Source organism: Leptodactylus fuscus, chromosome 1 (assembly GCF_031893055.1).
Source record: "Leptodactylus fuscus isolate aLepFus1 chromosome 1, aLepFus1.hap2, whole genome shotgun sequence".
Taxonomy (NCBI): Eukaryota; Metazoa; Chordata; class Amphibia; order Anura; family Leptodactylidae; genus Leptodactylus; species Leptodactylus fuscus.
Window position 1 is genome coordinate 325,808,998 of NC_134265.1, and position 144,179 is coordinate 325,953,176.

General features: G+C 43.2%; 1 protein-coding gene across 2 annotated transcripts; it reads right to left on the reverse strand.

Moving 5' to 3' along the window:
* Positions 1 to 15,796: 15,796 nt before the first annotated feature.
* RAB28 (RAB28, member RAS oncogene family) lies at positions 15,797 to 115,282 on the reverse strand. Of its 2 annotated transcripts, XM_075260923.1 has the most exons (8): positions 115,118 to 115,282; positions 95,104 to 95,200; positions 85,679 to 85,767; positions 74,877 to 75,006; positions 28,769 to 28,872; positions 25,161 to 25,238; positions 18,870 to 18,968; positions 15,797 to 16,409 (listed from the first exon to the last, which is right to left on the reverse strand). In XM_075260923.1, the coding sequence occupies exons 1-7, from the start codon at positions 115,190 to 115,192 to the stop codon at positions 18,876 to 18,878; spliced, it is 666 nt and encodes a 221-aa protein (XP_075117024.1). In that variant the 5' UTR covers positions 115,193 to 115,282; the 3' UTR covers positions 15,797 to 16,409; positions 18,870 to 18,875. The 2 variants fall into 2 exon arrangements, with proteins under 2 accessions (XP_075117024.1, XP_075117030.1); XM_075260929.1 differs by lacking the exon at positions 18,870 to 18,968.
* Positions 115,283 to 144,179: the final 28,897 nt, after the last annotated feature.

The following is a 144,179-nucleotide window of genomic DNA, read 5'->3' on the forward strand; positions in this document are numbered from 1 at the left end:
ATGCAGATCTCCAGCTTGATGTAGCAGACCTACAGTATGCAGTGAGAAGGATGGAGCAAGAAGCTGAAAGCTTCCTGCTTCACCATTGTATGCACCTCTCCTAGGGACACAGATAGAAGTGACAGTAACAAATGTGGTGATGTTGTTACACACCTGCTGTGCCAGTCTGCATTTTCTTAAAGAGGCAACGGAGATAAATGTAAATGGCACTCAGACTTTTTTTGTGCCATTTGCAAATTCTTAGTCACTGTGGCAATCACGATCCCCACCACTCACCACTTCACATCTGCGCCCGGTTTCCGTTCATACAGGTTTTCGTTTCCTGCACAAAACAGAGCCCAACGTCAGATGTTTGAAAAGATCACAGTGTTTGGGTAAGTGCTGCAGACTCTTCGCTGATAACCACACAAAGGACCATACATTGTAACGCAACTCAGCCTCATTCACTTGAATGGGACTGAACTGCAAACGAGCAATGTGAGGAATAAATGTGACGGCACTGGCCTTGTGAAGTGGAAGCAGCGCTTGCACACTTTGTGCAGATGATCTGTGGGGGTCAGATATTGAACAGGTATCCTAAATATAGGTCATCAATATGTAGACTTGGTGGTTCTTTCTGTTTCTTCTGCCATCTGGTATTATTTTCTTAATAACATTATCCTTGAAGATATCTGGTCTTGAAGGGTTTGCCCAAGACTAAGGTTTTTAATATCTGATGAGTAAGAGATGAACTGCAGCCTCCGGACACTCCGGGGACCAAAGCCAACTGTTGCCCCATACCGGGGTAGCAGAGGTAGCGGCTGCCAAAGGGCCCGGGACATTAGGGGGCCCGGTGGGCCCCTGATGTTTTTTTTTTATAGGCCATGACCTACTGGAGTAACACCAGCAGGTAAGGGGCCCTATTTACTTACCGATCCTCACTCCAGATCGGAACAGGATGTGAACAGGAGCTGGGATTGGTAAGTGAGGCCATGGGCACGCAAACCCCACACACAACGCTATCATTATACTTTGGGGTCTTTTCAGACCCCGGAATATAATGATCGGAGAGCCAAGGGAGGTGAGACAACATAAAAAATACTGTTACTTAGCTCTCCTGCGCTCCGGAAGGCTTCGGACCTGTTTGGTGACGTCACCTGACCCAGGTTAGCATCATTATGTGTCGCGACGCCGGCCTGAGTAAGGTGACATCTGGACTAACATTGAACAGATCTGCGGGGAGTGCGCCGGAGCCAGGAGAGGTCTCCGATCATTATACTCTGAGGACATAATACTGTGTGCAGGGGCCACTATGGGACATAATACTGTGTGCAGGGGCCACTATGGAGCATAATACTGTGTGCAGGGGCCACTATGGGGCACAATACTGTGTGTAGTGGCCACTATGGGGCATAATGCTGTCTGCAGGGGCCACTATGGGGCATAATACTGTGTGCAGGGGCCACTATAGGGCATAATACTGTGTGCAGGGGCCACTATGGGGCATAATGCTGTCTGCAGGGGCCACTATGGGGCATAATACTGTGTGTAGTGACCACTATGGGGCATAATACTGTGTGCAGGGGCCACTATGGGGCATAATGCTGTCTGCAGGAGCCACTATGGGGGATAATACTGTTTGTAGGGGCCACTATGGGGCATAATACTGTGTGCAGGGGCCACTATGGGACATAATGCTGTCTGCAGGAGCCACTATGGGGGATAATACTGTGTGTAGGGGCCACTATGGGGCATAATACTGTGTGCAGGGGCCACTATGGGACATAATACTGTGTGCAGGGGCCACTATGGGGCATAATAGTGTATGTAGTGGCCACAATGGGGCATAATACTGTGTGCAGGGGCCACTATGGGGCATAATAGTGTATGTAGTGGCCACTAGAGATGAGCGAACACTAAAATGTTCGAGGTTCGAAATTCGATTCGAACAGCCGCTCACTGTTCGAGTGTTCGAATGGGTTTCGAACCCCATTATAGTCTATGGGGAACATAAACTCGTTAAGGGGGAAACCCAATTTCGTGTCTGGAGGGTCACCAAGTCCACTATGACACCCCAGGAAATGATACCAACACCCTGGAATGACACTGGGACAGCAGGGGAAGCATGTCTGGGGGCATAAAAGTCACTTTATTTCATGGAAATCCCTGTCAGTTTGCGATTTTCGCAAGCTAACTTTTCCCCATAGAAATGCATTGGCCAGTGCTGATTGGCCAGAGTACGGAACTCGACCAATCAGCGCTGGCTCTGCTGGAGGAGGCGGAGTCTAAGATCGCTCCACACCAGTCTCCATTCAGGTCCGACCTTAGACTCCGCCTCCTCCAGCAGAGCCAGCGCTGATTGGCCGAATTCCGTACTCTGGCCAATCAGCGCTGGCCAATGCATTCTATTAGCCCGATGAAGTAGAGCTGAATGTGTGTGCTAAGCACACACATTCAGCACTGCTTCATCGGGCTAATAGAATGCATTGGCCAGCGCTGATTGGCCGAATTCCGTACTCTGGCCAATCAGCACTGGCCAATGCATTCTATTAGCCCGATGAAGTAGAGCTGAATGTGTGTGCTAAGCACACACATTCAGCACTGCTTCATCACGCCAATACAATGCATTGGCCAGCGCTGATTGGCCAGAGTACGGAATTCGGCCAATCAGCGCTGGCTCCGCTGGAGGAGGCGGAGTCTAAGATCGCTCCACACCAGTCTCCATTCAGGTCCGACCTTAGACTCCGCCTCCTCCAGCAGAGCCAGCGCTGATTGGCCGGATTCTGTACTCTGGCCAATCAGCGCTGGCCAATGCATTCTATTAGCCCGATGAAGTAGAGCTGAATGTGTGTGCTTAGCACACACATTCAGCTCTACTTCATCGGGCTAATAGAATGCATTGGCCAATCAGCGCTGGCCAATGCATTCTATTAGCGTGAACTGAGTTTGCACAGGGGTTCTAGTGCACCCTCGGCTCTGCTACATCAGATTGCTACATCTGATGTAGCAGTGCCGAGTGTGCATCAGATGTGTAGTTGAGCAAAACTGACTCAGCACTGCTAAGTCTCTGCATTCGCATAGGAATGCATTGGCCAGCCTTCGGCCAATCAGCGCTGGCTCTGCCGGAGGAGGCGGAGTCTAAGGTCGGACCTGAATGGAGACTGGTGTGGAGCGATCTTAGACTCCGCCTCCTCCAGCAGAGCCAGCGCTGATTGGTCGAGTTCCGTACTCTGGCCAATCAGCACTGGCTAATGCATTGTATTGGCGTGATGAAGCAGTGCTGAATGAGTGTGCTTAGCACACACATTCAGCTCTACTTCATCAGGCTAATAGAATACATTGGCCAATCAGCGCTGGCCAATGCATTCTATTAGCTTGATGAAGCAGAGTGTGCACAAGGGTTCAAGCGCACCCTCGGCTCTGATGTAGCAGAGCTGAGGGTGCACAAGGGTTCAAGTGCACCCTCGGCTCTCCTACATCAGAGCCGAGGGTGCGCTTGAACCCTTGTGCAGCCTCGGCTCTGCTACATCAGAGCCGAGGGTGCGCTTGAACCCTTGTGCACACTCTGCTTCATCAAGCTAATAGAATGCATTGGCCAGCGCTGATTGGCCAGAGTACGGAATTCGGCCAATCAGCGCTGGCCAATGCATCCCTATGGGAAAAAGTTTATCTCACAAAAATCACAATTACACACCCGATAGAGCCCCAAAAAGTTATTTTTAATAACATTCCCCCCTAAATAAAGGTTATCCCTAGCTATCCCTGCCTGTACAGCTATCCCTGTCTCTTAGTCACAAAGTTCACATTCTCATATGACCCGGATTTGAAATCCACTATTCGTCTAAAATGGAGGTCACCTGATTTCGGCAGCCAATGACTTTTTCCAATTTTTTTCAATGCCCCCGGTGTCGTAGTTCCTGTCCCACCTCCCCTGCGCTGTTATTGGTGCAAAAAAGGCGCCAGGGAAGGTGGGAGGGGAATCGAATTTTGGCGCACTTTACCACGCGGTGTTCGATTCGATTCGAACATGGCGAACACCCTGATATCCGATCGAACATGTGTTCGATAGAACACTGTTCGCTCATCTCTAGTGGCCACTATGGGGCATAATACTGTGTGCAGGGGCCACTATGGGGCATAATACTGTGTGCAAGGGCCACTATGGGGGCATAATAGTGTATGTAGTGGCCACAATGGGGCATAATACTGTATGTAGTGGCCACAATGGGGCATAATATTGTGTGCAGGGGCCACTATGGGGCATAATACTCTGTGCAGGGGACATTATGGGACATAATACTGTGTGCAAGGGCCACTATGAGGAATAATGCTGTGTTCAGGGGCCACTAAGAGGCATAATACTGTGTGTAATGGCCACTATGGTGCATAATGCTGTGTACAGGGGCCACTATGGGGCATAATACTGTGTGCAGGAATGCGGTTTGTGTGGGGCATGGGGGGGGGGGGGTTATAGGGAGCCCCATGTCAATAGTTCGCCTCGGGACCCCGTCATTCCTAGTTATGCCACTGCCCCATACAGATGATTGTTCCCCCCCCTCCACTGATCAGATATTTATGGCCCATCCTAAAGATACACCATAATAACCCTAATCCTGTACAGCCCATATAATGTAACCTATTAGTTTCGCTCCTTGCCGTCTTCCCTCACATTTAGAATTTACAATGTTACATTTGCTCCTGAACCTTCTGTAACTCCCTCCTAATCGCCGTCTCCAGAACGCGAGGGGAAACTCTTCCATTTGATATACTTAGGTGTTGACAAAACACACAATATTTTTCTTGAACATTTTATTAGTGGATAGTTTGACTCTCCGGTTAGGTTACTTTTATGAGCGACTTGAAGACACTTCAGCAGTATGAGAGATTCATTCCGGATGCCAATTAAAGATAGATACATTTTACTGTAACGCTGGCCTTTTACGAGTAATACCACTATAATCGCCTTGGGAATTTACGGAAGACTGTAGCGCTAGTCACTGAAACAGGCTCAGATTTGATTTGGCAGGAAAAATAAACATGTCTCTGTTTTATTTAGCAGCTCGCATGAAATAAAGCCATTTACTTAAAAATACTTATTCTGCCAGACAACACAGAGTCCTCTGAATAACAAATATAATTATACCGTATGATAAACCCTTATTAAATATAGTAATGCAATGTCCATAAATTCTAAATGTTTCTACAAACATTCCCTAATTGGAATATGCAAAAAAGCTGCTCCATCCACAGCAACAATCTACTTAACCATCTAGGGCAGACTTCTTCAGGATCTGATCTTGTGTTTGTGGAGCCAGAGTTAGAGGTCTACAGATGTATCCGATCTGAACGTTCCACAAATTTTACCACTCCAAATTCAATACAATTGCAAGAAAAAAAAAAAAATCGTTGACAGGCTGCAATACACATTGCTACCACCGGGTGGCAAAATAAAAACAAATCGCACAGAATATTACAAAATCATGTTTTTTCTCAAAGCTGGTTATCTTGCACCTCTCAGCTCATGTCCATCCAAAGGAAAGGTAAGGAAAGATATGTCTGTACTGAGGACAGGAATAGAGATATGTTATTGTAAAGAAATTTGCATGCTCCCTTTTTAGGTAAGTCTATGTTCACATCTGCATTGGAGTCTCCACTGAGGTCCGACCGAAGTCAACAGATGAAAAAAAGTACAACTTGTTCCTGCAGCGGTTTCATTTTTAAAAGAACGGACACCTAACAGATCCCATTATAGTTAATGACAATCAAGATAAGGACCAGACGTGGACTCACTGGGAGGACCAAGCCTCAGGAATTGCGCTTCCACCACAGGATTGATCAAATCGGCTTTATTTAGTAAGACAACATATACTACGCGTTTCGGGCTTGACACAGCCCTTTATCAAGTGTAACAAGCTTCACAACATGGTGCATATTTCCACCGTCTCCAACCATGACCTTCACAATTATGCGCCATGTTGTGAAGCTTGTTACACTTGATAAAGGGCTGTGTCAAGCCCGAAACGCGTAGTGTATGTTGTCTTACTAAATAAAGCCGATTTGATCGATCCTGTGGTGGAAGCACAATTCCTGAGGCTTGGTCCTCTCAGTGAGTCCACGTCTGGTCCTTATCTTGATTGTCAGTCTACACCCCGGGGTGTTCTGGAATTTTTGCAGCTCAACTCTCCCTACACAAAGAGGAACCTTCTGTCGATTGGTTCCAACGCCTTCAATGGGGAACACTGCTGACAAATACAGGATACAAGACATATATAGTGAATGCATTAACACTAAAAGGGCTTATACCTTTGGAATGGCTGAACTGATTTGGTTAAACAAAACACCAAAATACTCAGTGTGTAAGCAACTATCACATGGTATATATTATTGGGCATTTTAGACCTGTGGTAGGTCTCTTTAAATGAATTAAACAGTATTAGAAAACCATGGCTGACATTTTATTTCCAAAAACCAGTGCCCCACCTGTCTAAAGGTTGACTTTGGTACTACGGCTCAACCTATTCCAGATCAAAGAAGGAGAACTTTAATACAACAGACAACCCACAGATGGGTGTCACGCTGTTTCTTTAAGAAAGCAGCCATGTCCTGCACAAAAAGTAACGATAGGAAAGCAAATGGAATGGCAGCCATATTAATAGGAACGACATTCAATATAACAATGTATATAACCGCGTCGTACTTAAGCTTAATCTTTCCAGAACTTGTGGTGTCTTCTTCTAAATTTTACATAGCTCAAGGGTGTCCAAACTTTTACATACAAGTGGCTTTTTGTCTCCAGAGACCATGGCCCTCATCTCTATTCCTGAAGTCCGGTATTTTTTTCTTGCTGTGCAGTGCCGTAACTTAGACAAGAAGTTGTCACCTGAGAACGCAGGCACATTCCCTCGTCTGAAAACATGACCTTACACTCAGAGGTGTCAGAGGACGGACTTCCTGGACTTCTCCAATTTCAAAATAGACTGTTTAATTCATCCTTCAAAATCCGCTGGAGAAAACGAAGACATATAGTAAAGCCTGGACTATCAGATGTACCGGCCTTGGCTGCAGGGTGACCAGTATCTTTAACGGGGTTGGACAACAGATTATTTTTTTATTGAATTTTTTTTTATTTTTTAGACAAGAACCTTGAAATAGTGGTCTCTCATTTTTTTGGAATAGATATGCACACAACTGTGTGCTAGTTTACTGTGCGGGACCCCAACAGCTAAGTTCATATCCATGTTGGACTCTTCATTGGAGATTTTGCAGAATCCTCCAGAAATCGTCAGAGAGAAAAGCCCTGCATAGAGAACTTTTATCTCTGCAGATGGAAGGGATGGACCAGCCTCCAAAAGGGCAGGCGATAAACAGCTGTGTAGCCCGGAACGCGTCGTGCTTAAAGAGGACCTTTCATCAGATTGGGCACAGGCAGTTTTATATACTGTTGGAAAGCTGACAGTGCGCTAAATTCAGCGCACTGTCGGCTTTCCCGATCTGTGCCCTGGGTGAAGAGCTATTGGTCCCGGTCCCGTACACTTTACAGTCAGAAGGGCGTTTCTGACACTTAGCCAGGGACGCCCTTCTGCCCAGCAGCGCCTATCGCGCTGTACTGTGGAGCGGGGAGGAACGCCCCCTCCCCTCCTGATAATACTCGTCTATGGACGAGCTGTGTGAGCAGAGGGAGGGGGCGTTCCTCCCCGCTCCAAAGTACAGCGCGATAGGCGCTGCTGGGCAGAAGGGCGTCCCTGGCTAAGTGTCAGAAACGCCCTTCTGACTGTAAAGCGCTATGGCACCGGGACCAATAGAGCTGTACACCGGGCACAGATCGGGAAAGCCGACAGTGCGCTGAATTCATCACACTGTCAGCTTTCCAGCAGTATATAAAACTTCCTGTGCCTGATCTGATGAAAAGTCCTCTTTAATAAAGTTGTTTTCACCGCATGTTGGATTGAGCGCTGTTTATCGCCTGTCCTTTTGGAGGCTGGTCCATCCCTTCCATTTGTCCGGACATCCCTGTGACGGTTACAAGCAGCTGCCCTCCACATCTACATCCACATTGGTTGTCATGTCCTTTGGTTGTTGTGTCCCGCACAACCTAATCAGGTGAGTAGTCACCTGTTCGTTTCCTTGTCCTTACACTATAAAGGATAACACACTAGGATCAGCTCGGTGCCCTGTCTTTTCTTGTCTTTTTAATTCTGCAGATCTCAGTATGAAATTGTGAACCCCATTGACTATTGTCCACAGGTAACCACCGTTTTAGCAGTCTGGCTCATCTCCTGGCAGATCCGAACAATGGAAACCCTGGTGCAGACCCTACCTTTATTCTGGCTTGGCTATTATTCCCATATTATGCTATTAGGTCTTATGAAAACCATGCATTGATCTATAAGTAGCTAACTTCCGAAAGGTGGCGCTAGAGCAAGTTTCTCTTTTCCACCAATTTCCTCTATTCCTAGAATTCTTAGCCTGGCATTCATGGTCTAGTACAGGGGTACTGGGTATAAAATATGCAAATCTATTCTCCAGGATGTAATTAGGAGAACAGTGCACTCTGTATGCCGTCCTCTAGAGGGCAGCCTCCTTAACATCATGCATGACTCAGTTAATAAGTCTACTATCATGATGCAGATTTAATTGCAAACTTAGTATTTCTATTCCAAAAGGAACAGATTCCCAGCTATGGACAGCGCTGTTTCAGCCTATTGGGCCTCCTCAGCATAGCACAGGGATACTGATTTGGCAGAGTGAGAGACTATAGACCAGGGTCAGGGGATAATCATACACATTAGGGAGAGTGTGTGCCTACATAGGCGTACGGAGACTTACAAGTCATTCCTGCTCCGCTAGGAATGACTTGTACAGGGGTAGGCAACCTTTGGCACTCAAACTGTTGTAAAACTACAACTCCCAGCATGCATACTTGCTCTGCTGTTCTTGGCACTCCCATGGAAGTGAATGAAGCATGTTGGGAGTTGTAGTTTCACAGCAGCTGGAGTGCTGAAGGTTGCTGACGCTTGGTCTAGTACATCCCTGTAGTTCTTATGGTGAAATTGCTCTGAGACATAGTATACATTCTGATTTTTTTTTTTTTTTTAAATATGTTACACCTTCCCCAGCCTACGATCCCTAGACAACCCCTTTAAGGTGAACTGGTTGAGGGTAAAACCACTGCTTTGATACATCTGATTCAGGCTCAGAGTAGTTCTGCATCCCAAGGCATCGCGGACAGGAGGGTAGTATAGGTCTGAAGTGCAGGCCCCACATTGATCTGGGCATCCTGTGATCTGGTACAATATCTCCAGATGATATGTAGATTAATGGAGTCTAAAAGATCCAAAATGTCTCCCAAACCAATAATAGCGCCATATAAGACACTATAACAGGCATAGAAACATATCTTTGTTCCAATAAACATATGAAGTACAGAAAAAGATCATCTTTTCATTGATATACAAATAGTGCAATGGACTGAAAATGTAAAGCTGTGGCACTGAGGGTGTGATTATAAGCAGATAAACTTGTGGCTGTCTGTAGGCTAATCTGGCCCGGTCTCTGGGAAAATTGCAAATCCATAAAATTATTTATTGGTATTTTTTTTCTCCTATTAAAGACCTCTACATGACACTATTATTGGTTTGGAAGGCATTTTAGACCCAATAGTTCCCCTTAAGTAGGACCTCTCACTATCTTCACGAACTCCATTTCCTTTATACTCATCCACAATCACTGTTCTACCGATTTCGACACAGTTGGAATTTTTCCTCTAGCTCCAACTGTTCCTGTGAAATCATTTCTGTTACTTTCTGCACCCAATATGCTCTCTACTGACAGGTGGGCGGTTCTAGACTACCTGCTACAGCATAGTCGGTACTGAAACTAACAGAACTGATTGCTCGGGAATGGTGGAGACTAGAGAAAACATGTCACCGGTCTCAGAATCAGCGGAGCACCTAAAAGATCTAAATAGTTGGTGATGGTAGAGATGGTGAAAGGTCCCCTTTAAGAAGCAAGTTAGAATTTTATAGTAACCAAATCTTAGATACAATTTTACCGACCCTTTAGGTAAAGATAATAGTAGCATTTGCCCACTATTAATCTGTTCCATACACTCCGATCTATTCTATATCCCATCTTACCCTTTGCACTAGAACTTTGTTGAATAAAATAAATTTCCTCGCTGCTCCGTTCCAACATCAAAGTAAAGTTGCTTAGTTTGAAGCCAAGTCATAAACAGACACTGGGATGGGTCAAAAAGCTTAACTTCTAACGTAAACTTGCCTTTAAGTATTCTGGACACGTGTGAACCTCCCAATTATATGTCACTACATAATCATTCCCAACCACTAGGAGACACACTGCCTAGAATCAATGGCTCAGAAGCTAACCAGTCCTGCCATATTACTCTACGGACCACATCCATTATTTATTTTTTAGTAATCGAAATAATTTTCACCTTTTATGTAACATGAGGGGCTTTTATTTGATCAAATTTTTTACTTTTGATAATTTTTTAAAAGTTGGAATAGCCATTAACCACTTAAAGGGGAATTGTTGTAATAAATTACTCCCTATCCAGTAGAAAAAAAAAATATTAAAATAAAATATATATACCGTATATACTCGAGTATAAGCTGACCCGAATAGAAGCAGAGACCCCTAATTTTACCACAAAAAACTGGGAAAACTTATTGACTCGAGTATAAGCCGAGGGGGGAAATCCACCATTGCAGATAAAAAGTCTGGTCATGTGCATTACAGCTTAGTAACTCCATGGGGATCATAGTAATAACAGTTAACCCCATCATGTCCCTCACATTAAACCCCTGTGTGCCTCATACAAAAGTTACTGATATGTGGGACATATGGAGGTAATAATTAGGTATCTTCATAATTAAGGTCCTTCATTAGTACCCCCATGTGTCTCACATATTAGTAACCCTTATATGGGGCACACAGGGGATAATATGAGGGACATGATGGGGTAACTGCTATTAATGTGAGGCACATGGAGTTACTGAAACTAAATAACCTCAAATGCCTGACATTACTAGGCAGAGGAACTAAAGGAAGGTCCCTGTGTGTCACGTTACTGTAGCTTCCTCTCCTCCATACAACAGACATCTTCCATAAGACACAATGAATCCTGGCCACTCATCTGCAGGGTAGATGCTAAATCCTAGTGTGCTAAAGGACTTCTGATGACGTCATGACCATGTGATCAGACTCTGGTGTGGGCGGAGCTACTAGGATTTAGACTCAACCTTATCTGCAGATGTTACATACCAGTGGCTACAGGACCTTTGATGACATCACAGTCACAAGACCTCATGACAAGCCAATCACAGAGCAGCAGCAGTAAAGGACCTCCCCCTTCCAGGTCCTTCCAGTTTTCTGTGCTCCGTAGACCCTGACTCGTGTATAAGCCGAGGAGAGCGTTTTCAGCATGAAAAATGTGCTGGAAAAGTCGGCTTATACTCGAGTATATACGGTATATAGTTTTTTTTTTTTTTTTAGGAGGAGGGTATCCTCAGTATTTGGTAAACCTGGTCAGGGTGTATATTTATCTATTTTTTGGTGTGAGCGTTGTGTTAATCGTGTATATGCCTTTTTCATTTACGCTTTTATTTTTATAGTTTACCCCTTTAAAATGACCCATATGGACCCAACCCTGCGGATAGATAGGTTAGGCTAAGTTCTTGACTCCGCCACAGAAATCGGCAGACAGAAAAATCCTCCTTGTAGGTTGCTTTTAGTATGAAAACGGCGGACCCCATTATAATAGGGTCCACCATTGACCATGGATAACCACTGTTTTAGCGGTCCGGATCTCCGTCCTTTGAGTCCCCCAACTGAGAGCCCAGCACAGATGTGAACATAACTTTAGTGGTGCTATTTTCTGAACTGATACCTTTGTTGCCGACGTATTGGTGTATTCTTTCAATATGCAAATCAGCGTTTGGAGCAACATGGGTGTGGTCATTGCTCCAAAGAGGTAAGTGAATCGTCCTTGTTGCTCATATTAACAAAAAAACGGCAATATCTCGGCTAAAATTTAGTTGCAGGCTAACATACATGCTAAGCAAATCTATTTGTCAACGACTGCTCAGAGCTCAGCAGAACTGTGAATACAGCTCCAGAGCATAATACAGGCTGTAACTCAGAATCCGTACAAAAGAAGTAATGCAATATATAAAAATGATTCCGCTTTTTACCATAGATTAAAATTGTATATGGAAACCGTAAAACAGTGCTTGTAAGTTAACATAAAGTTTACATTTGCTAAAGAAATTACGGGGGGGGGGGAAACTGTGGAAATTATCATTTAGCGAACAAATGATTTATGTCCGCCATCTGCAAAAGACATCCTTCTACAATTCATACTTCTGAGCGAAATCCCCATTTCCAAGTTGTTTCTTTTGACAGATTTGTCAAGTAGGACAGTGTTAGTACTTTACTCTTTCCAGTGTAAGAAGGCCCCACCAAATTTGTGCAATAGACTGGATGACATCCAGATATCTCACTTCATATTTTCCTAGTCCGTCATCAAAATATTTTTTTCCACATGCCAACATGATGAAGCAGCTTTTGTTTATCCTCCATGTCGGCACTAAGATTTGGAAACATAAACAAGAGATGGATGTGTTCCCTATCTGAGCCTAAGCCCTTCTTCTTGCACAGATCCTCTTCGTCCGCAGCTCTGAGCTGTAGTACTTGCAGTTTTGTGTCTCTCACATAGCGTGACTTCTCCTCGGAGCTTTCTTCTAGGAACCTTTGTAGCATAAATCAGATGATAGCGTCGTATAGTATAAGTGGTGACTAAGAGTGATGATCGAAGACGACACAAGAATAATACAGGAGCCTCCTTTATATACAAGCGCTTATGTTCTGCGATACAATGTTGCTCATTGATTTTTTTTTAGAATAAAAGGTATTTTCGTCTTTTTCTTCATAATTATTATTACAATATACCAGATACTAGAATGAAGACTGGACATGGGACCTTTCAAGTCCTCAGACATGGGCTGACTTCAGAGCACTATGAGTTTTGTCGGTACGTGCCCGGGTGCTGGAGATATCTGTGCAGTTAGTTTCAGCACCGATATCCCTCCACTGTCAGAAAGGCAAGCCTTATATCTCAGCGTCATAGCTGGGATATGACAAATGCCCTCCCACTCCCAAAAGTACTCTTCCATAACCTTCTACTGTTAGAGAAGGAATTCCTCACAGCCCACAAAGACGCTAGGCTGTAAGGCCTGCCTTTCTGACAGTGGAGGGATATTGGTGCCGAAACTAACGGCATTGATATCTCCTGGAACTGGACAAGAACCAGCAAAGCTGTCCTCATTACAGCGTACCTTTTACTTATTAATTTAGTCCTGCGTGCTGGAGCTTTATACATCAATGGAATATGTTGTAAGAAAACAACCTATTGTATAAATTATGTTTTAATGTTAGACACTTTTTTAAGAATTTTTGGTGATGTTTTCAGTTTTCCATGTTATCTATATTTAAAAAAAAAATAAAAATCTAAAAGCCTAAAAAAAAAAAAAAAAAAAAAGAAAAAAGTGTCAACACAATATTTTAGTAAACAGAGTCAGAACTGCAGAATTTTTAGGATTATTTATTCAACTATAAATACTATGGAACATTTAAAAAAATGGATTTATTTTCTGGTGATACATTCCTTTGCCCTTGGCGGGATTTCAACGCCAGGACTCAGTGCTGCAAGGCTGCAGTGCTAACCACTGAGCCACCGTGTGGCACCCCCAAAAGTTCTATTTTTTACTGACCTAACTGTTCATGAAAAACTAACGTGTTGGTCTGTTTTTGGCCTTTTTCATGTGAAAGACAGCTTTCTAGAGAGGCCATTTTAACCATTAAAGGGGTTCTCCCATCTCAGCTTTTCAAACAGACTGTATGCAGTGTCTGCTTTTCACTTCCTGTATTTCTCTCCCTCCTGCTGAAAGGGACAAACAAAACTTCAGCAGGTGAGATAATCTTCATATTCTTCTACAATACAACTCCATGTTATCTGTGTGTTTACTCAGACAGATAACAGACTCAAGTTTATCAGCAAAGTGCAATTAGCTGAGCGGATTGTCCTGCTGGCACTGAGTTAGTGACATCACTTGTCCTATACTATAGGTCGGTGGTTATAGTAACGCTGTGTAAACAATGGGAGGAATAAGGTCACATAGCAGGAGAACAAAGCAGAATTTCTAAAGCAATATATTTTGAAAATGGCTTCAATTTACATAAGCTACCAGTATATATAGGATCCTTGAGATGAGACAACCCCTTTAACAGACTATTCAGAGCTGTCTATGGATGGAAAATGGATTTTCTTTACATGGTCAAAAAAAGTGCACAAGTGATGCTGGGTTCACATTAGCGCCCTGACTCCGTTTTCAGGTTTCCGTCTTCTGCATGCAGACCGGGTCCGGCCGTGAGCGCCGGTGAGCGTTTTATGCTCTCCGCTGCGAAACCGTTTTTTTTAAACCGGACACAGAGTACTGCATGTCGGACTCTGTGTCCGGTTTAAAAAAATGAAATGGGCATGATAGAGTCCTGCAACTTTCCGTCTCCTGCTCTGTTTTGTGCAAGAAACCTGTATGAACGGAGACCGGGCGCAGATGTGAACGAGCTCTAAATAAAACAGACAAAGACTTAGCAATCAAAAATATTTATTTTTAATTTTGTTTTTAATTTTATGGAATACATTTTTGTAGCTGTATATATATATATATATATATATATATATATATATATATATATATATATATATATATATATAATGTATATAGCTGACACGGGTACTATAATGACAATGCAACCTAAAATGCATAGCTGCAATAATAAGACAATTGTACAATTATTCTGAAATTGTGCACAATGTTAATATTCCCCCCCCCCCCCCCCCCCCCCGAGTATTGTGACCTATTTTAAGGATAAATTAAATATAGGAATACACAAAAACTTATATACTGTAGAAAAAAATACCAGATTACACAGCATTTCAAGCACCTATCAATAAGGGTAAGTTCACACCGAGATTTTTTTCAGGTGGATTTTTGAGGAGTTAACTAAATTTCCTATTCACTTCAATGGAAGTCAGGTGGATTTTAAAAAAAAATAAAAAAAAAAGTTGTGACCTATTGTCAGGTGGAATCTGCCTTGCGAACCCTATTGAAAAGAACGGGAGGCAGAAAAAAAAATAAAAAAAATAGCCAGCTTATTTTTTCTTCCTCCAATTCATTTCAATGGGGTTTACAAGGCAGAATCCACCTGACGATAGGTCATGATGCTTTATTTTTCCTCTAGTGGATTTTACAGACACCTACTGAACTGAATGGGAGAGATGGGAGGTGGGTTTTTTTTTTTTTAGAGTATGGGAGGAAATCAATGCAAACACGGGGAGTTTTTTTTTACAAACTCCTTGCAGATGTTGTTCCTGGCAGGATTCGAACCCAGGACTCCAGTGCTGCAAGGCTGTAGTGCTAACCAATGACCTGATGGGAGGCGTTTTTGAGGCAAATTCCCCGCTTCAAAAATTTGCCTGAAAAAACTCCATGTGAACTTACACTAAGAAAAATCCAATTCTCGACTCACTCATTTGTTTCCTTACTTTTTGAATTCCCTGGGTATAAACTTTGTGCAATAATGTAAAAATAAACGTTGTACATTCAGGACCATACACATTACTTATGTTATCAGTGACTGCAAAAAATAGAACATACCTGGAGAAATCTGTAAGCTACTCCCCAACAGAATATATATATATATATATATATATATATATATATATATATATATACACATATATTTTACATTCAGCTTGCAGTTCTTACTATGCAATAGTATAGCATTATAGAACCAAATGTATACAGAATAAAGAGCAACTGCAGTATGAAACCCCCCAAAAATAGGAATGCACACTTTTTTTTTTAATCTCATAAGTTTTTACTGGAGTCGCTCTTTAAATATTTCACCACATATATATCGTATCTGTCCGTCAAACGGTATGAAAATACACAAAGCTCTGGATACCTGCACATTTTTTCAGATCTCTCTAGATCGAGCAGACACATGAAGGCAAAGGTACAGTGTAGAGAATTCTGAAAACTCCATTCTAATTTCTATACTTTCTAGTGTGTGGTCCCGGGGCCTTGGACACTGGCCAACCTGGCGCCTGCTGTTCATAAAACAAAATATTGTAGTAGGTTTTTGAGACCTCTAAATGCACTGCATTGAGATTGTCGTTGTTACAATGAAGTTCATGGCGAACCGCTGGACCGTGCAACGGCAGAAATCATTTCTTCATTCACTCAGTGGTCCGCTCACTGAATGTCACACATGGAACTGCGAGGAGGGTTTACCATTCTGGTGACCGGCTCTTGACTGTAGTTCACAATGTCGGCCTTCACCACTCTCTGGAATAATGAAAAGAAATCATTTAGCAAGATCCATCAGGGATTATATCTATATCTATCTATCTATCTATCTATCTATCTATCTATCTATCTATATCTATATATATATATATATACACACATACACACACATATACATACTCATTGTATTGCAAGAGTTTTAGGCTGGTGTGTCAGTCTAAAACAGATTTTATATATAAATTTGTAAACAGTTTAAAGGAGGAGGAGGAAGAGGGAGGGACGGAAGGAAAAGGAGATGGAGGGAGGCATGTAGGAGGAGAGAGAGAGGGAAGGAGGAGGAGGGATGGAGGGAAGGAGGAGGAGGGAGGGGAGGAGGAGGGAAGGAGGAGGAGGGAGGGAGAGGAGGAGCGAGGGAGGGGAGGAGGGAGGGAGGGGAGGAGGGAGAGGCGGCGGAGGGAGGGAGGGAAGGAGGGAGGGAAGGAGGAGGAGAGAGAGAGAGGGGGAAGGAGGAAGAAAGAGGGAGGGAGAGGGAGGGAGAGGGAGGGAGGAAGAGGGAGGGAGAGAGAGAGGAAGAGAGAGGGAGGGAGAGAGGGAGGTAGGGAGAGGGAGGAAGAGAGAGGGAGGGAGGGAGGAAGAGAGAGGGAGGGAGGGAGGAAGAGAGAGAGAGGGAGGGAGGAAGAGAGAGGGAGGGAGGGAGGAAGAGAGAGGGAGGGAGAGGGAGGGAGGGAGAGGGAGGGAGGAAGAGAGAGGGAGGGAAGGAAGAAAAAAAGACCTGCTGCTCCCGCCCACACTTATTGAGTGACAGCTCTTCCTGTATCAGTAGGTATACACAGAAGACTGTCAATCTCTGTGTGTGTTTGGAATCAGCAGGACTCATGTCTTTTTACTAGGAGTCCTGTAAGGAATTATTTGGCTTTTCTGATGAGAAATCTACAGAATATGCTACTTTATATGACTGATAAATGCAAGTTCTACCTTTAGGACCCACACCTATCTTTAGAACAAGGTAAGGTACAGCCTGGTAAGGCAGCTACCACCTGCCACATCAAGACAGAGAATGAATGGAGAAGGCGTCCATTCTGGAGTTAGGTGCAGGGTACCCAAAGGTGGGACTCGCTTTTCTGTAACTCCCATAAATTGTCCATCAGACATTCTTCTATATCCTGTATTGTCTGCATTGTACAAAGCCCCCCCTATAACTGTAGCCTTTGGAGAACACATTATAATAAAACAAAAAACTAGTATTAACACTTATTGGGATTGCTGAGATATGGACAGAGTATGAATTTGTTTTCTGGTGGCAGTGGGATCCAAACCAGTTGGCAAAAAATGGCAATTGTCAAACAGTTGTTGAACGAGAACCACACTGGTATGGAAACCACTAGCACCAGAAAACAGATCCATACACTGTCCATGTCTCGGCAATCCCAACAGAGGTGATAGCAAAAACAATGGCTTCCAATGGGCAAGCTCAAGTTTTACCTCGACTGTTTTGCCCAGGGCAAAGCTACCTGGGTGAAACTCAAGTCTGGCCATGTAGAAGCTTGGCATTTGTCATGTTGATTTCATGAGGAAGACATTTCCACAGGACAATTTATCATTATCTAACCTGTGGGGATCTGACACCAGCACAGACGGCAGCTGCTGAATTGGACAGGAACATGTGCAGTCTGCCCCTATTCAAATAATAGGAGCAGAGCTACAATTCCCCAGACTCACCGCTATACAGTGGACAGAGCTGCAGTTTGCTTCCACTCCCTATCCACTGCAGCAGCTTCCAGATCCCGGAGGGTGCAAGAACGGCAGATCTGTGCGGGTTTCAGGTTTGGAACCCCTCAGATCAGATTCTGACGACCAATCATGTAGTTAGGTCATCAGTATGAAACATGTATCAGGGGGCCAGAAAACCTCCTTTAAGCTTCATCTGCATTATCCTCCATATTTTTTCCACAAGGAACCTACCACGTGTGAGTGATCTCACTGATTTCTCTCCAGCAACCAGGAAGTGGTGCGAGACTGAGACAGGCGAGTATGTTTTAGTTTTTTATTTTACACCTCCCCAACCTCTATAGGAATTGCTCCAATTCCTGGACGACCCCTTTTAAAGGGCTGTTCCACCTTAACAAATTACCAGCTATTCGCAGGCTAGGAGACAGGTGTTTGATGGTCGCGGCTGACAAGGATATTCAAGACCCGAACCCGAACTCCATCAGTCCCATACACATTGAATGGAGTGGTAACATTCATGCTGGACGACTGTACCATTTACATAGGGGACGTGGGACCCTCATTCTAGTGGAGGGATCCCCTTTTAATTTCAATAAGCAAAATATGGTTGTCATACACAACATTGAAATACATAAAAAATACATCCATATAGAAGGCACGTGAATCGCTCCATAGAGTTACATGGGCTGAATTTTATATTCACCACATGGCAAGCACGCATAATATAACAACATATGTCAGTGCGGTTCGAGCCCCAGTTGTATATAATACCTCCATCTATTGCAATGAGCAGACTTTACTCTGAGAGTGTGCCGAGTTCAACTGTTTATCGTCTTCAGGATAGTTCACTATTTCTGCCTTTACAATTCGCTGCCAACCCGATGTCAAATTTACAAGCGAAAGCAAAATGAATGGTCATGCAAAGGAAGAAAGAAGAGAATGATGAAAAAGAAAAAAAAAACAAATGTTATAATAAAAGAAACACAGGGAAGGTAAGAAATATGAGCTATGGAAGGACACGGGAACACCAGAGTCTACACATACATCACCATGAAATTTACACATGCTAGCAGGATTTCTCATCTGTCATTCCTTCGTCTTGGCCTGGCAGAATACTGGCTCAAAGAAAACGGATTTACCTTATGTCCGTGGGTTTTTTTTTTTAATGTAGATTGCTAGACCCATATCAGTTTGTCCCTATCAGTATGTCTTTGGAGTATGGGAGGAAATCCATGCAAACACAGGGAGAACATACAAACTCCTTGCAGATGTTGTTCCTGGCAGGATTCGAACCCAGGACTCCAGTGCTGCAGTGCTAACCACTGAGCCACCCTGTTGCCCAATGGGTTTCTAGCATAGATTTTGCAGCAGATGTGATGTGGACTGGAGCTTGAGAACCATCAAAGTAAGTGATCCCTCCCCAGGAGCCCCCATGTACACCAGACAATCTTATCCACATAGGCATTCCAGGAGAACAATGTTCACTTCAATGCTCATCTCAAATAGTCTATCATGTTTATACACACAACACACACCCACAGCACAGTGACAAAACCCTCACTTTATCCAAAGTAATACCTCAGAATCTGCATATCTTCTTTAAGGCTAGGGTTACACTCTCATTGCACAACCAAAGATTGCGCCGTCCTGCAACTACGTCAGTAATGTAAGAGAATGGAGTCAAATTGTGGCCCCCAAGGGCGCAGTAGTGTGACGTCTAGACACAAAGATGGTGAGAACTGCTGGATTCTTTTTGTGACTAGACCCTGCAGTTGTAGCACCCTTTATAATGGAGTTGCAGGGTAACAAGACAGGGCCAAAGTTGCTGTGTAGCAATAGCCTTAAAGAGAGTGTGTCAGCAGAATCCAGTCTTAAACATAAATAGATTAGGGTCACCTAAATCAAAGAGGATCGCTGCCTCTGTTGTCAAGATATATCACATTTTTTGTCAATATAAAAAGGAGCTTTTTGGAGCAATGAGTGCATCAGTAAGATAGTGAGGGAGATCAACATTTGACCCAGGTGACCCTAACCTATCTATCTGCAGGGCTGGGGTGATATGCTGGATCTGGTGAGACTAACCTATCTATCTGCAGGGCTGAGGTGATATGCTGGTTCTGGTGACACTAACCTATCTATCTGCAGGGCTGGAGTGATATGCTGGGTCTGGTGACACTAACCTATCTATCTGCAGGGCTGAGGTGATATGCTGGTTCTGGTGACACTAACCTATCTATCTGCAGGGCTGGAGTGATATGCTGGGTCTGGTGACACTAACCTATCTATCTGCAGGGCTGGGGTGATATGTTGGGTTTGGTCACCCTAACCTATCTATCTGCAGGGCTGGGGTGATATGCTGGTTCTGGTGACCCTAACCTATCTATCTGCAGGGCTGGGGTGATATGCTGGTTCTGGTGACACTAACCTATCTATCTGCAGGGCTGGGGTGATATGCTAGTTCTGGAGACAGACTCCCTATGATGGACCAGACGCTAACCCATACCCTTCAGAAAGCTGTTCTGCACCAGCTAAGGGAGTTTACCCAGTGGCCCAGACTTACTAATAGTTACACAGTGTATACTTAGACAGGCAGTCTGAAAATGCACCAGATTTATCACAGTGACTGATGCTGGATGATAAACCTGGTGTATCTTTGGACTGTGTTGTCTACACTCATACCTCCTAAACGTTGGCCTACTTTTGGCCAGAATTTTATGCCAAAATTCTGGCGTACGTTTCATTGCACAACCACTTTTCCGAGAAGCTATGCTCAAACGTTTAGCTCAAACAATAGTCTAGGTGTGACCACAATAGTACATCTGTCTCAGTGTGTTTGCAGTGTCTAATGGAGATCTCTGCCAGATGTCCACGTACGTATGACTAGAGATGCCACTGTCTAGGCATACAAATCGCGCCTATTGCCCATAGGAATATACTGGATATCTCTGTGTGGAATAGTATAGCAGACTCGGCTATTCCATACAATTACAAGAAGAAGGTACGCATGGCTATTCCAACCCCAAGGAGCTTAAAAGGACACTTTTTGCCCCTATTTTCCTGATCACTATTGATCCCAGCTGTTGGACTCCCAGTGATCTGTCACTTATTCCTTATCCTGTAGATATGGGATATGTGTTTTTAATGATAAAACACCTTAATGAGGGAATACATATTAGATGTATAGTAGATGCATGTCAGCCAAACCCTGTGATTTTGAAGGGGGACCGGCTAGTGGTGGAGGTGTCTGATATTTGCCTATTTTCCGTCCTGGAGAAGAGGAATAGATTATGGCTGAGGGCCAATATCAAAACACTATGGACAGCTTTCGGTTTCATGGCATCCATTACGACTATACAGTAGAACATCCATGCCGGAAGACAAAAACAAGACACTTGCCTAGGCCGTAGCATAATGCACGTGTGACATGGACTTATGGCTTCTGTAATAGCCTCAGGAGGATTACTAGTAGGGTTGAGTGATCGGGAAAGATCGGATACTGATCAGCGATCGAGCAAATTTCACGATCAGGAGGAAAATGATCGAAAATTGGATTTTAAAAACAATACTGAAATCTCAAGATCGGCTCAACCGTAATTACTAGTAGATTACTGATGAGGAACACATTGGGGTAACCTCAATCCTCCAGTGTTATGGGTACGACAGGTCCTCGGGGTGAAGAATCAACTAAGGTTAGTGTCACTTTAAGAGATGAGGTTATCCGGTCTGCTGGACAGGGCAGTGATCTACCAGGGTTCAGGTTATCTGCAGACAATTTGTAGAGCTCCAGAGTGAAGTGCTGTTATCTCTCATGCTCAGATACCCCGCATCACTCTTACACAATGGTCAGGCAGGTCACAGCTTTACAAATCTTTATTTACTGCAAACATCCTGAAGCAGATCACATTGTCTAAAATGGCCAGATCAGATCCACATGGGGAGAATGCAAAACTGCTAAACCAAGGTTAACAGTTTAGAAAATGTGCAGTTCTCTTCAGAATGTATCCAGATCTGTACAGAAGACAATGGGAGACTCCGAGCCTAAGTTAAGAATGGACTGCCTGGATGTATATAGTCAATGGACTGTCCGGAAGCAATTAAATTAGATTAAAGAATTATTAATATTGTGCAATTAATTTGATGCTTCATATTTACTTACAAAGGAATCAATCACTAGCATGTCAATGAATTAGAAGATCTTCGCTGCTTCTGAGCGACCGTGGCTGTCAGCTATTTATGTACGAGTGTCCGTCGCCCTGCCCTAGACCACCGACTTCCTTCAATAAGGGCTAGGGAGATATTTCTAAACATTCCCATGTGCCATCAGTACCGCAGCGTGCACCAAGTCAGTCCCATAGAACAGTGATTTTCAACCTTTTTTGAGCCGCGGCACACTTTTTACACTTAAAAAAACCCGGGGCACACCACCAACCAAAATGGCACAAAATGACACTAAAACAGTACATATTATACATATAGTTAATAATATAGATTCTAAATGGTTGATTCTTTGGTTGAAATAAACTGCCGCAAAATCTGCAACAAAAACGCTGCGTTTATGCAACGTGGGGCCTCAGCCTTACGCCTTCTGCATACAAGTGGCACGCATGTGGTTTTCACTGATATAAACATTAAAAATTAATTGACAGGGCCACAAATGCAGACAGATATAGGGTATGTATAGGACATATATAGGGTAGGTATAGGACAGATATAGGGTATATATAGGACAGATATAGGGTAGGTATAGGACAGATATAGGGTAGGTATAGGACAGATATAGGACCTGCTCTATAATTTTCAGCTCTTCAATTTGGCCCAGATACACAGCCACAAAAAGAATGGCTGTATATATGGGTCCTTAGAAATGTATAGGTCTGTACTCTTATCCACAGTTGTGTATAAAAAGTCTGGTCATGTATATTACAGGTTACAACTCAATGTGCCTCATATTAATAGCAGTGAACCCCATCCTGTCCCTCACATTAACCCCCTGTGTGCTTTACATAAGGGATACTGATATGTGAGACATATGGAGGTGATAAGTAAATATCTTCATTATATAGTACCCCCATATGTCACACATGTTATTAACTCTTATGTGAGCCACACAGGAGTTAATATGAGGGACATGATGGGGTTAATTGCTATTAATGTGAGGCACATGGAGTTACTAAAACTAAAGTAATAACCCCAAATGCCTGACATTAATGAGAATAGTTACTAACCTGGTGTTTTCTTTTACTTTCACTTTGTTCAGCTTCCTCTCCTCCTCTACTATTCAGGGCTGCAGACGGCAGGAGCTCCTCCTCACGTGTAGCAGCAGGTCCAGGGAGCCCTTATCCTGTGCAGTGAGAGGCTCACCTCTGATTGGTGGGCAGGGAGAGAAGGGGGCGTGTCCTACACCTCAGCTCTAGCTAGCAGAGCAGTGAAGGGACGCTCCGTCTACATTTATACGGGGACTGGCTGCTGTACCAGCAAAATAGGTCTCCCGTGCCAATCTTGGCATGCGTCTGGGGAACTTTCCCCGCGGCACACCCGACCATGTGTCACGGCACACTAGTTGAAAATCACTGCCATAGAAGTGAATGGAGAAGTGATCATGTATGTGCAGTACAAAGAACTCTGTGACTCCTGTGTGATAAATGGGGGTCCCGGCAGCCTGACCCCCTGTAGTCATACACATACAGTCATGGGATAAACAAAGTACAATCGCTTAATTCTATTGTTTTATGTATAACATTTGTTTCCTGGAAGGTCTTAAAATTAGGTAAAAACAACCTCAGATTCCCGTTAAGGCTTTGACAGAAAGGAGCAGTTAAGAAAGTCTTCTAATAATTAAAAAACTCCAAACCCTTATACATACTCCTAGCATCTGTGCAGTGGTTCAGTGAAGTCAGGGAAAGTACACCGGGGCTTTAAGGCCGCACGCGCCAGACCTCGTGCGCATGCGCTGTGAAGCAGAGGTATACTTAATTGGCTACACCGAACCAATGCAAAGGAGCTGGGCGAACCAGAGATAGGTCTAATAGGACTCATCTTTAGGTAAATATTAAGATTTATAGATTTAGAAAGTGACGCCATGACAAATTCCATATTACAGTTAAAGGGGTTGTCCAGACAAAAATTATTTAACTTTTAAATCAGCCGGGGCAGTGAAAAAAAACAAAAAAAAAAACAAAAAAAAAAAACATGGTTACCTGTCACCGATGCTCTGGTCCTCATAGTCCTGAGGAAGAGACCCCATTTTTGCCTGGACAACCCCTTTAAATATAATATGGAACCTATATAATTATGATTACCTAATTTAGGTAATCATATTTGCCTAAAGGAGAATCTCATCAGACTTCTCTCTGGTGCGTCCAGCACCTTTGCATTGGTTCGGTGTAGCCAGTTAAAGAGGACCTTTCACCTCCTGGGACACATGCGGTGTAATACACCGCTAGGAAACCGACAGTGTGCTGAATACAGCGCATGTCGGCTTTCACGTTCTGTGCCCCTGGTGAAGAGCTATCAGTGCCAGTACCGTAGCTTTTCATCGTCAGAAGGCCGTGTCTGACAGTCAGTCAGGAACGCCCCTCCTCACAGTAGCGTCTATTAAGCTGTACTGTGAGAAGGGGTGTTCCTTACCGCCCAGCCAGACCCCCAGTACTAGTCTATGAACGATTACTATAAGGAGGGGAGGGGGTGTTACTCCCCGGTCACACAGTACATCGCAATAGGCGCTACTGTGAGGAGGGGCGTTCCTGACTGACTGTCAGACACGCCCTTCTGACGATGAAGAACTACGGTACCGGCATCGATAACTCTTCACCGGGGGCACAGAATTCAGCACAATGTCGGCTTTCTAGCGGTATATAAAACCACATATGCCCCAGGAGGTGAAAGGTCCTCTTTAAGCAGAGTGTGTCTTTAAAAGTTAAAGGGGTCGCCCAATTTTGCCTGGACAACCCCTTTAGTACTAGGTTGAAAAAGGCTGGTTTACCAGAATTTCTAAATCAACAGACATTCTGGATTAGCAAAGTCCAGATTAAAGGAACTTTAGTTTCCCGTAAGAATCTTTACCTGAGACTGCTCCATTTCTGCCTTGTTTAGCTTGATACCGAGGATCTCGGCCGCGACTCTCTGAAAGCACAGGAAAACCTACAAAGGGAAAGAAATGGGAGTAAAATGATTAAAAGCAGACATCCTCCAGTTACTTTCAGATAAATCAAGCCTTTCCTGCACTGTAAACACTGGCGAGATGTAAACCCAGAATTGAGACACGACGGCCCTTAAAATAACTTCAGCTTTGAAATTGGTGTCTTTTTAATACAGAAAAGTGTTGTGTTTAGCAATTGAATTCCAATACATTTACCAGATTTGTTTCACGGAACGAACAATTGTCTCATTGTTTTACAATAAAAAATAGCGCAACGCCAGAACAAGAGGAATTAACGGGAACGATCTAGTGAAAAGAACAGCACGTCCAATGAAAGGGGCTAAGCTGGAGAGAATCTAAAAAGTATCTGTCACCTGCGCACATCTCAAGACGGATCTAGGAAGGCCACAAGTGAGTAGGGATAAGTTGACCAGCAGATCGTACAAGGTATGGTGCATGTCTTTTGGTCACCGGCAGAGGGGGAGCTCAGGAGGATACTGGTTAAAGGTGGGATCAATTGGGGAAACATTTTGGTAAGGCAGGTTCAGTAAGATTTCTTCTCTTTTTATAAACCATTCTGATTCATCACAATTTCAGACTAAAGGTTTGCCGCATCCGATGGTGTAGCTCATATTGTCATGGCAGTGTTTTCCAACATGCAGCTTAAACATGACTTAAAGGGTCATTTTCTGGTGGCACATTCCTTTAAATCTTCCATATACATTACCTCTAAACTCATTACCTCTATTTCCTTATATACAGCTATTGCTAAAGTCTCTGCTGATATCATTGGAAGCAAACTAAACACAGAACAGGGAAACATTTCTGCACATCTGAGGACCGGTTACAGAAATCCTACCTATTGGGTTTGGGTGCGGCATTTAAGAGGATCTTTCACCAACTCCAACCCTTTGTATACGTCATATACTGCTTGGAATCTTTTCTTTAGCCCCCACCGTTCCTGAGCAATCAGTGTTGTTAGTATCAACATCAAATATGATAATTAAGTTCTCTACTGTTAGCTGATTGGTGCAAGGCTGGAGCAAACTGACAACAGACCGCATAAGGGTAAGTTCACATGGGTTTTTTTTTTTGGGCTGTATCCGCCTCAAAATCCTGACCAAAAAGAAGGCCCCCACTGAAATCAATGGGAGCAGCTCAGGTCTTTTTTCCGGGAGTCGTTTCTTCCGGCTCCTGGAAAAAAGAAGCGAGGTGTTCATTCTTCGCGATTGGGCCTGAAGACACTCCCTTCCTTACGACTAGGCCTATTCATTGGGCCTAGTCCGGAGTGGAGTGCGCAACTGGATGCCGGTGCAGTGCACGGCATTCAGTCATGGTTACCCATATTTTGGTCTGGAACCTGAGGCCCCATGTGAACTTACCCTAAGGGCTCATTCACACGGAGTAAACGCCAGTTTATTCTGAACGTAAAAGACGTTCAGAATAAGCGGCGTATAAAGCAGTTCCATTCATTTCTATGGGAGCCGGCATACGAGCGCTCCCCATAGAAATGAATGGGCTGCTTTTTTCACTACGAGCAGTCCCATTGAAGTGAATGGGAAGCGCTGCGTGTACGGCTCGGCATGAGGCTCGTATCCCCGCTCCCATAGAAATGAATGGAACTGCTTTATACGCCGCTTATTCTGAACGTCTTTTACGTTCAGAATAAGCTGGCGTTTACTCCGTGTGAATGAGCCCTAATAGTACTGAAATTAAGAAACAGTTCACACAGAGGAAATTCTGCTAGCTGAAAATTTAGCTTCATAAATTTTTCTTGGCTTAAAAATTCAGCTTCAGGAATTTGAAGCTGAATTTTCCGCTTGTCCAAATTTTGCATCAAAATCCAAACCTACCAGGCGGTAATTTCTACTGCCCATTCTCTTCCATTACAGAATCTGTCTGGAGATCCAGCATGGTGTTTATTTTTCTGCTAGCTAAAAAATATCTACTAGAGGGGGAAAAAAAATAATTAAAAAAATCAGCATCTGCCTCCCACTGAAATGAATGGTGCCTGGCTTTCAGGCAGAATCTGGAGCTTATTTTGAGGTGGAATCTGCCTCAAATTCAAGGTCAAATTCCTCCATGTGAACATACCCTAACTGAAGAGATTGATTGTGAATAGAGATGAGCGAGTAGTATTTGATCGAATACCTCCCCTGCATAGTTATTGCTCTGTTGAATACCACGCGGTAAACGCAGTAAAATTTTGATGCCCCTCCCACCTTCCTTGGCGCTTTTTTTACACCAATATCTATGCAGGGGATGTATTCGATCAAATACTACTTGCTCATCTCTAATTGTGAACAGTAGTGGCTATGGAAAAAAAAATAAAAAATTTCAAATGCGCCAGAATCGGTGGGTGCTGTTCCACTGATTTTGGTGCATTTGGATTTTTTTAATTTTTTGTAAGAGTTGGTGAACAAGTGAAAGGCCCTCTTTAACTTTCTGACATGATGTATCCAAGGACATACCAATAGGGAATTTAGATTATGAGCCCTATCTGGGGCAGAGATTGATATAGCGCTGGAACACATTCAAATCTTCACCAATGGTTAGAATAAAACTTAACAATGTCACCTTCAACTTTGTACACCTTATTCCATCTCCCATTAAAGTATGAGATAGGAGGTAGGAGCATGTTGTGTATAAGCCATGGTTTTTCTCAATGGAAAGTCAAAAAAAACTGATTACAGCTAAAGATGCTCAAGGATCAGCCGAGTGCCTACCAATACAGCGAAACCTCTTTGATGCGACCACCCAAAATTACATTAAAGAGGACATTTCATATCCTTAGACACCTGCGGTTTTATATACCACTAAAAGCAGTCGGGGTGTTGAATTCAGCACACTTTCAGCTTTCCCGTTATGTGCCCGGGGCTGGAGATATAACGGCACTGATGTCTACCCACACTATTAGAAGGGTGTTCCTGAAAGTCTAGCTAGGCTGTGAAGAACGCCCCTCCTGACAGTACTGTCCATAGCTTTGTACAGTCACAGGGGGTGTTATGTACCACCTAGTGAGTACAGTGAGGGGGAATGTTCCTCAAAGCTTAGCGTCATCACTGGGCGGCAAGGAACGCCCCTCCTGACAGTACTGTCCATAGCTTTGTACAGTCAAAGGGGGTGTTACGTACCACCTAGCGAGTACAGTGAGGGAGAACGTTCCTCAAAGCTTAGCGTCATCACTGGGTGGCAAGGAACGCTCCCTCTGACAGTACAAGGCTATGGGCCAACTAGACTGTCAGGAACGCCCTTCTGACAGTGGGCAGAGATCACTGCCATTATAAAAGCACCGATATCTCCGGCCCCAGGGCACAAAACGGGAAAGCAGACACTGTCGGCTTTCCAGCGGTATATAGAACCGCATGTCCCTGAGGACATGAAAGGTCTTCTTTAACAAGTGGTTTTCATGGCTAACCCGTCATAGAAAATGTGTTCTGTATAAGGGGGTGGTCTTCTCAAAGAGGTGGTCTTGTGGAGAGGTTTCACTGTAATATGCATTGTTAACATGATCCTATCCCTATTTACTTACAGAATCTCCAGACTTTGCAGACACAAAAAAGCTTCCAAGTCCATTTTCTTGGCAGAATCTCTGGTGTTTATCTGCTTTTACTGTTCGCATGTGCTCCAGATCAACTAGAAAATAAATATGCAGAATAAACACACATATAGGATCTAAACACACAAACATAGGAGAAATAGTAAAGCAATAAATTATGTCAATCCGCCTACATTGTGCCACATTTTGATACTTTGATGCGGGGCCAACGCAGGAAATTAACAAGCCGTCTTCTGCCGTTTTCTACATTAACCATCATAAAACAACACAGTATCCTGTTCATTCCTACTTGTTCACACGTAGGTCCATACATCTGCGAGATACATTTGAGACACAATGTTAAACTCTTTGATCTAGAGACAGCAAAAAAAAAAAAAAAGTAAGACGGGGCTATAGGGTTGGCCAAAATTGAGGCTCCATATAAAATGTGTAAATCTTGGTATGTAAACGGCTTCACTTGTGATGAATTGAATGACCCTGTAATAAAAGTAAAAGCAGGTGCAATATCAATATATTCGGCTGTAAAACCAGATGAACTGTGGGAATTCTCCAGGGTTCTCTGCTCATCCGTACAAATAAAGGTATGTTCACATGGAGGAATTTGGCATTGGTTTTGAGGCGGATTCCTTCACCAAATTCTGGGAGTGAAAATTGTGATGGAAAGCGAAGAGGAATATGAGCGGGAAGTCGATCTCTGTGGCCTATCCTTAAAATGATCTGTATAGACAGAGGCGTAAGTTTAGGGGGTGCAGAGGTAGCATTTGTGACTAGGCCCTGGAGTTTGAGAGGCCCAAAAGCCTCTAACAATAAGGTAAGCGGGCGTCCTGTTAGATAACTTGCATCGGGGTGCAGGAACCCCACCGTTGATATTATATAGAATACAATCTATCATAAAGTGTATAAAACTCTTAGAACCGCGGGTCCTTTGGTCCTCAAAGTGAAATGTCTGGAGGATTGTATAACAACAAGTCCCTCTCCACCTCCATGGATATTGCCGATGTAACAGTGAGCACCTCTGTACATATATATGTATCCGAATAGTAGTCAGTCAGAGGTTGCCAGAGAACCAGCATATGAAAGCTAAACGGCAGCATAAACCTATTTCTGCAACTTTTTTCTTATAGGATCGCAATAAACAAGATAATCGGTTACCGGGATGAATGATCCATGATGCTCGGACGCGGTCTCAGTGTCCTGTTTTTCACTTTTACTAATTTAATCCATTTTCCCCAGTAACACTATGTTGACATTTGTATCAGAGTATATGCCACAGATTCCAGCATAAATCACAGACTAAAAAGTCCTGTACAGTATATACCGGCATTTGTATGACAGGCTGTACAGCATGTACCGGCATTTGTATGACAGGCTGTACAGAATATACCGGCATTTGTATGATAGGCTGTGCAGAATATACCGGAATTTGTATGATAGGCTGTACAGAATATACCGGCATTTGTATGACAGGCTGCACAGAATATACCAGCATTTGTACGACAGGCTGTACAGAATATACCGGCATTTGTATGACAGGCTGCACAGAATATACCAGCATTTGTATGACAGGCTATACAGAATATACCGGCATTTGTATGATAGTCTGCACAGAATATACCGGCATTTACATGACAGGCTGTACAGAATATACCGGCATTTACATGACAGGCTGCATAAGAGCGGTGCTGAATGGAGCTGAAGCCCCGCTCGCAGTGAACCAGCTGTCTCAATTGCATAAGACTTCAAAGTCATTTTTCTCCAAATCTACAAAAATGGCAGACTCTCTTTAAACAGGGGGTCACCATTATCTGGTGTGAACCACTTCCTGTAAGCTACAGAACTAAGTGAACACCTATACCCCCTTCCAGCCTCTTCGACACAACCCGTCCCTGACATTACAGACTTTCCTGCCCGGAGCTGGAACTGTCAGTAAGTTGGAATGTCTCCTCAGCACCAGGACTCAAAGGAGATATAGTTTCACCAGCTGGGAGGACTCTTAGGAGCCATATAGGACAAGTTATGCAATGTATTCCAAAGTTATTCAATACTTTATGTAGATTTGTTTACATATGTATATATAGATGTAGCAGAGGCAACCTGAATGTCTGCAATTGGTTAAAGAGGACCTTTCATCAGATCGAGCACATGCAGTTCTTATATACTGCTGGAAAGCTGACAGTGCGCTGAATTCAGCACACTATCGGCTTTCCCGATCTGTGCCCGGTGCAAAGCGCTATCGGTCCCGGTACCGTAGGGCTTTACAGTCAGAAGGGCGTTTCTGAAACTTAGCCAGGGACGCCCTTCTGCCCAGCAGCGCCTATCGCGCTGTGCTCTAAGACTGGCTGGGCAGAAGGGCGTCCCTGGCTAAGTGTCAGAAACGCCCTTCTGACTGTAAAGCCCTGCGGTACCGGGACCGATAGCGCTTTACACCGGGCACAGATCGAGAAAGCCAATAGTGCGCTGAATTCAGTGCACTGTCACCTCTCCAGCAGTATATAAAACTGCATGTGCCCAATCTGATGAAAGGTCCTCTTTAAGCTGCTGCAGCGTGATATCTTATTACAGAAGACAACAAAAAAACAATGAAAAAGGCAATGAAAATTCCAATGATTTTTCATATATTTTTTTAAAATCTTTGATATCACGATGGAGTAGGTTAACCAATCGTAGAAGTTCAGTTTACCTCTGCTACATATCTACCTATCTATCTACCTATCTATCTACCTATCTATCTATCTATCTATCTATCCATCCATCCATGCTCTAATATTTTACTCACATTTATTGCTGTATTCCACATCTATCTATGTATTTGTCTGGCTATCAGTCTGTCATATTTATCTATAACATATCTGTTTATCTCATATCTATCTGCCCCATACCTATCTATCATCTGTCTGCCTAATATCATTTATCTATCTATCCCATATCTATCTATAACATATCAATCTCATATCTAACTATGTCGTATCTATTTATCACCCATCTACCCTATCTATCTATCTATCTATCTATCTATCTATCTATCTATCTATCTATCTATCTATCTATCTATCTATACACCCAATATCTATTTATCTAATATCTATCTATCTATCTCCTATCTATCTATCTATCTATCTATCTATCTATCTATCTATCTATCTACCCAGTATCTATCTATTTATCTATCTATCTACCCAATATCTATCTATCTATACACCCAATATCTATTTATCTAATATCTATCTATCGATCTCCTATCTATCCATCTATCTATCTATCTATCTATCTATCTATCTATCTATCTATCTAATATCTATCTATCTAATATCTATCTATCTAATATCTATCTATCTATCTATCTATCTATCTATCCATCCATCCAGCATGAAAGATGAATATACACTTTACATAGAGAATTGTTTTCATGGCTTCATTTGAACAAAAAATAAACTAAATATATGTAATAAATAATAAAATTTCACATTACCGTTCCCAAATTTATTTGCCGTTCTCTTAACAACATTACCGCTGCCCGACCAAGAGCAAGTGAACGTAAGAGCTTTTTTAGTGTAAATTTACCAGGCGACACATACGTAGAATGTAGGAAATGCTGTGTAAGCTCTTTAGAAACACTTGTAGCAGTCAATGTACTTTATTTCGAAGGGCAAATGTTAATCCCATAAGCCTATGCTCGAAAAAAAAAAAAGTTGTATTTAAACAGAAAATGCATAATTTAAGTGTGAGGTATATTATTTAGTTTTTACTATTAAATACCCGCTGGAAAGCGAGCCAAGCCTAACAAACAATGCCATGTTTCATAGGTAAGGGGCATAGCATTCGAGCCGTGTACAGGTTTTATTGTACACATTCCAATTTCTCCAAATCTGATCCCGGGGTGACTGGAAGCTACACTGAACAGTTTCCCTTTTTATTGCATTGCAGTTTCTATAATGGTGTTGATTCAATGCCGTCAAATTATAGGGCAAATATATTCACAAGCGTTTAAGGACAAGCAGGTTCTTTGAGTAAATACGAGGAAGAAAAAAAAAACGAAAAAAAAACAAAACAAACTGATTTCCTGAGGAAGGGACCCAACTGGCTTGTAAAAAGCTGTAAATTTGCAAATCTAGTAAGTCTGCATAATGGTGTCATTTGATTATCAACTAAAATGTTCACTGACTCCATAAAAACCTTTCTCTAAAAATGATATTGGAGGTCTTTAATTCGTGGACTCAGGAGATGTGTGTTGTTCTTGTAAAGTCATAGTCCGCTGCGTAAATGAGCTAACAAGGCTTTACTGCAACATGCTGGGCGTCTTACAGCGCGGCAGCCATAGCCTAGTAACAGCGAGGCCTCGTGTCACTCCACCGGAAAAAGAGAAAGAAAAAATTGTGCAGCAATTCAATAACAGGCTCATTTCATAACTAAAAAAAAAAATTAAAATATATATATATATAAAATAAATAAAAAATGAAATAAATAATAATAATTATTATTTTTTTTTTTATATAGAACCATTAATTCCATGGTGCTTTACATTTGGGGGTTACATACAGTACACAGAATATACAGGTAGATATAATAATAACAGTGACTGACTGGCACGGTGGGGTAGAGGGCCCTGCCCGCGAGGGCTTACAATCTATGAGGGAAGAGGAATAGAGACAGAAGGTGAGGGGGAGACAGTTCAGATGGGGGTGTGGTGATAGTATTATTGGAGGTTGTAGGCCTTCCTGAATAGGTGAGTCTTCAGGGCCTTCTTGAATCCTGTGATTGTGGGGGTCAGTCTTATGTGTCTTGGTAAGGAGTTCCAGACTATGGGGGATGCACGGGAATAATCTTGGAGGCGGTTGTGTAATAATAATAATAATAAATATGTATATTCAAATGAATGGGGTTGAAGTGCAATACCAACAAGAACCATTAACCCCTTAAGGACCAGACCATTTTTTGGTTTCGCATTTTCGTTTTTCCCTCCTCACATTTCAAGAGCCATAACTTTTTCATTTTTCAGTTCACAGAGTCACATGATAGCTTATTGTTTGCGGGACAAATTGTACTTTGTAATGGCACCATTCAATATGCTGTGCAATGTACTGGGAAGCTGGAAAAAAATTCAGAATGAGGCGCAATTGGAGAAAAAATGCATTTGCGCCATTTTCTTATGGGTTTAATTTTTACAGCATTCACTGTTTGGTAGAAATGACATGTTACCTGTGTTCTACGTGTCAGTACAAACGCGGTGATACCAAATTTATATAGTATTTGAAATTTTTTGATACTTTTAAAAAAATGATAAACTTTGCAAAATAGAAAAAAAAAATTGTGTCATCATGTTCTAACACCTGTAACTTTTTCATATTTCCATGTATGGAGCTGGTTGTGGTGTCTTTTTATGCGGGACAAGATGACGTTTCTATTGATACCATTTGGGGAAAGATCCGATGGTTTGATCACTTTTTATTCAATTTTTTATAGGAGGCAAAGTGTTGAAAAAAACGCTTTTTGGCTGTTTTTATTTTTTTTGCCGCTACGCCGTTCGCAGTACAGGATAAATGTTTTAATATTCTAATAGTTCAGGCATTTTGGAGCGCAGGGATACCTAATATGTTTATGTTTAATGTTCTTTAATTACTTTTATAGCTGATCTAGGGAAAGGGGGGTGATTTGAACTTTTATATTTTTTTATTTTTTTAATACTTTTAAAAACTTTTTTTTTTTCTTCTGTTACATTTATGATCAGACCCCTTAGGTACCTTGAAACCTAGGGGGTCTGATCGCTCATACTATTCACTGCAATACTACAGTATTGCAGTGAATAGGAAAATCGCAGCACTTCTATTAGACGATGCCTCTGGCCTCTGGCATCGTCTAATAGATCTCGGGCAGAGACAAGCCTGGAAGCCTTCAATAGGCTTCCGGCTGTCATAGCAACCGATCACCGCCCTCTTGTGACGTTCAGGAGGGCGGCGATCGGCGAAACATGGCGGCGCCCATGCCGCCGGCGCCGTTTACACACTGCGGTCACGTTTGACCGCAGTGTGTAAAGGGTTAACAGCAGCGATCAGCTCGGGCACCGACCGCTGCTGTTAGTGGCAGGTCCTGGCTGTATTATACAGCCGGCATCTGCCGTGTATGGAGCGAGCTCAGCGTGTGAGCTCGCTCCATACATCCCCATGCGACCCATGACGTACAGTTACGTCAAGGGTCGCTAAGGGGTTAAATAATGTGCGTGACTGGTATGTAGTGAGGAGGCCACAGCAATCAATATCTTAGTTATGGAATAGCCCTTTAAGAGCATTCATTCATCTCTTAAAGGGAATGTACTGCCATTTTTTATTTATTAAAATCAGATGACATAGATCCCTTTTACTATATTGACTTGAACAGAGAATGCGTATGCCTTTCATTATTTTGGAGAGATTGGTTTTAAACTTCAATATTTCGATAAGCTCACACCTGCGCCATTGCAAAGTGACTGACTCTACATCCTACTGGGAGAAGAAGAGGCCACTGTGAAGATCGCTGCCCAATATGTGTCCAGCTGTCACCAAATAAGAGGAAGATGAGACTCCACGGACTGTTATATTTATCCCAAAACACCCGCCCCACCCCACCTCCCCATATAGCAGTCACCAACGAAGAGGAAGATGAGACTCCACGGACTGTTATACCCCAAACCAACCGCCCCGCCCCACCCCACCTCCCCATATAACGGTCACCAACGAAGAGGAAGATGAGACTCCATGGACTGTTATACCCCAAACCACCCACCCCACCCCCACCACTCACCCACCCGAGTCCAACTCCCCCCCCCACACACTTTACTAGCTTTGGCAATGCCAAATATCTATTCGGACGTGCCAATAAAGCTTTGTTTGATTTGATTTGACTGACCACAACAGATCTGAAGGACTCCAATGGCTGTAATAGGCTTGTCGGGTATTTATTATTCTTAAACAGGACTTTATCGACAGACTTTCTAACGGCTTCTTAGCTGGAGACTGTGACACAGGTGTAAACATAGCCTTAGAGGCTGAGGCCCCACGTTGTAGAAATGCAGCTTTTTTTTTTTTTGCAGATTATGAGCCAAAGCCAGGAGTGTATTGTGCAGAGGGGAGAAGTATAACAAGCTTCTTATATACTTCCCATTGCTTTTGTAGCCATTCTTGACTTTTAGCTCAAAAAAATCCCCCAGCAAAATCTGCAACACGGGGCCTCAGCCTTAGGCCCCACGGGCCGGAACAGCTGCGCTTTAGAACAACCGCAGCGAGAACCCATTGCAGTTCAACGCTTTGAACAGAAAGTTCACGGAGTTTTCCTCTGCGGACTTTCTGTTACAATTATAACTATCGAAAAGCTGCCGGCCTTTTCCGTAGATATAATTGACATGCTGCGATTTTCAAAACTGCAATGGTTTTGGAAATTGTAGCGTGTCTGCACTGCGATTTTTTCCGCAAAGTGGCCATGGGATTCGCATGAATCCCATCCACTTTGCAAGTACTGTGAAACGCCGCAATTTTTCCTGCAGCGTTTCCGCCATGGCCAAATCGCGACATTTCCGGCCCATAGGGCCCCGGCCTTAAAGGGTCTTTTTATGTTAAGTCAACTAAGGTTACATAATAAAACAAGTACAGGAAGGAAATGGAATATTTTTGTTCGGACGTAAATATACACATATACACACATTCTATAAACATTTTGTCAAATAAAACGACCATGAAATCTTCATAATTCTACCAAATTAACAAAACGTTACTTTATTTTAGCCATTAGTTAAAAAAATACTACTACTAGGAAACATGTACATGTAATGTAAGCTTATATAGGATTGTTAGACTGCAGAGTGGAAGCCATTAGGAAAAGTTTCAGATAAGATAAAGCAAGGACAATAAATCTTTGCATGTAAAGGCAGACGCTTACATTAAGCCCAATGTAACTGGCATTCCTAATAGACAACGCTGAATTATTAGAATTGTGGACATCATTTTTCCTTTTAACAACAAGGCGGATTAACATTTGACATATATGTACAAAGTACACGTCCTGCACTGATTGGTGTCATAAACCACCCCATAAAGGCTAAGCGCAAGGCTCGCAGAATCTTTATACAACTGATTTTCTAGGAAAAGGCCAAGAACTGTGAAAAAGTAGTTTATGTATTCAACCTACAGTTATAACAAGAAGTTTAAGGGTTTTTTTTTTGTTTGTTTTGTTTTTTTAAATAATCACAAAAAACTAATTTTAAGTTCCTTTGGCACACACAACACGGAAACATTTATATTATCCAAATTTAACCCAAAACATTTAGACCTTAAAAATGGCTGAATTTTAATAACTTGAAAAATGAGGACAAACCAATGAATTCCGTGAATTTTATATATATATATATATATATATATATATATATATATTCCTTTTTTAATAAATGAAGCTCTATTATTTTTTTTCATCTTTTTCCAGCAAATTCTTTATTATATATTTTTTAATTTTATTTATTTAATTAGTATATTATTTATTTTATATATTAATATATTTTCTACATTTACGGTATATGATTTTTTTTCTAGTAAATCTATTTTTTTTTCTTCCTTTTAAAATAATTTTAATCCATATTATATTTTTTTCTATACAAAAACAATTCTACCTTAGTTTTTACTTTTTAAAAGTCTATATTTTTTTCTTCTTTTAATAATTAATCTATACAATAATATTAATGAGTAATCTATATAATACAATTAATAATATTAATACGTAATCTATGTAATTAATCATATTAATAACTAATCTATATATTATTTATAATAAGTAATCTAAATAATTAATATTAATAATTAATCTATATAATATTAATAAGTGATCTATATAATTAATAATTAATCTATAAAATATTAATAAGTAATCTATATAATTAATAATAATAAATCTATATAATAATGATAATATGTATAATAATATATATAATAATTAATAATATTATTTATAATTAATCTATATTATTTTTTTCCTATATTATTTTTTCCTATTTTTATAACTTCATGTAATATTACTAATGCAATTGAATTGTAATGTAATGTAATATTTAAAAAAAAAATAAAAATAAAAAATATTAAAATATCTATAAAAGAAAAAAAAAAAACCCCCAGTAAAATCAATTCATACTACGCTGAAAATAATTCAATTCCTATTTTATATTTTTTTGGTGACATTTATCACCATTTCAAATATATTAAAGAAAATGTAAAAAAAAAAAAAAAATTACAAAAATATTTTAAAAGCTTAAAATAATATACGAATGTATAAAAAGCATTGAATAAAATATAAAATGCTGTTGGATTGTGCCTAATTTTTCTAAAGTAGTCGGTTTAGCAGAAAGTAGTGGCGTAATGAGACGAAGGGCTTTGCCTTTTGATGCTATTCACAAAGCCAGCGTGATTGACGTGTAATTACTGGCACATCGGCTCTACTTAATTCATTTTCTCTCCTTAACCTTTGCCTAGGAAAACATAAGCAAAGCCTTTAGAGTCAAACGCAATGACTGGCAGCTAAATGTATGCACATTATCCAAACGTGCCACCGCTCATTATGGCTCCTCTGCCTGATTCGTCGCACTTGGTAACCCATCTTAGCATCATCTAAGGGGGGCTTCAGCACCAAAACACCCAATCCTTAACTATTGAGAGTATTAAGATTTCTCATGCAGGTTATATAACACTAGGGATGCTAGGAAACGGAACAAATCTTCATTTGGTTTATGGTAGTAAATTTTTAGTATATCAGGCTGCCCGGACAGCCCAGTTGGTTTACATTCAATGGACTCTGTGTATAGGATTATCTATAGGATGCAGATAGGAAGCTTGTTTAGTCAATTTTTTATGGGCTCTGGTTTCTACAAATCCCCCATGGGTTCAAATTTAGGTTCTTGGCAGGAAAAAAAAAAAAAAAAAAAAAAAGCACTGCCCCTTCCATAGGAACCATTGGCTAGAAATTTGGAGCCCCACTTTCACAAAGTTTGGAACCCAAATTAGCTTAAGTGGAATGAGTCACCAGAAGGTGACCCATTTTTAAGCAATATTTTTTAACAATTTTTCACAAAAATCCAAGGCCCAATCTAGAATGAAAAAATAAATAAATTTACTAGAAACTGCAATTTTCACTCTGCTCACTAAACTTAATAATAGTTGCCACCTAACAATTCTATAGTAGTGTTGAGCGAGTAGTATTCGATCGAATACCTCGCCAGCATAGGAATGCGTGTAATCGGCTGAACACCAAGTGGTTAAACGCATCAAATATTCAAAGCGTTTAACCCCTTGGTGTTCAGCCGATTACACGCATTCCTATGGCGGCAAGGTATTCGATCGAATACTACTCGCTCAACACTATTCTGAAGGGGTTTCCTTTGCAGCAGTCACCACATTTACATCACCGACAAGACAGTGAGGATCACAATAGCATCCATAGTGTCACCATCACTATTGCTTACACTATGGATATTAGATGATGTCACAGCTTAACTACGCCCCCTCCATCCACAAAGCATACCTAGGAAATTCCCACAGACCTCAATGAGCCGACTCCAAACTAATGTTGCCCATGCCCATAACTATACTGTAAAGTAGATCAATACATGTTGTTAACAGAGCAGAGGAAAAGCTCAGGCAAGATGGCCGCCCCCACAATCATGGATAGAAAATAGAATTCAAATAAATAGAAACAGACAACAGAAAAGTCATATGTTTCACTAATATATTATAGGATATCTGGTTGAACTGAATAAAAACTTAAATCAAGTTAAAAATATATTCCTTTCAATCATATGATCTGGTTGATGGAACATAAAAGAGAGATCATTTTAACTGCAGTGATTTTATAGCTGATAAACTTTTTTTTTTTTAACGAAAGATACGGAATGGGTTAAAAAAAAAAAAAAAAGTAATACTCACCCTTCTGATCCTGTCTGTTCAGAGCGCCTGGTTTCCCTGCTCGTCTACAATTTCTGGTCCTTCTCAACACACAGGAAATGTAGATCATTCAATCGCTGACTGAGGCAGGAGGTTAAGTGTTGCGACCACTGACCAGTGATTGGCTGAACGGTCATTTCCAGTCTGTCACGAAGGACCAGGAAATAGAGACTGGGTAGTGTCTGAGCAGGAGCGTTGGGAGATTGGCGAGGACTGCTTATTTTATTCTTGCAAACCATATTGAACCTTTTATAAGAGAAAAAATATTCTATATGTATGTATTAAAGGGATTCTACCATTGAAATGAATTTTTTTGGCGATCACACGTCGGAATAGCCTTTAGAAAGGCTATTCGTCTCTAACCTTTAGACGTGGTCACCGCTGCGCAGTTCCTTAGAAATACCGGTTTTTACCGGTATGCAAATTAGTTCTCTGGCAGTGATAGGGGCCGGCCCCAGCGCTGAAAATGCGATGGTGGCGTCCCCACTGCTGCTCAAAAACACGCTCCAGCGACGCCTCTATCTTCGGCTGGATCCTCTCCTTCTTTTGTCGTCTTCCCTCGCGTCACCTCCGACGCCTGCGCAGTTGGCGTAGGTAAGCAGCAGCAGTGGGGCCCGCCCCCATTGCATACCGGTAAAAAACGGTATTTCTAAGGAACGGCGCAGCGAGACCACGTCTAAAGGTAAGAGACGAATAGCCTTTCTAAAGGCTATTACGACGTGTGATCGCCAAAAAAATTCATTTCTATGGTAGAATCCCTTTAACTGTTATAGATATTTTTATGTATCTCAGCAATAGTAATAAAAATTTCCATGATAAATTCCTAGACAGTCGGTTACCCTATATGGATACCGAAGGCTCTTGGCCTGCCAGTGTTTTTATCCTGCCTTATCTACACATGTGAGATACTCAAAATTATTTTTCAAAAAAAAAAAAAAAAATACCCACTTGATAACCCCTTTAATAAAATTCTAAGCAATATCAGTCATGGTACCATGAAAATAAAGTAGTCAATGAGGATTAACAAGGGTCCAATATATCGAATTATCATCCTTAATATCTAATATTTTTTAATATAAAATAATATACTTAAAATAACTAAATATATATACTGGGGTAATTTATGAAGAGCGGCATAATGAACGCCAGCTTTTATATCTGTATCGCTGGGGGAGATACATCTCATTTATGAAGAAGCACACACCTCCTCATATGGGGCCTTCTACAGCTGGGCCAAAATTTAGACCAACTGATAGATGGTGCAGATTTCAGGTAAGCCCTCATTTACATCAGCGTTTGGATTCCGTCCGGGGAGGTCCGAATGGGGACCCCCCCCTCCACCGATGGGAATTCCAAACTGCAAGCGCTGTGCTGTAAAGCACACGGACCCCATAGACTATAACGCTTACCGGCAGATGTCTGCAGGGATCGTGCAGACAGAAAATCTACTTTCATGTCTGTAAGATTCATGCGGGCAGTGTGTGGCAAGCACACGGACCCCATTATAGCCTATGGGGTCCGTGAGCTTTTACAGCACAGTGCTTGCAATTGCGTTTGTATTGCGTTTCGGGGTGGGGGGGGGGGGGTGTCTCCATGCGGACTCCCCCCGGGACAGAACACGAGCAAATATGAACCATTCCTTAACATATATGGCAATAAACTAGCATAAATGAGGATAACTCTGGGGGAGTCAGTCCTTTTTAAGAAGGTGGCAAGGGTGGTGCAAAAAAAAAAAAAAAAAGGAAAGAAGGTTGCATCCTTTTTGTGCACAAAATTTGCAGCATTTCATGCTTTACATTGTGTACAAGCCTATATAACACATATATATATATATATATATATATATATATATATATATAAAATTTTAATTACCGTATTTTCTGGACTATAAGGCGCACATAAAATACTTCGATTTCCTCAGAAATCGAAAGTGCACCTTATAGTCCGGTGCGCCTTATATAAGGCTTGAAGCGGCGGCACGCGAGGAGTTAAGCGGCGGCCGCCGGCAAAGTCTGCATGCCGCTTCCATACATTGCAATGGGAGCGCGCTATTCAAATAGTATTCGTTCATCTCTAACTATTTGAATAGCGCGCTCTCATTGTAATGTATGGAAGCGGCATGCAGACTTTGCTGGCGGCCGCTGCTTAAAGAGATTCTACTAGAGATGAGCGAGTACTGTTCGGATCAGCCGATCCGAACAGTACTCGCTCAACTCTAGATTCTACCATTAAAAGAACCTCTTCCCCCTAACCACATCGGAATAGCCTTAAAGAGGACCTTTCACCATATCTGGGTACAGGCAGTGTTATATACTGCCAGAAAGCTGACAGTGCGCTGAATTCAGCGCACTGTCGGCTTTCCCGATCTGTGCCCGGTGTAAAGCGCTATCGGTCCCGGTACGGTAGCGCTTTACAGTCAGAAGGGCGTTTCTGACCATTAGCCAGAGACTTCCTTCTGCCTCGCGGCGCCAATCGCGCTGTGCTGTGGAGCGGGGAGGAACGCCCCCTCCCTCCCTGATAATGCTGGTCTATGGACGAGCTGTGTGAGCAGAGGGAGGGGGCGTTCCTCCCCGCTCCACAGCACAGCGCGATTGGCGCCGCGAGGCAGAAGGACGTCTCTGGCTAATGGTCAGAAACGCCCTTCTGACCATAGAAGAGCTACGGTACCGGGCCGTAAGCTCTTCACACTGGGCACAGATCGGGAAAGCCGACAGTGCGCTGAAGTCAGCTTTCTGGCAGTATATAACACTGCCTGTGCCCGGATATGGTGAAAGGTCCTCTTTAAAAGACTATTCGTCTCTTACCTTTCCCATAGCCAGCGCCGCCTTCTCCCTGAGCTGTGTTCGCGCCTTCCGTGTCGTCTTCTTTGGGCCTCATGGATGACGCATGCGCAGTCGGCTCTGGCTGCGAGAGCCTGTTAGAGCCGACTGCGCATGCGTCATCCATGAGGCCCAAAGAAGACAGAGACGGAGCTGCGGAAGAAGGCGGCGCTGGCTATGGTAAAAAGGTAAGGAGATTATTCCGACGTGATCAAGAAGGAAGTTCTTTAACTCCTCGTGTGCCGAGCGCTTCCATTCATTTCAATGGAAGTGTACCATTGAAATGAATAGAAGCGGCTGGCACGCGGGGGGTTAAGCGGCCGCCGGCAAAGTCTGCCGGCCGCCGCTTTCAATCATATAAGGCGCACCGGACAGCGCTGCGCCTTGTAGTCCGATGCGCCTTATATATGGACCTAGGCAGGACTATAAGGCGCTCATGGGTAATGCGCCTTATAGTCCGCAAAATACGGTAAACATGCCTGCAACAAACGTGTTAATCATAAGATAGAATGGAAATAATATAAGGGCAGACTGGAAGGTCTTTTTCTGTTTCAATCTCATGAATAAATTATTTCAATAGAATTTTTACATTTTTTTAAATTTTGGACAAATTTTACTTTGTAACAAGCAGCAAGATTCTACTCTAATATCCTATATGGGCATGACGGTCATCGATAGTATTGGCGTTCCAACTTTTACTTTATACGGCCACCTCAACTCCCCATATAAAACGTATAAAACCCGAGAGGCTGAGACTCTAATGAAAACAAGGCCTTGGACTGTGCGAGGATAAACGGCCTAGTTAGCTCTCCCCTGCACATGTGTATGTGTTTAAAGCCTATTTGTATGCTAAACTAAAATTATATACATTTTATACTCGCAATAAAATAATGTTATAAAAACACTGCTGTGGAATAGAGTGTATACGGCTATGATTTGTAGGCCCGAATCTCTCCCCACAAAAGTACTTGCAGCTGTTCATACAACTTGTGAAATTACATAATGCTTAAATAATGACCTATCATGATTAGCCCACACAGGAATGACAAGCAAAATGCGCTAATAATTTATTAATTTGATTTACATGTGCTTAAAATTATGTACATATTTTCTCTTCTAAAAATACACAGGGGTCATAATTGGAAGGACCAAGGATACAGCAATTTCTTTACGACAATCTTTGCGCAGCGTTTGTCTCCGCCGAGTCTTAATAATCAGATCTATCAAGAAGATCGGGACATTCTAGCCGGCTAAATGGTTTTTACGTTTATTCAATTATTTATTATTAGTTTTCATCTTTTCAGCAAGTTCTTGGGAGAACAGACTGTGAACATTATACAAATTATAAGAGATCAAGAAGAAAATGACTTTCTTCTTTGGAATTTATTTGTAGAATTTTGTGCCAATAGACCAGTCCAATTTTCCCTTGACATGGGTATACACATAATTATATAATAAAAAAAATAGATGTGTATTAAAAAAAAATCCCTTTAAGGGAGCCTTCACACGGAGTTTACGCTCCGCTCATTCTGAACATAAACTCGTTCAGAGCGAGCGGTGTAAAAAACAGATCCCATTGACTTCTATCGGTGCCGGCATACGCGCGCTACACATTGAAATCAATAGGAGTTTTTTTATTACCTATTGCTTTCAATGTGTAGCGCGCGTATGCCGGCACCCATTGAAGTCAATGGGATCTGTTTTTTACTCCACTCACTCTGAAGGAGTTTTACATTCAGGATGAGCGAGCGTAAACTCTGTGTGAAGGCTCCCTAAGGCTAAAGCCCAATGTCGCAGGCCGCAGCAAAAAAGTGCTGCGGGAAAAACGTTGCAGGTTTTTCACAGAAAAACTTTCGGCTTCAATTATACCTATAGGGAAATCGTAACAGTTTATTTTTTTTGCAGTGTGTGGATGGGATTTGCTAGGATTTTGCCAAGACGTTTACGCCATTTGGGGCCACCGGCTTAAAAAACATTGGGGGGCAGTTATCTAGCCTCTTGCACCTATTATTTATTCTAACGCTGCCCCCCCTTTTTTTTGTAAGTTTTATGCTGCATGCACAAGATTTATGATATTTTTACACCAATTTTTAAGGCTTTACACAAGGTTTGCCTACTTGCATTTTGTCGTGGAAAGTGGGCGTGGTTTATCTGGAGTAACATTTTATGTTGCCTTTATAAATAAGTGGCAACTGCACTCTAGTACCTGTCTGATAGCAATGGAATCACATTTCATTGGGTCATTTTTGCATTTATCAAGCAACTGCGCACTTTTAGTAGATCAGGTTCATGGAACGCCTCGGCAGAAAAAAAACCCAAAAAAACTCTAAACTCACGTAACACACAATCATTTGTCCAAATGATACATAATCCTCATTGTAAGATATAATTTAAGATATACTGTCAACATGCTGACACACTGGATGGGAAAACACCTTTAATCCAAATCCGCTATGAAAAAAAAAAAAAAAAAAATTCTACAAAACTTTTTCTAATTTTATGAAAAACAGTTTGGCATCTTTAACTGTAAATGACCATTTCTGGATTTGTAATATTTTAACATATTCTATTCTATTGGTTGCTACTGTTATTATTGTATATATTTAAATAATTATCAAAACTCATTACAAATGTGATTCTTTTACATTAAACTGAAATATAGATTAGATTTTTTCAAAATTATTTAAAAAATAAAAAATTTGTCTCATTCAATGCTATGCACTATTCCATGTAGATGTTGTTTTTCATGGCAGGAGTACAGTAGTCTGCAGTGCTATTATTGCCTCCAAAAACACACAGCAAACACACTAGGGGTAGAAAACTGGCGTAGATGGGAATAGCTGTGGCACAACTATGGTCTACGGCCCTTTAATCCCCAAAGTTGCTTCAGTTCCCTCTGTGTCCCGCTCGACACCATTTACAAATTTGGGTAGAGAGAGATGCAGAAGCCTCGGCCTAACAAATTTACTATGACTTGCACCAGGAAGATGACGCAAGTTATACCTGAAATCTACACCAGACCCTGGCATGGATTTCAGTTCTGGCACATGACTTGTAATAACTGGGGTGCAGTTAGCCCCAGGGGCAAATAAATTAAAGGGGTTGTCCCATCACAAGGATCCTATCTATACTGCTAGTTTATGTGGATTTAAGACTTTTCCTAAATGCATTGCTTTATCAAAACTGCTTTGTTTGGCCGCTATCTTAATTTATTCACTTCATTGTTTACACTCCGTTTCTATGGCCTTGGGATTATCTGCTCATTTGTCAAGTGATGTAGCTGCCTGCTCTCAGGGGGGAGGGAGGGGCTGGGAGCAGCTCTGAGCGGTTTGTGTTTTTTTAAGTAGCAGAGCTTCTCAGAGAGCTCCGGGATTTCTGAGCTCTTATCAGTCGGTTTAATTGAATTTAGCTGATAAGGGCTGAGATAGGGAGTCCGTTACCTCTGTATGTAATGTAAACTGACTCAAATCCAGCGCTGCTACATCAGCTTCACACTGTAGTAATTCATTTACAACCAATCCCGTGCAAGTGAAACCTAGCCCACCTATGTGCCGAGAAAAGCAGGAAGTGAAGAGAGCACAACAGCCTGCAGGTTAGTGAACAAGCATCAGGGGAATACCCCTTTAAGAGTAGCATAAAGAAAACCACTCTTAATAAATCACCCCTCTGGGTTTCCCTGAAAAATATGGGTAAATTTTAGCTGGTACACACCTGCAGGAATTGCTGCAAGCTCCCATAGTGTTTAACTCTGAACTGCAAAGGCCCAAAGCCCATCATGTCCGATACTGCAGGTCACTATAAACTGAGGGTTAGTCATGGTGTATAGATGAGATCTGCAGAAATCTCTAACATTAGGCTGCTATTACTAAAAGCCACCACATTAGCCAGCTACCGTAACTTCTTGGCAGTACAGTCTGTGTGTCCCCAGATCTAGGACAGTTTCATACACAGCATTTTTGGGGGGGGAAATAAGAAAACTGCAGTTTTCATGTCAGTTCTTTGAGCGAAAATTGGAACAGAAAGTGGAGTAAAGAGACATAAGAAGTGTAAAGAAAGGACTTCTACTTCTTGACCTGTTACATTCACTTCTGACTGTGGTTCAAAAACTATAGTGGTGTTTTTAAAAAAAAATAAAATAACTTTATCCATAATCGTCGCAAGTGGTGTTTTCACAAGACTTCCCAATGGGAGGCCCATTGCCTTCCACTAATTAAAGGGGTTGTGTAAGACTTCGACTGCTTTCTTTTTCTTTTTCTCAAAAATTGACATAGTGTGCATTGGTCACATGGCCCTGCTGCAGTCTCATTCATAACAATGGGACAGAGATGGATCATTGCCATGTGACCAGTGGACATGATTTCACTTTATGAGAAGAGAAAGCAGCCATGTTTTCGAAGTCCAGCACAAACCCTTGATTGTTATTTTCATCACTTTTCGGGCCTAAACAAGGACAAAAACCTACTACAGTTATGAGTTATGTGCCCAATTCAGTACGAGACCTGTGCCTGTGTTGTATCTGGTGAATCCTCCGCTGTTGGACTGGCATAATGAATTAGCCCCCATGTATGTAACCCCCCCCACCTCAATGGAAACCTGATGTTCAAATAAGGTCATTAGGATCCATCACAATTCATTTGCACCTGCACCTCTTTTCATCCATCAGTAGGCGCTAGTCTACTGATCACAATGCTGCTGTATGTTTTCTCTAGCCCCCACCGTTCCTGAGCTATCAGTGTTCTTAGTTTCAGCACCCAATATGTTAATTAGTTTCTCCAGTGTTAGGTGGGTGGTACTGGGCCTGAGCAGATAGCCAGGGACATCCACCTGAAAATAGAGAGCCTAATTAACATACTGGGTGCCCAAAATATCAGCATATCTTGTAAAAGTGTGGGTTAGGGCAGGTTCACACCTGCGCCCAGCCTCCACTTTGGGGGTTTCAGTCTTCTGCCGACAGGAGACGGAAACCCAGCAGTCAGTGTCACTAGTGAGCATCTTCTGGCTGGAACCCGCCCTTACAGAAAAAATTCCAAGTGCACAGGAATCAGTGGAGGGTGCCTATTAAAAAATGCAAAGCGCTGGAGTTTGTGGAGGTGACGAAAGGTCCTCTTTAAGAATGGAAGCCATTACTCTAATGTGAACAGAGACTGTAGCCATCTCCTTTAGCATAAAATATTTTACAGTAAGAAAAATTTCAAACATTTTATAGAGAAGATACGAAAATGAATTGCAATAACTTAGAACATATTTTCTAAACCTATTTTTCCAGAGTCTGTCACTAGAACCCACCATCAGATCGGTTAGGGTCCTTCCCTCTTGTGATCTGGAGCCGAGACACCATCAGATCAGTTAGGGTCCTTCACTGTTGTGATCTGGAGCAGAGACTCACCATCAGATCAGTTAAGGTCATTTCCTCTTCTGATCTGGTGCCGAGACTCACCATCAGATCGGTTAGGGTCGTTCCCTCTTGTGATCTGGTGCCGAGACTCACCATCAGATCGGTTAGGGTTGTTCCCTCTTGTGATCTGGTGCCGAGACTCACTATCAGATCAGTTAGGGTCGTTCCCTCTTATGATCTGGTGCTGAGACTCACCATCAGATCGGTTAGGGTCCTTCCCTCTTCTGATCTGGAGCTGAGACTCACCATCAGATCGGTTAGGGTCCTTCCCTCTTCTGATCTGGAGCCGAGACCCACAATCAGATCGGTTAGGGTCCTTCCCTCTTGTGATCTGGTGCCGAGACCCACCATCAGATCGGTTAGGGTCGTTCCCTCTTCTGATCTGGTGCCGAGACCCACCATCAGATCGGTTAGGCTTGTTCCTTCTTGTGATCTGGTGCCAAGACCCACCATCAGATCGGTTAGGGTCCTTCCCTCTTGTGATCTGGTGCCGAGACCCACCATCAGTTCGGTTAGGGTTCTTCCCTCTTGTGATCTGGTGCCGAGACTCACCATCAGATCGGTTAGGATCCTTCCCTCTTGTGATCTGGTGCCGAGACCTACCATCAGATCGGTTAGGGTCGTTCCCTCTTGTGATCTGGTGCCGAGACCCACCATCAAATCGCTTAGGGTCCTTCCCTCTTGTGATCTGGTGCTGAGACCCACCATCAGATCGGTTAGGGTCCTTCCCTCTTCTGATCTGGTGCCGAAACCTAGCATCAGATCGGTTAGGGTCCTTCCCTCTTGTGATCTGGTGCCGAGACTCACCATCAGATCAGTTAGGGTCCTTCCCTCTTGTGATCTGGTGCCGAGCCCTACCATCAGATCGGTTAGGGTCGTTCCCTCTTGTGATCTAGTACCGAGACACACCATCAGATCAGTTAGGGTCCTTCCCTCTTGTGATCTGGTGCTGAGATATCAATGTTGTTGTCAATATGCTGTTTACCTTTTTGGAGCAATGGCAGCACCCTTATTGCTCCAAAGAGCAAGACCGTACCCTATCTATCTGTGAAGCTGGGTTCATACGGTGGGCTATGATGAGACTCCCTTTAAGATATAGTGTTATTTCAGAAAATCCCCATGCTACACAGTGCTGACAAGAATGAAAGTATGAGGACCAATAATATTACGCTAGTTAATAGGCCATTATTACACAGTCTATAGGATTGTACGCCATGAAGGATACATTTCCAACAAAGAACATTACTTACTTCTAGGGCACAAGGGAAAACTTACCATTAAAAAGTATCAAGTGTGAGCCAAGATTTATTAAATATTCATGGTTTTCTGAGACAAGCTGGAAATAATCTAGAATTGTGTTTTCAGCACAGATCTCTGACACTATTTTTTTTTTGGTTATCAGGGAAACATCTTGAGCGTTGATCTGGTTTTCCTCATTTTAGACAAACTGCGTGTCACATTAACTACCTCCAGGAAGTTAGTCCAAACACAAAATAAACTGTTTATGCCCCTTCTCAGATAGATAGCATGACAGATTGTTATTAGTTGTAGACAGATGAAATGCATTAATTTGATCAGGAACGTGTGTTTATGCTTCAGCTGCCATGTACGCTCCGATCTGACGCCTCATTACAATGACACGGTAACACATAAGATCCAGCGCACTCTGATCTGGCCTGCAAACCAAAACCGTTAGCCAAATTTACAGACATCCCCTGCACTGTGCAACCTCTACCAATGTGTTTTCTTAAGATTTACAGCTGTCTACAGTTTTTTTTTTTGTGCCTGGTATAAACCGCAAGTAGTCGAACAAGTAATTTACATGTACACTGAAATCGTATAGATTAACCATTATTACAAGCGGAACGCTAGCCATAAAAATAAATACATTTTTGTACATTAGTTTTTGCATGATATTTTTTTTTTTGGCATCTCTTTTCTCTATGGTAGTTTAACCCCTTAACACTTCCGAGTCTGTATAAGGCTCCGTTCTCATGGAGTAACACGCCGCTCACTTAGACACGTATACAGGTGTCAGAGCGTGGCGCTTCAAAACAGATCCCATTGATTTCAATGTGTTACGCGCTTAAGCCGGCACCCATTGAAATCAATGGGATCTGTTTTGAAGCGCCGCGCTCTGACACATGTATACGATACCTGTTGCAGGAGTTGGAAAATGCAGCTTAACCCCTAAGATTCTGTGATCAATTGGTGGTTAAGGGGTGAGATTGTCTCCCCTTTTAACTCCTTAGGATTACCAAGGCAGCCAGAAGGCCAATCATAGGTAACACATAAGGAATCTATGTACAATATACTACAATACAGAATTTTTGCAGTACATTGTACAGGAGAGTAAGTGATCCCAGGTTGAAATCTCTTTGTGGGACAGCAAAAAAAAAAAAAAAAAAATACTATAATTAATTAGATGAAAAGTTTGTTACATATGGACTTTCATAAGAATTCACTCACTATAGTTTTTTTTTAATGAATTTAAGGATTTTTACTGCATATGGCTGACCATAGCTGTCATTCATTTGTAAAGGGTTCAGAGTTGGCTGCAGAAAAATATGAGTTGCAATTTTGGCCTACCAACTCCACAGCCCTGATGAAAGGCCTCCATACATCACTATTTGTTTGGGAGGCATGTAGGACCTTTTTTTTTTTTTTAAAAAAAAAAAAAAGGTTCTCCAGAGAGGGTTTGAACACTTATTTCCCCTGGGTTCAAATAGTGATGATCTACTGATGATCTCGTGATCAGATCCAGCACTCAGTTCCAAAGTTGCCCCGCCTCCACTTACCTCTACTGTATTATTATCATAATAATGTATTCAGCCAGCCCACATAGTACAGGTAACTAGAAGTGAGCACAGCAGAAGGAGGAGTTGGAGCCACTCAGGGGTTGGAACCAGCCCAGAAACCTGCGGTTCGTAAGTATTAAAACTCTCCCTTTACGTTCCCACGGCAGAAACCAAATTCAGCCATGTGAACTCCACACAGCTGGCAGCGATGGGATGCCAATGCAGTGCAGCAACAGTCAGTAGCGGCATTCTGCTCCTGATTAGGCCAGAATGAGTGGCCTATTTAGGAGGGGGTCTCACATTGTGCGGAAAGCTGGGGCATCTTGCTTCTTTTTCCCACTAGCGTAATAAAAACGAGAAAGGACTTAGAGCTATATTTCATCCTTTTCTTAATGTAAGGTTATTACTGCACAATCACGGGCGCAAAATAACGCGGCGTATACGCTCCTAACTCTCATTGAAATGAATGGGAGCATTTTGAGCGCGTCATCTGCCGGAACGTGTATACGTGCCAGATCACGCTCAACGTTACATTGTGTGAACTTACCCTGAGCAACATAATAGCGACCCTTCAGTATCACTTGAAAATGTGCAGGTAAGTCGAAACTTTTTCAATTGACACAATTTCATTTAAATGAAATTCAGATTCATATAGTTTGTGGATTTTATGTTTGTATTTATTATTAAATAATGTACGGTGTCCCTTATAGGACAGATTACTGCGAAATCTGAATGCCACAGTAAAAAAATAACATTACATTTTACTAGTTACTAGTTCTTAAATAATTTTTTGTGAATACGACGCTTTTAGCAAAAGTATTATTACCTATGAAAGATACGGAAAAACAAAAAATGCAAAAAAATATATTATGAAAATATAAAATAAGAATAAAAAATATTTTAAAAAATTCTAAAATAAAAAAAATTATAAAAAGTTATAAAATAAAAAAAAAATATATATATATATATATATATATATATATATATATATATATATATATATATATATATCAGCCCCGTTTTCTGATACCTCTCAAACAATGCGGAGGCAAAAAACATGTGACGGGTGTCTTGGCAGGGCACACTTGTCCATTTATTATCTTTTCATATAAGTGTTCAAGTATCAGTCTCAGAAAAATACCAAGCAAGTATCAGAAAGTTCCTCAACACCCTGGTCCTCCTAAATGCGTTTCTTGTCCAGCTGTGAAAAAAAACTGAAGAGCATTCATGAAGAGCTGGCAATACGATGGTATTATTCTTTGTGTGATTTTAGATTCGTCATTCTGATAAGGGTTCCAATATTTGCCCAAGTATTTTCACGTCCTGCCAGCTGGGACCAGACTGCTGCTCTCCACTTATAAAGCAATCACTTAAGCAAAACACAGTTATGGTATTAAAAGAAGCAGCGTGGATTATTCTTGGCTTAAAATATAAGTAATCCTATATGTACTCAACCTTTCAACTCTCGGCTTATGTACAGATTTTTTAAATGTATTTCTCATATTATGCCATCTTATTTTTGCAATGGGCCGGGTCTTCTATCTCTGGAATGGACTGGCTAGGTTTTCCAATACAAACTGAAAGATATACCGTATATACTCGAGTATAAGCCGACCCGAATATAAGCCGAGGCCCCTAATTTTACCACAAAAAACTGGGAAAACTTATTGACTCGAGTATAAGCCGAGGGGGGAAATGCAGCAGCTACTGGAAAACTTCAAAAATTAAAATGGTCGGAGTTTTTGGGTGCAGTAGTTGCTGGGGAAGGGGAGCGGGTGTTTTGGTTGTCTATCTGCCCCTTCCCTGAGCTTGAGGGCTGGGATTTTTTTCCCCCACTTGGAACTCAGCCTGACTGAATATAGGGGATCTGCAGTGCTCCTATTAACCCTTTCCTGATGGAACAGGAGCACTGCAGATCCCCTATATTCAGTAGACCGGGCACTGTCAGACACAGGATACCTAATGTGTATGTGTATCATAGTCACTTTCTACTTTTATATGTATTCTAGGGAAAGGAGGGATTTAGAACTTTTTTTTTTGTATTATATTGTTTTAAAGCCTCTTTTTTTTCACTATTTTATGGGAGATTCTATACATTATTATTGCAGCTGGTCACGCCCGCTCTACCAATCTATAAAAATATTTTTCGTGTACGGTAAACGCTGTAGCTGGAAAACAAAGTTGTCTAACTGCCCCTTCCCTGAGACAGTTTTTTTCCCCCCCACTTGGAATTCAGCCTGGCTGAATATAGGGGATCTGCAGTGCTCCTATTCCGTCGTGAAGGGGTTAATAGGAGCACTGCAGATACTCTATATTCAGCCAGGCTGAATACCAAGTGGGGGAAAAAAAAACCCAGCCCTCAAGCTCAGGGAAGGGGCAGACAGACAGACAACCAAAACACCCCCTCCCCTTCCCCAGCACCCAGCAACTACTGCATCGAAAAACTCCAACCATTTTAATTTTTGAATTTTTCCAGTAGCTGCTGCATTTCCCCCCTAGGCTTATACTGGAGTCAATAAGTTTTCTCAGTTTTTTGTGGTAAAATTAGGGGGGTCGGCTTATATTCGGGTCGGCTTATACTTGAGTATATATGGTACTATTACTATACACTGGGGTCTCTTCAGACTCCAAAATATAATAAGTGGAAACTCGAAGACCATAATAAACACTGACCTTCCAATACGTCTCCCTGGGATCACTCGTAATGCGCTCCCTTGGGTTCCTCTTACGGCCACCTGGGTGACATCAAGAGTCCCAGGTGGCTGCTGAGGTCTGTGACTGGGTTTGCTGTGCCCCATGTGACCAGTGAGGCCTCAACAGTCCGCCGAGACCCATGCTGCACCTCCCTCTGCTAAAAAGACTTTCACTGTGAAAATCACTGCTCTGTCCATGTGCAGAGGAATGCAGGTCACATGACTCAGAGGCCTAATGTTTACAGAAGTCTATGGAGAGGGGGAGAAGTGAGGAGGAAGTGCAGGAGATAAAGAAAAAAAAAACATGCTGAATGGAAGCTATCACAACCAAAACACTTTACTTACATCAGTGCATGTCAGTACTTCTCTATATATGTCTTGTGTGTTACTGGGGCTCTTTCTGACTGTGAGAGATTCTCTCTTTCCCCACTGTCTGAGGTTTGTCTCCACCCACCATCTCAGAGACATGAAAACTACGGAAGTAGCATACAGAGGTAGAAAACCACCAAATAATGCAGCACGTAATAAATGTAGTGTTACTTAACATGTACACACTCACAAAACAGCTCATCCTGAAAATTATATAAAACAACATTTTTGCTTTAAAAAAATATTTCTATTTCGTAAGGTGATAGCACTTGCATAAGAAAGTCAGCGCTTACTCTTAAATAGACACTTAAAGAATTCTCCTAAAAAGACATATCTTATGTTGTACTGTGGATTTTGGCCGTAATATGACCACGACATGACAAATAGCGAGCAACTGGCCCCGGGTACACGGTAAGTGAGATCTAAGAAGGCCCTTCGTTCATTGAAAGACATTGAGACTTTGTACTGGCCACACTGGTGAAGATCTAATAAAATAGTTGGTGGTCTGTACGTACCGGTATGTACTTGTGTGTGTTTTAGTTATGGCCATCTAGAGTCCAACAAAGATACAAAGAACATCCAAAATCCACAGTGTTATAACAACATGTCCGTAAATACACAAGTACCCGTTACATCTTTACTTCTCTTCAATACACTTTATAGCAACTGAAAAATGACTACAAACTATTCATACTATTAAAAAAAACAACCAATACTCTATATCCCCCCAAAAATGTTATATACATACATACATACATACATACATACATACATACATACACATATATATATATATATATATATATATATATATATATATATATATAACCAAGGGGTTGTACAGGATTGGAAGAAACGAGGAAACAGATGCCCACCAGTCCACATGTTGTGTCTGCTATTGCATCTTAACACCAATAATTCCGTTTGTCAGCCATTCTCCTCTGCTTCTTACAGAAGACCACCGCAAAATGGCCGACAGAACAGCCAACTTCGCATATCCGTCGCATATCCATCTGCCATTTTATGGTGAAGAGGAGAATAGCTGACGGAGCAGAAGAAAGGCGGCGCTAGAATGGATAACAACGCTGTGTTCAGAGCACAGACGCAACACCCCATGTGCTTTCTGAGCGCAATGAAGAATAAAGAAAAATTCAAAAAACGGCAGCGCGGACCTTCAAGATAAAGATAAGAGATAAATAGTCTTAATAAAGGTGCTTTAGAATCCCTTTAAATGGGTCATGCCATTATGAACACTTATCCCTTGGCCGGTCACTTAACCCCCCCGCGTGCCAGCTACGTCCATTCATTTCTATGGGAGCGTGCTGTTCCGAACAGTGTTCGCTCATCTCTTATCCACAGGACAGGGGATAAGTGTCTGATCGCCAGGGCTCCGATACCTCTAGTGATCAGGAGGATGGGAGACCGAAATTCCCCCTAAAGCCTCCCTTTGCATGGATTGCCTGTGCACTTGTATTACTGGTGCTCCATTCACTGTTATGGGGCTGATGGGACTGTAATCTCGAGTAGCGGCTGCAGGTCCATGACAGTGAATGGAGCAATGGTCACGCAAGGGCACTGGCTCTCCATTCACAAGGAGGCTTAGGGTGGAAGGGGGACGGGGGTACTTTCGGCCCTCCTGATCACTTTATCACTGAGGAAGCTAGCGATCGGGCCTGCAGTGAATGGACACTTATCCTCTGTATTTTTTTCCAAACAGTAAATTTTATGTAAACTGATCCAGCCATTTGCTCCATTTTTGATAACCTATCCTAAGAATATCACAGAAAACTTCAAAGAAAACCCCTTTAACCAATCCATTCTTATGGCCTGGAAAAAAAATTGCTTGCCTGTACTTGAACTAATATAAGCCTGCTTATAGGATGATAAAACTGACATAAAACTCACTTATTAACCACAGAGATTTTAATGGAACCAATAGCACTAGAATAATTTAACAAATAATAAAATAAAAATTGGAAAACAATTAGTATAATAGTGTATTTCAGGTGTTTAATTGGATGCCCTTAGGTTACAAAAACGTCCTTTATGATGTTTCTCTTCCCTGTAAATAGTGTAATTGTATGCATCAATTACACGGAAATAACGTGTGCTAGACAAGGGAGCGAATGGGAATAATAATGACTGTATGATCTCATTTACTACTGCTGTCCAAAAACAATATCGTATGCAAAAAGGCGGCTAAAGACAGAACTTATTTTTAGAAAAACACAAGACTGATTTATCGGTATAAAAAATATACATCCGAATGGAAAGGAATGTGGCACAGGGATTTTAACGTAAAGGACAAGTCGCCGTCTGCGTTGTGCCGCTCCTCTGTTATTTCTAAAAATGGATGACTATGTTAAAGCAGTTGTCCAGGCAAAAAAATATATATCACAAATGCAAAAAGCAGAAAAAAAGGAAAGGAGTTTCGACCTCACCATATACGAATCTGTCCAATCTTCCCTCGGGTGCACGGCCTTTTACCCCTGGACTGAATGAGGCAAACTTCTTATGAAAACCATCCACTACGTTATAGCAGGTCCGCACTCCTTAGGCTTTGGTAAAAAATAACTTTTAATATGTCATTTTAAAATTCATATGACACAAAACAGACGTGAAAAGAGTTCAGAAAAAACATAGTGTTTTAAAAACGCAAACGCGTTTCGAGGCTACGCAGCCTCTTAGTCATGGCATCATCAAACAATGTAGACTTCAATTTTATACTTTTCTTAACAGCTGTTACATCAATGAAGTGGACGCACCCCTCATGACGATCCTTCCGGTTCCCGTACCTCTAAAAAACCCTCAGTATACATTCTATATATTCCTATCATCATTTAAGTCTCTCATTACAATTTACTATACATTCATCATATTAATTACCTTTAACCATTCTATACCGCAATTCATATCCTTCTCTGTTCCATTCATATTTTCTTTATGACCCACGTGATGCGTTATAACCTATCACATTCCCTCTTCTGACACACCTTCTTAAGCTCTGTCTACACATTTAACCTTCGTCACATGGTGCAGATGCACCTATCACCATCCAGTACTATCCGTGTTCTGCTCAGAGAGGAGCTCTGCACCATGTGACGAAGGTTAAATGTGTAGACAGAGCTTAAGAAGGTGTGTCAGAAGAGGGAATGTGATAGGTTATAACGCATCACGTGGGTCATAAAGAAAATATGAATGGAACAGAGAAGGATATGAATTGCGGTATAGAATGGTTAAAGGTAATTAATATGATGAATGTATAGTAAATTGTAATGAGAGACTTAAATGATGATAGGAATATATAGAATGTATACTGAGGGTTTTTTAGAGGTACGGGAACCGGAAGGATCGTCATGAGGGGTGCGTCCACTTCATTGATGTAACAGCTGTTAAGAAAAGTATAAAATGGAAGTCTACATTGTTTGATGATGCCATGACTAAGAGGCTGCGTAGCCTCGAAACGCGTTGGCGTTTTTAAAACACTGTTTTTTCTGAACTCTTTTCACGTCTGTTTTGTGTCATATGAATTTTAAAATGACATATTAAAAGTTATTTTTTACCAAAGCCTAAGGAGTGCGGACCTGCTATAACGTAGTGGATGGTTTTCAAAAAAAAATATATATATATATTTTTTTTTAAATTGGCGGTGGTGAAAAAAAAAAAAAAACACACTCAACTTTTTCCCCGATGCTCCAGTGCCTCCCAGCACAGTCCAGTCCAGCTGGATCATTGTTGTCTTCCAGGGAGGAAGGGAGACCCTGCAGCACGTGACCAATTAGGCAAGATGGGGCGGATTTTGGCGTGGAATCCACGTCAGAATCTGCCCCCTCACAATGGTGGTCTATGTAGACCGCTTGCTTACTTTTTTTCTGTGAGCAGCAATAAAAAGAAGTGTGCTGCCCTTTCTTCAGGCCGCGGCGTCCGTCTCGCAACAGCACCCTCCGGACTAGGCTCAGTCATTTGGGCATACTCCGGAGCGGGAAGCCGCGACAGTCGGATTTTGGCCCTATTCTGACGCGGCTTCCCACGTCAGAATCAGGACCAAAATCCGCCATCCGCGCCCCGTGTGAACGGGGCCTAATCAATCAGCAGCTTCAGCATAAGAAATCCGGGACATCACAGCCAGCAAGGAGTTTCACTTCAGAAGGACACCAAAGCTGCAGGACCAGACCGCACTAGAAGGACACCAGAGGACCCGGAACAGGTGAGAATGAGTTTTTTTTTGTTATTGTTGTTGTTTTGTTTTTTTCAATTCCCCAGCCCATTTGTTTTTCCTGGGCGACCTCCTTAACCCTTTCACTTGTCATAGCAGTGTGGCACTTTCAGTACTAACTGGACAGTGTCAGATCTCCAGTTGTTGAATTTTTGTAAATTTCTAGGAGAAATAACAGGAAATAAAATTCTAACAAAAAGAAGAAATAAGAAATAAAATTCTAACAAAAAATTCTCTCAAATTGTTATTACATGAAGAATCCAACTATTTCAGGAGCGCTGACAATACAAAAATAAAATAAAATATTGCACAACCCTCAAAAAAAAAAAAAAAAATAAGTGATCAAAAATTTGTGGTACTGATAAAAGTACAGCTCATCCAGAAAAAAAAAAAAAGCCTGCAAACAAGATTAAAACATAAAAATATTATTTGGTGGGGGTGCCTAAACAGTTTGGAAATACTAATAGATATATGTGATGGTCGTACTTGGTGCTTATGCAGCTGTGGCCCTGAAGTCCTTAGGCTTGGCATAATGCTAGTAGCACAATGACTTGGCTAACTCATTAAAGTAAAAGAGAGAAAAAATTTTTTTAACCCTCTGCCTCTGTAACGTATTGAAATATTTCTTATTTGTATTCTACATGATCCATATATATGCAAATGCTAAAATTCTCTCTCGGCATTTGGCGTTGGGCCACCTCCACTTGCCAAATAAAACTAACACATTTCTAGAGAACCTTGTGTGACTTGTGCATTGAAAAGAGTACAACAAAAAGTTAAAAGAAACAACAATAGCTTCAGTTTGATAAAAATTTCAGCTTAAAGGGGATGTCCAACTTTTTTTTTAAAGATTAAACAAGGCTGCTAAAGGGGCCATAAAAAAAAAGGCTAACCTCTCCCTTATTCTCAGTTTCCAGCTGTGGCAGGTTGAGGATTACAGGTCCCTGGGCTGTTTGTGCCAGGTGACCACTGCAGCCAATCACAGGTAGTCACCACTTCACAAACAGCAAATCACAGCAGTGATTGGTTACATAGGTCCCCTAGCACAAACCGGACGTCAGTGATGATACCAGCAGAGCTGTATACAGGACACTGGATCTGCTGTCGGAACATCCCAGGAAAAGGATTCTATCATTAAAATTGTATTTTTTCTCCTACCTTTAGGTGTCTTCTCCGGGTCACCATTCGGTAGAAATCCCGGTAGAAGTCCCCAATGCTGCGAGAGAACCCTCCAATGACACCTCCATCTTCTTCTGGAACGGCCTCTCTTCGCTTCTTCTTCCGGCGCTGGGTTCAAACTGCGCATGCCCGCATGCATGCGCAGACGGCTTTGCCCGAGATCTAGAAGTTTGAACCCAACTCCAGAAGACGCGAAGAGAGGCCGTTCCAGACGAAGATGGAGGTGGCACTGGAGAGTTCTCTCACAGCATTGGGGACACCCCCAGTGCTGTTTGAACAGTGGGGACCGCCCCCAGTGCTGCGAGAGAACTCACTTGCATACCGACAAAAAAACAGGATTTCTACCGAACCGTGGAGAAGACTTCTAAAGGTAGGAGACGAATAGCCTTTCTTAAGGCTATTCCGACATGGTAGGCGGAAAAAATACAACTTTAATGATATAATCCCTTTAAATGAGTGTTTATAAGCAGTTAGAGCAACAAAGATAAGAGGCACAGAACAAGCCGTCAGGCAGCTACTCAGACTGAATAGTGAACACAGCAGCTTCCACTATAGAAAAGCAAAGGAAAGCTGCAAAATAAAAAGCAAGTAATAAATATACAATGATGTTTTTCAAAAAGTAACCACAAAGGTCTACATAGCCTTGAAGGCCTTCAATATGTCGAAGGCTCCGTTCCCACAGAGTAACGCACCGCTCATTTAGACACGTAAACACGTGTCAGAGCGAGGCGCTTCAAAACAGATCCCATTGACTTCAATGGGTGCCGGCTTACGCACGCTACCCATTGAAATCAATGGGTTATAAAGCCTCCCATTGATTTCAATGTGTAGCGTGCGTAAGACGGAACCCATTGAAGTAAATGGGATCTGTTTTGAAGCGCCGCGCTCTAAATGAGCAGCGCGTTACTCCGTGGGAACGGAGCCTAATGCTGCAGAGTGCAGCTTCTGGAGACCTGCTAGGAATTTCAGACAGACCTCTGCCATCACCACCCACCGTCTCCACGGGTCTGTCTAGACTAAAACATGCAACACCCCGGGCCAGGGTCTTGCTCGTTCAGAGTTTATATCACACAACACATAATTCATAGCATCTGTTCCATAGAAATGAAGAACTAGAGGACCCCTTTAATGCTTATGTAGCAGAACTGGAAATGTATATAGGACAGGTAATGGAATGGGAAGATGTACTGAACACATAAGAGTACCCCTTTAAGGGAAGGCTTAGTGGAACAAATAAATAAATAAAATGACAACAAGTCTCCAGCAGTATTAAGAAGTCAGTCTGCATCATACAGCCTGGGAACAGCAGGAGGAAATTGAAAAGTACACATGCTGCTCCGGGCCCAGCCAAAATAAGTACTTCAATGATCTTATTAATGATATTACTAGTTATGGCCAGCAAGATTATGCAGTTTCCTCTTACAGGATGTTAAAGTCACATCTAACATCTCGTTGTGGGTCCACGAGGAGGAATTAAAGTGTGTATGGCTCCATTCACTACAATGGGTGCAGGGGCTCAGGGTCGTGGCTTAAAATATACAATAATGTACGGGGCCTGAGCTGCAGTACCGGAGTCCGGCCACTGTACAGGGAACGGAGCTTTCTGCTTCCAGTCCTGTGTTGAGAGTAGCATGGGGGTAGGAAGTAGCCCTACACCGCTCCATCCTAAAGACGGGCCATAAAATCTAATATCCAGGACAACCCCTTTAAGTATCTTTTCACATCATATATTTGGTGGGCTCTTTGGAAGGGGAACAAATGACTAATATTGGGGCTTATAAAATAAGACTAGGTCCATTTTAAAGGGGTTAGAAGGGGTCTTTTTTATATAAACTTCCTGACCAGGTTTTATTCATCCTAATCTTGGGTTTCTGTGCTCGTTCCAATTTAATGTCACATGGTCTGTGATGTGGAAGCTGCCGCTTCAGACATCTGATCCACAGAGGTCCCAGGTATCAGACCACCATAGATTCTTAGTTAGGTCATCAATTTTAGTAACTGTGTCGCCAGAATTTCTTTTTATCAAGTTTTAAGTTAAACATATTTTAACAATTTTAGCCAATATTTTACAATTTTTTCCATGTTCTATCTATATTTAAAAAAGAAATCCTAAAAATTCAGCATTTCTGAGTCTGACCACTAAGCTAAATAATATGCTGACTTCCTGTTTTCTGTAGATTTCTTTGCAGTAGCAGCTCACAATAGATGGTTTAACAGCTTATCTACTCCCCATCTGCACAGCTCACAAAGCATGCTTTGATAACTCTCCCATAGATGTCCATGATCCAGACCAATGTGTCTATGGCCCATGGTACATTTCCAGGAAACAAAACTATTTTAGGCTTAGTGGCAAGAATAGAAATTTCAAGAGTAGGAATATCATATATATATATATATATATATATATATATATATATATATATATATATATATATATATTATATATATATATATATATATGGAACGCCATATAATGAGCGTGTTGCTCCGCCTGCTCCGGCATTTTGGCAGCTGTCAAGCTGGCCTGCCGCTGAACTCATTCCTCGCACTGTGCCAGTGATTGTTCCGGCATCTCAGCAGCTCGCTGGGATGCCATATAATGAGTGTGTTGTTGGCGTTAATGATCCCCCTCAGTTCCGCTTGAGGAGAACTCTATGACTTCTGGCTACCTTCATAGCTCTTGTCGTTTTAGAATTTTGCAACAAATTAGATTTTCTTTTTGCCGGCATGTTTAAAATTGGCAAAGTGCCAATTTGGATTAAAGGTGTTTTCCCATTCAGTGTGTCAGCACTGCCTGGAGCAGATCAGATAATATGCAAATGAATGTACAGAATGGACTGAGGGTTAGCTGAGTGTTTACATAGGGAGATAACAGAACTGGCTTTATCAGAACCTGAGATAAGCTGCTGCAAGAGCAGTTTAAAGGGATCCTATCATTCAGATGACATTTTTTTTAAGTACCATGTCGGAATAGCGTTAAGAAAGGCTATTCTTCTCCTACCGTTCGTTGTCTTCTCCGTGTCGCCGTTCGCCTACAATCCCGGTTCTTGACGGTATGTAAATTAGCTCTCTCGCAGCACTGGGGGCAGGTCCCAGCACTCAGACAGCACTGGAGGTGTCTCCAATGCTGCGAGAGAACGCTCTCCAGCACCGCCTCCTCTTCTTCAGCAGCGTCATCTCCAGCCTCTTCTTCCGGCGGTGGCTTGTAACTTCTAAGGCCTCCGGCCTTGGGCAGAGCAGACTGCTAATGCCCATATGCCACGAGAAAATGGCCGCTTGCATAGTATGGTACGCGGCCATTTTCTCGGGACCTGTGGGCATGCGCAGTCTGCTCTGCCCGAGACCTAGAAGTAAGAAGACACTGCCGGAAGAAGAGAATGAAGAGGCCGTTCCTGATGCAGATAGAGGCAGTGCTGGAGAGAGTTCTCTCGCAGCATTGGGGCTGCCCCCAGTGCTGTCTGAGCACTGGGGCCCGCCCCGAGTGCTGCAAGAGAGCTAATTTGCATACCGAGAGAAACCAAGATTGTAGGCGAACGGCGCCACGGAGAAGACGACAAAAGGTAGGAGAAGAATAGCCGTTCTTAAGGCTATTCCGACGTGGGACTTAGAAAAAATATCGTCTGAACGATAGGATCCCTTTAATATAGTATGTGAACATAAATTCATAACAGTTGTGAAGCCATGTCATTTAACAGGATAAAAAGCCTATGATAAAGAGCCTGTGTGTTAATCGAGGTTACAAACTATGTGCCAAATTTCATCCAAACTTTCACAGTTATAATACTGTATTAGTAGGATATAGACAACAACATGTAACAATTTTACAACATGTAAAATTAAAAACCGCTTATCCTAAATTAAGTAAAAAAAAATGTTCAAATGTAAAAATGTGATTTATCCAATACTTTCATTTCCTGGTGAGACGTCACCTTTAAAAGGTCCCAGAAAACCCCTTTAACTAAAAGGCCTGGGCCCCTGGTTATAGTAATACCAGTCTAGTCCCCTGCAGACTCGCGCTACACAAGGGTCTGAATCACAGCCGTGTGAATAAGCCCTTAAGCACATGAACAAACATTTGGGATGGAGAAGAAAAAAGTGAAACGGAGAAGCAAAACATTCGCTCATCAGGAACCTCCCGGCTTCCCTGTTCACACTTTCCTGTTGATTCTCTCCTCTCATCAGGTGCTTTGTGAGATAAGAAGAGGTGTTTGGAGTCCCCTGCGCCCTTTTCTGACTTAATCAATGCGTTCCAGAGGTAGCGAAATAAAAGGGTATTTCACTGTAATGATGCGTCCAGACTTCCCTCAAGTCAGGTGGTTACTCGCAGTTAATGATCTGTGACATGCCACACAAGTAGCCCTAAAAAGACGTATTATCCGCTGCATGTGCAACAATATTTGCTTTATGGATGGCTAAATGAATGAAGACATTCAATGCGACTGTAAAGTTTAAAAAAAAAAAAAAAGTTAAAAAAAGTTTAAAAAAAAAAAAAAAAAATCAAACGAAAACTTACAAGTAACATGTTTTCTCTGAGCAAAAAGGCTGTGAACATTTTCCATTAATACTTAACCTTTTGCTGGAGTAGAGCAACCACAAGTAATGACTATATCCAGGAAGCCGGAAAGTTACCCATAGTTAATTTTTTATTCGCTGCTATAAACAGAATGTTTCATACTCTTAACTATATAAGATCGCCGGCCACTCAAGGATTAGCCATCAAATTCTGATGTCACGCTGGGGAGAACCCAAAATTTCAGGCCGTATTTTCTGAATTATGACTGGCGTCTGGAGAGCGGCGGGGCCGAACAGGAAACAGATACTGATCACTTTAATTAAATGTGCGTTGAACTTAAATCCCGAAAGTGTTAAAGCGCCGACGCGGCCAATAAAAAGCGGATTGTCAATCTGGCCACAAGCGAGTTAAACCTGTGATATCTCCCCGGCTCTGCTATCAGACGCTCCAGACGCTCACACTTTTTCTGCTCAGAATTTTATTTCGTTTACTAGACTCAACTTTTGTCCGCCATATGTCCAGCGTACGTTAAGTATTCCCCGGGGCACAATTAGGCCGTTCCATTTGTTGTAAGAAGACCTGAATATGAAAGACACGGCCAGAAACAACATTTCTACCTAAACCAAAAACAGAAGCACATTGAGATGGGGGGGAAGGCAACAGTTTACGTAGCATCTTTTTTTTTTTTATTAGGCATAAACCGGCCACAGATGTATACGTTAACCCCCATTGCGACAAGTGTCCCCACATTTGCTCATTGTCAGTGGGGTACAATATAGAAAAATGTACCTTATCTCTATCTATAGCTTACCAAGAATGGGACATGGAGATTACCTACAGTATTTTTGAAACCCCCTTTTTTTTATATATATATATATATATATATATATATATATATATATATATATATATATATATATATATATATATATATATATATATATATATATATACACACACACATTTATTTTTTTATTCACACACACACATTTATTTTTTGCAATTTTCACTCTGGCCACTAAGTCTAATAATAGACAGACACTTGCCGGTTTTCTTTGCAACACTAATTTACATCCTAGACAGCATTACAATATAAGATATTTATATATGTACTTTGCTTACTTATCTATCGCCATCATATTCCATAGAGATTTACAGATAGTCGACTCTGTCCCTTATAGGAATCAGGGTTGGATCACATCTGCTTTTATATTCTGTCCGGGAGAGTCCGCATGGAGATGCCCTGAACGGAATACAAACGCAATTGCTAGCACTGTGCTGTAAAAGCACACGGATCCCATAAACTATAATGGGGTCCGTGTGCTTGCTGTGCGCAAATCATGCAGATAGAAAAGTAGATTGAGAACTACTTTTCTGTCCGCACGACATCTGGCGGTAAGCACACAGACCTTATTATAGTCTTTGGGGTCCGTGTGCTTTTACAGCACAGTGCTGGCAATTGCATTTGGTAATCCGTTCGGTGGGGTCTCTATGCGGACTCTCCCGGACGGAATCCAAACGCTCATGTGAACGAGGGGGGTCACATTTTAAATTCCCGATTAGTTTGGATTTGGAGTGTGGGAGGAAACTGGGGTACCCAGAGCAAACCCATGCAAACACAGGGAGGACATATAAACTGCTTGCAGGTGTTGTCCTTGGCTGGTTTCGAACCCAGAACCCAAGCGGCCACTGAGCTGCCATTATTGACCATAGATCATTTAACATTTTATCTCTTCTCCCTCTCTGCACGGAGCAGGACTAGAAAACTCTCCCATAGATCTCAATGAGCTCCAGAATATTACTGCCTATGGATAGAAGACTGCTGTAAAGCATATCACTAAATGATGTTAACAGAGGAGAAGCTCAAGCAACATGGCCGCCCCCGGAAAACAGAATAAGAAAATCTACAATAAGAAAAAACTAATTAGAAAAAAGGGAAATATTTCACCATCTGGTGTTATTATTATTATTATTATTATTATCATTAGCATCATCATTATTAATTAATTATTATTATTATTATTAATAAAAAATGTATATATACATATATACTGTATATGCCCTGCTTGTCAAAGATAGCCTGAGAAGTTACAATGAAGAAGACAGCGGTTCCCCACAGGCACTATAGATTACAATGGGGTCTGCCAGCTGTGAGCCTAGCCTAAGCCAGTTTTCTGGCACTGATGGATGTGTGGCTCATCTTTCTTGCGCCATACAATCACCTTTTATGAAGACCAAGGCCGAAGGCTCTTAATAAATACAGAACGGCAGTCTTTAAAGGGATCCTATCATTCAGACGACATTTTTTCTAAGTACCACGTCGGAATAGCCTTAAGAAAGGCTATTCTTCTCCTACCTTTCGTCGTCTTCTCTGAGCCGCTGTTCGCCTACAATCCCGGTTTCTCTCGGTATGCAAATTAGCTCTCTCGCAGCACTGGGGGCAGGCCCCAGTGCTCAGACAGCACTGGGGGCATCCCCAATGCTGCGAGAGAACTCTTCTTCCAGCGGTGGCTTGTAACGTCTAAGGCCTCCGGCCTTGGTCAGAGCAGACTGCGCATGCCCATAGGCCACAAGAAAATGGCCGCTTGCATAGTATGGTAAGCGGCCATTTTCTCGGGGCCTGTAGGCATGCGCAGTCTGCTCTGTCCGAGGCCTAGAAGTAAGACGACACTGCCGGAAGAAGAGAATGAAGAGGCCGTTCCTGACGAAGATGGAGGCGGCGCTGGAGAGAGTTCTCTCGCAGCATTGGGGCTGCCCCCAGTGCTGTCTGAGCGCTGGGGTCCGCCCCCAGTGCTGCAAGAGAGCTAATTTGCATACCGAGAGAAACTGGGATTGTAGGCAAACGGTGGCGCGGAGAAGACGACAAAAGGTAGGAGAAGAGTAGCCTTTCTTAAGGCTATTCCGACATGGTACTTAGAAAAAAATGTCGTCTGAATGATAGGATCCCTTTAAGGGGCTTTCCAGGCTTTACTAACCAATTACCTATCTAAAGGTTAGGTCAAGGATCTCACATCATGGCCCCTATACCCAATCAGCTGCTTGAAGATTCTGCAGTTTTCAGGTGAGCGCTGCAGCCTCATAGAACTTGTACAGCAGCTGTGCTCGGCCCCTTCACTTGAATGGGACTGAGCTGTGATCAGTCAATGAGACTGATGGCTATAGGCGATTCCCAGTGGTCTCATGTGTCGGACCCCCTACGGATCTTAAATGGATAGTCAATTAAATAGTCCTGGAAAACCTCTTTAATAAATTCCCTCTAAAAGAAATACACTTTTTAGCCTCTTGGCTTCAGGAGTCCATGTACAGTACTTAACAGGTTCCTTGTTCTGGAGGACTTCTGATTTCCATGTGATTTATTGGATGATGGTAAACCAGCAGAAGGATTTGCCAAGTGAAGTGGCACATGAGGTGTGGGAAGTCTGATACAGGAGTCTGGCAGGAGAAGTCTGAAGAAATCCGAGGCTGACGTCAAGCGCGACCACCAGTTGTGGCTTCAGAGAGGACTGAGGCTTTGAAGCTGCAGTAACAGCAATGTCTTCTGGAAAGGAATCCGGCGCTGTTATGGAAAGATCTAGATTGAGGCAATAAATTGCCAGATCTTGGCATCTGCGAAATGACGGGCTACAAGGGGCTAATGCCATTAGTTTTTACATGACAATGATTGAGATCTACACTTGGTGTTTCAAGTCCGAACAGAAATTCCAAAACTTCTGCAGTCTAATAAAACAAGCTCATATATACTGTATAAATAAGCGACTGAATCCGACCCTGTTCACATAGGCAGTGCTCCATACCACCAGGTTTACAGTGCTTTTGACTGCAAAAGGAGGAGGATGAGGCATCTTGAATTTGGACATGTCTAATCCTTTCTTCTCAAGGGAACCAAGGCACAGGTCTGGCTCAGGATACTTACATGTACTCATACACGTAGCACCCCTGACTGATAACCCACCCACAACAAGGACATCATAGCTGGGTTTCTGACAAGTGCTGAACCATAGAAAGTTCCTGCATTCCTGGTTATCAGGAAGACACTATATGTATGAGAGGATAACCCGGACACAATAAGGACATCATGGCTGGTTATCAGGAGGACACTACATGTATGAGAAGATAACCCGGAGACAATAAGGACATCATGGCTGGTTATCAGGAGGATGCTACATGTATGAGAAGATAACCCAGACACAATAAGGACATCATGGCTGGTTATCAGGAGGACACTACATGTATGAGAGGATAACCCGGAGACAATAAGGACATCATGGCTGGTTATCAGGAGGACACTACATGTATGAGAGGATAACCCGGAGACAATAAGGACATCATGGCTGGTTATCAGGAGGAGACTACATGTATGAGAAGATAACCTGGACACAATAAGGACATCATGGCTGGTTATCAGGAGGACACTACATGTATGAGAAGATAACCTGGACATAATAAGGACATCATGGCTGGTTATCAGGAGGACACTACATGTATGAGAAGATAACCCGGACACAATAAGGACATCATGGTCTCCCCCTCGCATGAGCTGTTTGAAGCAGTAGCATTGCTTTCGTTTCGCAGGTCATATTCATGGGTCATATGGCCTGATCACAGCTCAGTCCCATTCCTGAGCTGCGATATCAAATGTAAAAACATACGGTGATGTGCTTGGAGAGCAGTGAAGAGGGTACACCGCTTAGCAGAACACTGTAACCTCTTCAAAAAGCTGATCGGCTAAGGGTCTGGGTGTGGGATCCCTGCCAATCTTTAATTGATGACCTACTCTAAGGACAAGTTATTAGTTATTTAGCATGGAAAACCCCTTTAATGGTCTACAAAAAATCCCTTTAAGGACTCTTGTGTTGTCACTATCCTTAAGATAGATCATGAGTAGAGATGAGTGAGTAGTATTCGATTGAGTATGTATTCGATAGAATACTAGGGTATTCTAAATACTCATACTCGTTCGAATAATACTCCTATTCGCAGTAAAGATTCAATTCAGAACCAGCATTGATTGGCCGAATGCTATACAATGTACAGCATTTGGCCAATCAACGCTGGTTCTACCGGAAGCTCGTCTGTGACGAGGCGGAGTCTAAGATTGGACCACAGCAGTCTCCATTGTGGTCCGATCTTAGACTCCACCTCCTCACAGATGAGCCTCCGGCAGAACCAGCATTGATTGGTCGAATGCTGTACACTGTATAGAATTCAGCCAATCAATGCTGGTTGTGCAGGACGAGTAAGGGCAGGTTCACATTAGCGCTGTCCGCAGGAGGACGCCCCTAAATGGAATATCAGCACAACTGCAAGCGCTGTGCAGTTAAAGCGCACAGACCCGTTATAGTCTATGGGGTCCGTGCGCTTTAACTGCACAGCGCTCCTCCTGCTACTCGTGGACTTGGTGACTCTCCTTTAGTCGAATAGTGGTTTCCCCTGAAACAATATTTTCTCCCATAGACTGTAATGGGATTTGATATTCGATCGAGTAGTCGAATATTGAGGCTCTACTCGAAACGAATATCGAATCTCGACTATTTCACTACTCGCTCATCTCTAATCATAAGTATCTAGTTGGTGACAGTCCAACAACCGGGACTCTACAAGTCATCTGGTTGAAGAGTCAGTGGCCCCAAAGGACATTAAGTTCATTAATGACAGTTTGTGAGGAGCTCAGTCCCATTCAAGTGAGAAGGCTGAGCTGCAATAAAAACACAACTGATATATATATATATATATATATATATATATATATACACGGTGCTGTGCTTGGTGAGAAGTGAAGAGGCTACATCGCTCCTCTGAACGCTGAACGTTGGGGTGTCATGCATCCATCTGATACCCAAAACTTACATTTGTGTCACCAACATCTTGGAATACAACGGGAAGCATATTTGGGATGGAATTTGCAGACAATTCTGAGTGAATTCAAAATCAGGGCTAAATTCTTCTGTGTGAACTTACCCTAAGCCTCCTGTTACATTGCCCGGGGATGGAAGAGCGCCGATCAATGATAGACATGCTAACCGTCGCTGTTTTACATAAATCTATTACATGGGCTGATGCAAAGAAGGAACGGTCACTACCAAAATAAAACCGTCATACTCTTACTGACAACTGCGCTTCAACCAACCCAACGGGAGGCAGATTTAGGATGGAATAGGGCAGCGGTCCTCAAACTATGGCCACATGCGGCCCGCCGAGGACATTTATCCGGCCCACCGCATGTGGCCCGCGCTGTCGTCTGGATCGCTCACTAACGGGGAATCCAATTCCCCGTTAGTGAGCGGATCGCCGCTTTCAGTTGTATGTGCATTTGCACATACAACTGAAAGCTGTCAGGGGCCGCCCGACCGCGGCCTACACTGATGGCTGATGGCAGAGAGTGACCTCTGCCCCCAACGCAGGCGCGATGACGTCATCGCTCCTGCAGTCTGGAAGGAGGACGCACCGCGGCGGCTCTTCATGTGTAAGTAGGACAGTGTGGGTGTGATTGTACTGATGAGCATATAATACGGGGGGGGGGGGTACTGATGAGTATATAATACAGTGGGGGGAGGGTACTGAGGAGTATATAATACAGTAGGGGGTACTGAGGAGTATATAATACAGTGTGTGTGGGGGGTATTGAGGAGTATACAATACAGTGTGTGTGGGGGTACTGAGGAGTATATAATACAGTGGGGGGTAATGAGAAGCATATAATACTGTGGGGTGGGGGCATACTGAGGAGCAGGGGTGAACCTAGCCTTTTTGCCGCCTGAGACGAAATATTTCGGCCCTCCAGTGTTTTGAGGGACAGTGAACTGGCCCCGTGTTTGAAAAGTTTGAGGACCCCTGGAATATGGCATTGACACTGAAGCAGAATCCACCACAAAATCAGCTCTAAATTCCTCCATGTGAACTTACTCTAACTGCAAAAAAACATAGACGCCATAATGAAAAAGCTGACTATAAGCTCCAGTGGTAGGTTACATTTAGTGTTCAATGATTTGGGGAAACGATTTATTAACCTACATCCTTCATACGTCTTCCATTAGCCTAGGGAGGTAAAATATACATTACATGTACAGCAAGTATCCCCTCTGAGGTTAAGGTTGGGCATTCATGCCCACGATTTACACTGAATCAGAAGCCGATGAGATCATCGTATTTGGAACGTAATAATTTTAATGGGGAGGTATAAGAAACGTACCCACAGCGGTGAGTATCTCGATAAACAGAGCCGTAATGGATTCTAAGGATTAGTGTAATGGAAGAATAACAACTTTGTAGTTACATTATTCAGCTCAATCCCGGAGTGTTTCCCAAGGTGTGCGCTTATGAATGGACCCACCAACATTTCTTCGGCAGGTTCGGAGAATGAATGTTTACACTGTGTTAATATGGAACACATAATGCAGTGTTTTGTTACCTCCATAAATTGTGCTCGATGCCAGCCATCATATTAACACTCTCCGGCCACCTCCTGCAGGAAGGAGACGCGCTCGCAACATCCTGCATTGACTTCTGAGGAGCGTTCTGTGCACTTCTACAGGCGAGCCTTACTAACCCACACCTAAGACAAAGCTCTGCATTCCTCGTAACCACTGCCGTCTAGTAATACAGTATAATATTAAGTTCTCGTGTGTCCTATTCAGATCAAGTCTCGTCACTTTGTAAACGCTTGTTTTTTTTTAAATTTTTATAACTAGCATTAAAAAAATATTTCTGGACATCCCCTCCATAGATCACAGCAGTTAAAATGACACAAAACTTCTATACTTCCTCAAAACCATCCGTGCCCCTCGCTCTGAGTTACACTCTCCTTCAATTTATCTGGAACGGGAAGTGCTACCGTATTCCGCGCCCCGTTATGTTGGTTGGTAAGGCAGAGGGGAGTCTGGCAGTCCCATACCTCCTCCACTACTATTGGGCGGCCCACCTGCCATGTAATCCGGATGACGTCTCAGGCCTAAGTGGGTCCAAATTGAAAAGCTTTGGTTGGCTCTAGCTCTAGACTTTTTCACTTGCTGCACAACTCTCTTCTATGGTTTCCTTTCTCTTTAACCCTTACCTATTCGAGGGACTAACGGTTGCGATGATGCACCCATGCAGTAGACATGGTCTGTTCCATGTCGCTGATTTGATCGACCGTCTGACCTTGGAGTCCAGGCACTTTTTTTTTTTTTTTTTTTTTTTTAAATGTAGATTGTGAGTGAGCCCCATATAGGGATCACAATGTACTTTTTTTTTCCTATCAGTATGTCTTTGTAGAAGGGGAGGAAATCCATGCAAACACGAAGAGAACATACAAACTCCTTGCAGATGTTGTTCCTGGTGGGATTGGAGCCCAGGACTCCAGCGCTGTAAGGCTGCAGTGATAACCACTATTGCCCCCTGGAGTTCAGGCACTTTGACTACTTTACCTCTACTTTGCACTTATCCCCTATAGAATGGTTCCATTACCAGCAGCCCATTTTATGACCACGCTGTCCCCGCCATCTTTGAGAGGATATGCTGAGTTGGTACCTCTACGAGATCTATGGTTTACTTTCCTCTCCCGAGGGGCGGACTTCCCTGACCCACAGACATATGGTTAGATGGACGCTGGGCAGGCAGATCTCACCCGCTCAATGGCAGATCATACGGCCCCGTGTGGCTAAGTCGTCTACCTGCATAACATTTTGTGAGATATAAAATTCTGATGCATTGGTATTATACCCCAGTCCTGTTTCACACTCTCAACCCGAATATCTCCCCCACCTGCTGGAGATACACTACCAAATTTTCTGGGGCTGTCTCTTAATCCTCCCCTTTCTCCAGGGTGTCCCACTAAATCCTACTGTGAGGCCTACTTTGTCCTTCATAGTCTCTGACCCCTCTTCTCCCTCTCCCTGCTGTTCCTTCTTGTCATCTCCCTCTTGTCCATTGTGTTTTATGCTACATGTACTTGTTCATCAGTTTGTGATTCTGTTACATTGCAACAACTATTGTGTTGTTCTTTACTTTTTGTCCCTTTGTTTCTTGTTAGAATATGTAAAACTCAATAAAAACTACAGTTAAAAAAATAAAAAATTGTTAATAGTTGGATTGGATTGTTATCCAAGTTTGAGACAGAATCGGTCTCCAACATTTTAGGCTGATTTTTAGGAATACACATTGCTGTGCAAAAGTTTTAAACCGACAAAAATGCTGCAGAGTAAGAATGCTTTCAGTAATAGAAGGGAGAAAATGGCCGCTTACACAGCTTACTGATAAATGATAAATTTCAATATCTGGTTTACAATAAATAAAATGTTATAATAAAATAATAAAAAAAATATAGTATAAATCAACAATAATCATGTACAAAATAATTTGAAAATTTTATAAATTTTCCTTTCTTTTTTTTAATAAGCCAGACATGTGGAGGTTGTAAACTACATGTGATAGTGCTAATCTTATATCAGCTATCATAGAAGCATTAGACTAAGCTCTCCTATTATCCATTGACAAAACCTGTATTTGGCGAGAAGTGTTATAATACTCATAGATCACGGCTGAAAGCAGAGAGTACATTAGCACGTAACCTTTAAACTTCACGGGGTAACAGCCCATCACTTTTTGCTGAGAGCTATCCCTACCAAGACGATCCATCAGGCCTGCGGAGTACATAGCGTCAACATTCTTAATTAGGGGTGACGCCCCCCCCATCCTCGCCCCTGCCTGTCAAGATGCCTGTTTAAATATCTGACTTATTAGTCCATATTAGAGAGCAGGTCTGGTTAATATCTTTTGGGTGAAATCATTCATCCATCCAGGGTACACTGGTGCCTGATAATTCCTACCCTCACTAGAGGTTGCAGATAACCACTGGCCCTGAGACCAAGGTGCTATAAATCACCAGGAGCCCGGCTCTCATACATCCTGGCCTAATATCTGTTTATAATATCTCTGCTGGGAATGTAGGCCTGACACATTCACAGTCATCTTAGAGAGTGAACAGGCTAAGCAGGCAGGGTTACTTAAGAACACAAAAATAATCTTAAGGAATACAAGTTTGTCAAACCTCTGACGTGGTCAACACTATATTCACTGACCAGGCTCAATGGTGTAAAGTGGCAGATCTTTGGGATCTAACCCCTGGGACCCCCATAGGTAATACAAAAAGGGAACAATTTGCCTAGTTCACTGTTTTATAGTTGGTTGTAAATGGGCGGCTATGCTGGAGTGGTAGCAAAATGGAGTACAGTATTAAAGGGGATCTATCAGCAAAATTATATGGTATATCCATGATCAGACGTCATCTTCTTTCAGTGATGCCCTCTGGTCCTGGCTCTTCCCCGGCTTCGTTGTCTTCTTCTGGCGGTTCAGATCTGATTGGTTCAAATCCGGCGCGTGCGCAGTAGCTGCACACGCTCTGGCCCCATTTTTCTCAATGGCAGTGGGCACGCACCGGATTTGATCCAATCGGATTTGAACCACCGGAAGAAGACGACAATGAAGCCGGGGAAGAGCCAGGACCGGAGGGCATCGCCGAAAGAAGAGGTAGGCATGCCAGAGGATGATGTCGGACCATGGATCACCGCCCAGCGTGCACACTACGGTATGATTTAAATATATGTATATATACTGTAGTTGTATTTTAAAGGGGGGGGGGGGGTGAAATAAGATTAGCAGTGCCTGAATAACCTTTTTAAAGGCTATTCACGCATATGTGGGGCTCATACGGTATAATTTTGCTGATAGAGCTCCTTTAAGGCTGCCTTCACATGGAGTAACGCCGGGCTTGAGAAAATACAGGTGTAAAATCACTGTCCATAGACTGCAATTAATTTCTTTGGTTTCGTTTTACACCTGTATTTTTACGGCCGTAAAGTTAATTGCAATGTATTTCAGTGGGTTGAGTGTGTTTACGCGGCGTATATGCAGCGCGTATAGTGGCACACATCAATTAAAAAGTCCCAGAAAACTCAGTTACTTGGATAGACCACAAGCTAAAAATCTCCCTAAAAACCCCCTTTAAATCTCATGATATTGTGGTCGGATAAGTATTACAAAAGGAATATGAAGTTCATTCAATCCAGAAAACCTTGATCTGGCAACCTATGGAGTTACCTGTTGCTTCATGTGGAAGTGGAAGGTATACAGACAACATACTACATGAATAAAGGGTATTGTGTTTACATTGCACTTACTTTTATTGCCTACAAGCGCCACGAATGGTTGCGTTTCTGATTCTTCATTGACTTTCTTTACCATGGAAAACCAGTCTTCTAGATTCTCAAAGCTCTGATAGTTGGTGATATCATAAACCAAGAGAACTCCCTGGAAGAAAATTAGTCACGGTTATACATGGTACCCACTATATATGTTTGGACACACCTTCTCATTCAAAGAGTTTTCTGTATTTTCATGACTATGAAAATTGTAGATTCACACTGAAGGCATCAAAACTATGAAGTATCACATGTGGAATTATATACTAAACACAAAAGTGTGAAATAACTGAAAATCTGTCTTATATTCTAGGTTCTTCAAAGTAGCCACCTTTTGCTTTGATTCCTGCTTTGCACACTCTTGGCATTCTCTTGATGAGCTTCAAGAGGTAGTCACCGGAAATGGTCTTCCAACAGTCTTGAAGGAGTTCCCAGAGATGCTTAGCACTTGTTGGCCCTTTTGCCTTCACTCTGCTGTCCAGCTCACCCCAAACCATCTTGATTGGGTTCAGATCTGGTGACTCTGGAGGCCAGGTCATCTGGAGTAGCACCCCATCACTCTCCTTCTTGGTCAAATAGCCCTTACATAGCCTGGAGGTGTGTTTGGGGTCATTGTCCTGTTGAAAAATAAATGATGGTCCAACTAAACGCAAACGGATGGAATAGCATGCCGCTGCCAGATGCTGTGGTAGCCATGCTGGTTCAGTATGCCTTCAATTCTGAATAAATCCTCAACAGTGTCACCAGCAAAGCACCCCCACACCATCACACCTCCTCCTCCATGCTTCGCGGTGGGAACCAGGCATGTAGAGTCCATCTGTTCACTTTTTCTGCATCGCACAAAGACACAGTAGTTGGAACCAAAGATCTCAAGTTTGGACTCATCAGACCAAAGCACAGATTTCCACTGGTCTAATGTCCATTCCTTGTGTTCTTTAGCCCAAACAAGTCTCTTCTGCTTGTTGCCTGTCCTTAGCAGTGGTTTTCTAGCAGCTATTTTACCATGAAGGCCTGCTGCACAAAGTCTCCTCTTACCAGTTGCTGTAGAGATGTGTCTGCTGCTAGAACTCTGTGTGGCATTGACCTGCTCTCTAATCTGAGCTGCTGTTAACCTGCGATTTCTGAGGCTGGTGACTCGGATGAACTTATCCTCTGCAGCAGAGGTGACTCTTGGTCTTCCTTTCCTGGGGCGTTCTCATGTGAGCCAGTTTCTTTGTAGCGTTTGATGGTTTTTGCAACTGCACTTGGGGACACTTTCAAAGTTTTCCCAATTTTTCGGACTGACTGACCTTCATTTCTTAAAGTAATGATGGCCACTCGTTTTTCTTTACTTAGCTGCTTTTTTCTGGCCATAATACAAATTCTAACAGTCTATTCAGTAGGACTATCAGCTGTGTATCCATCTGACTTCTGCACAACAAAACTGATGCTCCCAACCACATTTATAAGGCACTTATTAAACCTGACAGGGCACACTTGTGAAGTGAAAACCATTTCCGGTGACTACCTCTTGAAGCTCATCAAGAGAATGCCAAGAGTGTGCAAAGCAGTAATCAAAGCAAAAGGTGGCTACTTTGAAGAACCGAGAATATGAGACAGATTTTCAGTTGTTTCACACTTTTTTGTTAAGTATATAATTCCACATATGTTACTTCATAGTTTTGATGCCTTCAGTGTGAATCAGAACTCTGTGAATGAGAAGGTGTGTCCAAACATTTGGTCTATACTGTGTGTGTATATATATATATATATATATATATATATATATATTATATATACTGCTTCCCTGCATATAATAACTAGAATTCCTGTAAAATCAATCTATTCTACAAATACGAGAGTCATAAATAACATTAAGCTAGCGTTATGGTAGACAACAAGATATCTAGGGCTACAATGTTTACGCCCCAGGACAAACATTAATATTCACAGGCATTAACAGGATTAACGGAGGTTATCTATAGGTGGCACAAGCAGTAACAAAGACATGCCGAGGAGAAGATAATTGTTTCAACATAGATAAGAAGACAAGTGGTGAGGAACCACAGGAGCCATGGAGGTTTGGGGGACCCGAAGAGAAAAAGGCAATGATATCAGCCAGTAACAGGGCTTGTCAAATCTATAAAAATAAGTATAGAACCAAAAATAAGATAAAATAGAAAAATTACGGGATGTTACACAACTCCCAGGTGGAACAATAAGGGACAGGACTAAGGAGTCAGAGGCAATTTTGGGTGGAATCGGAAAAAAGTTACCAATAAAACGATTAAGAATTATATTCTAGAATGATTAATATTGTATAACAATAACACCTACAGTTTGTTACATAGTCACTATCTTAGAAATCAATCAGTGGTTTTTTTAATGAATTAGAGGAGCTTTGCCACTACTGTCTGACCAAAAATCCTGAACCTCCTCCATCTCTTGAAATAGATCAATAGCAGTACCGCTCCCCTGATTCCAATGCAGTTGCAATTTTTTTCTCTAGCCCCCACCATTCCTGAGCAATCGTTTCTTTTAATTTTAGCACTTAGTATGCTAATTAGACTGCTAACGGTCAGGTAGGCAGTCCTGGATGGAGCAGGAAGCCTAATTATACTGGGTACTGGGTGCTGAAACAAACCGAAATGATTGCTCAGGAATGGCGGGGGCTAGAGAAAAAATTCCAACTGTGCCAGAATGAGGGGAACAGTACCTATTAAAAGATGCAAAGAGTTGGAGTTGGTGAAATCCCCCCTTAAATCCATTACTTTCTTACTCAATAACAGAAAAATTGGACTTTTTGGGGTGATTGAAAACATTGACATATTCATTCTTTCCACAATAATTCCGCCTCAGTCCAGCGTCCGGCAGTGGTCAGGACACATAGCATGCATGTAATAAAATGAATGAACAGCCTGATACGCAAGTTGATTTGGAAAGTAATTAATTTCCAAACGAGTTAAAGTGAAAGGTCTCATTCACAGGATCTAAACGGGGTCTGCCGGGAAAAGTCAGAAAAATAATGACGTCCTTCCAAGAACCTGGCCAACACTTTGGCAATTTGATGAATTTACATTTCATCCAAAAGTTGTAGCAATCATTTGTATAATATAGAGCAGATGTGAGGACAAAGCACGACTAGTCACTGACCGCTAGCATTCAATCTAGAGATGTAAAACTGATACAAGAGGTAAAGAAGATACACCGACAAGACGAGAAATCCCACAATAAAGCTGATCTCGGACCTGTTCATACATATTAGTGCCGGTGGGATCTTCCAACAATCTAATATGTATTATGTTCTATGAGGATATAAATTGGTATGAGAACTGTCTGTAGGTTTATGGGGAGACGAGGGCTGAACGAGAGCTGACAGCTGTCTGATGCATATGCCAAGCTTAAAAAACTTCCCAGGGTTTGTTCACACAGCGCATTTTACAAGCTGAAAATGACAATGCGTATTTCAAGAGAATAGCCTTTGTCTGCCACCTGTGTAAAACGTGGTGAAGGAATGACACGTCCTGAATGTTGCTTAAAGGGGTATTCCTCTTAGAACACGTCACCCCCTATGCAAAGGCCCACCACCAATCTCCAGGTTCAGGTTGTTTTGCTGGCTATCACTTGTGGTCCCCTTTCAAAAGAATGGAATGACATATGCTGGGCAAACAGGAGTCTTGGTCAGAATTGGGGTGCAGAAAAGATTGGTGAGTGTCTCATCACTGGGACCTCCACCCATTAGCAGAGACCTCCCCCTATGGATAGAGGGTAATTTGTTTCAACCAGAATACCCCTTTAAAGCCTGAATGTAGTGGTGCTCTTGGCAGGGACTTGTGTGTATGGACTGAATGTGTATAAAGGTCAGAATTTGGGGGCCCACTTCATCGAAAACCAGCCCAGCTCTCCTTATCCAACTTATTCCTGCATGCACTATTATGCACCATAGTGGCCCCTGCACACTATTATGCTCCATAGTGGCCCCTGCACACTATTATGCTCCATAGTGGCCCCTGCACACAGTATTATGCCCCATAGTGGCCCCTGTACACATTATTATGCCCCATAGTGGCCCCTGCACACAGTATTATGTCCTATAGTGGCCCCTGCAGACAGTATTATGTCCCATAGTGGCCCCTGCACACAGTATTATGTCCCATAGTGGCCCCTGCACACAGTATTATGTCCCATAGTGGCCCCTGCACACAGTATTATGTCCCATAGCGACTCCTGTACACAGTATTATCTCCCATAGTGGCTCCTGCACACAGTATTATGTCCCATAGTGGCCCCTGCACACAGTATTATGTCCCATAGTGGCCCCTGCACACAGTATTATGTCCCATAGCGACTCCTGTACACAGTATTATTCCCCATAGTGGGCCCTGAACACAGTATGATGCCCCATAGTGGCCCCTGCACACAGTATGGTGCCCCATAGTGGCCCCTGCACAGAGTATTGTGACTCCAGCACAAACTATTATGCCCCATAGTGGCCCTTGCACACATTATGAAAAACTGTGGACACCCATGAACAATTATTATACTCTGGGGTCTTTTCAGATGCCAGAGTATAATAATCGGAGACCCAGGAGGGGATACAAACAAACACTGCTATTTACATCTCCTGGGCTCTGGGCGCACTCCGGGCTGATGTTGGCCATCTTCAATGATGGAAGAGATGTCACTTGAGCCAGGGCTTGCGTTGCGACGCATAAAGACGCAAAACCCGGCCCACGTGATGTCACGAAGTCGGCCTGAAGCCTGCCGGACCCAGGAGAGGTAAGTAACAGCGTTTTTTATGTTTCCTCACCTATCGTGGGCCTCCAATCATTATACTTGTGGGTCTGAAAATGATTGTGTTTGTGGGGATTGCGGGCCTGTGGCCTTACTTACCGCTCCCGGCTCCTACTCGCAACCGCCGCTGCAGACGAGTAAGCCCTGGCAGCCGTGAGCAGGAGCCAGGATCAGTAAGCAAATGGGGCCTGTTACCTGCTGGAGTTACTCCTGCAAATAACGGTCTATTAAAGAAAAAAATATCCAGCTGCGGATATTTTTTTTTTACTTGGATATAATTTTTTATTTTAGCTGGTCTTTTTTATAGAAAGAAAAAAAAAAATCACGTTATTCAAATTTTTAAAATTTTTACATTTTAATTTTTCTCAACAGCACAACACTGAAATAATTTTTAAAATGACTTCCATTTTCCACTACAGTTGTTTTTATATACGGGATAAATATTGTAGTTTGGAGTTGTTGAGGCTGTTAGTAAAGGCTGCAGTGTGATGTATGGATGGCAGGTATCATTTTTAGTTTCTTTTGGTTTTATTTTCTCTATCTTACACATTGGGGCAGATTTGTTAAGACTGGCGTTTTGTACACCAGTCTTAATAAAGGCTCCGACTGGGGTAAGGAACACCTGAATTATCAAGGCGCTCCAGCCTTTCAATCTATCCATCTGTGAGCTGGTTCGGTATGCTGAGTTCTGGTGACAGACTCCCTTTACAAGGAGAGGAACATTAGGCAGACAGCCACAGCAGTGTCATAAAAAGTTAAAGGGGTATTCCAGCCAAATGGTCACCTATCCACTGGAGCAAATGCTTGGCTTTTTTCATCAGTGCCACAGACACTAAATGGAACAGCGGTCAAGCGGGTGCCCTATTTCTGTATTCAAATTCCTCTGACCAATTATCATTATTGCGATCGGTGGGGGTTCCAGATGTCTGACTCCAACCAATCTTATCACTTATGCAGTGAATAGGTGATACATGCTTTAGGCTTTAATATTTTATAGGGGTTTTCCCTATCCAGGTCTCAGCTATCCTCAGCAGCCCCATTGCTATGGACAAAGCATGCATTTCCAATCATGGCTTCATTTACTAGGTAACAACAGAGTCCCGTTCTCATGATCAGTGGTCAGACCACCACTGATATGCAACTTGCCTCGAACAAACCCTTTAACGCTATTCACTCCTCAGCCTGGGGCATACTAAATAATCTTGTAATTGTCGCGAGAATCAGAGAGAAGAATTTTAAAGGGAACCTGTTACCCATAGGTCCTCATGGACCGGGGGGGTTAGTGTAACAAATCACCTTAGTGCCATCCATACCCGTACTAAAAATATGAAGCCTTTATACTCACCTCGGAGCTCAGGCACATGCACAGTGAAGCCGGGGTATATACGTCCTGACCGAAACTGGGTGGATCCCTTTATACTCTATGGGGTCTGTGGGTAACCACTTTTTAAGCGGATAGAGTTTCTATTTTTCAGGTCCCCAAGAACATAAAGCCAAACACTAGTGTGAACCTATTATCGGTAAGTCCTTGTGTAGTAGGAAACTGGAGTACCTGGAGGAAACCCATCCAAACATGGCGAGAACATACAAAAACTCCTCGTTTGTTGCATATTTACTTCCTTAGGAATCAATCACGGTTTTTATTCATAAATTCGAGGATCTTTACTGCTTCCGACTGATCCTGACCGTCAGTCATTTATGAAGAAATTAGTGCAGGAGTCTGAGATGTAGTCATAGTCAGAAAAAAATCTGGGAGTTGGAGTCAGAGTCAATGCTTTGGCCTACCAAACCGACAGCCCTGATGTTAAGAACTTTTGTGAGCTGCACTAATGGAATTTTACGGTTAACTGGCTATGCTTTAATACAACACTGGGTCACTTTATAAGTACATAGTGGCGAAATGACCGATTTAAGTAAAAATACATCGAAATAACAGAACAGAGAGACTGGTCTGAAACGATTCATGGGACGTTTCGTGTGTATCTGTAGAGTCATTCTTCTACGGCTCTGTTCCATTAGCTCCACAGCATCCTAGTGGTTTATGATTACACCGAGGGTGTAGGATCATTGTTAATTTCCTCTTTTACTTATTTCACTTATTTTTTTTCCCACTTTCTCTCTCCAGGGGACATGTGCTCTGAAAATTGTACCTGTGGTGTTGATTTCCCAAAAAATCCTCCACTAATTACTGTGATTTTCACATCTGACCCAAGCCACAATGCCTGGAAATGAGAAGCCGTCTCTCCGGAACAGCTGGGGATCTACAAACAAGGCCGTTCGCAGTGCTGAACTGGAAAGCCAGGTCAAGACAGCTTTACTACATCTCTACATAAATCCAAATTATATTAATATTAAACCTTATTGCTCCTTAAAATGGGAGTCTTACTTAGCGACGTACGTCGGATTTGCAATAAAGTAAAAGCGCTCAGGCATGCAACATCCTGGCTGGCGCATTTTATGCTTCTTTTCCTCTGTAAGACATTTTACAAGCATTTTCTCCCAAAACTAGTCTAGAAAGAATAAAAGACTAATGTGCAATTAATATCTCTTTTGTGAGTAGGTTGTTATAAAAGCGGAGCTAAGTGGAGGAGACTGAGTGCTTGTCGTAATGCCGCTGTTGTTAAAGGAGGTTTATGGGGCAATCTCTTACAGAATTCTTAATGGTGGATATACATGACATTTTATGAAAGTCCAATCTTAAAGAAGAAAAGGACTACGTAAAGTTATACAGAGTATATAAAGAGACAGGGCTGCAGAGAACGCAGAAGGACTTGGAATTGGAAATGGTGAAAGTGACTTTATAGATAAGAATGAATAGAATGGAATGAATACAGTCCCTGACAAAAGTTCTGTCACTTCTCCATGTTGTGGAATCAAAAGCTTCTACCCTGACTTTAACTTCATCCGTTGGTTTTAGAAATCACTCATATGAAAGCTGAAACCCTCCCAAATGTTTTTTTGTAAAGAAAATAAATTGGTTTCACCGTCGAAATATTGATCATTGAATGGACACAGAAAGGTCAGATTTTGGCAAAACAAAAGTTTTGTCGCCCATATAAAGTAATGTGAAAACCAAACCAATAATTCAATTCAAATACAAAGATATGTTTCCTAACATTGGTGAATGAAGTTGTGGTGCTATTAGAGCCATATTTAATATTTTGTGTGACTTCCATGAGCTTGAAGGACGGCATCCATGCGTTTCGACAATGACTCATACAAGTTATTGATGAAGTCGTCAGGAATATCGAAGAATGCAGTCTTACAGCCTCTCAGAGTTCATCTAGGCACACACTCTCCCTAATGTGTACGATTATCCCCTGACCCTGGTCTATAGTCTCTCACTCTGCAAAATCAGTATCCCTGTGCTATGCTGAGGAGGTCCAAAAGACCGAAACAGCGCTGTCCATAGCTGGGAATCTGTTCCTTTTGGAATAGAAATACTAATTTGGCAATTAAATCCACATCATGTTAGTAGGCTTATTAATTGAGTCGTGCATTATGTTAAGGAAGCTGCCCTCTAGAGGGTAGCATAAAGAGGCACTGTTCTCCTAATTACATCCTGGAGAATAGATTTGCATATTTTTTTACCCAGAGTTCATCTAGATTCTTTGGTTTTGTCTGCCAAGCTTGTATTTCATTCTACCCCAAACATGTTCAATGTCTGGTGACTGAGCTGGCCAGTCCTGGAGCACCTTCAGCTTCATGTAGAGATGGATGTATGAGATGGAGCACCATCCTGCTGCAAAATTTGACCCCTTTTATGATTGGGAATGTAAGAGGAAGCTAATACTTCTTGATATTTTAGGCTATTGATATTGCCTTCCACTTTGCCAATGTTTCGCACACCCGCATACTGAATATAACCCCAGACCATGATCTTTCCACCACCATATTGTTTTCTGGGTGTATTTTGGATCCATACGGGCACCAGTAGGTCTCCTGCAGTATTTGCGGCGGCTGTGATGTAATTCAATTGAAGATTCATCTGAGAAATCCACCTTCTGCCACTTTTCCAGCGTCCATCCATTTAGCAGGCTGTGGGCCTTTAATTGCCTTTTGTTTAGTGATGGCTTCTGGGCACTGATTCCACCGTGGAGGACATTTCGAGGAAGAATCCTACAAACTGTTATAGTTGACACAGGGACTTGAGGTGACCAGGGCTGTTGGAACTCTGCTGCAGTGGAAGAGGGGCTGGTTTTCATTTTCTAACCAACAAACGTTCCTCCTGAGCCATTATCTTGCAGGGTCTGCCGGACCTGGGCTTGTCAAAAACATCTCTAGTCTGTTCAAATCTTTTTTTAATTTTTTATACTTAATGCTGAGACACATTAAAGGTGCAGCCACCTCTGCAGTGGATCTGGTCTTCAGCTTCTTGATATCAAGGCTTTGGTCACAGGGTTCATTTTTGACATGTTGTCACAGGTGAAGTTGAGGTGAAGGTCTGGGGTGCTGGAGTTCTTTTTATACACACCCACTAATTAACCGATCAATTATTGAGCACAGGGGAGGCTGTAGACTAGGATTGGGGGCATCACATGACAAGGCGACAAAACTTTTGTCTGGCCAAAATCTGACCTTTCTGTGTTCATTAAATGATCAATATTTCACCAGTGAAGCCAATTTGTTTTCTTTATAAAAAACACATTTGGGAGGGTTTCAGCTTTCATATGAGTCATTACTTAAACCAATAGATGAATTTAAAGTCAGTTTATAAGCTTTTGATTCCACAACATAGATACATGGGTGATATTGTGTCCCACGGACCTTTCACGCCAAATAAGATAAGATAATTCTTTAATAGTCCCAAAGTGGGGAAATTTCAGTATTACAGCAGAATAGTAATACAGATACAGGAAAACACACAGTAATATATTACAGACGTAGACACACATATGCTGAGAAGAGAAGATATGCTAGGAGTCCATAGCAGCAGAGTAAGAGAAGAAAGAAAGACTTCAGAGTCATTCAGTTGGAGTGAAGCAGACGGTCGCTGACAGTACTGCCAAGTGTTATCATGGTCTCATACATGGGGTGGGATTTGTTCTCCCGCATGCAGCTCACCACGGACAGTATCCTTCTGTCACCCACCACCTGTACTGGGTTCAGGTAAATGTTTGCAGCAATCCTCATTCTGCACCTCGATCGCCCCATTGTTAATAATAACTCTTTCCAGTTTTCTAGCGCAAGTTAGAAAATTAAAATCTACACCAAACCTAGGTTGTGTAGATCTCTAATCTGGCATATCAGTGTGTAACCTCTTTATGAAGAGACCAGACTCATCCATGCCCATGCCGGCGCATTTATTAGGACTGGCATATGAAATGCCAGTCTTATTAAATCTAAATCTGCCCCTTTGTGTAAAAAAGGAGTGAGAAGAAATATATACCTTTATAAGTCTTCTCCGCACCACCGTTCGGTAGAAATCCAGGTTTTCTTCTGTAAGCAGATGAGTTCTCTCGCAGCACTGGGGGCGGTCCCAAGCACTCAGACATCACTGGGGGCGTCCCCAATGCTGCGAGAGAAATCTCCAGCGCCGCCTCCATCTTCTTCTGGAACGGCCTCTCCCCGTGTCTTTTTCTGTCCTGGGTTTCAATCTTCTAGGCCTCAGGCAGAGCCAACTGTGCATGCCGACAGCGTGGAGAAGACATCTAAAGGTATGAGAAGAATAGCCTTTCTTAAGGCTATTCCTACGTGTTAGTGAGAAAAAAAGGGTATCCAACGATAGGATCCCTTTAAAAAGTGGCGAGCAGGACAGTAAATATGCAAAATAGTGCGTTTTTGCTGCAAATCAGGGCTTTACGCCAAAGATATGACATTCTGACACCAGTTTTCTAAAGTAGGCCCAAAGGGGGAGAGAGAAACAAGATAAAAACTGACAAAGAGAGAATGTAAGAGACGAAAGAAAAACAGAAAAGAAGAGAGAAAAGTCAGACATAAAAGATAAGGCGGACAATAGGGTTAGGTACAATGTGATCACTAATACTATAGACTCTCCATTACCATACCTGTGTTCCATAAATATATTTATCCAGCATTTTGCCACCTATCGTTTGTCCTCCGATGTCCCACACTTGAAGAGTAACATTTAGATTTCCTAAAAAGAATAGAATACAAGTCACTTTTAATACGGAGCCTCCTATTCTATTATACCTCATAGAACAGAGCAGTACAGAAGTGCCATCATGGCCCCTCGTGTTACAATATTACTCGGTTCAGGCCACCATTGTAAGTTAAAACCATAACTGTATGGAACGTTAGTAATTGGTTCCAAAGACCCCAAAATGTCACCAGAAATATGATCATGTTCTGTGTTTAGGATCCACTTCCAGCTTTTGCCCCTTTTGCATATCTTCCTCCCAGTCTTCCAAAATTCATAACTTTTTTATTTTTCTGTTCACATAGCTACGTGACGGCTTATTCTTTACGTGATGAGTTGTACATTCATTTGCCACCATGTTTTCATTAACTTTTATTTACGTTACATTTTGGGGGGTCCATGTCAATTTTTATTTTTTTTCACAGCATTCACAACCACTCGGACCACGCGATCTTGCCCCCAGACTCCCTGGATGCTGTGTTCACTATTGATCACAGCATCCAGGGGTTAATCTGTGGGAGCATCTTCCGACTCCAGTGGCTGGCCCCGCCCCTTGGCTGTGTAATACAGCCGAGAGCAGGATGTAATGCCGCAGGTACAGGTGCATTACAGCACCGTAATAGTACTGAGCAAAGTGAGAACTACATACATACTACGACGTACTATTACGGCGCAGAGCGGGAACAGGGTAAAAAAACATATATGAAGGGGTTTTCCTATGAATATAATATATAATATAATTTGTAGTCAATTAAAGTAAACATTTTTGCAAATATAAGTAATTTCAAAATTTTGAAAGTTTTCTCTAACCATCTTAGTAGTGAAAAGCTTAGGTTACCAAAGGATATGGCCATGAATGCAGGAACTTTCTATTGTCTGAGACTCGTTAGAAATCCAGCCATGATGTCCTTATTGTGTCCGGGTTATCTCCTCATACATGTAGTGTCCTCCTGATAACCAGCCATGATGTCCTTATTGTGTCCGGGTTATCTTCTCATACATGTAGTGTCCTCCTGATAATCTGTCCACAATAAAGACATCATGGTTGGGTTTCTGACAAGTCCCAGACCATAGAAAGTTCCTGTATTCACGGTCATATTCATTGGTAACCATTTAAGAAAACAAATGTCACCACTAAGATGGTTAGAAAAAAAATCTATAAAACTCTGCAAAATTTTTATTTTACTTCCAATTGACCATAGAAAGTTCCTACATTTATGGCCATATCCATTTGCAACAGATCCAGAGAAACTGACACTACTAAGATGATTAGAGAAAATCTTTACATCTCTGAAAAATTTGTAATTATTTAATTTGCAAAAATATTTAATTTTTAATGGTCTACAAATTTATATATCAGGTTCTCATAAAATTCCTTTTAAACATGGATGAAATCTGAAGTGTGTGTATGAGGCCTTAGGTAGCTTAGAGAGATTCAGCACTATAACGTCTGGTCTCTAAACCTAAATATATATAATACGCACGTAACCAAACTTGCATATACTTGACATAAAATATGGAATCAGATAGTTTATAGTCTACCAAACTGAAACGATTCCAGCTACACAGCAAAAATAACCATCAGAGAAAATACACTGAAGTTGGGCTTGTGGACAGGGTACATCTGATTATTTGTATAAAGCCACCCTGAAATTCAGTCAGTAAACTCGTAAAATTATGCTAGGTTCTTTGGTTAACCTAAAATTTAAGTGCTGCATGGCCAAAATGTAAGTGAAAACACGCGCCTGCCCACTTCTAGCACGGAGGGCTTAAAATATCTCCTGCACAGTGGAGACCTTTCTGCTGGCTTATACCCACAAACTTCCTGGAGGTATTTGGTCTGTGAAGCTAACAAATCTCTTTCTGCAGTCCCCGATTCAGTGGTCCAGCGTACGAGGCTATAAAATGTGCACAGTGAATGCATCTAGACTACACAGTCCGGCGGGTTACAAGCATTCCAGAATAGGCCGGTATTTGCCCTGTAATGGTCTCCAAAAATATTTATGTGATTTGGGTTAAACATTGCAGCACAATTAACGCCTTCAGCATCTGCGACATTTCTTCAGCAAAGCGTTGTGGGACCCTCCTGTGCTCCTGGTACACTCTGGGAAAGATGGGGCCGGGGATTAAAAAAAAAAAAAAAAAAAAAAAGACAATGGTCCTAAATCACAATGTGTATAAACGTAAAGAACAAGGATACCGGTCGATGGTAAAATCTGCCTGGAATAGTATAGAAAAAAATTGGGAAAAATGTAATAGTTAGCTACTTGGATGGAGATCCTCACTTGCATCAATTTCTAACAAACCTCAGGGGGTAAAAAAAATATATATATATATATGTATATAAAATATTATTATTATTATCAATAGAGATTCTGTAAGTGCCCCTAACAATGAAAAAAATAAAAATTGAAAAAAAGCTCTAGGTCCCAAAAATTTTATTTAAAAAAACGTAAACACAAAACATTTGATGACAAAATAAATTTATCATTTAATATAGTGAAACTTCTTTGAGACAACCGCTCAAAAATCGCACGAGAAATTAGTCAAAGAAGATGGCTAGTATGGAAAACGAAAAAAAAAGAAAATGTAGTCTGGGTAAGGAGGCGGTCTTCTCAAAGAGGTGGTCTTTTGGAGAGGTTTCACTGTATTTAATTTATTTTATTTCATAATATTCTTAGACTTAAAGGGGTTTCCCATGATCATAACCATATTTACATTTGAAGACAATTAAAAATTATACATTTTTGCAATTGGAAGTAATTAAAAAGTTTGCAGAGTTTTATAGATTTTTTTCTAACCATCTTAGTGGTGACATTTGTTGTCTTAAATGGTTACCAATGAATATGACCATGAATACAGGTACTTTCTATGGTCTGGGACTTGTCAGAAACCCAGCCATGATGTCCTAATTGTGTCCGGGTCATCAGGCAGTGACACCACATGTATGAGACGATAACCTGACCACAATAAGGACATCATGGCTGGTTATCAGGAGGACACTACATGTATGAGACGATAACCTGACCACAATAAGGACATCATGGCTGGTTATCAGGAGGATGCTACATGTATGAGAAGATACCCCGGACACAATAAGGACATCATGGCTGGTTATCAGGAGGACACTACATGTATGAGAAGATAACCTGGACATAATAAGGACATCATGGCTGGATTTCTGACAAGTCCCAGACCATAGAAATGTCTTGCATTCATGGTCATATCTATTTCTAATCGATTAAGATTAAAGACAATAAAATCTTTAAAACATTGCAACATTTTTATACTATTTGCAATTACTGTACTAGAATTGCAAAAATATTTAACTTTTAATCGTCTAAAAATTTAAATCTAGTTATATTCAAGAGGAACCCCTATAATAATATTACTACGGTAATTATTATTATTACTACAATATATTATTTTTCAGTCTTTGTTCTATTATGTTAAAAATACATAAAAGAAAACTACTTTTTTTTGTGCGATTCTTTAATTCAAGTGTTAAGTTTTAATAAACGATAATTTATTACAGTCGGGATAAAATATTAGTAACATAGGTGTCGTACATAACTTTTCTTAAGGAATATTGAACAGAATATTTTGAGCGGAAATGTCATACAATTTATTTGCTACAAAATAAAACCTCTATAAATTTCCTTCATCTGGCATCCATAGGTCCAGAGCGAGGACAAGTTATCAGATATTTTGGTAATCAGCCATAAAAATGCATAGGATGGATTATAAGCAAGTCCAATATAAAATTGTGAGCACAAGACTGACTTCTGTCATTTTAATTTTACCATTTACCGTTATGATGAGCTCTTCCGCCACTCCCAGGTTGGTGGTGGACCAGTCTGGGGGCCAGGCGCTGGTTCCAATCACATACCCTTGTCACAAACAGAATCTGAGGGAAGTAAGAGCTGAAATGTGTTGAAACACTAGCATTTTTTTTTGTGTCCTCCATTCATTTCAATTTGGGGTTTGCAAGGCGGGACCTGCCTGAAGATAGGTCATGATGTTTCATTTTTCCCCTCTGAAATCCACATGGCAGTCAGTGATGGCCACTGTTTTTGTGCTGGAAAAAAACAAAACAAAAAAGAACTAACTGGCTCTATCTTGGCATCTTGGAGTTTCCTCGTCAAAAATAGCACTATAAACCTTGATGGGTGGTCAAAAACTGATAAGCCCTAAATAGTTAAACGCTATACCAAAAAAATACGTCAAGATCAACTTGATTTTAAGAAATCTAAAAAAAAAAAAAACATAATAATTTTTTATGCGTTCTTGCATCAGGGTTTTTTTTTCTGCTTCCATGTGGAAAACGCCCTTATGGTATAGAGCTGCCTTAGGGGGCGTTCACACTACCGTTGGTGTCCGATTGCAGTGTCCGTTGCTACTGTCCGTTCAAGATTTTAGCAACGGACACTAGCTTTGTCCGTTACAATTTCCATTCATTTAAATGGGATTTCATCTGTTGTCAGTTTGTGTCCGTTTGTGTCCTTAAGGGTCCGTTAACAACCATGTCCGTTTTTTCAAGCGGACAGAGAAATCACACATGCAAGATTTTTTTGTCCGTTTGAAAAAACGGACAGAAAGCGTCCGTTTTTTTTTTTTTTTTTAACATTGAGGTCTATGGGCAACGGACATATAACGTACAGTAACTGATGGCCATCAGTTACAGTCCGTTTTTTTCTGTCCGTTTATTTTCTGCACATGCTCAGAAAGCATAAACAGCAAAAAAGAAAAAACGGACAGTATAAAAAACGGACACCAACTGATGCTAACTGATACTAATGTGTCCGTTTTTTTTAACTGATCCATTAAATGGATCAGTTAAAAAAACGGACACATTAACATCAGTTAGCATCAGTTAGTGTCCGTTAATGTCCATTATGATAGGTGTCCGTTTTTTTTTCTTTTAAACGGACACCTTCATAACGGACACCAACGGTAGTGTGAACGCCCCCTTATTTATTTGAAAGGGAAAAAAAGGCTTAAAAACTGTTTTTTTTTTTACTATAATAATAAAAGAAATAATAATAAAAATAAATAATATAATTAAATAATAAAAATTATTAGTGGTTAGCTGCCTTGCAGCGCTGGAATCCTTGGTTCGAATCCCGCCAAGGGCAAAAAAAAAAAAAAAAAAAGTTTGAGTTTGTATGTTCTCCCCGTGTTTGCGTAGATTTCCATCCCATATTCCAAAGACATACTGATAGGGAAAAAAAATGTACATTGTGAGCCCATTGTGGGCTCACAATCTACATTTAAAAAAAAAATAAAGATAAATAAAAATTATTAAATACTACTACTACTACTACTACTACTACTACTAATAATAATAATAATAATAATAATAATAATAATAATAAAATACTACTGCTACTAATTATAATAATAAATAATTAATAATAATTATATACTAATAATCATCATCATCATAATAAAATAATAATTAAAATAAAAAAAATAAGAATATTAATAATAAATGTAAAATATAACACTTTATTTGCAATCTGTCTCAATTAATCTACTAGGATCTGGAACATCTTTCCATGCACAACACGGGCATCTCGTCTGCATAATAAAATTGACTTTGAAGCGTAAATTCCGAAGAAAAACAAAATGTAATAAAATGAGAAATTCTTTCCCTAAGCAGTCAGTATATGATGCATACATAGCTTGTAGGTGTCAGCCGTCCACTTCACACAGGTCGCTGATCCATACGCTAGCAGCTGTCCTCAGCTTCGGTTCTGCCCAACGTAAGATTTATTGGGCATCTTTGTCAATGTCCACAGGCAAACAGCATTTAGGGTAGAGCGGCCAGCAGAGGCGGGCGACTGAGGAAGAGCTGTATTAACCTGAAGTGCATGAAGCCGGCTCCAAATAGAAAGGATTCTCTATACTTCAAAAAGGATGTTTTCTACTTTCTTCCACTTGCCGCCTGAGCTTTACAGTTTTCACTAATGTCAGACTGATTTAGCCTGTGGCACGATGCCCGCGCTTTGCCATATGTTTATTTTGTAAGCTACATTCTACCTCGGTTTCTAGGAAATGCTAGGACATAATCCCTACGTGCCCATAATGACCCAGGTACCTCATTTACGTGACGGTGACTGGGAGTCCTCTTTATCGAGGGTATATAAGGATTTAGAGGTTCCAGCTCCTATACTTATGTATGCAGATGTAAGGGGGAGTCCGGCTAGAAGATTCACTAAGTAATACAAGTTGTTGTCAGGACAAACTTCACTGGTGGCTTGGGTGGTGTAAAACGAAAAAAAAAAAAAGTGATACTCATCTACCCCCCAATCCTTGGTCCGTGCAGCATGACCCCCGTTCCATACCGAATATGGACTGCCTGGGCTCAGGTGACCACTGCAACTGCACCCAGTTCTACACAGGGGCCAAGGGTGTAGGAGTCCACCGATCGCAGATTAATCACCTATTCTAAACACTCAATCATTTTCAGACCTGGACAACCCCTTTAAGAAATTCTCAAATAATAAAGGGTGCTCCCGAGACCACAGACTACGCAGCACCACTGCTGTGACCTGCTGCAGCTAGTTCAAGGGTCTGTCACTTACATGTTACAGTCACTTATCCCCTATACTGTGGGCAGGGGGTGTCTCTCGAAGAGAACAGAAGAATGGGGGTCCAAAAGTCCTCTTGAATCCTCCACATAGAAGTGAATGGAGTACCAGCCAAACAAGCACACTGGTGTTTCAAGGGGACTTTTAGATCCTCACTTTCTTGATCTTGGAACCCCATTCTCCTAATCGCTGTGGACCCCAGCAGTCAGATCTGCAGCGATGTGACACTTATCCCCTATACTGTGTTTGTAACAGGACAATCCCTTTAATATTGACAAGGTGTCATATTACTGCTAGTTTGTGAAGTATTGCAAGGTGCCATATATCTTGCAGAGATCTAGCTGGTGCACAGAGTCTTAAAGGGATTCAATCTTTAAAAAGCAATTTTTTCTCCCTAACATGTGGGAATAGCCTTAAGAAAGGCTATTCTTCTCCTACCTTTAGATGTCTTCTCCGCGCCGCCGTTCGGTAGAAATCCTGGTTTTCTTCTGTATGCAAATGAGTTCTCTCGCAGCACTGGGTGTGGTCCCCAGCACTCAAACAGCGCATGCCTGCGGCCATTTTCCTGTGGCCACTTAGACAGTAAACTAGTGTAAGTGGCCATTTTCTTGTGGCTGCTTACACAGTAAGCTGGGGTAAGCGGCCACAAGAAAATGGCCCGAGGCCTGATGGCATAGAGCCGACTGCCCATGCCTAGAAGTTTGAAGCCAGCGCCGGAAGAAGACGTGCAGAGGCCGTTCCAGACAAAGATGGAGGCGGCGCTGCAGACTTCCAGTCCTGTTTGAGTGCTGAGGACCGCCCCCAGTGCTGCCAGAGAACTCATTTGCATACAGAAGAAAACCGGGATAACTACTGAACGGCGGCACAAAGAAGACATCTAAAGGTAGGAGAAACAAAAAGGTTTTTATTGATTGGATCCCTTTAAAGGCAAGGCTTCTTCCTCTTAACTAGAAGAGGTGAATCAGGAGGTGCCTTGTTTAGGAAATCTAAACTCCCATACACGTCGTCATAAATGTTCCCGGAAGGTTGAGAGACGTTGCTTTTGGTGGATGCTTAGATCCCATGCATGGCCTTATGCAAAACTGTGAATGAGCCCACACCCTAGGATGAAAGGTAACCTCGCACATGAATGGCCCCAGGATGCTCCACTGCTGACATGACACAGGACTCATGGTAGTGCTCACCTATTCTTCTCCAGACACTCCCAGATAGTCTGAAGGGGCTTCTTGAGAGGAAATAACTTTACCCCCAGTTCTCTGCAGTCCATTCCCTGTACTTCATGCAGAACGTCAGCCTGTCCTTGATGTGTTTCTTGGAGAAGTGGCTGCAGAATGATTGTCCAGAGAAGAAAAGTTGAGCACTACGATGAGTCCTGCGTCATGTCAGCAGCAGAGTATCCTGGGACGACTATTCATGCGTGGGGGTCACGATTTTGCCTAAGACCACCACCATGAATAACGAATGGGATCTAAACAGTTGGGATGAACTTCTCCCAACCCCCAGGAGCAATGTGATGATGAACAATCCTTTATCCAGCATAATGGAGTGCCATGTCACAAGGCAACAGTGACAAAATATTAAAATTATGGTTCCGTTCCCAGGAAACTTCCAAGATCTCAAGCCCATTGAAAATCCTTGGTCAAGCAGGTGGAGAAAAAAAAATACACAGAAATTGTGATAAACCCCAAGCACCGACTAGACAAAAACAGGTTGTCCTCGGTCAGGATTTGGCCCAGAACCCGAGACCCAGCATGTCCTAGTGAATTGCAGACGGCTTTCTGTATATACTGAGTCTTTATATAAACTTGTAGCTTTGTGAGAACCAAAATTTGTGTCGGTCTCGAAACCATGACGGGACATCACATAAATGTTTGCAGACTGCAGCTAAACCGTAGTCTGTTACGCAGGGCAACCAAAACAATTTTAACATTACGCTTTTGGAATAAAAGAAATGAATGAGCAAACACAACATTTTAGGCAGATTGAAGTCTGACAATATGAGATAGACACTACGAGACAGTACGCCGCATCTATACTGTCTACCGCTCATCCGCAACAAGGTGTTGGCACACAACCTTCCTCCTACTGTGTGCGGTCTTACACATCCTGCACGGTCTCTAAGCCATTCGGGCCGTAAAAGGGTTAACCAGCGTCAGCAATCCCCCTTTTTTTCCATGCAATGTGCAGCAGCGAGCATCTAAATGGTTCCTTTGCACCACCGACTGAAACATCTTGAATGCTCAAACTGTATTTTTATGAGCGTCTTGGGACACTAAATTTTAGTGGTCTATTAAATGCCAGCAATTTCATGCTGCCTTGCATAAAACAGCATTCACATATTAGGACTCGCTGGTTACATAGCTAGATTGTACTTTTTTTTTATTTTTTTTTTAACACGTACAAGATTAGTCGTTTCCATTAATAACATTATGCTTTGTTTCTCAGAAATACCTTTTTTTCCCATAAAAATGATGTAGGTATTATTTCTAAGAGAAAATCGGGTATTGTACACGACGCTCACTAAACCTTCTTGTGCTGAATGTTGGAAGCGGCGTGCTCCGTAGTTACAATAATGCATCCGCAGAATATCACTATGGCCGTCAGCAAGACCCGGGAACATTGGGATGGATAAACCAGGCGCTGCCACGGATTTGTCTTTACAAGAGGATCCTAAAGCTATGTTACACTGGTGATCCCGGGAATAGGATGGGACTGAACCCGCAAACCAGAAAAATCTTACCTGGCAGCGTTATCCTTTTCAGAAAGAAATCCAGCCCCACTGTTTGTTTGTACTGTTTTCCGAATGATTCCTGGGCAAACCGCATGGCCAGAGAGGTCTAAAAGGAAAAGTGTGAAATGTTCGTATTAAGGCAGCTCGGTACAGCTGGAAAAGAAATATATATAATGTGTTGAGCCTAATAGTAGTAGTAATAGTTGTACTAACAACAGTAATAACATTAGCAATGATAGTAGTAACAACAATAGTAATTGGTTTTAGTAATACTAGTCATAGAAGGGCAGTAGTAAGAAGAGTAGTAATAGACGCACAGCAATAATAATACAAGTGATGCTAACAGCACAACAAATAGTAATACCAGTAGTAGTAATAATAGAAGGAGTAGTAGATAAATAGCAGTACCAATAATAGCAATAGTAATAACCATATAAGCTGTAGTGATAACAATAGCAGTGTTCATAGTAATAATAGCAGTAGCTATAGGGGCGCAATGGTTGCAGTCACTACAAGCCCAAAACCCTGAGAGGGTCCCAAAGGACCATCTGCCACATAAAATATACTGCCATTCTAATTGGCACAAGTTAGGGAGGGGCCTAGTACAAATATAGCACTTGGGTTCAGGATCTACAAGTTCTCCTCTGGCATTAGTACCAGCAAAAGAAGTAACAGTATTAGGAATAGCAATAGTCGTAATAGTAGGTGGAACAGAAGAAAAAAACTGTAGTAATAGGAGAAAAAACAGTAGTAGTAAATGGAGAAGCAGCAGTAGTAATAGTAGAAATAAAAATAGCAATAGCAGAAGTAATAGCAATGGTAGTCATTGTAGTAGAAAAATCAGGCCCATAGTAATAGCAGAAGCAATAATGGTAGAAGTAAGAGGCAGTAGTAGTACTAGCAAAAGAAACAACAGTAGTAGTACTAATAGCAGTAGAAGTAAAAGAAACAGCAGAAGTAGTAGTAAAAATTGTTAAAAGGAGAATAAAGAGCAGCAGCAGTAATAGCAGAAGAAACAGCAGCAGTAGTGACTGTAGTAGTAGAAACAATGGAAGCAGCAGTGATAATAGCAGAAGAAATAACTGTAGTAGTAATTGTACAAGTAATAGTAGTGGTTTTAGAAGATGTAGTAATAAAGGTAGTAGCAGTGGTAGTAGTAATAGCAGTAATAGTAGTAGTAGTAATGAATGTTATATTTTGAAGCTGTTCTCCAGTGTCTACAAGTAACAATATATAAAAGGAAAGGTGTGAAATGTTGGCCTACAAACAGCTCTGAATGGCAGCAATATTAGTAGCATAAGGGCGGGTTCACACCAGCGCCCGATCTCCTTTTTTGCAGGTTTCTGTCTTCTGCCCGAGAAACCCATTCAAATTAATGGGTTTGGAATATGTCCGGCCGTGAGAGCCTGTGAGCGTTTTGTGCTGTCCGCGGCGAAACCGTGTTTTTTTTTTAACCGGACACAAAGTTGGACATGCAGGACTAAAAAAAAAAAAAAAAAAAAAAAAAAAAAAAAAAGCGGTTTTGCTGTGGACAGCACAAAAACGCTCACAAACGCGCACGGCTGGACACTGTCTGCCATGTTTCCTTTTCCTATCGGCAGAACACAGAAACCTGAAAGAAGAGGCCGTGGCGCAGGTGTGAACTCGGCCTAAAAAGAGTATTAATAAATAGTATTCGGGGTATATACAAAGTTTCACAGCTCTAGTCCCTTGCAGACCCTTGTCAGCCACAGCTCTCCTGAACGAGGATTGGCCTGGTAACCTATAAGCGATTCCATCAGTAGGTCGGGAGACAAGTGAGCAGCGAGTACAATTTTCAAGCTTAAAGAAACCTGCTTAAAGAGGACCTTTCACCACTTTTGGGCACATGCAGTGTTATATACTGCCAGAAAGCCGACAGTGCGCTGATTTCAGCGCACTGTCGGCTTTCCCGATCTGTGCCCGTTGTAAAGAGCTTACGGTGCCGGTACCGTAGTGCTCTATGGTCAGAAGGGCGTTTCTGACCATTAGCCAGAGACGTCCTTCTGCCTCGCGGCGCCAATCGCGCTGTGCTGTGGAGCGGGGAGGAACACCCCCCCTCCCTCTGCTCACAGCGCTCGTCCATAGACGAGTATTATCAGGAGCGGGAGGGGGGAGTTCCTCCCCGCTCCACTGTACAGCGTGATTGGCGCCGCGAGGCAGAAGGACATCTCTGGCTAATGGTCAGAAACGCCCTTCTGACCATAGAGCACTACGGTACCGGCACCGTAAGCTCTTTACACCGGGCACAGATCGGGAAAGCCGACAGTGCGCTGAAATCAGCGCACTGTCGGCTTTCTGGCAGTATATAACACTGCATGTGCCCAAAACTGGTGAAAGGTCCTCTTTAAGGAATTGAGAAAGTTTTTTTACGCAGTTTTTACCAAAAAACTGCATCACCTCCCATTCATTTCTAAGGGATTTGCAAGGCAGAATTCACCTGAAGATAGGTCATGACACTTCTTTTTATCTCTAAATGAAAAAAATAAAAAAAGCTGAAGGAAAAATCTACTACTAACTCCCATAGAAATGAATTGGAGGCAGATTCCATCCTGGCAATAATAATAGTAGTAGTGGTTACAGATAGGATCTATGTGTCACCTATAACACCATGTACCATGTACAGTCATGGCTGGAAATGTTGGCACCCATTAAATTAAAATTTTTCCAGAAAATGAAGTATTTCTCCCAAAAAATTATTCAAAGTTCACAGGTTTTGTTATGCACAGGTTTATTTCCTTTGTATGTATTGGAACAACACAAAAAAAACGGAGAAAAAAATAAGGCAAATTTGGCATAATTTCACACAAAAAAAAAAAAAAAAAATCGAAAAATGGGCCGGACAAAATTTTTGCCACCTTTTCAAAATTGTGGGTAAATAACTTTGCTTTAAACAAGTGATGCTTGTTCAAACTCAACTGTGGCAAGTAACAGGTGTGGGCAATATAAAAATCACACCAAAAACCAGATAAAAAGGAGAAAAGTTGCCTCAATTTTTGCTTTGTGTGTGCCACACTAAGCTTAGAGAACAGAAAGAGAAGAAGAAAACAGTTTGAGGACCTGAGAACCAAAAGTGTAGAAAAAGATCAACAATCTAAAAGTCCATCTCCAGAGAGATATAAAGGATACAAGTCCATCTCCAGAGATCTTGATGTTCCTTTGTCCACGGTGCCCAACACAATCAAGAAGTTTACAACCCATGGCACTGTAGCTAATCTCCTTGGACGTGGAGAGAAGAGAAAAATTGATGAAAGGTTGCAACGCAGGATAGTCTGGATGGTGGATAAGAAGCCCAAAATTCAAGCTGTCCTGCAGGCTCAGGGGGCATCGGTGTCAGTGCCAACTATCCTCCCATATTTTAATGAATAAAAAAAACACTATGGCAAGAGACCCAGGAGGACCCCACTGCTGACACAGAGACTGCAGTTTGCCAAAATGTACACGACTAAGCCAAAATTCTTCTGGATAAAACATCTTGTGGACAGACGAGACCAAGACAGAGCTTTTTGGTAAATCACATAATTCTAATATTTCCCAAAAATGGAATGAGGCCTACAAAGAAAAGAACACAGAACCAACAGTCACATATGGTGGAGGTCCAACATGTTTTGGGGTTGTTCTGCCACCTCTGGCACGGGGTGCATTGACGGTGTGCAAGAAATCATGAAATATCTGAAAATTACCAAAGGATTTTGGGTCTCAATGTAGAGTCTAGTGTCAGAAAGGTGGGTTTGCATCCTAGGTCATGGGGTCTTCTTGTATGACAATGACCCCAGACATACTTCAAAAATGGATGGAAACAAAGTGCTGGAGAGTACAGAAGCGGCCAGCAAAGAGTCCGGATCAAGATCCCATTGAACACCTGTGTCGAGAGATCTTAAACTTGCTGTTGGGAGAAGGCACCCCTCAAATATGAGAGACCCGGAGCAGTATGCAAAAAAAGAAGGGTCCAAAATTCCAGTTGAGAAGTTGAAGAAGCTTGTTGAGGTTATAGGAAGCAATTGATTTCAGTAATTTTTTCCAAAGGGTGTGCTTCCAAATATTAATTTTGTCTGGTCCATATTTTGGAGTTTTATGTGAAATTATATCACTTCTGGTGTTTTTTCCTCCAATTTTTGTATTCTTCCAATGCACACAAAGGAAATAAGCATGTGTATAACAAAACATATGTAATTGCAATGATATTCTGGGAGAAATACTTCATTTTCTGGAAAAAATGTCAAGGGTGTCAACACTTACGGCCATGACTGTATGTAGATCTGAAAATGAGCCGCCTCCATGGTGAACGTCCTGCTGATCCTCTGTGTCTGAGTCACTGTTATACAGCATGAGATCAGGCCGGACGCTGTGATGGGAGCAATGGTTTCCAGAACGCACCACTAGGGTTATCTACATATACCATGAATATGATTAAAACCAAATGTAAAGACAACCTTCCGGCAGAAGTGGCACTGCGCCACTTATTGGTCCTGCTTTCATGGTTTCCTTAGTTGCACAGATTATTGGCACAAATACTGCGATTGATCGCATCACGGAAACTGTCTGTGAGTCTACATCCACCTTCATGTCAGATCTAAGAGTCACCCTGTTTTTTAAAGGGCCAAATAGTACCAAAAATAAATAAATTAATTAATTAATAATTAATTTGATTAATTAAGCAAATCCGCTGCAAGATCGAGCAGGACACGGATTTTTTTTCTGTGTCCTGTTGCGATCTCTGCCTCCCTTTGAAAACAATGGGAGGCAGATTCGAGACAGAATCCGCCACGGATTCAGGGATGTAATCCGCTCTCAAATTCAAGGCAGATTCCTACATATGAACCTACCCTAAGGTTGCCTCAAATTCCTCTTCATCTTCCGCCTTGTGAACTTACCGTAAGGTTGAGGTCCCACGTTGCAGAAACACAACTTCTTTTGTTGCGGTTTCTTGAGCAAAATCCAGGAGTGGATTGAGAAGAAGGGAGAAGTGTAAGAACATCCGATATATTTCCCATTCCTTTTGTAGCCACTCTTGGCTTTGGCTCAAGAAACGCAGCAAAATCTGCAACATAAGAAGCTGCGTTTCTGTAATGTGGGGCCTCAACCTAAGAATCGATTAAGTTGTTAGGGAAGGCAATTCTAAGGCGATAAAGGAGACGTCCATCTCATTTGTTTCCAGCGTTTTAGCACCTCGTCTGTACACAAATCCCCAGGTTGTCTGTGCCAGGAGACTAAACATGACCCCGATATACAATCTACATATCACAAAGAGTCTATTTCAAAACCCACAAGAAGGTGTTACAGATCTTCTAGGTAGTAATAGGGATGAAGCTAAGACCAGGCTGTAATCGGATTACTCGCAGCTTACAGGTAGACCTTGAAACCGCGGCTTTATACAGTACGTGGAATAGGAAGATTGTAAAGGGAGAGGAACTGTGAAGAACATACGTGTAACATAGCTGATAAGCACATGTATGACCAACCTGGCAGCTCAGGGGTGCAGGTAGACGGGATCCTTATTATTTATTAATCTATTGTGCTTTCTTTTAGCACAAAACAGGCTCTAAAGTTGTCCCTAGTAATGTCATAAGGGTTTGGTCATACGATGAGGAATTCCTCATCATTTTCCAGCTGCGTCTCATTCAAGAAAAATCAGGATGGAACCTGCTGCTGATTTGGGGGATAATTCTTCCTAAAATCAGAGTTCCTACCTGTGAACGCTCTCTTAAGCTAGGTTCGCGCTAATGTTCTGCTTTCTGTCATTTAGGTCCAAAAGGGTAACAAAACAATGCCGACCTCTTCCGCTACCAGCAAACACCTGCAGACTCCATAGATTATATTTCAGAATGAAACCAGTGGCGAGGGAAGTCCTCCGTGCAGGTCTTCGCTCTCTGCCTATTTTAAGTGGAATCTGCAGTGGAGATTCCAACATAGATGTGACCCGAGCCTAAGATCCGTCCTGTATTTCCAGAATATACAGATATAGCAATTGCTAAAGAATTGGCTCACTTTGTAAATCATTTAAGGGGAGAATTCGCCTCAAAATCAGCTCTATACTCCTCCATGTGTACAGCCCCTTAGGGTCTATCCACAAAAGTTGGAATCGCTACACAGAAACGCATTTGCACCGGTTTCTCCATTCATTTGTATAGGAGTCCATGAACAGTCGAGTAGGCTTTGTCATCCATTTCCAAATCACCCAAAAAAGGTATCAACTACTGAAGACTATCAAGTTTTTTGGGGGGTTTTTATACTAGCTTTTACCCGCGACTTCGTCTGCGGTGATTTGAGAATTGGGCGGACACAGACGTGTGAAACTGTAAAAGTGCTTTAAAAAGTTTGGTGGGCTAGCAAATGTGATGTGATGTATTGTGTATGTCGTGATACAGACAATGTGATGTGTTGTATTGTGTATGTCGTGATACAGACAATGTGATGTGTTGTATTGTGTATGTCGTGATACAGACAATGTGATGTGTTGTATTGTGTCAGACAATGTGATGTGTTGTATTGTGTATGTCGTGATACAGACAATGTGATGTGTTATATAGTGGAAAGCTATATGTAAAATGTGAGTGAGTAGAGTGAGGGCTACTCCTGAGGTGACAGTAAGGAGTGTGCAGGCAGGAAATGCCAGGCAGTGTGTGTGAGTGTGTATGTAGTGATACAGACAATGTGATGTGTTGTGTATGTAGTGATACAGACAATGTGATGTGTTGTGTATGTAGTGATACAGACAATGTGATGTGTTATGTGAGTGAGTAGAGTGAGGGCTACTCCTGAGGTGACAGTAAGGAGTGTGCAGGCAGGTTGAGGCAGGAAATGCCAGGCAGTGTGTGTGAGTCTATAGATGGGGCTAGGAGTCCTGCATTTGTGAGTCTCCTGCTAGGAAGCCATGTTGTTTAGTGGCACCAAAAGTAGCCTGTGACTCAATCCTAAGGGAAAACTATGTTTGTGGAAAATTGCACGCAAATCCGTCCAGGCGTTTTAGCGTGATTGAGGAACAAACATCCAAACTCACAAACATCCAAACACACAAACTTTCACACTTATAATATTAGTAGGATTCCAAACAAGAGAATAAGATCAGGCATGTACGGCCATTACGGTTGAGCCGATCTTGAGATTTCAGGATCATTTTTAAAATCCTATTTTCGATCAATTTCCAGCCGATCCCAATCACAATTGCGAAATTTGCTCAATCGCTGATCGGGATCCGATCTTTTACGATCCCTCAACCCTAATGTTAGCTACTGGCTCATCATTGTGGGAAGTAACCTCTGACCTCAATCCCACCGGAAAAGATCAGGATCGGAATTCTGATCGCGATCGTGAAATTTGCTCGATTGCCGATCGGAATCCGATCTTTTCCGATCGCTCAACCCTAACGGCCATCCCTCCTTTCACTGTGGCCACAAAACAGGGGTCAGAAGACCATTCTTGAGATAGATAGGTAGATAGATAGATAGATAGATAGATAGATAGATAGATAGATAAAATAGATAGAAATGGCTTAGATAGATAGATAGATAGATAGATAGATAGATAGATAGATAGATAGATAGATAGATAGATAGATTAGTATTTATGGCATATCCCTATAGCTCTGGAATACATAAGACAGCAGTTTGTCATCCTGAGTTCTATCGTCTATATAAATACAATACCAAGTACAGCTGCTATACAATGTACATGGTATGTAAGCTGATCAGTGTGGGTGCCGGGTGTTGGACCACCACTGCTCTTTGACCGACTCAGGTTTCTATGAATTTCCATCACATTTTGCAGCACATACTTTTTGGTTATTTCACTAATAATATCAAACATTACATTTTTTGTAATAAAGTCGGCATTTTCTCAAAAAGCAACCTATTCCCTGAGCATAGGATTAATACGGCAAGAGTTACGAGTCTCTGAGCAGAAGTCTACCTTATCCGCGGTTTTAATTAAACCACAAATCAGATCACAAATGGTTGGGTTTGCTCCCATAATATCAAATTTGCAGGATTAAAATGCTGGAAACTCCAGTTATCATCCATCAGAGGATCATAAAACTGCACAAGTCTATGAGTATGATTAACAGCAAGTGAAGGGTAAAGCTCTCCCGGTGTTGTCAATGAAACAGACCATGACTAAGATGGAGGATGCCAGCCACTACATTACAACTGGAAATATTTTATGGATGCAAAACCAACGCCAAGCCCCAGAACTCCCAGGTGATCCAGAACGGTCAGCCCCAGCTGCACAGGAAGGGTTGGGAGCTACTTAAAGGGGATTTCCAACCTCAAAAGCAATGTTTATATTCATAACTAGAGATGAGCGAGTACTATTCGAAACGGCCGTTTCAAATAGCACGCACCCATAGGAATGAATGGACGCTTCCATTCATTCCTATGGGTGCGTGCTATTCGAAACGGCCGTTTCGAATAGTACTTGCTCATCTCTATTCATAACCTATCCACAATGTGTGATCTGTTGGGCTCTGACACCAGGACCCTGCATAGATCTGCGGATACGGCTGCCTCTGGACACTGGAAGTGGATGGGAAGAGGAAGCATCTCTGCGTTGGGAATCACCAAAACGCCCCTTTAACCATTTCATAACCAGATCATATTCCCTGCTCCATTTTCAGGTTTTTGGTTCAAGCAGTTTTTTGAAAGCTCTAACTTTTTATTTTTCATTTCAATTGATCAAATTATATTTATTTTTTGGGGGGTGATACATACGGCTTTACTTTGTCATTTTTCTTTTGCTTTTTTTAGTAAATATCAGGGAAAATGTAAAAAAATAAAAATATTGAAAACTAATTAAAAAATAGTTATCTGTTAGAGCAATTTCTGTGTAGGTGACACACAGTTTTGTGCCACTAGGAGTAGGATTATTATTATTATTTTACTTTCTCCGGCCTAGTTCACACGGGGTTCCGCGTGAACACATTCCGTCACAGCTGCCATGACGGGACGGGTCACGGGTTTCCATTCCAAATTAGGCCCAAATGAATGGGCCTAGTCCGGAGGGTGCCGCCGGGGCTGAATGAGCCGCAGAATCCACCTGCAGAAAGGGCAGCTCGCTTCTTTTTTCCGTGAGCGGCAACAAACCGCTAGTGGTCTACATAGACCTCTATTGTGAGGGGGAGGATTCTGAGGTGGATTCAGTGTCAAAATCCCCCCCCTCCCTCTTGCCCCGTGTGAACAAGCCCTTCTTCTGCCTTATTTATTATAAAAAAAAATTCTTTGAGGACATTATAAGTTTATATTTTTTGTCTTTCTGATTTTCCCTGTATCTGAGGATGATACATTAGCCCTAGTTACAGGAGGGAACACATTCTTCTAGCACAGGTACTTCTTTGAAGAGATGAACAACTGTTGTCTGAACATATATGGTCAACAAGTGATCGGCAATCGGAGAACTATGGCCAGAAAATACCTGAAGGACATATCGTATATACTCGAGTATAAGCTGACCTGAATATAAGCCGAGGCCCCTAATTTTACTACAAAAAAAAAAACTGGGAAAACTTATTGACTCGAATATAAGCCTGGGGGGGGGGGGGGATGCAGCAGCTCCTGGAAAATTTCAAAAATTAAAATGGTTGAAGTTTTTGGGTGCAGTAGATGCTGGGTTCTGGGGAAGGGGAGGGGGTGTTTTGGTTGTCTGTCTGCCCCTTCCCTGACCTTGAGGACTGGGGTTCTTTTCCCCCCCACTTGGAATTCAGCCTGGCTGAATATAGGGGATCTGCAGTGCTCCTATTAACCCCTTCCCGACGGAACAGGAGCACTGCAGATCCCCTATATTCAGTAGACCGGGCACTTTCAGACACAGGGATACCTAATGTGTATGTGTTTCACAGTCTTTTTCTACTTTTATATGTATTCTAGGGAAAGGAGAGATTTAGAACTTTTATTTACTTTATTTTTTTATTATATATTTTTTTTTTTTTCACTATTTTATGCGAGATTCTATACAATACTATTGCGGCTAGTCATAGACCCACCACCCACAAAAAAAAATATTTTTTTTTTTTTTTTTTTTTTGCTTGACTCCAGTATAAGCCGAGGGGGGCTTTTTGAGCACAAAAACTGTGGTGAAAAAAAAAACTCGAGTATATACGGTACGTTGAAGATGATAAAAATGAATATACAGAAAGTGAAATTCAATAAATATATATATATATATATATATATATATATATATATATATAAACACATAATTAAAACAGATGAATATAAAGGTCTAAAATAAAGGGCTTAAAGTGCTTTCACATCATTGTAATTTAGTTTACAGCATGTGCCTGGAAAACATCCGACATATGCAGGAGGCTGCATTATTTCTAGGGGGTTGATAGAGATGGCTGTCCCAGCAGTCCCATACCCCATAAAAGTGAACGGAACGGTAGCCATGTACGTGCACAACCTCTCCATTCACACTGAGCATTCAGGGTAACTTTCGAGACCCCATTCTACTGATCGCTGAAGATCATGGCGATCAGAACCCCATCGATCTGACTATCCTGTGGTTAGATGTCTGTTTGGGCACAGCAGTGGGACTCAATAGCAAGATATGGAAAATCAATAAATAATTTGGTAAAATGCCTATACAAAAACAAATAGCAAAAAAACAAAAACAAAAAAAAACAACACAATTTGTTGTAACAAAACAGATTACTATACAAAAAGGTGGCATTATGGTTAATATATACACATGAATGGGCAAATAAGTGGCACAGAATTTGCAAATATTAACTATTTAAGGCATATCTTGCTGATACGGCTTAAAATCTGATCACAGGGTCCAGAGCCCAACACTTACAAGAATAAACTAAATAAAAAAACCGTAGGTGAGGGCACCCTTCCAACGTATCAGGGAGCCTGCACACGGAGTAAACGCTCTGCTCATTCTGAGCGTAAACTTGTTCAGAGTGGGCAGCGTTAAAACAGATCCCATTGATTTCTATGGGTGCCGGCATACGCGCGTATCACATTGAAAGCAATAGGTAAAAAAAAAAACTTATTGACTCGAATATAAGCCTGGGGGGGGGGGGGATGCAGCAGCTCCTGGAAAATTTCAAAAATTAAAATGGTTGAAGTTTTTGGGTGCAGTAGATGCTGGGTTCTGGGGAAGGGGAGGGGGTGTTTTGGTTGTCTGTCTGCCCCTTCCCTGACCTTGAGGACTGGGGTTCTTTTCCCCCCCACTTGGAATTCAGCCTGGCTGAATATAGGGGATCTGCAGTGCTCCTATTAACCCCTTCCCGACGGAACAGGAGCACTGCAGATCCCCTATATTCAGTAGACCGGGCACTTTCAGACACAGGGATACCTAATGTGTATGTGTTTCACAGTCTTTTTCTACTTTTATATGTATTCTAGGGAAAGGAGAGATTTAGAACTTTTATTTACTTTATTTTTTTATTATATATTTTTTTTTTTTTCACTATTTTATGCGAGATTCTATACAATACTATTGCGGCTAGTCATAGACCCACCACCCACAAAAAAAAATATTTTTTTTTTTTTTTTTTTTTTGCTTGACTCCAGTATAAGCCGAGGGGGGCTTTTTGAGCACAAAAACTGTGGTGAAAAAAAAAACTCGAGTATATACGGTACGTTGAAGATGATAAAAATGAATATACAGAAAGTGAAATTCAATAAATATATATATATATATATATATATATATATATATATAAACACATAATTAAAACAGATGAATATAAAGGTCTAAAATAAAGGGCTTAAAGTGCTTTCACATCATTGTAATTTAGTTTACAGCATGTGCCTGGAAAACATCCGACATATGCAGGAGGCTGCATTATTTCTAGGGGGTTGATAGAGATGGCTGTCCCAGCAGTCCCATACCCCATAAAAGTGAACGGAACGGTAGCCATGTACGTGCACAACCTCTCCATTCACACTGAGCATTCAGGGTAACTTTCGAGACCCCATTCTACTGATCGCTGAAGATCATGGCGATCAGAACCCCATCGATCTGACTATCCTGTGGTTAGATGTCTGTTTGGGCACAGCAGTGGGACTCAATAGCAAGATATGGAAAATCAATAAATAATTTGGTAAAATGCCTATACAAAAACAAATAGCAAAAAAACAAAAACAAAAAAAAACAACACAATTTGTTGTAACAAAACAGATTACTATACAAAAAGGTGGCATTATGGTTAATATATACACATGAATGGGCAAATAAGTGGCACAGAATTTGCAAATATTAACTATTTAAGGCATATCTTGCTGATACGGCTTAAAATCTGATCACAGGGTCCAGAGCCCAACACTTACAAGAATAAACTAAATAAAAAAACCGTAGGTGAGGGCACCCTTCCAACGTATCAGGGAGCCTGCACACGGAGTAAACGCTCTGCTCATTCTGAGCGTAAACTTGTTCAGAGTGGGCAGCGTTAAAACAGATCCCATTGATTTCTATGGGTGCCGGCATACGCGCGTATCACATTGAAAGCAATAGGTAAAAAAAAAAAAAGGAAAAAAAGGCTCCCATTGATTTCAATGGGTAGTGCGCATATGACGGCACCCATAGAAATCAATGGGATCTGTTTTAACGCCACTCACTCTGAACGAGTTTACATTCAGAATGAGTGGAGTGTTTACTCCGTGTGAAGACTCCCTTACTGGAAAAAGGAACCATCGATGTGGAGTTCAGGATTGGTTGTGGTTCTGTCAGTTCTGTTGCCTGAACCCTGCACATTTATTAACCCCCGCACGTTTCTGCATTAATCTGATCTAAAACTACATCAGATTTTCACACACTACTAAAAGTAGAGTTAACTAAGATTTCCGTGTTTTCAGTGGGACGACAATAAGATGTGGGTTGGCAATTTGATTCGGTTAAAGAACATGAAGTTTGATCTTCACAATATATGTTGGTGGCACAAACAAAGGAGATTCCTGAGGACCTTCAAAGAAGAGTCGTTGATGCTCACCAGATTGGAAAAAGTTACATAACCATCTCTAAAGAGTCTGGATTCCCACGAACCACAGTCAGACTGGGAAATATTTATTATGCCTTGTGTGGCAATTTTTTATTTTTTTTTTGCCAGCCCAACTTTCCCGAAAAAGGTGTGTGGCAAAGGCCGGCAGGGGTTAGGGCCACTGTAAGGTATGTCAGAAATCGGGCGTAAACCATTGGGAAAATGTACGCCAGGTAAAATGGAGTTGTGTGAATTAGCCCATAGTATAGCAGAAAGCTGCAGACCGTTTCATTACGCGGTGATAAAGCCGTGTTTCCATAAGCTTGGACAACCACTGTAACTTTGCACTTACTTTCCACAGTTTGTTATGGCCGCAGCTAATAGAAAGTTGCGTGCTGAGAGGAAGAAAACGATTTTAATTTAACAAAGCAATAAATTGGTGTGAAATAACTCTCTTCAACTTCTGTACAAATGAGCTTTTCTTCTTTTTAACTTCTTTCACAGGGAAGACTGCCAAATTCTTCAAGGAGATTATCATGGAAAATGGCAAAATTGTCATCAACTCTTGTGAAGTCACCAGATCTGAGAATAGGTTTACCACATTGCCAAAGGAAAATGTACAGTTTGCTGGATGTAAAATGAAAGACTTGGAGCCAAATGTTTCGAGGTTCTTCTTTTCCATGGCAAGACGTCCTACTGTATCTCTGAAGATTGTTGTACTGAGTTCACTGTGATTTTCACCTCTGCATTACACTTGTAGCCTGCCAAAAATGTAACCTCTAACACCCAACAATCGAGGCGTTCGTCTGCCAAAACGTTCCACGGCTAAAAAGAAAACTTAGGTGACTTACAATTAACTTACTATTTCTGTTCCTTTAAGGAGATGTCACCTATAGGGGCACAGGTAAACATGAACCGGGGGGGGGGGGGGGGATCTCCGTTTATCCATAAGGTGTCATATAGCAAGAACTCAAATAATGTTGGCTTTGTGGATGGTCAAAGGGTGGGAATAAGTCAATTTTTTTCCTAAAGGGGATCTGTCATCAGAGACAGCAGATCAACCCAGCCCTGCAGATAGATAGGTTACGGTCACCAGAACCCAGGATATCACCCCAGCCCTGCAGATAGATAGGTTACGGTCACCAGAACCCAGGATATCACCTCAGCTCTGCAGATAGATAGGTTAGGGTCACCAGCACCCAGGATATCGCCTCAGCCCTGCAGATAGATAGGTTAGTGTCACCAGAACCAGCATATCAGCCAGCCCTGCAGATAGATAGGTTAGGGTCACCAGAACCCAGCATATCACCCCAGCTCTGCAGATAGATAGGTTAGGGTCACCAGAACCCAGCATATCACCCCAGCTCTGCAGATAGATAGGTTAGGGTCACCAGCACCCAGGATATCATCTCAGCCCTGCAGATAGATAGGTTAGGGTCACCAGCACCCAGGATATCATCTCAGCCCTGCAGATAGATAGGTTAGGGTCACCAGCACCCAGGATATCATCTCAGCCCTGCAGATAGATAGGTTAGGGTCACCAGAACCCAGCATATCACCCCAGCTCTGCAGATAGTTAGGTTAGGGTCACCAGCACCCAGGATATCATCTCAGCCCTGCAGATAGATAGGTTAGGGTCACCAGAACCCAGCATATCACCCCAGCTCTGCAGATAGTTAGGTTAGTGTCACCAGCACCCAGGATATCATCTCAGCCCTGCAGATAGATAGGTTAGTATCACCAGAACCAGCATATCACCCCAGCCCTGCAGATAGATAGGTGTCACCTGAATCACACAGTGTTTTCCCCTTGTGAATCGCTGCCTCCATTGCTGAAGGATTTACAATTTTTGTAAATAGGATCTTTGGAGGAATGAGGGAGTTGTCATAGCTCCAAAGAGGTAAGCAGCAACGCCCTAACTGCGGCAAAGACCAGTTTGCAAGTTGACAAAAATGGCGATATCTTCAGCAAAAGAGACAGCAATTCACAAGGAGGAAAACACTGATTCAGATGAACCTAACCTATCTGCGGGACTCAGTGTATACACAGCCAAACTCCTTTTCAAAGGGGTTGTTTGACAACAGACAAAGCCATAAAAATTACAAACGAAACATTACTTACCTGTTACCCTTCGTTCATATCTGCGTTGTATTCCATTTGGGGAGTCTGCATGGGGACCCCCTGAACAGAATACCAAATGCAATTGCAAGTGGTGTGCAGTAAAAGCTCATGGACCGAATAGACTATAATGGGGTCCGTGTGCTTGCCGTGTGCTGCCCACACAAATCATGCGGACAGGAAAGTAGATTGTGAATTAATTTCCTGTCCACATGATCCGTGCGCAGATCTGGCAGCAAGCACATGGACCCCATTATAGTCTATGCAGTCTATGTGCTGTCACTGGCACAGCGCTTGCAGTTGCGTTCGGTATTCTGTTCAGGGGGGTCCTCATGCAGACTCCCCAAACGGAATAACAACACAGATGTGAACGAGGCCTTAGATCCCCCACAGTCCCAGGGTCACCACTCTGGTCCTCCCCACCAATGTTTACAAGGACGAATTATAATTCTCTAACTATAACTGATGAAAAAAATGACAAAAGTGAGATTCCCACTATTCCTGAGAACGGGGGTTTGTGAATTCAGCTGTTGGCTGAACGTAGGTGTGAAAATCCTCTAATATACTGCGGTTGTCATCCTGGAGTAATAATGGAAGTTTCTTGCAGTCATGTGGGATACGGACATCACTCCTTACATTGTCTGGACAGTATAATGTTGCCTATAAACATTTATGTGTATATATATATATATATATATATATATATATATATATATATATATATGCTTTAACAGTCCAGTCACATTCGCTGCGAGACGTGCAGGAGGAGAGGGGATGTTGTGATGATGGTCACTGGGATGTTGAGCCATGCCGACTCCAGTGCCATGGCCAGCTGTGCTAGGTTACGCGGTTGAGCATCCACAGCACGAACAACCTGATCGAGGTGGGCCCACAGATTCTCGATTGGGTTCAAGTCCGGGGAATTTGTTGGCCAAGGGAGTACGGTAAACTCATCCTGGTGCTCCTCGAACCACGCACGTACACTGCAAGCTTTATGACACGTGGCATTGTCCTGCTGGTACATGCCATCATCCTGAGGAAAACCATTTCGCATCTAGGGATGAACATGGTCCGCAAGGATAGATGCATACTTGTGTTGATCTGACAACTTTCATGGGACTGGATGACCTCCTAACATATATGGTGTTCTCCAGGCTCTTCAACAGCAGATGTCGAATTAGGAGAGGGTTGAGCTGCTGGATTTCAATAGCCAACCATGTACATGTTTGGGAATGATCGGGAGAGATAGAGGGCATCCCATTGAGTGTGCATGGCCAGCCTTACTGAATGAAGTGGCCGGGTACAGCTGGTGACATCGCCAACCAGCATCTGCCCACTCACTCAGAGTCCCCCAGACTGAGTAACGTTACCCAGACATTTGTGTGCATTGTTTTTTCCGCAGTCTTTTCATGAGTCAGGAAACACCATGAAACCCTGAGCCAGTGAAAACATGGCTGTCACATACACTGACACATAAGCTCACTTTCATATTAATATATTATGTGCACAGAACGGACGTCCTATCAAATATTAATACCCTGACAAAGCTGCCATGCATGGCTTCAGTGCCCACACTATGTCCACACCAAAGCCTCAACATCCAAACTAATCCATAGGAAAACCCTTCACGCACCGAAAAAGAAACTCGCTTTACTAAAGGTCTCAAACGTTTGCAAATCTGCAGCAGACAGAAACAGGAAGGTGGCTTTAAAGGGATCCTGTCAGCCAAGGGCATAACTTAAAGGGATTATACAGTTTCAGGCAAATATTGTTTGCATAATAAAAAGATGGACAATTTCCTAATATACTTTCTGTATCAATTCATCACTGTATTCTAGATCTCTGCTCACTATCTTCATTCTCCTTATTCTAGAGGATAAAAATCAGTCCATGGCCACGTGCTATACAGCCCACGGCCACGTGCTATACAGACCACGGTCATGTCCCCACAAAATACAAGGTCTTGTAAAGCTACATTGAAACAAAATGCAAAAAGTTATGAAATCAGGAATGCAGAAAGAGGAAAAAGTTACTGGTTTAAAGCTAAAACGTGTTAGATGTCTAAGAGGTTAAAATGTTCCCCATCCCTTGTTGGTGTCCCCCACATAGTAATAATACCACTTTTTGGGCCACAGCCTCCCCACTACAAGCTACTGACTAATTTTCACTTTTCTGGCAGTGGAAGGCTGTGTATCATAAATCTTCTTGCTCCAGTGCATCAGAGGGCAGAGTTAATATACTTAGGCTGGGCTTCTGGGCCTGGCTGAAGCTGTGCCCCCTGCAATCCCTATAGTTACGTCAACGCTGTCAGTTCCCGGGTTGGCATTGTTTCATCACGTCTAATGGGATATGTCTGATACACTATGGAACATAATAACTATGTGGTATATTGATTTTCTATTTTATTGGTATTTTTTGGAGGGTCAAATATCAATTACTGATTCGCTGGATATATTATACAGGTGTAACATAATAATTATTTTAGGCAGGCCAATGTATGGACTGTAGTAATGTAGCTATTGATGATGTGACTGTTATAGTTTGAGGCTCCGTTGTGTCATTTTTGTGCCTTTTTTCCCCCATTCACTATACAGGATATTGTGGGAAGGCTTCTGTAATCCTAGAGGTTTCGGCAACCTGGGGTCTAACGCTAAGGGCTCATTCACACGGGGCAAGAGTGGGTGGATTTTGACGCCAAATCCACGTCAGAATCCGCCCCCTCACAATAGAGGTCAAAGTAGACCGCTAGCTTCTTTTTTTCTGTGAGCGGTATGTTCCCTCCCACGGAAAAAAGAAGCGAGCTGCCCTTTCACCAGGCGGATTCTGCGGCTGATTCAGCCCTGCCGTCCACCTCACAGTAGCACCCTCCAGATTAGGCCCATTCATTTGGGCCTACTCCGAAGCGGGAAGCCGCGACAGTCGCATTTTGGTCCTATTCTGACGCAGCTTCCCGCGTCAGAATGAGGAACAAAATACGCGGTCCCTATTCCTGTATGAACGGAGCCTTAGGCTGTATTCACACAGAGTAACGCCAGGTGTTTTTTGCACATAGCGCCGCGTTTACGCCGCGTATACGCCGCGTTAACGCCGGGCAACGCCAACGCTAAATAGCGCGGCGTTAACGCGGCGCTATGTGCAAAAAACACACAAAAAACGCCTGGCGTTACTCTGTGTGAATACAGCCTTAAAGTCCCATACACATTACAGAAAAAGCGGCCCAACATACTGACCATCTTATCTATAAGACAATAGTGGACTAAAGCAGATATTTAAAGGGATCCTGTCATTTAAACTCAATTTTTTCTCGTTGATACGTGGGAATAGCCTTAAGAAAGGCTATTCTTCTCCTACCCTCCTTCTCCGCACCGCCGTTTGCTTGAAATCCCGTTTTTTGTCGGTATGCAAATGAGTTCTCTCGCAGCACTGGGGGCGGTCCCCAATGCTGAGAGAGAACTCTCTCCAGCACCGCCTCCATCTTGTTCAGGAACGAGGTCTTCTTCGCTTCTTCTTCCGGGGGTTGGCTTCAAACTTCATGCCCACAGGCCACAAGAAAATGGTCCCTTACACAGTATTGTGCTGTGAGAGAACTCATTTGCGTACCAGCGAAAAACGGGATTTTAACCAAACGGCGGGGCGGAGAAGACATCGAAAGGTAGGAGACTAACAGCCTTTCTTAAGGCTATTGCGACGTGTCAACTAGAAAAAAAAAAAAAGATTTTTAATGGTAGAATCCCTTTAAATATTATTTTCTTATGACAGGATATCATATGGGTGCAGTCTGGCTCTCAGGACCCTGTGCATTAGTTGTTTGTGTCCTCACATACAGGGAACAAACTATATAGAGGAGAGACCCTGCCATACAGTTTGTATACGTAGATACTGGCAGTGTATGCCAATGGTGGTGTATGCCAGTATCATGTATTACATATTTTCCATGGTGTAGTATAAAGTATGTAATACATGATACTAGACCTTGTGTATGCCTAAGTGGTTGTGGTATGGTAAAAGTGAAAGATGATACTGGGCACAGAGTACACGGAGGACTTTCTATGGCACAGTATACAGTATGCAATACATGATACAGGACCTTGTGTATGCCACAGTGGTTGTAGTATGGTAAATGTGAAAGATTATACTGTATAGTACAGCGAAGAGGGTCCTGGGCACCCAGTATATCCCCACTGTATATAGGGAGGTCGATATGTGGTAATTACTATGTATTCTATCTAATACAAAGCACTAAGTATATGGAAGACTGTGCTGGGCACGGGGTATGTGTAAGTTGAGACAGGGCAAGGATAATCCTGATAAAGTAAATATGACAGTGGGCACAGAGTATACTGGGATAAGGCCTGGCACGGTCTGTGCAGGAAACTATATTATATACTGTGCATGCCAATATACAGTGTTCTGTACACAGTATATATGGAGGATGATAGTGGGCACAGAGTATACTGAGGACAGAACAGGGCAGAAAGTATGTGAGAACTGATATTGGGCATTGCTTGTGACAAGGATGGTCCTGGCAAAGTAAATATGATAGTGGGCACACAGTATACCGGGATAAGGCCTGGCATAGTCTATACAGGAAACTATATTATATACTGTGCATGCCAAGGAGTGTTCTGGGCACAGTATATATGGAGGGATGACAGTGGGCACACAGTATACCGGGATAAGGCCTGGCACAGTCTGTGCAGGAAACTATATTATATACTGTGCATGCCAATATACAGTGTTCTGTATACAGTATATATGGAGGATGATAGTGGGCACACAGTATACTGAGGGCATACAAAGGGCACAAGGTATATACAAGACGCTGCTGGGTACAGAGATAGACTGTAGTAGCATTACCGTATGCAGAGGATGGCAGTAGGCCTGCAGAGCCTGGACATGGTGGCCCAGAGTACATAAGTGCTAATGTATACACAGAATACAGTCTATAGACATAGCGGGGGCACTGACCTTCCCACACGCTCCATCCCCTAGTATGACTAGTTTCAGCTGCCGGTCCTGGCTCTCCTCCTCCGAGTCAGACATGTCGCCCGCACTAGACGGCTGCAGGATTATGGCACCGGATTTACAGCAGCGCTAAGCAACCGGACGCCATGTTCACCCGGAGCCTGTCACTGGCTGAAGCTCCGGCACAAACCATGTCCAAGGCCGGGGGGAGAGAATGGACGCGCAAGACACAGTTCACTTGTACTCGGACCGGCGTCATGCACACAGTATGAGACCTAACACTTCTGCTTATTCTTCTATCTGTTTCTCATACACGGTATTACTTGTGATTATGGCGGTGTGAAGGGGCCGTGAACCGGAAAACTACCCCTGTGGTTAGTGAAGTGGTCCCGTCCCGTTAGTGACGGCGCTCGGTTACTAAGGTGAATAAGGGAGGTTAGAGATACAGAGAGAGCCTGGCAACTGCGGCATGGCCGGGGGGAGACCGGGTATAGGGTATAATACAGGGAGAGCCTGGGAACTGCGGCATGGCCGGGGGGAGCCTGGTACCTGGGGCATGGCCGGGGGGAGCCTGGTACCTGGGGCATGGCCGGGGGGAGCCTGGTACCTGGGGGCATGGCCGGGGGGAGCCTGGTACCTGGGGGCATGGCCGGGGGGAGCCTGGTACCTGGGGGCATGGCCGGGGGGAGCCTGGTACCTGGGGCATGGCCGGGGGGAGCCTGGTACCTGGGGGCATGGCCGGGGGGAGACCGGGTATAGGGTATAATACAGGGAGAGCCTGGGAACTGCGGCATGGCCGGGGGGAGCCTGGTACCTGGGGGCATGGCCGGGGGGAGCCTGGTACCTGGGGCATGGCCGGGGGGAGCCTGGTACCTGGGGGCATGGCCGGGGGGAGACCGGGTATAGGGTATAATACAGGGAGAGCCTGGGAACTGCGGCATGGCCGGGGGGAGCCTGGTACCTGGGGGCATGGCCGGGGGGAGACCGGGTATAGGGTATAATACAGGGAGAGCCTGGCAACTGCGGCATGGCCGGGGGGAGACCGGGTATAGTGTATAATACAGGGAGAGCCTGGGAACTGCGGCATGGCCGGGGGGAGCCTGGTACCTGGGGGCATGGCCGGGGGGAGACCGGGTATAGTGTATAATACAAGGAGCCTGGCAACTGCGGCATGGCCGGGGGGAGGCCTAGTATAGTGTATAATACAGGGAGCCTGGCAACTGAGGCATGGCCGGGGGGAGCCTGGTACCTGGGGGCATGGCCGGGGGGAGACCTGGTATAGTGTATAATACAAGGAGCCTGGCAACTGCGGCATGGCTGGGGGGAGACCGGGTATAGTGTATAATACAAGGAGCCTGGCAACTGAGGCATGGCCGGGAGGAGGCCTAGTATAGTGTATAATACAGGGAACCTGGGGCATGGCCGGGGGGAGCCTGGTACCTGGGGTCATGGCCGGGGGGAGCCTGGTACCTGGGGCATGGTCGGGGGGAGCCTGGTATAGTGTATAATACAGGGAGCCTGGCAACTGAGGCATGGCCGGGGGGAGCCTGGTACCTGGGGCATGGTCGGGGGGAACCTGGGGCATGGCCGGGGGGAGCCTGGTACCTGGGGCATGGCCGGGGGGAACCTGGGGCATGGTCGGGGGGAGCCTGGTACCTGGGGGCATGGCCGGGGGAGCCTGGTATAGTGTATAATACAAGGAGCCTGGCAACTGGGGCATGGCCGGGGGGAGGCCTAGTATAGTGTATAATACAGGGAGCCTGGCAACTGGGGCATGGCCGGGGGGAGGCCTAGTATAGTGTATAATACAGGGAGCCTGGCAACTGAGGCATGGCCGGGGGGAGCCTAGTACCTGGGGGCATGGCTGGGGGGAGCCTGGTACCTGGGGCATGGCCGGGGGGAGCCTGGTACCTGGGGGCATGGCCGGGGGGAGACCTGGTATAGTGTATAATACAGGGAGCCTGGGGCATGGCCGGGGGGAGCCTGGTACCTGGGGGCATGGCCGGGGGGGAGACCTGGTATAGTGTATAATATAAGGAGCCTGGCAACTGAGGCATGGCCGGGAGGAGGCCTAGTATAGTGTATAATACAGGGAGCCTGGCAACTGAGGCATGGCCGGGGGGAGCCTGGTACCTGGGGGCATGGCTGGGGGGAGCCTGGTACCTGGGGCATGGCCGGGGGGAGCCTGGTACCTGGGGGCATGGCCGGGGGGAGACCTGGTATAGTGTATAATACAGGGAGCCTGGTACCTGGGGCATGGCCGGGGGGAGCCTGATACCTGGGTGCATGGCCGGGGGGAGACCTGGTATAGTGTATAATACAAGGAGCCTGGCAACTGAGGCATGGCCGGGAGGAGGCCTAGTATAGTGTATAATACAGGGAGCCTGGCAACTGAGGCATGGCCGGGAGGAGGCCTAGTATAGTGTATAATACAGGGAGCCTGGTACCTGGGGCATGGCCGGGGGGAGCCTGGGGCATGGTCGGGGGGAGCCTGGTACCTGGGGGCATGGTCGGGGGGAGCCTGGTACCTGGGGCATGGTCGGGGGGAGCCTGGTATAGTGTATAATACAGGGAGCCTGGCAACTGAGGCATGGCCGGGGGGAGCCTGGTACCTGGGGCATGGTCGGGGGGAGCCTGGTACCTGGGGCATGGCCGGGGGGAGCCTGGTACCTGGGGCATGGCGGGGGGGAGCCTGGTACCTGGGGCATGGCCGGGGGGAGCCTGGTACCTGGGGCATGGTCGGGGGGAGCCTGGTACCTGGGGCATGGCCCGGGGGAGCCTGGTATAGTGTATAATACAAGGAGCCTGGCAACTGGGGCATGGCCGGGGGAGGCCTAGTATAGTGTATAATACAGGGAGCCTGGCTACTGGGGCATGGCCGGGGGGAGGCCTAGTATAGTGTATAATACAGGGAGCCTGGCAACTGAGGCATGGCCGGGGGGAGCCTGGTACCTGGGGCATGGCCGGGGGGAGCCTGGGGCATGGCCGGGGGGAGCCTGGTACCTGGGGCATGGTCGGAGGGAGCCTGGTACCTGGGGGCATGGCCGGGGGGAGACCGGGTATAGTGTATAATACAAGGAGCCTGGCAACTGCGGCATGGCCGGGGGGAGGCCTAGTATAGTGTATAATACAGGGAGCCTGGCAACTGAGGCATGGCCGGGGGGAGCCTGGTACCTGGGGGCATGGCCGGGGGGAGACCTGGTATAGTGTATAATACAAGGAGCCTGGCAACTGCGGCATGGCTGGGGGGAGACCGGGTATAGTGTATAATACAAGGAGCCTGGCAACTGAGGCATGGCCGGGAGGAGGCCTAGTATAGTGTATAATACAGGGAACCTGGGGCATGGCCGGGGGGAGCCTGGTACCTGGGGTCATGGCCGGGGGGAGCCTGGTACCTGGGGCATGGTCGGGGGGAGCCTGGTATAGTGTATAATACAGGGAGCCTGGCAACTGAGGCATGGCCGGGGGGAGCCTGGTACCTGGGGCATGGTCGGGGGGAACCTGGGGCATGGCCGGGGGGAGCCTGGTACCTGGGGCATGGCCGGGGGGAACCTGGGGCATGGTCGGGGGGAGCCTGGTACCTGGGGGCATGGCCGGGGGAGCCTGGTATAGTGTATAATACAAGGAGCCTGGCAACTGGGGCATGGCCGGGGGGAGGCCTAGTATAGTGTATAATACAGGGAGCCTGGCAACTGGGGCATGGCCGGGGGGAGGCCTAGTATAGTGTATAATACAGGGAGCCTGGCAACTGAGGCATGGCCGGGGGGAGCCTAGTACCTGGGGGCATGGCTGGGGGGAGCCTGGTACCTGGGGCATGGCCGGGGGGAGCCTGGTACCTGGGGGCATGGCCGGGGGGAGACCTGGTATAGTGTATAATACAGGGAGCCTGGGGCATGGCCGGGGGGAGCCTGGTACCTGGGGGCATGGCCGGGGGGGAGACCTGGTATAGTGTATAATATAAGGAGCCTGGCAACTGAGGCATGGCCGGGAGGAGGCCTAGTATAGTGTATAATACAGGGAGCCTGGCAACTGAGGCATGGCCGGGGGGAGCCTGGTACCTGGGGGCATGGCTGGGGGGAGCCTGGTACCTGGGGCATGGCCGGGGGGAGCCTGGTACCTGGGGGCATGGCCGGGGGGAGACCTGGTATAGTGTATAATACAGGGAGCCTGGTACCTGGGGCATGGCCGGGGGGAGCCTGATACCTGGGTGCATGGCCGGGGGGAGACCTGGTATAGTGTATAATACAAGGAGCCTGGCAACTGAGGCATGGCCGGGAGGAGGCCTAGTATAGTGTATAATACAGGGAGCCTGGCAACTGAGGCATGGCCGGGAGGAGGCCTAGTATAGTGTATAATACAGGGAGCCTGGTACCTGGGGCATGGCCGGGGGGAGCCTGGGGCATGGTCGGGGGGAGCCTGGTACCTGGGGGCATGGTCGGGGGGAGCCTGGTACCTGGGGCATGGTCGGGGGGAGCCTGGTATAGTGTATAATACAGGGAGCCTGGCAACTGAGGCATGGCCGGGGGGAGCCTGGTACCTGGGGCATGGTCGGGGGGAGCCTGGTACCTGGGGCATGGCCGGGGGGAGCCTGGGGCATGGCGGGGGGGAGCCTGGTACCTGGGGCATGGCCGGGGGGAGCCTGGTACCTGGGGCATGGTCGGGGGGAGCCTGGTACCTGGGGCATGGCCCGGGGGAGCCTGGTATAGTGTATAATACAAGGAGCCTGGCAACTGGGGCATGGCCGGGGGAGGCCTAGTATAGTGTATAATACAGGGAGCCTGGCTACTGGGGCATGGCCGGGGGGAGGCCTAGTATAGTGTATAATACAGGGAGCCTGGCAACTGAGGCATGGCCGGGGGGAGCCTGGTACCTGGGGCATGGCCGGGGGGAGCCTGGGGCATGGCCGGGGGGAGCCTGGTACCTGGGGCATGGTCGGAGGGAGCCTGGTACCTGGGGGCATGGCCGGGGGGAGACCGGGTATAGTGTATAATACAAGGAGCCTGGCAACTGGGGCATGGCCGGGGGGAGGCCTAGTATAGTGTATAATACAGGGAGCCTGGCAACTGGGGCATGGCCGGGGGGAGGCCTAGTATAGTGTATAATACAGGGAGCCTGGCAACTGAGGCATGGCCGGGGGGAACCTGGGGCATGGCCGGGGGGAGCCTGGTACCTGGGGTATGGCCGGGGGGAGCCTGGTACCTGGGGCATGGCCGGGGGGAGCCTGGTACCTGGGGCATGGTCGGGGGGAGCCTGGTACCTGGGGGCATGGCCGGGGGGAGCCTGGTATAGTGTATAATACAAGGAGCCTGGCAACTGGGGCATGACCGGGGGGAGGCCTAGTATAGTGTATAATACAGGGAGCCTGGCAACTGGGGCATGGCCGGGGGGAGGCCTAGTATAGTGTATAATACAGGGAGCCTGGCAACTGAGGCATGGCCAGGGGGAGCCTGGTACCTGGGGGCATGGCTGGGGGGAGCCTGGTACCTGGGGCATGGCCGGGGGGAGCCTGGTACCTGGGGGCATGGCCGGGGGGAGACCTGGTATAGTGTATAATACAAGGAGCCTGGCAACTGAGGCATGGCTGGGAGGAGGCCTAGTATAGTGTATAATACAGGGAGCCTGGCAACTGAGGCATGGCCAGGAGGAGGCCTAGTATAGTGTATAATACAGGGAGCCTGGTACCTGGGGCATGGGCGGGGGGAGCCTGGTACCTGGGGCATGGCCGGGGGGAGCCCTAGTATAGTGTATAATACAGGGAGCCTGGCAACTGGGGCATAGCCGGGGGAGCCTGATACCTGGGGGCATGTCCGGGGGGAGCCTGGTACCTGGGGGCATGGCTGGGGGGAGCCTGGGGCATGGCCGGGGGGAGCCTGGTACCTGGGGGCATGGCCGGGGGGAGACCTGGTATAGTGTATAATACAGGGAGCCTGGTACCTGGGGCATGGCCGGGGGGAGACCTGGTATAGTGTATAATACAAGGAGCCTGGCAACTGAGGCATGGCCGGGAGGAGGCCTGGTATAGTGTATAATACAAGGAGCCTGGCAACTGAGGCATGGCCGGGGGGAGCCCTAGTATAGTGTATAATACAGGGAGCCTGGCAACTGGGGCATAGCCGGGGGAGCCTGGTACCTGGGGGCATGGACAGGAGGGAGACCGGGTATAGTGTATAATACAGGGAGCCTGGCAACTGGGGCATGGCCGTGGGAGCCTGGTACCTGGGGCATGGACAGGAGGGAGACCTAGTATAGTACCTTGACACCTAGGGCATAGGCGGGGTAGCCTGGGGCATGGACAGGAGAGAGACCGTGTATAGTGCCCTAATACCTGGGGCATAGTTAGGGGGAGCCAGGTACCTGGGGGTCTGGACAGGAGGGAGACCGAGTATAGTGTATAATACAGGGAGCCTGGGGCATAGCCGGGGGGAGATCAAGTATAGTGTATATAATACAGGGAGCCTGGCAACTGGGGTATAGCTGGGGGCCTGGACAGGAGGAAGACCTAGTATAATACAGGGAGCCTGGCAACTGGGACATAGTCGGGGGGAACCTGGGGCATAGTGAGGAGGGAGACCAGGTATAGTACCCTAACACCTAGGTATAGCTGGGGGGAGCCTGGTACCTGGGGGCCTGGACAGGAGGGAGACCAGGTATAGTGTATAATACAGGAAGCCTGGTACCTGGGGCATAGCTGGGGGGAGCCTGGTACCTGGGGGCATGGACAGGAGGGAGACTGGGTATAGTGTATAATACAGGGATCCTGGCAGCTGGGGCATAGCCGGGGGGAACCTGGTACCTTGGCATGGACAGGAGGGAGACCAAATATAGTGTATAATACAGGGAGCCTGGCAGCTGGGGCATAGCTGGGGGCCTGGACAGGAGGGAGACCTAGTATAGTGCCCTAACACCTAGGGCATAGCCGAGGGGAGCTTGGACAGGAGGGAGACTGAATATAGTGTATAATACAGGGAGCCTGGCAGCTGGGGCATAACCGGGGGGGAGCCTGGTACCTGGGGGCATGGACAGGAGGGAGACCTAGTATAATGTATAATACAGGGAGAGCCTGGCAACTAGGGCATAGCCGGTGGGAGCTTGACTCCTGGAGCATGGACAGGAAGGAAAACCGAATATAGTTTATAATACAGAAAGCCTGGCAGCTTTGGCATAGCTGGAGGGAGCCTGACACCTGGGGCATGGACAGGAGGGAGACTGGGTATAGTGTATAATACAGGAAGCCTGGCAGCTGGGGGGAGCCTGGTACCTGGGGGCATGGACAGGAGGGGGACCTAGTATAATACAGGGAGCCTGGCAACTGGGGCATAGCCGGTGGGAACCTGGAGCATGGACAGGAGGGAGACCAGGTATAGTGTATAATATAGAGAGGCTGGCACCTGGGCATGAACAGGAGGGGGACCGAATATAGTGTATAATACAGGGAGCCGGGGGGAGCCTGGTACCTGGGGGCATGGAGATGAGGGAGATCGAGTATAGTGCCCTCACACCTGGGACATAGCTGGAGGGAGCCTGGTACCTGGGGGCCTGGACAGGAGGGAGATTGGGAGTAGTGTATAATACAGGGAGCAGTCACCTGGGGCTTGGACAGGAGGGAGACCAACCTTAAGGGTGCATTCACACTACGTAATGCCAGCGTGTATCACAGCCGTACACGCCGGCGTTACAGCAGGGCTGCGGAACACTTCCCATTCATTTCTATGGGAGCCAGCATGCGAGCGCTCCCCATAGAAATGAATGGGCTGCTTCTTTCACTGCGAGCAGTCCCATTGAAGTGAATGGGAAGTGCCGGCGTATACGGCAAGCTCTGCTCATGCCGAGCTGTACACGCCGGCACTTCCCATTCACTTCAATGGGACTGCTCGCAGTGAAAGAAGCAGCCCATTCATTTCTATGGGGAGCGCTCGTATGCCAGCTCCCATAGAAATGAATGGAGCTGCTTTATACGCCGCTTATTCTGAACGTGTTTTACGTTCAGAATAAGCTTCAGTATACGTAGTGTGAATGCCCCCTTAGAGTGTATATCATAGGGAGCATGGCACCTGGGGTATAACTGGTCGGAGGGGTCAAGTGTAGGTGTCACAAGGAGCTTGGCATCAGGGACATATAGTGGAGGGAGACTGAGTTTCTTCTTCTTTCTTTCTAAAATTATGTTTGTTACTCAATCATGCAACAGATTTGGATGAAATTTGGCACATAGATAGTTTGTAACCTGGATTACGACATAGGCTACTTTTTATTCTGGTAAATGGTTCCGATAACAATGGCATGGCTTCACAACTGTTTTGAATTTATGTTCACATACTATATTAAACTGCTCTTGCCAGCAGGACAATCAGCTAATTGAACTTTGCTGATAAAGCCTGGTCTCTTATCTCTCTATTTAAACAGATAACACTGAGTCCATTCTGTACAAGCATCTGCATATTATCTGATCTGCATAAGTGTTCTGTGTCCTGTTAAGCCAGGGGGGGAGACAGATACACAAGTGAGAAGCAGACACTCCAGGTAATGTGCTGAGATTAGAAAATCCCTTTAATCCAAATTGGCAGTTTCCCAATTTCAAACATGCTGGGAAAACGAAAATCTAATTTGTTGCAAAATTTAAAAAAAAAAATAGATCAATAAAGGTAGCCAGAAGTCACATACTTCTCCTCAAACAGAGCTGAAGAGGATTGAGCAAGCTAGGTGTCAAGCAGCTCTTAGAGTAGTTGAAACATCAAAGCCAGATCAACAATGCCAACAACACGCTCCTTATTTAGCATCCCAGCGAGGTGCTGAGATGCCGGAACAATCACAGGCACGGCGCGAGGAACAAGTTTGGCAGCAAGCCAGCTTGAGAGCAGGTGGATTATCGACGCCAACAACACGCTCATTATATGGTGTCCCAGCGAGCTGCTGAGATGCCGGAACAATCACAGGCACGATGCAAGGAACAAGTTCAGCGGCAGGCCAGCTTGAGAGCTGCCAAAGTGCCGGAGCACTTCAACCATCAACAGCAGCAATTTGCTGAATGTAGGTGGATCATTGATGCCAACAACATTTAGACGAAGTCGCAGGCAGAAGTTAGTAGTGTACACTCACCGGCCACTTTATTAGGTACACCTGTCCAACTGCTCGTTAACACTTAATTTCTAATCAGCCAATCACATGGCGGCAACTCAGTGCATTTAGGCATGTAGACATGGTCAAGACAATCTCCTGCAGTTCAAACCGAGCATCAGTATGGGGAAGAAAGGTGATTTGAGTGCTTTTGAACGTGGCATGGTTGTTGGTGCCAGAAGGGCTGGTCTGAGTATTTCAGAAACTGCTGATCTACTGGGATTTTCACGCACAAGCATCTCTAGGGTTTGCAGAGAATGGTCCGAAAAAGAAAAAACATCCAGTGAGCGGCAGTTCTGTGGGCGGAAATGCGTTGTTGATGCCAGAGGTCAGATGAAAATGGCCAGACTGGTTCGAGCTGATAGAAAGGCAACAGTGACTCAAATAGCCACCCGTTACAACCAAGGTAGCCAGAAGAGCATCTCTGAACGCACAGTACGTCGAACTTTGAGGCAGATGGGCTACAGCAGCAGAAGACCACACCGGGTGCCACTCCTTTCAGCTAAGAACAGGAAACTGAGGCTACAATTTGCACAAGCTCATCGAAATTGGACAATTGAAGATTGGAAAAACGTTGCCTGGTCTGATGAGTCTCGATTTCTGCTGCGACATTCGGATGGTAGGGTCAGAATTTGGCGACAACAACATGAAAGCATGGATCCATCCTGCCTTGTAACGGTTCAGGCTGGTGGTGGTGGTGTCATGGTGTGGGGAATATTTTCTTGGCACTCTTTGGGCCCCTTGGTACCAATTGAGCATCGTTGCAACGCCAAAGCCTACCTGAGTATTGTTGCTGACCATGTCCATCCCTTTATGACCACAATGTACCCAACATCTGATGGCTACTTTCAGCAGGATAATGCGCCATGTCATAAAGCTGGAATCATCTCAGACTGGTTTCTAGAACATGACAATGAGTTCACTGTACTCCAATGGCCTCCACAGTCACCAGATCTCAATCCAATAGAGCATCTTTGGGATGTGGTGGAACGGGAGATTCGCATCATGGATGTGCAGCCGACAAATCAACTGTGTGATGCCATCATGTCAATATGGACCAAAATCTCTGAGGAATGCTTCCAGCACCTTGTTGAATCTATGCCACGAAGAATTGAGGCAGTTCTGAAGGCAAAAGGGGGTCCAACCCGTTACTAGCATGGTGTACCTAATATAGTGGCTGGTGAGTGTATATATGACAGGCAGCCTGGCATCAGGGTATAGCTGGGTTAGAGGTCAAGTGTATCTATCACTAGGAGTCTGGCGCATGAACAGAAGGGAGACCGAGCCTTGGGTGTGGATCATAGGGAGTCTGGCACCAGGAGCATGAACAAGTGAGAGACTGAGTATAGTGTATGTATCACAGGGATCCTTGTGCTTGGGGCATGTCAAGGAGAGAGAGGGGCTTAGTGTATATAGCTCACCTGGGGCATAGCTGAAGGGAGATGGGCAAGCGGGTGATTAGGCCTATTGTGTATTTTCTAGGGAACATGGGGCATGTAAAGGTGGAGAGGGAGCCAAGCACTTGGGACATGTCCCGGAGGGAGAGGGACCTATTGTACACACTAAGCTTTATTCAGATCACATAGACATCAATGTAAAAACAAAAAAGACGGATCCATTGTTTTCATTTTTATGGACGAACACAAAAGTAAGTACACTACGTTTTAGTGCTCTTCCAAAAAAAAAGAAAGACAACAGATCTGCTTTTAGAAATAAAAGTGAATGAAGAAAACCGAAATGTAAATCCCATCAATATTTGGTGTGACCTTTGCCCTTTGGAGGAGGAGTCCTGGAAGTGATGATATGGCCCCCACAGATATAACCCTGATCTCAACATCATCCAATCTGTCTGGGATGACATGAAGAGACAGAAGGATTGGAGCAAGCCTACATCCACAGAAGATCTGTGCTTAGTTCTCCAAGATGGCGGGAACAACCTCCCTGACAAGTTCTGCCAAAAACTTTCTGCAAGTACCAAGAAGAACTGATGGAAGGCAAAGGTCACACCAAATATTGATGGGATTTACATTTTACGTTTGTTCATTCACTTAATAATATTAATCGACAAATGTAACCCATTAACACTTCTATTTCTGAAAGCATTCTGACTTTGCAGGATTATTTACACAGGTAGGAAGGGGTTAAACTACTCCGGGCCAGAGAAGGACAATGCATCATCTAGTAGAAGGGGCAATTGGGGGCATTTTACACAATTTTTCTGCTTTGTAACATCACTGATCTATGGAAATATTATAAGCACAGTTATCAGGCTAGGGCTACTTGACGGCTTTGGTTGTGTGACCAACAGATGTGTACAATAAGATTTTCTGTTGTAGACCACTACATGGTGCAAGTTGGATAGGATTTACAACACGTCAGGCTAGGACAACAAGGTAACTGGTTACGGGACTGAAATACTTATGCAGTTTGTATACAGCTGAAATTTTAGAGCTGCAAATTGGGTATAACTCTAATGTTACACGATGACGTGAATGTATTACATACGATCATAATGTCACTGTGGTGGGGGCCATTATAATGTATGGGGGCACTGATGAGGGACTTTATACTGTATGGTGACAATAATAAGGTCGCTTATACTATGGGGCACTGATGGGGCCATTATACTATATGGGACCACTATACTGTATGGAGGTCATTAAACTGTGTAAAACAGTAGAGAGAATATTTAAGGGGGTTATCCAACTTTTTAATATTGATGGCCTATCCTTAAGATAGACATCTGTGTGGGTCTCACATCCAGGACCCCTGCAGATCAGCTTTTCCGGGACAGTGTGGCTACCAGTAATGTTAACTTGTCTGGGGCTGTTCTGCTCATTCGCATATGATGTTCAGCAGGGGGTTTAAGCAATGCGACGGTGTCTCATTGAAGTCTACACAACAGCGCTGTGGTACCTAAACCCACCACTACATCATACAGGGGTGAACAACACATTAACCTGCATGTTAACATTACTAGTAGACACACTGTCTGCAGGGTTCTGGCTGTCGGACCCTGCAAATGTATTACCGATGGCCTGTCTTACAGAGGCTGTCCAGGCACATTTTATTTTTTTATAAACATGGGATATGACAGGTAGTGACATCGCATGTCCTTCGCTGAGGCCGCTAATTGGCTTCAACCGTCACATGTGGCAGGGATTTCCGCCAGAAGATAACTACGGACAGTGCTGGAGCACCGTGGAAAGGTAAGTATGAATTTTTAAAAAAAAAAATTCTCTGCCCCCAGCTCATTTAAAAATAAACTTGTCCATTTTTGCCTGGACAACCCCTTTAAGGATAGGCCATCAATATTAGAAAGGTGGACAACCCCATTAATATAAGGGACATCGTTTAAATAGGACCTTTCATCAGATCAGACACAGGCAGTTCTATATACTGCTGGAAAGCTGACAGTGCGCTGAATTCAGCGCACTGTCGGCTTTCCCGATCTGTGCCCGGTGTAAAGCGCTACCGGTCCCGTTACCGTAGCGCTTTACAGTCAGAAGGGCGTTTCTGACAGTTAGCCAGGGACGCCTTCTGCGCTACACATTGAAATCAATGGGAGGCTTTTTAACCCATTGATTTCAATGTGTTGCGCGCTTTAAACGGAACCCATTGAAGTCAGTGGCATTCTGCTTTGAAGCGCTCACTCTGACCTGTGTTTACGTGTCAGAATGAGCAGAGCATTACTCCCTTAAAAAAGTTTTGGCCCCTTCCACCTGGCACCCGTCAGAGAATCTAAAAATTGTAATCCCATCCTTATGACTAAATCTTTCTTTAGTCATAAGAAAGTACAAATATGTAAATGAATAAAGCACAAGTTATATCATGCATCAGTCTGCTCCGCTCCTCCTGCTCTATAAGGCCCGGTTCACATTCCATTCCCCTATCCACATGTAAAATGCAGAGAGAATTGTCCTGCAAGCAGCGCTTTTCTCTACGCATTTGTCATGTGGAAACCACATGGACCCCATTACAGTCTATGGGGTCCATGGGTTTCCTTAGGTAACTGCTTTTTTATGTGGATTAGGTTTCCATTTGGGGTCCCCAAGCCGACTTCCTGAATGGAAACCCATGCGCTGATGTGAACCGGCCCTAACATGCTACCTGATAGGTTCCCATGAAATCTAAATGTAGCTCAAGTGATTGATGGTGTACATCTGGGTTGTGTACAAGCATTTCACACAGGTTCTCAGCATGCCCTAGTAATGTAGGCGTCTATTTTGTCATCATTTACATTTTTCTCTCTCGCATAGTTTTCTGATGATTTCATAACATTAGAATATATCCCAGCATTTCCCACCAGAGGGAACAGTGCAGCCAGCTAGAACCTATTGTTTAATTGGAGATATTACAGAGCTAAAATCTTCCTCTGCGTCCAGTCATTACAAGGCTTACTGGAATCTAAAACTAGTCTGTATGGCTAGATTATTAATTCGAATCTGCATCTGAATACAACTATGGAGCTTGTAAAATTATCTTTAGGCTAGGGAGTAAATTGCTGACCTGCGGAAAACTGGTGAACGCAGAATGTGAGTCGTGCTCTGGTCATTTCAGTGGGACCCCCAGAGATAGCCAAGAGTTACTATAGCTACAGTGTTGGCCAAAAGTATTGGCACCCCTGCAATTTTGTCAGATAATACTCATTTTCTTCCAGAAAATGATTGCAATCACAAATTCTTTGGTATTATTATCTTCATTTAATTTGTCTTCAATGGAAAACCACAAAAAGAATTGTCAAAAAGCCAAATTGGATATAATTCCACAGCAAACCTAAAAAAGGGGGTGGACAAAAGTATTGGCACTGTTTGAAAAATCATGTGATGCTTCTCTAACTTGTGTAATTAACAGCACCTGTTACTTACCTGAGGCACCTAACAGGTGGTGGCAATAACTAAATCGCACTTGCAGCCAGTTGAAACGGATTAAATTTGACTCAACCTCTGTCCTGTGTCTTTGTGTGTACCACATTGAGCATGGAGAAAAGAAAGAAGGCCAAAGAACTGTCTGAGCACTTGAGAAGCAAAATTGTGAGGAAGCATGAGCAATCTCAAGGCTACAAGTCCATCTCCAAAGACCTGAATGTTCCTGTGTCTACCGTGAGCAGTGTCATCAAGAAGTTTAAAGCCCATGGCACTGTGGCTAACCTCCCTAGATGTGGACGGAAAAGAAAAATTGACGAGAGATTTCAACGCAAGATTGTGCGGATGGTGGATAAAGAACCTCGACGAACATCCAAACAAGTTCCAGCTGCCCTGCAGTCCGAGGGTACAACAGTGTCACCCCGTACTATCCGTCAGCGTCTGAATGAAAAGAGACTGTATGGTAGGAGACCCAGGAAGACCCCACTTCTTGCCCAGAGACATAAAAAAGCCAGGCTGGAGTTTGCCAAAACTTACCTGAGAAAGCCAAAAACGTTTTGGAAGAATGTTCTCTGGTCAGATGAGACAAAAGTAGAGCTTTTTGGGAAAAGGCATCAGCATAGAGTTTACAGGAAAAAAAAGAGGTCTTCAAAGAAAAGAACACGGTCCCTACAGTCAGACATGGCGGAGGTCCCTGATGTTTTGGGGTTGCTTTGCTGCCTCTGGCACTGGACTACTTGACCGTGTGCATGGCATTATGAAGTCTGAAGACTACCAACAAATTTTGCAGCATAATGTAGGGCCCAGTGTGAGAAAGCTGGGTCTCCCTCAGAGGTCATGGGTCTTCCAGCAGGACAATGACCCAAAACACATTGTAAGCTGGAGATAAACGCCTTCCTTTTAGGTATCAATGGGGGACTCATCAGTTGGACCCCCATCAGGGGGCAGTCACATGGAGGAAGTTGGCGCTGATTCTGGCACGGAACCCATTGGCACAGAAAAAAGCCTCCCATTGATTTTCATTGGGTTCCGTGTGGAAAACTGAATCCATTGAAGTCAATGGGAGTCTTTTTTTCAGCGCTGATTCTGCCACGAGTTATCGTGCCAGAATCAGCGCCAACTTTCTCCGTGTGAATGTCCCCTCAGTCAGTAATTTATTCCCTATATTATGAATAACAGATAATTAAGCTTCGTAGTATAACCCTTTTAGGGTAAGCTCACACTGATCTTTTATGCAGGAGGATTTTCAGGTGGACTCAGTCACAAGATTCCCCTAAAAAAATCCTGACTTTGCCATTCATTTCAGTGGGAGTTGGTGGCAGATTTTTCACCTAGTTGATTTTTTTCACCTAGAGGAAAAGAAAAATTATGACCTTCAGTTGGATTTCAATTTCAATAGAAATGAAAGAGAGGAGGAAACAAAACTCTAAAGAGGTTTTTGAGATGTTTTTTTGCAAAAAAAAAAATGGTAGAGGTTTTAGAGTAAGTTTAGACGGGGTTTTTTGGTCCTGTCCTCCACCTCAGGTTCCGGACCAAAATCCGGGTAGCCGCGACTGAAATCCGGTGCACTACACCAGCATCCAGTCACGCACTCCGCTCCAGATTACGCCCAATGAATGGACCTAGTTCAGAGGAGGGAGTGTCTTCAGGCCGAATTGCGAGGTGAAAGGGCCTGAAGAATGAGCAACTCACTCCTGAGCGGCTCCCATTGATTTCAATGGGAGCAGTCTTTTTGGTCAGGATTTTGAGGCAGATATGGCCTCAAAATCCTGACCAAGAAACTACGTGTGAACTTACCCTTAGGAAACAGAACCTTTTTTGTGGGAAAAAAGGTTTCAGAAATCTTTTTAAAAGAATACTTCAAAATCTGTTTCAATAACCTTAAGCAGATTTTTTTCTGAAAACTCTGTGAAATAACCCTTAATCTCTTTCACAATAGGCACTTTTGTTTCGACAGATTGCATAAATGAATAGTACAGGAGATCTTAAGAATCTTTGTAGTATATCTCAACAGAGAGTAATGCATTTTTTTTCTGCTGTTATCGTTTCCCGATTTCACCTCCCCCTGCTAAAATAACTTTCACTCTGAAAATCTCTGCTCTATGTCTCAAGATGGACTGTATGTTCATGTCTATAAAAGTCCTGAGAGGGGCAGGTGAGGAGTGAGCAAGAAGTTCAGGAGCTAGGAGAAGAGAGACAGATTTGAGCTGATGCTGGAGGTGGACGTTGGCGTTGAATCAGCCGTGGAATCCACCTGAAGAAAGGGCAGACTGCTATTGTGAGGGGGCAGATTATGATGTGGATTTAGCACCAAAATTCGTCCCCTCTTGCCCCATGTGAACGAGCCCTAAAGAGCCGAACTGCTTTTTGTTTGCGCTTTCGCCTCTTTTAAAATTTTGATCAAAAAGCTATCACAGAAATAGACGTTCCCCAAAATAGTATACCTAAATTTCAGGTCCCGCAAAAAAAAAAAAAGCCATATGTGCACGAAAATATAATAAAATTAATGGTGTCAGAATATGGTAACTCCGAGAAAAAACTTTTTTTTGCAAAGTTTTGGATTTTTTTTTAAGAGATTAAAACGAAAATTCAACTATACAGACTCGGTATCCCCGAAACTGTACCGACCCATAGAATACAGATGACACGTCTGCACAGTGAATGCCTTAAAAATGAAGCCAGTTTCTGAAGGAGTCAGAGTTGGCTTGTGGGATAATAAAGGAGTGGGATTCATAGTTGATTTGACCTACTAATTCCATAGACCTTGTTAGATGCACAAGGACTGTGCACCTAACAAGATGATTCATAATGTGCTATTTGTTCTCACTTGGATTCGAGTTTGTGCCATTATGGACCCTTATCCCCTATACTGTGGACAGGGGGCATCTAAGTCTGATCACTGTGGGCCAAAATTCTGGGTCCTCTAGTGACAAGGGACTGAAAGTCCCCCTAAGACCTCCTTGTGAATGGAGTGCCAGTGGGTGAACTTGACAGAATCTCAATTCACTTCAGTGGGGCTTTGGGGACTGTAATTTCGGGCAGTGCCTGCAGCCCCATAGGAATGAATGTTTCACTGTTACCACAAGCACTCTGGCAGTCCATTTACAAGTAGGCCTTAAGTGAACTTTCGCGTCCCCTGTACTCCTGATCACTGAAGGACCCAGAATTTTGGGCACCTGTGAACAGACACTTATTCCCTGACCTGTTTATAGTGTCCATAATGGGACAACCTCTTTAACTACTTTATGGCTGAACAAATGTTTCTTTGGCCAAACAAGCACTCAAGTAACAGAGACCCGGCTGCCTTGTCCTTGGGAAGGTCAGCGTAAGCAGAACAATAGGGCATAATTGGCCTTACACAATCTGGTGACGTCTGCGGTTATTGCCCCCATTCCTCTTTGCATGTTAATAAGTGGAATTTAATCGTACTTACATGTGCCAGGGTTGGCTTGATAATAGACCTGGAGGTTCTGGCCTGGTCCAAGCATGGGTCATATCACCAGAGGCAACTCCATATCCCACCTCCTTCCTCTCCTGTTTTCATTCCTTTACTATAGTCTGCCAGCCCATATAGCATAGGTAAACTACCTGTGACTACAGGGAAAAGGCAGAGCAACCCAAGGAATATGGGCTGGTTCCAATTTCGACCTGGTGTAGAAAACAACCGAAACTCCCGACAACTACCTTAATAAATTAAGTGTACACAAGAAAAAAGTCACTATATATGGAAAACACGCCAGAATTCTGGCATAAAAGCAATGATCTATCAGCCCTAATATATGGTATTTTACTATAACATGACATTCTCTATACACTGAGTGCATAATAGTACATTATTTCCATAGAAATGATTTTGTGCAGGTGTCATACTGTGCAAAAATAATACAACCGTCAGGTCCACAGCTGCATGACTTCACCACTATAAATTTATCCACATGTACAGTAGATCATGCCGTCGTCTATGGCACCACAACATGGCTCAAATCGCGTTACCGCAGGCCAGCGAGACCATTGCATCTCATTGACTGTGTGTTGCCGCAAGCTGTAATTCTGCACGGAGAGATAGAACAAGTAAATTATTTTTCCACTTCCAGGCGTTACAGGTTCACATCATTTTATATGCCTGCTGGCCGTTCCGGCCGCACTTCTCACTTAGAACTTATGTAGTGCTTTGGGCAGACCTTTTCAGCATGTACATGAGGCCCCAGGGTATTTTCTGCTCAGCCTCTTTTCCCACTTCATAAAACAAAATTGAAAGAAGAATTAGCTACACAGGACCATCACCACTAGGAATATATTTTCTGCAAAATTGGTAGTTCACATGAAACAACCCTCACAGTCAGATCTCCAAATTGCATTCCAGGTAATATTGCTGTGTTAACATTTATACGTACAGCTGAATGAAATTCTAGTAATTCGGCTCTCATAAAACCAGCAGTACATATTAATAATTTCAAGCATTTTCTTGGACTCTTCTAGTTCCAAATACTTAAGGGAGGTGCAGGCCAGTCTATTTGAAACCCCTTGCCTGGCAACTACGCTGAATTTTTAAGCACAGTCCTTGGAAATGGTGACTTACCTACTAAAACAGCCGGTTTATATAATTGGCATAATATATTATTTTACATATACGTATAGTTGGTAGTGCGGACATTGGATTTCTGTGAGAGTATCTAAGGAAAAGTTTTTACTAAAAGGAATAGATATTTCGGAACTGTAGGGAGAAAAAATATCCCCACCCTCAAAAATAAATTTCCAGAATCTTGTACCTGCCTGTAAGGCATCTGACTATGGAAGAAGCCAACTCCCCCCCCCCCAGTCCCGTCTATAATAGACCAGAAACTCAAAACATTGCCCCCTTTGTTAAAGGGAGTCTGTCACCAGAACTCGGCATATCATATATAAAGTATATATATTGTGGAGAAGGTAGCTTGACAGGGACACAATGTTTGATGCAAACAGGTTTATTTGAAAAAAAAAAAGCAAAATAAATAGTTCAGGTACAGAATAAGCAAAATAAAATACAGCCTTGACTTCAGGCAAAATGTCAAACAAAACCCTGCTCATCCGAGCACTAACTAAACAATATAACATTAACTATACGTGTAGCTTACTACCAAACACACAAATAAACCTTGATTTCATGTACAGAATAAGCAAAATAAAATAAAGCCTTAATTTCAGGCAAAAAAGTCAGAAAACCCTGCTCATCCGAGCACTAACTAGACAATAAAAAGCTAATTATACATGTGGCTTACTACCAACCACATAAACAAAGAAATAGCATAGTACTGTCTCACCAAACTCTCAGCATTTCAGGACAGACCCAGGCACCTCCTCTTGCTCCCAGGATCTGCCCTGAAGTGCAGGCTCTGCAGCCTTTTATGGCCCAGTAACGAGCCCAGGACCTTTACCTGGGGCTGAGGCCTACACAAGACTTGCCCTGGAACAGACATATGAGTGTCAGAAACCTCAGGGAGATCTAGCATGATTCCAGCACTCTGTCTGTCGCCTTCTCACAATATATACATATATTGGTCCTATTCAAGTTGCCCGGCTATAGAGTGGATGCGGTTGCATCTTCACTCATGTTACTTGAATAGGAGCTGAGCTGTTTCTGCTTCTTGTCCTCTGCAGGTTCCAGTAACCAGAACAGCTGATCTGTGCAGGGTCTCGGTGTTGCACCCCACAGGTTAAATACTGATAACCTATCCTGTTAGGACATCATCAATATTGCCCCTCGTTCACATCAGTGTTTGGATTCCGTCCAGGAAGTCCACATGGGGACCCCCCCCCCCCCCCACGCGAATGGAATACCAAATGCAAGCGCTGGTGCAGTAAAAACACACGGACCCTATAGACTGTAATAGGGTCCATGTGCTTGCCACGAAATCTTCGCAGGGAGCTTGCGGACAGGAAAGTAGTTCACCGTCTACTTTCCTGTCCGCATGATTCGTGTGGGCAGCACGCAGCAAGCACAAGGACCCCATTATAATCTATGGGGTCCGTGTGCATTTACAGCACAGTGCTTGCAATTGCGTTTGTATGCCGTTCGGAGGGGTTCCCATGCAGAGTCTCCCGGACGGAATCCCAATGCTGATGTGAACTAGGCCTTAGACATGCATTATGAACTGGAAAACCCCTTTAATGCCATAGACTACCTCATATGTCTGTCTCTCCTTCTCCTCATCTATGTCCCTTCTCCATAGACTTCGTTGTAAACGGACACTACCTGTGTATGGACCAAAACCACTCCGATAAGCAAAGACAAAGAAATTATTTAAGACATAGGCACTTTTATTTAGCAAACTATATTGCACTATGGATTTATGAAAACATAATCACAAGATTTGGATCCCGGACATTTCTGTCTGCGTCTATCTCTGGAAATAAGCTATAATAGTTTTACATTTATGTTGCATCCTTCCAAACCTAGCCCAAGGGTAATATTTTCACATGACGTTAATGGGGGAACACATGGTTCGCTACCTAATTGCCGAAAATCTCTGGCTTCCAGTGGCTTTTGTTTAAGCAGTAAGCTTTTAAAAGTATCTTACAACCTGGTAAGTGACTCAAGTACACAAATGTTTATGATAGTAATGTCTACAGGCCTGGAATGTAACAACAGACAGGCCCAGCTGCTGAATGTGACACACGCAGGGAATGGACTCTGCGAATTGTAGAGATTTATATATATTTAGCTTTCCTAAAGTGGTATCTAATCAGTTATGGTCTCGAGATGTGAGTGTTAAAGTCAGGCCTATTATGTACACATTTTATAACATTCTTGAAAAGAAAAAACTCTTGGCACTTTACAAGTCATGGTAGAGGAGTCTTGTTAGACCACATACTTTTCTAGTGCACATGGGCTTTGTTTTATGCTTATGCTATTGTGTGTTACTAGGTAACAATTTGTCATGTTTTTCTATATAACACCTGCATGTTATTACTCTGTTTCTTGTCTCAAGCATTATAGTTGCTTTGAGTATGTCAATAGGTTTAAGTAAAACCTCTCAACAACAGGTCCTCATGGACTGATTTTCAGTGTCCCAAGTATCCTTTGTGAGCTTGGTGGTAAGCTGCGTGTATAGTTAGTGCTATATTGTTTAGTTAGTGCTCGGACGAGCAGGGTTTTGTTTGACATTTTAGTTTGCTTATTCTGTGCCTGACGTGAAGGTTTATTTTGCTGTTTTTACAAATAAACCTGTTTGCACCAGACATTGTGTCCCTGCTTCTAGTTGGGTTTGCTCCATTGCTGCTACCGAGCTACCTTCCCCACACCCTATAGAAAGCCCATCCTTCTTTTATTTAGTTCTTTATAAAGTCTTAATACTTACCCAGAGATGAATCTGTATATGGTGCTTCTGGCAAAAACACAGTTTCACAATATATCAGGAGCACTACACCTTAGCTTTACTGCGCATGCACCAGACGTTGGGCGCATGATCAGTAAAGTCAGGATTTATCTTGGCATCATTACTCATCATTAGACAGGAAACCTTATTTTTTTCTTAACCCCAGCAGACAGATTTTCTATAGTGATATTTGGGACACTAAACCATAAGGACCTATTGGTGGTTTAGTGTTCCAAATTTATCTGGTAAGCTCTGTTGAAGAAAACTCTAATTAAAGGGGTTATACCACAAAAATGATTTAACGCCTATGTCACAGTACACAGATCAGTCACATTTAACATGGTGATTCTACAACTAATGGCTAAAGCTGGCCGTACACATTAGATTATAGACTGGAATGAACAGTCATTGATCATCTGTACAGCAGAATGTTCCAAATACTCAATCAAGAAAAACGAACATTCCGAAGAACATTTACCTACGCCTAACACTTGGACAATGAAAAGATGAAAGTTGGTCATTGCTAATGAAGGAAGTGACGGACACTTTGTGAGTAGGTGTTAGTACAAACACATGCCCACAATACACAAATCACCCTCAGGTCTGTCAGTCTAGCCCATTCACAAACAATTACAGCCAACAGACAGTTGAAAAGTACAACACAACCGATTTTGGTTGCAATCGACCTCAGCTAATGGTCAGCTGTATTGGACAAACATTCGTGATGATGTCACAGTACAGGGATAATAAACAGTGATGTCACAGTAGAAAGGTAATAACCATACTAAATGTCACAGTACAGGGATAATACACACAGTGATGTCACAGGACAGGGATAATACACACAGTGATGTCACAGTACAGGGATAATACACACAGTGATGTCACAGTACAGGGATAATACACACAGCGATGTCACAGTACAGGGATAATATACACAGTGATATCACAGTACAGGGATAATACACACAGTGATGTCACAGTACAGAGATAATATACACAGTGATGTCACAGTACAGGGATAATACACACAGCGATGTCACAGTACAGGGATAATACACACAGTGATGTCACAGTACAGGGATTATACACACAGTGATGTCACAGCACAGGGATAATACACACAGTGATGTCACAGTACAGGGATAATACACACAGTGATGTCACAGTACAGGGATAATACACACAGTGATGTCACAGTACAGGGATAATACACACAGTGATGTCACAGTACAGGGATAATACACACAGTGATGTCACAGTACAGGGATAATACACACAGTGATGTCACAGTACAGGGATAATACACACAGTGATGTCACAGTACAGAGATAATACACACAGTGATGTCACAGTACAGGGATATTGCACACAGTGATGTCACAGTACAGGGATAATACACACAGTGATGTCACAGTACAGGGATAATACACACAGTGATGTCACATTACAGGGATAATACACACAGTGATGTCACAGTACAGGGATAATATACACAGTGATGTCACAGTACAGGGATAATATACACAGTGATGTCACAGTACAGGGATAATACACACAGTGATGTCACAGTACAGGGATAATACACACAGTGATGTCACAGGACAGAGATAATAGACACAGTGATGTCACAGTACAGGGATAATACACACAGTGATGTCACAGTACAGAGATAATAAGAAATAATGTCACAGTACAGGGATAATACACGCACTGATGTCACAGTACAGGGATAATACACACAGTGATGTCACAGTACAGGATAATACACACAGTGATGTCACAGTACAGGATAATACACACAGTGATGTCACAGTACAGGGATAATACACACAGTGATGTCACATTACAGGGATAATATACACAGTGATGTCACAGTACAGGGATAATACACACAGTGATGTCACAGTACATAGATAATAGACACAGTGATGTCACAGTACACAGATAATAAGAAATTATGTCACAGTACAGAGATAATACACACAGTGATGTCACAGTACAGAGAATACACACAGTGATGTCACAGGACAGGGATAATACACACAGTGATGTCACAGTACAAAGATAATACACACAGTGATGTCACAGTACAGGGATAATACACACAGTGATGTCACAGTACAGGGATAATACACACAGTGATGTCACAGTACAGGATAATACACACAGTGATGTCACAGTACAGAGATAATAAGAAATAATGTCACAGTACAGGGATAATACACGCACTGATGTCACAGTACAGGGATAATACACACAGTGATGTCACAGTACAGGATAATACACACAGTGATGTCACAGTACAGGATAATACACACAGTGATGTCACAGTACAGGGATAATACACACAGTGATGTCACATTACAGGGATAATATACACAGTGATGTCACAGTACAGGGATAATACACACAGTGATGTCACAGTACATAGATAATAGACACAGTGATGTCACAGTACACAGATAATAAGAAATTATGTCACAGTACAGAGATAATACACACAGTGATGTCACAGTACAGAGAATACACACAGTGATGTCACAGGACAGGGATAATACACACAGTGATGTCACAGTACAGGGATAATACACACAGTGATGTCACATTACAGGGATAATACACACAGTGATGTCACATTACAGGGATAATATACACAGTGATGTCACAGTACAGGGATAATACACACAGTGATGTCACAGTACAGAGAATACACACAGTGATGTCACAGGACAGGGATAATACACACAGTGATGTCACAGTACAAAGATAATACACACAGTGATGTCACAGTACAGGATAATACACACAGTGATGTCACAGTACAGGGATAATACACACAGTGATGTCACAGTACAGGGATAATACACACAGTGATGTCACATTACAGGGATAATATACACAGTGATGTCACAGTACAGGGATAATACACACAGTGATGTCACAGTACATAGATAATAGACACAGTGATGTCACAGTACACAGATAATAAGAAATTATGTCACAGTACAGAGATAATACACACAGTGATGTCACAGTACAGAGAATACACACAGTGATGTCACAGGACAGGGATAATACACACAGTGATGTCACAGTACAAAGATAATACACACAGTGATGTCACAGTACAGGGATAATGTACACAGTGATGTCACAGTACAGGGATAATACACACAGTGATGTCACAGTACAGGGATAATACACACAGTGATGTCACAGTACAGAGATAATACACACAGTGATGTCACAGTACAGGATAATACACACAGTGATGTCACAGTACAGAGATAATACACACAGTGATGTCACAGTACAGAGATAATACACACAGTGATGTCACAGTACAGGGATAATACACACAGTGATGTCACAATGCAGGGATAATACACACAGTGATGTCACAGTACAGGATAATACACACAGTGATGTCACAGTACAGGGATAATACACACAGTGATGTCACAGTACAGAGATAATACACACAGTGATGTCACAGTACAGGATAATACACAGTGATGTCACAGTACAGGATAATACACACAGTGATGTCACAGTACAGGATAATACACACAGTGATGTCACAGTACAGGGATAATACAAACAGTGATGTCACAGTACAGGGATAATACACACAGTGATGTCACAGTACAGAGATAATACACACAGTGATGTCACAGTACAGAGATAATACACACAGTGATGTCACAGTACAGAGGGAATAGACACAGTGATGTCACAGTATAGAGATAATACACACAGTGATGTCACAGTACAGAGGGAATAGACACAGTGATGTCACATTACAAATCTGTAGTGGGAGTACATCAGAGTTCTCTATTTGTAAGCCAAGTTAGAATTGGAGTGTACCTGCACAAAATTTAATCAATTAAAAAAAGTTCCATATAGTGAATTATGCATACAACTATGTGCCATCTACATCAGGCCCACATAGCAAGTTACTAAGATGCACTAGGTGAGAAACAATGGCCATTGCCACAATATAAGTTTTTCACAAACAAGAAAAAGGCAGAAAATTGGAAAAATGGCACCACAAATTATATTTGCCCAGTGATTTTACAGTATGGAAGTAATACTGTTACGTCACAGTAAACCTACATGGCATGAGAGAATGGCCAAGACAGCCTATGAATGATATCAACGTGTTGTCCGTGACCTCCTCCATTTCATCAATGATCCCAGGCTGCAAAATGGACAGGAATAGGATCTGTCCTGAGTTTTCCCCCGGGCTCACAGTCCTATACGTGGACATGGTCATGTGTATGGGACCCTAAGCAAAATAATAGGTCAGTGTGCAAGCCATTAACAAAAATTGCTAGCACACTGACACAGCACACGGTCATGTGCACGGGGGATTAAGGAATAATTGATGCAATGATGTCACGGTAAAGTAATAACAAACTTTGAGGTCACATGTTTATAATGTGGCGGTCTGGCCTTCACAAGCCCTAGCACCTTGTTGAGAATGCACCCCATATATTAATGCACCCCTGGTAACGTCTAATGATACATATCTAGACATTTTTGTTTTCCAGTCCTCGGTCATCTGCACTGCTCAGTGTCAAAGTCTCACCGAAAATTAAACTTTATGTAGTGTGTAGATAAAAAAAAAATTCTCAAGGTGGAGAAAACTCCAAATAATAGGGCAGATTCTCGTCTGGGTTTTTGTTTGAGTCATTTATGTCAATTTTGATATAACAAATGATTGTCAAGCCCAGCGCTGCTCCCCTAAGCAATGGACTATGTTTAACTTAGCTTTGGCACTGATTTACTTTGTCCTAATACCCTGAGTCCATTTAAACACATTAAACCAAACGCGATTGAACACTTTCAGGCCTTCTCCCGCTTCTATCTGCGTTACTGTCAGTCAGACTATGAGCTGCCCACACTCGGCCTCCAGAGATGGACACCCCTAGTCTGCTCACACATCTGCAAGTGCGACTCTCCGCAATCATTCATATGATATTTGAGACTGGAATGAGTCAGATTGTGTAATCTGTTTGACAGGCGCTTATTGCACTGGAATTAGGAATTTAGAAAGTTTGCATTTTTTTAAATTAGATTTTCTCCGTGAGATAATATTTGGGATAATTGCATCGAAATGTTTTCTCGGTCAATCCTTTGCTTTAATTAAAATGCACAATTTGTTAGGAATAGATCAGACGGAAATTACTATCAAAATGTCAATGCATTCGATTATATTTGGAACGGTTTACTGATTCCGTTTTATCATACGGGGGTGCCATGCTAATCTTGCTTGAAGTTTGCAGGGTGTGTAAACTTTTGCAACACATTTTTATTGCATTTAAAATAAAGTGTGAAACAAGTGTGCAGATAGTGGTTGATATAAAATGCTTCTTCTCTTTTGCGTTTGCAACTCCTATACTGACCTATGTGTCTCCATGGTAACAGACTACATACTAGCTTTGTGTGTAGTCTGACTCTGCAATAATAACCTATATACAGTAAAATAAGGGAAGATGGCCTACTGGTGTTGCCTTATCTTATAGAGAAGCCTATACATCCGTTATAGCTATGCCTCTGACTGCTGATATGAAGACAAGACTTGGCTTCCTGCAGTGTACACGAGAGATCAATACATTGTATTGCTCCGTTAAGTAGACCTTACAAATTAGATGAATATTGATTAAACCCATTGACCATCTAATGTGTTTGGGGTCTCCCAATCTCTCCCCATTACGACAAATAAGGATTGTTCAGAAGTCGGATTTCAAGTTAGATGCCCAGGCCTTTTGATATCTTGGGAGGTGTATAGCAGGGATTTATTGCCACCTCTCTATTAGAAAGACCTACATGTACATGTATAAGAGAATCGGAAATCTTGTATAGCCAGCCTAATGGTAATTTCACATGGCGGAGAATGAACAGAAATTCCTCCTCATTTTCCAACACGGTTTTCCCATCGTGGCATTCCATTGCTGAGTAGGCCCAGATGAACGGGTTTAATCAATATGGAGTCTCTAGATGGGGAATCTGTGGCTGAGATCAAACAGCACGCTCCATAGAAATGAATGGATGCACCTGGTACTTCCGCTTTGACGTCGGTCGGCCGCTTAACCCCCCGCGTGCCGGCTACGTCCATTCATTTCTATGCGAGCGTGCTGTTCGGATCGACTGATCCGAACAGTACTCGCTCATCTCTAAACAGGATGCTTATTTTTCAGCGTCCTACTGTGTCGCTAAAAACAATGGGAGGCAGAATCTGGAAGAATCTGCAGTGGATATAGGGGTGGAATCCTCCCCCAAATCTGCAGAAAATTCCTTTATTTGAATTTATCCTTAGGGAGCCTGCACATGGAGTTTACGCTCGCTCATTCTGAACGTAAAACTCGTTCAGAGTGAGTGGTGTAAAAACAGATCCGATTGACTTGAGTGGGTGCCGGTATCACATTGAAAGCAATAGGGAAAAAAGCCTCCCATTGATATCAATGGAGAGCACGCGTATGCCGCCACCCATTCAAGTCAATGGGATCTGTTTTTTACGCCGCTCACTCTGAACGAGTTTTACGTTCAGAATGAGCGAGCGTAAACTCCGTGTGCAGGCTCCCTTAGAAAGCTGAAAGTTATCTCTCCCAAGCCCTTAGGTACATAATGGAATAAAAATGGGACAAAAAAGCTGTGTTAATTATGTCATTAATAGCCCCTACAATAGCATAAAAGTGGTTATAGAAGATACCGATAGCTCTTCACTGTCAGAAGGGCATTTCTGACAGTCTAGCTGGGAATGCCCCTCCTGACAGTGCTATTAGGGGGCATTATTAGGGGGCATTATTTACCGCCCAGCAATGACACTAAGTGGTGAGGAACACCCCCTAGTCTATAGACGAGTATTGTCAGGAGGAGGGGGGGGCAGTTCCTCACAGTTTAGCGTCATCGCTGGACAGTAAATAATGCCCCCTCACAGTATAGAGCGACACACAGTACTGTCAGGAGGGACATTCCCAGCTAGACTGTCAGAAATGCCATTCTGACGGTGAAGCCCTCTCAGTAACGGCACTCTTCACCTGGGGCACATAATGGGAAAGCCGACAGTATGCTGAATTCAGTGCATTGTCAGCTTTCTAGCGGTGTATAAAACGGCATGTGCCCAAGGACACAAAAGGTCCTCTTTAAAACCATATATGGAAAACTAGTAATTAGTTCCAAAGACCCCAATGTCACCAAAATATGAAAAAAATAGGATTGAAGAAATAGCAAATTCTAACACATATGCCAGGAAGAGATGCTGGAAGTTGTAAATCACTTTCTATGATGGTAACAGGAGGTTTTTCATTGTCCTATACAGTGCCCAAAAAATTCTTAGCCTCACTGACATACACACAGATTTAGACTAGGTTTCCATAACAACCAAGCTATTTTAATTTTAAATGAGGTTTCCATAACAACCTAGTGACTATAGTGACTATTCACAAAAGCCAGTATGGCTCCATTGGCTTCCACATTAAGAACCTTCCTCCATATCATATCAGATGACTTGTTTTAGCCAATAGATGCTCGCAGGTCCTTAATTCTTGACGTCACTGGCATACACACAGTTTTACACCATATTACCTTAACAACCCAGCCATTTTTGTTTTACATAACAACCCAGTGACATATTCAGAGAAGTCAATATGACACCACTTTCTTCCACATCAAGGTTCTTTCTCCATATCACAACGGATGACCCATACAAGCCAATAGAAGCTCACA

Coding starts and splice junctions, on each gene's coding strand:
- RAB28 (XM_075260929.1), bottom strand. CDS start 115,192: ATGTCTGACTCGGAGGAGGAGAGCCAGGACCGGCAGCTGAAACTAGTC. Junction 95,201..115,117: donor GGGATGGAGCGTGTGGGAAG/GTCAGTGCCCCC, acceptor TTTTCCTTTTAG/ACCTCTCTGGCCATGCGGTT. Junction 75,007..85,678: donor AATATATTTATGGAACACAG/GTATGGTAATGG, acceptor ATTTTCTTCCAG/GGAGTTCTCTTGGTTTATGA.